The sequence below is a fragment of the Bubalus kerabau genome, chromosome 10 (assembly GCF_029407905.1).
Source record: "Bubalus kerabau isolate K-KA32 ecotype Philippines breed swamp buffalo chromosome 10, PCC_UOA_SB_1v2, whole genome shotgun sequence".
NCBI lineage: Eukaryota > Metazoa > Chordata > Mammalia > Artiodactyla > Bovidae > Bubalus > Bubalus kerabau.
Window position 1 is genome coordinate 24,965,078 of NC_073633.1, and position 123,908 is coordinate 25,088,985.

General features: G+C 51.9%; 10 protein-coding genes and 1 long non-coding RNA gene across 16 annotated transcripts; 7 read left to right on the top strand and 4 right to left on the bottom strand.

Annotated features, from left to right (window-relative positions):
* Positions 1–5,286: 5,286 nt before the first annotated feature.
* On the bottom strand, positions 5,287–15,173 carry NFATC4 (nuclear factor of activated T cells 4). Of its 3 annotated transcripts, XR_008698989.1 has the most exons (11): positions 13,932–15,173; positions 11,747–12,842; positions 10,147–10,309; positions 9,335–9,534; positions 8,855–9,027; positions 8,283–8,423; positions 7,337–7,392; positions 6,946–7,072; positions 6,491–6,751; positions 6,170–6,323; positions 5,287–5,441 (listed from the first exon to the last, which is right to left on the bottom strand). XR_008698989.1 is itself a non-coding variant. In XM_055536963.1 (10 exons), the coding sequence occupies exons 1-10, from the start codon at positions 14,029–14,031 to the stop codon at positions 5,374–5,376; spliced, it is 2,706 nt and encodes a 901-aa protein (XP_055392938.1). In that variant the 5' UTR covers positions 14,032–15,173; the 3' UTR covers positions 5,287–5,373. The 3 variants fall into 3 exon arrangements, 2 of the variants coding, with proteins under 2 accessions (XP_055392938.1, XP_055392939.1); XM_055536963.1 differs by having other exon boundaries at positions 6,170–6,751; XM_055536964.1 differs by lacking the exon at positions 8,283–8,423 and having other exon boundaries at positions 6,170–6,751.
* A 151-nt stretch (positions 15,174–15,324) lies between these two features.
* Positions 15,325–17,641, top strand: LOC129621021 (uncharacterized). The gene is made up of 2 exons (XR_008698990.1): positions 15,325–15,710; positions 15,793–17,641. It is a non-coding gene; the product is annotated as an uncharacterized LOC129621021 (long non-coding RNA).
* Positions 17,642–38,418: 20,777 nt separating this feature from the next.
* On the top strand, positions 38,419–42,667 carry RIPK3 (receptor interacting serine/threonine kinase 3). 2 transcript variants are annotated; one of them, XM_055536268.1, is made up of 10 exons: positions 38,419–38,573; positions 38,789–38,929; positions 39,068–39,377; positions 39,897–40,042; positions 40,180–40,226; positions 40,439–40,603; positions 40,714–40,799; positions 41,024–41,365; positions 41,508–41,568; positions 42,207–42,667. In XM_055536268.1, exons 1-10 carry the CDS (start codon positions 38,554–38,556, stop codon positions 42,401–42,403), a joined length of 1,515 nt encoding a protein of 504 aa, XP_055392243.1. In that variant the 5' UTR covers positions 38,419–38,553; the 3' UTR covers positions 42,404–42,667. The 2 variants fall into 2 exon arrangements, with proteins under 2 accessions (XP_055392243.1, XP_055392244.1); XM_055536269.1 differs by lacking the exons at positions 40,714–40,799; positions 41,024–41,365; positions 41,508–41,568; positions 42,207–42,667 and having other exon boundaries at positions 40,180–40,257; positions 40,439–40,598.
* An 898-nt stretch (positions 42,668–43,565) lies between these two features.
* ADCY4 (adenylate cyclase 4) lies at positions 43,566–59,290 on the top strand. Of its 3 annotated transcripts, XR_008698991.1 has the most exons (27): positions 43,566–43,646; positions 43,944–44,150; positions 45,367–45,564; positions 45,670–45,831; positions 46,371–46,520; positions 46,964–47,112; positions 47,187–47,298; positions 48,021–48,148; positions 48,288–48,446; positions 48,700–48,832; positions 49,035–49,208; positions 51,678–51,721; positions 51,855–51,941; positions 52,133–52,202; positions 52,520–52,617; positions 53,293–53,377; positions 53,484–53,621; positions 54,510–54,620; positions 54,817–55,001; positions 55,181–55,265; positions 55,721–55,879; positions 56,808–56,954; positions 57,246–57,353; positions 57,472–57,586; positions 57,889–58,013; positions 58,097–58,300; positions 58,965–59,290. XR_008698991.1 is itself a non-coding variant. In XM_055536966.1 (26 exons), the coding sequence occupies exons 2-26, from the start codon at positions 43,992–43,994 to the stop codon at positions 58,247–58,249; spliced, it is 3,234 nt and encodes a 1,077-aa protein (XP_055392941.1). In that variant the 5' UTR covers positions 43,566–43,646; positions 43,944–43,991; the 3' UTR covers positions 58,250–59,290. The 3 variants fall into 3 exon arrangements, 2 of the variants coding, with proteins under 2 accessions (XP_055392941.1, XP_055392942.1); XM_055536966.1 differs by having other exon boundaries at positions 58,097–59,290; XM_055536967.1 differs by lacking the exon at positions 43,566–43,646 and having other exon boundaries at positions 43,658–44,150; positions 58,097–59,290.
* Positions 59,291–59,734: 444 nt separating this feature from the next.
* Positions 59,735–61,713, bottom strand: LTB4R (leukotriene B4 receptor). Its single transcript, XM_055536968.1, has 2 exons — positions 61,580–61,713; positions 59,735–60,966 (listed from the first exon to the last, which is right to left on the bottom strand). Exon 2 carries the CDS (start codon positions 60,949–60,951, stop codon positions 59,902–59,904), a length of 1,050 nt encoding a protein of 349 aa, XP_055392943.1. The 5' UTR covers positions 60,952–60,966; positions 61,580–61,713; the 3' UTR covers positions 59,735–59,901.
* A 2,808-nt stretch (positions 61,714–64,521) lies between these two features.
* On the bottom strand, positions 64,522–66,523 carry LTB4R2 (leukotriene B4 receptor 2). The gene is made up of 2 exons (XM_055536270.1): positions 66,225–66,523; positions 64,522–65,859 (listed from the first exon to the last, which is right to left on the bottom strand). The coding sequence occupies exon 2, from the start codon at positions 65,837–65,839 to the stop codon at positions 64,763–64,765; it is 1,077 nt and encodes a 358-aa protein (XP_055392245.1). The 5' UTR covers positions 65,840–65,859; positions 66,225–66,523; the 3' UTR covers positions 64,522–64,762.
* A 1,855-nt stretch (positions 66,524–68,378) lies between these two features.
* CIDEB (cell death inducing DFFA like effector b) lies at positions 68,379–70,840 on the top strand. The gene is made up of 5 exons (XM_055536972.1): positions 68,379–68,568; positions 68,933–69,077; positions 69,960–70,109; positions 70,344–70,534; positions 70,708–70,840. Exons 1-5 carry the CDS (start codon positions 68,528–68,530, stop codon positions 70,838–70,840), a joined length of 660 nt encoding a protein of 219 aa, XP_055392947.1. The 5' UTR covers positions 68,379–68,527.
* A 405-nt stretch (positions 70,841–71,245) lies between these two features.
* NOP9 (NOP9 nucleolar protein) lies at positions 71,246–77,388 on the bottom strand. Its single transcript, XM_055536969.1, has 10 exons — positions 76,846–77,388; positions 76,222–76,674; positions 75,167–75,277; positions 74,788–74,929; positions 73,908–74,100; positions 73,165–73,305; positions 72,643–72,768; positions 72,236–72,472; positions 71,865–71,970; positions 71,246–71,527 (listed from the first exon to the last, which is right to left on the bottom strand). The coding sequence occupies exons 1-10, from the start codon at positions 77,090–77,092 to the stop codon at positions 71,370–71,372; spliced, it is 1,914 nt and encodes a 637-aa protein (XP_055392944.1). The 5' UTR covers positions 77,093–77,388; the 3' UTR covers positions 71,246–71,369.
* Positions 77,371–86,087, top strand: DHRS1 (dehydrogenase/reductase 1). Its single transcript, XM_055536970.1, has 9 exons — positions 77,371–77,508; positions 77,905–78,079; positions 79,506–79,649; positions 79,797–79,876; positions 80,367–80,448; positions 84,345–84,488; positions 85,036–85,105; positions 85,440–85,520; positions 85,698–86,087. Exons 2-9 carry the CDS (start codon positions 77,930–77,932, stop codon positions 85,832–85,834), a joined length of 888 nt encoding a protein of 295 aa, XP_055392945.1. The 5' UTR covers positions 77,371–77,508; positions 77,905–77,929; the 3' UTR covers positions 85,835–86,087.
* Positions 86,088–98,951: 12,864 nt separating this feature from the next.
* RABGGTA (Rab geranylgeranyltransferase subunit alpha) lies at positions 98,952–106,278 on the top strand. Its single transcript, XM_055536973.1, has 17 exons — positions 98,952–99,099; positions 99,413–99,470; positions 99,641–99,751; positions 100,322–100,446; positions 100,637–100,824; positions 101,082–101,285; positions 101,591–101,674; positions 101,761–101,843; positions 101,932–102,033; positions 102,137–102,242; positions 102,339–102,390; positions 102,533–102,621; positions 102,737–102,825; positions 102,921–103,037; positions 103,656–103,769; positions 104,704–104,791; positions 105,464–106,278. Exons 2-17 carry the CDS (start codon positions 99,468–99,470, stop codon positions 105,610–105,612), a joined length of 1,704 nt encoding a protein of 567 aa, XP_055392948.1. The 5' UTR covers positions 98,952–99,099; positions 99,413–99,467; the 3' UTR covers positions 105,613–106,278.
* Positions 106,279–107,984: 1,706 nt separating this feature from the next.
* Positions 107,985–122,625, top strand: TGM1 (transglutaminase 1). The gene is made up of 15 exons (XM_055536271.1): positions 107,985–108,083; positions 108,816–109,199; positions 109,349–109,537; positions 110,516–110,764; positions 111,154–111,272; positions 111,379–111,486; positions 111,907–112,081; positions 112,488–112,626; positions 112,760–112,863; positions 115,511–115,599; positions 116,113–116,266; positions 116,374–116,655; positions 116,786–116,946; positions 117,285–117,421; positions 122,223–122,625. Exons 1-15 carry the CDS (start codon positions 108,059–108,061, stop codon positions 122,446–122,448), a joined length of 2,541 nt encoding a protein of 846 aa, XP_055392246.1. The 5' UTR covers positions 107,985–108,058; the 3' UTR covers positions 122,449–122,625.
* The last annotated feature ends 1,283 nt before the right edge of the window (positions 122,626–123,908 follow it).

Consider the following 123,908-nt stretch of genomic DNA (forward strand, 5'->3'; position numbering starts at 1 on the left):
ATGGGATCGCACAGAGTCGGACACGACTGAAGTGACAGCAGCAGCAGCAGCAGACAAAGCTAGCAAATATATGTATGTATATTAACCCCTATATACACACAATATCTATATTTATCTCTGCATCTATTTGTGTGTTTATGTGTGTGTACTATGTACACATATATCATAGAACTACCTATAGATTATTGGTCTATGTAGATATTTATATAGCTCTATTATATATATTCTATAACATGTATAATATTATGTTGATAGACATAGACATAGATATCTGTAAAGTGAGAATGAGTCCATTCTGATATCTCCAACTTGAATCCAGCACCACAAAGTTTATTCTGGCCTTCCACCCCCCACATCAAACTAACCACCCCCTTCTTTCCCTGACAGTGAAAACCCTATCTCACTACAATTTATTTACTTACTGTTCAACACTAGTATACAGGTTAAGTAGTATCAGAATTGTTAACCTGTGACGCAGTTACCAGCTATAACCTTTATGTATGATTCCTTTTGTCTTACAGTATCCAGTCCAAACACTGTTTTCCAAAACTACCTGTTTTAGCTCTTCCCCCACATTTTCCGTTTATATTCATAATACAGTTAGATTCATATATTACATTTTGCATTCTATTTAGGATTGAATGACTTTTAAAAGTTTTGATTACAATTAAGTTCTGTCTTTGTAGAGTTCTATAGATCTCGACATAGAAAAGTGGCATAGAGTCATGTATTCACCATCATGATAATCACCCAAAACAGTTCCATCACACTGAAAACTCCCATGTGCGATCCCTTTGCAGTCAACAACACCTTGTTCTCTAAGTATTCCCCCTGCAACCACTGATTTGTTTTCTCTCTATCATTTTGCTTCTTCCAGAGTGTCACATAAATAGAATCACACAAAATGTAGCCACTTGAGTCTGGCTCCTTTCACTTAGCAAAGTGCGTTTAATGGTTATGTATATCGTTGCATGAATCAATTGTTCACTGATTTTTATTGCCGAGTAGTATTCCACTATATGGGGCTTCCCAGGCGGTGCTAGTGATAAAGAACCCGCCTCAATGCAGGAGATATAAGAGACACAGTTTCAGTCCCTGGGTTGGGAAGATCCCCTGGAGGAGGGCATGGCGACCCACTCCAGTATTCTTGCCTGGAGAATCCCATGGATGGAGGAGCCTGGCAGGCTGCAGTCCACAGAGTCACACAGAGTTGGACACGACTGAAGCGACTTAGCACATATGCACGCATTCTGCCACATGGACATACTACACTTCATCTGTTTACCCACTGAAGAACATCTTGGTTGTTTCCAGTTTGGGTTGTTAATGAATAAAGCTGCTATACACATTGGGAACAGACTTTTGTATGGACATATTTTTTTTGTTTACCAGGGTCAATATGTAGGGAAGAGATTGCTGGTGGTATTGCATGGAAAGTCTATGCTTAATCTTATAAGGAATACCCACACTGTTATGGCTTTAAGTCTTGTACAGTCAAGAGGTTCCTTCCCCATCTCCTTTTTTTCCCTTTTCTTTTCTTGAAATGTTTTGTGGAATCCACCAGACAATGATGCCATTAAAACCATCTTCCAAAAATACACCAAACCCCTGCACATTTCCCAAACTGCGTCTGGAGTTTCCCGGAGGTATGTGAGATGTTACTCCTCTGCAGCTTTCTTCCTGACACTTACCAGGTCTGGCAAGGGGTGCTCCAAGCAGAGCCCAAACCCACCTGGAAGCCTGCCCAGGGTGCCCTGCCCAGGTTGCCCTCCCCACGTGCCTTAGAGGCCCAGACATCCAGCCAGAGAAGGAGACTCGAAAGTTCTAGGGCAGCTCGTCCCGCACCAAAGCTCCAGGCTGCCTGGAGACCATCTCAGATTGTCCAGGGAGCAGGACAGAGCCGGGTGAGGGGAGTGGTGAGCTGCAACGGCAAGAATGTGTGTGCCTTTCCCCTCCCCCAGCACACCTTTCCGGGTGACCTTCCACCCAGAGTAGGCCAGACTAGATCTGTGAGAAGGGGGCAGGGAGCTGTTTTAGAGCCTGAAGTGGGAAGGAATGACCCTTAATTGACAAGCAACTCTAGTTCTCAAGCTTCCTTGTCCTGGAGAATCACCTAGGGTACTGTTTAAAATGCTGAAACTCAGGCCTGCCCCCAGAGAATACAACAGAGTAGGTCAGGGGTTGCCTAGGAATCTGTATGAAGAACAAAAATGAAAAAATAAATAAATAAAGCCAAAAACCCTCCCTAATGACTCAAACACAAGTGATCCTCAGACCACACTTGGAGAAACCCTGGCCAAGAAAATGTTTTCTGGCACCAACTGAAGATCCACCCTCCTTCTCCTCTCTCCCCCAACTCCAGCCTCAGGGAGTTGGATGTCTGTAGGAACCTGGGAAGAGACAATGACCCTGGGAGCTGACCTACTTTAGGATTCTAATGGGAAGAGGGGTTAGGCCTTTAAATTGTGGGCCCAGAGGGCAGAAGGGTGCCCTGGCAGAGCAGTCAAAAGGAAGCAGATGGAAGAACTGTAAGGCAAATCTACTGTACCAGTCCCAACCTGTTGCTGTCGTGGTTTAGTCACTAAGTCGTGTCTCTTTGCAACCCCATGAACTGCAGCACACCAGACTTCCCTGTCCTTCACCATCTCCTGGAATTTGCTCAGATTCATGTCTATTGAGTCAGTGATGCTATCTAACCATCTCATCCTCTGCCACCCTCTTCTCCTTTTTGCCTTCAATCTTTCCCAGCATCAGGGTTTTTTCCAACTCATTGGAAAAGTATTGAAGTTTCAGCTTCAGCATCAGCCCTTCCAATGAGTATTCAGGGTTGATTTCCTTTAGGATTGACTGCTTTGATCTCCTTGCTGTCCAAGGGACTCTCCAGAGTGTTCTCCAGCACCACAGTTCGAAAGCATCAGTTCTTCAGTGCTCAGCCTTCTTTATGGTGCAACTTGCACATCCATACGTGACTACTGGAAAAACCTAAGCCCAACCATCTAGTGGGAAAGCGCCCTTTACCTTTGGATAGGTTTCCCACTGTGGCTACAAAGCCCCTCAGAATCCAGCTGCTGCTTCCCCCTAGTCCTTACTCATGGCACCCCATTTCTAGAACTTCACCAGTTCTATGAGTGTGCCAAGGCCCTGATTTGTGGGCCCTCCCTCCAGATATAGTCCATTTGGGGGTACTGCCTGGGCCTGCCCTTGCCCCACTCTCAGCCCAGTCAACCCCCAGGTCATGCATGCTTCAGATCTCGGTCTAGAAGTCAACCCCAAAGTTCCCTCTGACCCCCGCAGCTGGATGGAGCATCCCTACTCTCTGTATCCCATATTAAAATTATTTATCCCCCCCCACCCATCTGACATACTGTCTGTATAAAAAACCTTTACTGAGTTGAATTGTTGAGTTATAATGCACTGTTTTTAATCTGTCACCCCATGAGGCCACGGGGTCCTCCAGGACCCACTAGCTGGCATTTAGTAGCTGCTCAATAAATGCCTGGCAGTGAATGAATGGCAGTGCCCTGGCAGAGAGTAAAACAGTCTGCCTGGGGAGGCAATGAGCCCTCATCACTAAAGCCTTTCATTCACACAGGCTGATGCGTCCCCCGTCAGATCTCGCAGGGGGAGGTGAAGAGTGCTGGCTAGGACATGTGTGCCCTGGGTCCCTCCTGCTGTGGGAGCACAGGGTGACCACACTAGCCCTGCTGGAGGATACCTTTGAGGAGAGGCCACGCCCCAGCGAGCCAATCACCTGATGTCAGTCTGGTTCGCAGCAGTTTGTGTTCAGGAAGATAAAGCAAATTCATTGCAAATCAGCAATGACCAGACCAGAGGTCACCCTGGTTCTCTTGTCCTCCATTCCAGAGCCAGCTGCTGTCACACCCACCCCTGAACACATGGGGACTTGCAAAGCCTGTCTGGACACACTGGACACAGAGAGGCCCCACCAGCCTTGGGGCAAGGCAAGTTCCTAATACCTGAATATCTCTGGGGCGTGGCCCCTGCTGTGTGCCAGGCTCTCCCCAGCCCACTGGGACTTGGGCCCCCTAGGCTGTGAAGACAGGGGGCCATCCAGCTTTCCCAGGCTGGGCTTGTCAGTGGTGACAGCTGCACATATACAGCGGGCCGGAGTTCAGGCAAGGCCAGGGCTCCCAGGGAGCCGCTTAGCTTCCTTCAATCTACCTCTGAAGCATAGATCTTTCCCAAATGTCTTCACAGTCCCCAAAGAGGGCAGAATCCAGAGCATGGATGGGCCCAGGCCATTCCTCCCTCAGCCCCTACTCTGCTCCAGAGAAATAAGCTTCGGGGGCCTGACCCCCATGGGTTAGGACATCTGAGGGTGGGCTGGGGGCAGGAGCCCAGGAGTGTAGCGTTCAACCTGCTATTAATTAGCTGTGTTATAAAGGGCAAGTCCATTTCCCTCTCTGAACCTTTGAGTCCTGCTTGATAAATGAGGGAGAGGGACAGGTGTTTCCTGACCCTGCCTATGAATCAGAATCATCTCAGTGATAGTAAGAGAAAGTAACTTGAAAATACACAGATTTTCCCAGAGCTCCTAAAGGAATCTGAATCCCTAGGGAGGAGAGGTTTACAAGTTCTTGCTCCCAACCTTGCCCTGGTTGGTTAGGGGGAGGCTCTGTTGTTGGTATTGTTTAGTCCCTAAGCTGTGTCTGATGCTTTGCGACCCTATGGACTAGAGCCCGCCATGCTCCTCTGTCCATGGCATTTCCCAGGCAAGAAGATGGAAGTGGGTTGCCATTTCCTTCTCCAGGGGATCTTCTCAACCCAGGGATAGACCAGTGTCTCTTGTATTGACAGGCAGATTCTTTACCACTGCACCACCAAGGAAACCCCCTAAGGAGCCTCTGGGACCCTTCAAACCCTCCCCAGCCCCCTGCACCATGACTCTGGGATGCGGTCTTCCCAGCCACAGCCCACCCCTTACCAGGTTCTAAGCTTCCTCCAGCCAGGGCTAGAGTAAGCTGCCCCATATCTCTCTCTCCAACGAGTTCTGGAGCCGGAAGCACTAGTCAGCGAGCAGTTTATTAGCCATCAGCCTGTCCGGGCCTCCCCACGCCGAGGCCTGTACACAGTCTAGACATGGCCTTCACTCCCGGCAACTCTCCAGTCCTCTTGTGCAGGCCCCACCCAGAGTCCACCCCCACCCCAGTCCTCCACACTCTCCTGCTCCCACCCCTTCAAGGCAGCACCAGACCGGGGGCCACACCTCTGCTAGAGGAGGGGAGGGAGGGCAAGGGAGAGGAGGCGAGAGCTAGGGAAAATGGAACCAGATTGGCCCCCAAGCCTCTGGAACCACCACCCCAGGACAAGGGAAAATGGGTAGGGCTTGGGGGCAGGGTGCCAGGCGATGGTTCAGGCGGGAGGCTCTTCTCCAGGAGGTGCAGGGAAGCCACTCAGGTCTCGGCCAATGATCTCACTCACTGTAAAGGAGGGGCAGTTGAGAGACTGGGAGCAGGGCAGGTCTTCTCCTTTTCCAGAGACCCCCAATCCATTCCAGGCAGGCCTCCCTCTAGGATGCCTCTAGATTCCTCCTGCACTGGCTGGCTTCTCTTCCACAGGGCCTCAGTTTCCCCACTGTGTCCTAACACCTGCTCTCAATCAAATCTTGCTCAACTCTGTCCACGTGGGCTCTAGGGCCCTCATGCCAGCCCCTTCCTGCTGGCTCAGCCCGCACTGTCAGCAGGGCCGGAAGTGGGTGTAGCCGATGGGAAGAAGAAGAGTAGAAATAAGTGTCCTCATCGCCACTCAAGACCACAGTCACCATGTTTGGGGGCAGGTGAGACAAGGGAAAACTTGACTGAACACCAGCAAACCACTGCCCCTCTCTGAAACTCAGTGTCTGAATCTGCAAATTGAGGGAGCTAGATTGAATGGTCTTGCAAGTACTTCTAGCCCTGTGTCTTTGTGATCTGGGGTCGAGGGCCTAGGCAGGAGAAGGGTGGGGCAGGTACTCCCTGCCCCCTTCAGAATTAAGTTAACCGGAATCAGCTGGCCACACGCACCAGGCACTTGCCTCCTGAGGCCCTCCAACTGGCCCTGAGGGGCCATCGGGGCCCAGTCTCTGGAAAGCCAAACTCCAGCCCTCAGTAAACATGCAGAGCAATCTCTTGCACACACTCACACTCGCAGCCCCGGGTCCCACACCCACCTTCCTCCAGCGTGATACCCTGGATAGGGACACTGTCTCGGAAGCCGCTGCCGTAGCCACCCCTGGATTTCTCCTGCTCCGGAGCCCCCTCCCCAGGGCCGTAGCTTGGCCCTACCTCATTGTATCCCTCAGCAGGTGGGGGGTGAACACTGCCCTGGGGAGGGAACGGGCCTTCAAGTGGTGGGGAGGAAGGCATCGGGGGCCGGAAGGGGGAGGGAGGAGGGAACTGCAGCCCCAGGGGAAAGGGGGAGCCCCGTCCTCCATAGGGGTCACTAGGGAAGGGCCGGGGAAGGAGAGAGACTGGAGGTTGGCGGGCACAACCTGTGGCACCCCCAGTCTCAGGGAACATCCGCAGGCCGGGTCTGTAGGATGGTGGGGGCCCCGTCTGGGGGTACAGAGGGGGCGTGCCATAGCTGAAGCCTTCTGACAGGTAAGGAGTTTCATAAGCAGGGTCTTCATGGGGATAGGAGGGGTAGGGGGGCCTGGGTGGTGAGAAGTCCATGTCAGAGCCAAAGGGGGGGCCCGATGCTGAGGGGAAGCCCCGGAGAGATGCATCCGGCAGAGGCTCCTCCTTGAAGATCACTGGATGGAGGGGAAGCAGGAGGACATGCTGGTGAGAGGGCTGGCAGTCTCCCCACCACACACCCGCTGACCCCACCTCTCCAGCCCAGGTTTCATCCAGCCCTTAGCCCCTCCCCATGGGGCACTGCATTCCTCTGCCCCTGCCTTAGCCCCCACATCCCCACCCTGCCACCACAGGCTGAGCCAGAACGCACCAGGCAGGAACTTGAAACTCTGGGTAGGACTGCGCTTCCTCCGCCCATTGGAGACGTAAAAGTAGACCTGGACCGGCCGGGACACACGCTTGTTGCTGTACTCGGGGACGGTCAGGGTCAGAGTCACCTGGGGAGGAGCAGAGGATGAGGCAGGGAGCCCTCTGGGATCTAGGCTCAGCTCAAACGCCACCTCCTGGCTTTTTCCATTTGCAAAGGAGCAAAATTCATCCCCCAGAGGTGTCTCTGCTTCCAGAACGGCCAGGATGTCTCCTCTAGCAAAGAACAGGTCGCTTCTGGAGTCCACTCCCAAGGCAAGGGAGTCAGCTGAGAATTTCCTGACTTCTCCCACCCCATCCCAACCCCAGGGTGGAGACCCTAGGAACACGGGTACCTCATTGCTCTGCAACCGGTTCACTGTGGCCTCCTCCTCCCATTGCAACTTTCCATCTGTGCAGAAAGAACAGGGAGCTCCAGCCCAGCCCCACAGTCCCTGCCCACTGCCCAGGCCTCTGCCATTTCCCCTCTTGCTGAGCTAAGGCCACACTCGGAAGGTCCCAACAAAGCCTGGCTCACAGAGGAGCCCATTGCCTGTTTACTCAATCGAATGGAACAGGCTGGGTTTACAACTGTCTCCAAGATCTCAAGCCATCAGTTGAGCCAAGAGAAATGGCAGGACCAATCCAGGGACCAGAAAAAACTCCTGAGCCCTCCCACCCAACTCCAAACATCATCCCCTCGCATGATAGAGCTGGAAGGAAGTTCAAGGGTAGGAAAGGGTCTCAGCTTGAAGGGAGTCAATAAGACTCCAAGTCTCAGGACCCAGAACCTCTGACTCTGCTCTGATATGGTTCTAGGGTGCTAAACTTGAAGGCAGGGGCTGGGGCTCTGGGCAGGCAGGGTCAGGGGCGAGCTGAGCCTCAGGCTGGGGGGTGTACCTGGGCCCCTCAGTCTTCCCTTCTCACCCCTGCAGCTCTATGCTGGGTGCCTCACAGGCTCTTGTCATCATAGCTGTGCTGCCAGTCCTGAAACTCAGGAGGGGCTCAGGGTCTGGCAGTGAGGGCATAGTCCCCTCTTCCTTTCTCATCTTCCCTGTCCACATGAGGGTAAATTAGCTCACAGCTGACTCATCTTTAATAAAAAGAATGTGTATTTCTTACATTTATTCACCATCTTGAGCATTTCAGATGGCTGTCATATGCATGGGAAGTATACAGTGTAAGAGGAAGGGCAGTCTTTCCGTTCCATTTTACAGATAAGGAAATTGAGGCTCCACTTGCTAGTTCAGAGAGTGTTCATCCTCCCCGTTCCAAGCTCTTCCTCCCAGAATGGGTACTCACCAGGGCCCCTCTCGATGAACACCACCTTGGAGTCTGGCAGGAAATTGGAGCCAGTCAGCACGAGCTCCTCCCCTCCCCTGACAGAGCAGGCACTGGGGCTGTAGGCCTCCACCTGGGGCAGCTCCTGAGCTGATCGCTGGGCTGCAGAGCAGTGCAGGAAAGGCCTGGCTGGGCTGCTATGGAGAGGACAGGCTCCTGCGCCCCCACCCTGCCTAGGATAACTGCCACAGAGCCTGGAGGAGCCCTCCTCAGCGGCAGACACACAAGAAAAACAACAGTCTTCCTGGGGTCACACAGGCCAGGTAAGGAACCCCTCCTGGGAGGAGAGAGAGGCCAACAAGGGGCTGCCCAGGGGCAGATGGAGGCTAGGGTTGCTCTGGTCCAGCCTAGGGGCCGAATCTGCAGCCGGGGGAAAATAGAATACTTCCCCCAGCCCACCTACAATAGAAATAAAGACTGGGTCCCTTAGAGGACCAGCCAGTCACGGCACACTGCGGAGGCGATGGACAGACAGACACACAGACAAGAAGTTAGCCAGAGACAGAAGGATGGCACAGGGCCTCTTTGCTCACAGCACTCGATGGGTACCGATGCTGTCTGCACCGAGACAACCTTCCCGCTGCCTTGGGGCACGTGTACTCGGAACACCAGCCGCACGCGTGTGTTCTTGCGCCCGATGTCCGTCTCTCCCTTCCGCAGTTCAATATCTGAATTCCGCAGCTTCAGGATTCCGGCACAGTCAATGCTGAAGCCAAAGAACGGAAGGCAAGCCCTCCCATCTGAGGCCAGAAGGGGATGCCTCCCAAGAAGGGAGTCCCCATCCTCCATCCAAAGCCCTAAATGACCTTCTCTGGGAGATTATGGGGGTGGCTGTTTTAACCCAGAGTGCTCCCCACCCCCAAAGTCCTCCTCTAGATAGTGAGAGGGCCTGACACCTCCTAGGGATGATGTCTAACTCCTCTGGGGAGAGGAAGAGTTGGCCTAGCTTAGGCCCCATGGAAAAGGCTAGTCCTAAAGCCCGAAGACCAGAAGGAGGTGGGGTGAGAACCTACTTGGCTGCCATGTTGTTCTCAGGGAGCAGGGTCATCTCCAGCACCTTGGTGCCGCTGACTACGGCTTCGTAGCTGGCCGTGGCCACCATCTTGCCAGTGATGCGGTGCACCTGATAGAAAGCGTGGGGCCGCAGGTTCCTCTCGTCCGCCGTGCCGATGAACATCTGCAGGGTCAGGGGCTTCTCGCTGTAGCCCAGGAGCTGGTAGAGGGAGATGGAGGCCACCCAGCTGAAATCTCCCCTGTCTCATCCTTCACCCACCCCCAAGTTTTCAGTCCCCCCCACCCCTCCGCCTCCACCACTCCAGAGGAGTGAAAGATAAAGGACATCCTGGAAGGGATTCCCAGGGGAGATTGGGCACCAACTCTCCACCAGCTAGGGAGAAAACATGGCCTGGAGTTCACATGTTATTCTTGGAATGAGGCCCAAACTGGGCTGGGTGAAGGGGAAAATCTTCCAAGAGAGACTGGCCCAACTCGACAGAGACAACCTAACTCCCAGTGAACTTTGGCCTCAGCCTAACCCCTCCCCCACATCTGGCAGCCCACCATTTTCCAGAGTAGACAGGAGGCTGGTGTCCCATGGGATGAATGGAGTGGGGGTGGAGGGACAGAAGAGTAGAAAGTACATCCGGGTCCTTGAAGTGCACCCTTCCTCCCCAGCACTAGTCCCTCCCCCAGGCCGCCTGCAGGGTCATTGCTGAGAGGGAGTGTGGGAAAGGGCAGTGCCATGGGTCTGCACAGCTGCGGCCCATCTGCAGGGATCTGGGACTGGAGAAGAGACAGGCTATCAGGCCTGGCTTCTACCACTTACCTTGACTACAGGGTGACCACCAGGGGCTGCTTTGACAGCTCCCCGGCTGCCCTCTGTCTCATAGTGGGCCCGGTGGTGGGCTCTGGGCTGTACCTCGATCCTCAGCTCCAGCTGCTCATACTGGCTGGGCAAAGGCCAGTCGAGCGGGGGGAGGGCAGAGGTCCTGGAGAGAGACACAGAGAAGCACTGATCACCTGCAGCCTCAGACCTGAGTCAGGGCAACCCTGGGTCCCAACTCCCAGGGGTGTGAGGGAGGAAGGGGCAGGGTGGGTTTGAGAGAAAGGAAGTCGGAGCAGAAGTAAAACGGTCCACAAGCCTATAATCAGGGGCGCTATGGGACAGGCCTCTCAGAGGCCCTCGAGATAGGGGGGTGGGGGACACCAGGACTGAGACTCCCTTCTTCCCAGCTCTGAACACTGGGTCTGGTGGGGGTGGGGCAAGGGTTCCCCTGGATACAGAGGAACCCCAAGCCCGGTCTAACCCTCCCAGGCCTAGATGGGAAGAGTCAACTAAAGAAGCACAAATTCAGGGAATTCCCTGGTGGTCCAGTGGTTAGGACTCTAAGCTTTCACTGCAGGAGGCACAGGTTCCATTCCTGGTCTAGTGATCAGGAGCTAAGATCTCGCATTTCAAGTAGAACATAGGGGGTTAAGCAAGCCAGCAACTAACAGAGCAGGGCCTGATCGCATCCCTTCCCAGGCCAGCGCACTTTCCACTAGTTGGAGCTGGACGGGTGGGTTCCAGAGAGCTGGGGATAAAGATGTGCAACTTCCCTGTAGTGAGCACCCAGATACTCTGCGCCAGGGGATCTCAACTGGTAAGTGCCCCCAGGTGATACTCGGCAATGTCTGGAAACAACTAAAAAGTTGTTACAACTAGGAGAGTGGATAGAGGCCAGGATGCTGCTAAACATTCTACAATGTCCAGCTCAACCGAAACAACAAAGAATTATTCTGCTCAAAGTATCAGGAGTGCTGAGGCTGAGAAACCCTGCCCTACAGGAACCCAGAGGAATGGGTGTAAAGGTTTCTTTCCCCCAGGAAATTTTTCTGGATGAAACCAGCTCAATCTGACATCCAAGACTTAGGATTATAGAAATAGACATGGTTCTTTGAGGGTGAGAGGTGTAGAAGGGCAGTAAGAACTGCTTGTTTGAACGTGAATTCTTTGACTTGCAAACACATGCTACTTCATCTAAATTTTGCAGATATACTTTTAAGCCACAAGTCAGGCCCAAGAAATTGAGTTAGAGAAAGGGGACTTCCTGCTGCCCATTGCAGGGCAGAATTCCAGCCCAGGATCCAGCACAGAGCTGAGAGTGGAGGACGCCTAGAGGAATTCCTCCTTTACCTAGGTGGTCCTTCTAGGGCTCCAGGGGCTTTTTCTAATATACAGGGAGTGACTGACCTTCGGCAAATCATCTGTCCAAAGGAGATGCCTGTTAAAAAATTCTTCCTAAAACTGAGTGAATGGCAGCAGTCAAGCTGGTAGTAGATTCTCTTTTCTGTGCCCTAGGACCTTTTCCAAATTCATCCCTTGACCCTCCTACTCCCTGGATGGGATGGCTGGAGACAGTGGTGATTTCAGGCACAACCCTCACCTGAAGATGGGGCTGTGTCCCCCGATCCGGGCCTTGGACCACGCCAGTGGAGAAGGCACCGCCAGGTAGTCCATGCCAGCCGCCTCCTTCCGAGGACCCCCAGGAGGAGCCCCGGCCTCCTCTGCTCCCGAGGGCAGCTTCCCATTGCATGGGGCAGGCTCCTCAGACCGAGGCAGGGCCACTGCCTGCTCGCTGGAAGTCCTCCGGGTCTTCTGGGGGATGCTTTCGGCTGATGGGGCTCCCACATAGTCAAAGGGGCCAGGGGAGCCAGGGTCCCGGACCAGAGGCAAGGGGGGTGGTGGAGGTGGTTCAGGCCCCTCCTCCCCTAGGCTGCCTCGGCGGGACAGAGCTGGGGAGGCTGAAGATGGGGTTCCCGAGCTGGAATAGCGCCTCTTGCCACATGGAGAGGCAGGTCGTGGGGAGGCTGGGGTGGGCCCAGGAGCGCTGAGGAGTAGCCAGCTATCCTCTGGCCCCCGGCCTCCAGGACTCGGACCATACAGGCTCCAGGGATCATCGGGGGTCCACGGCCTCGGGGAGGCCCGGGGTGAGGGCAGTGGGGAGCCCAGGCCAAAGCGGGAGGCTGCCTCATTTAGCTCAGACTCCACCTCGTCACAGGCCGCATACAAGGCTGCCTCGTCCGAGGCATCCGAGAAGAAGCTCCAGGAGGACAGGCTGCTGCTGCCCGGGCTCGGACTGAAGAACGGGCCCCCACCCTGCCCCCCTGCCTCTCGGTAGCCTCCAAAGCCTTCTGGTGGGGGGTAGTCCCTGGGGGAGCCTTCCCCCCAAGGATCTGGGTTGTCCTCCAGCGCAGCTGGTGGGTCGGGAGTGGGAGAGATAGAGGTGATGCGGATGCTGGGGCACTCAAGAACACGGCCTCCCCCAGCCCCCCCGGAGCTCCCTCCTGGCCCCCCCAGCCTCACTGACCGGGCTGGCTGGCTCTCCCAAGTGCCAGGTGAGGGGGCCGGGCGGGGTGGTGGGGAGTGCATGCCAGGCCGAGGGGGTGGAGGCCGGGGAATGCCAATGGGAGCAGCGCCATAGGGAGGGGGCTCCCCCAGGGCCAGACGGCAGCATGGTGGGGTGTCCTCTGAGTCCAGTTCTGTGGAAAGGGAAGGAGACAGAGACAGGGATGACACAAAAGGCGGGGAGAGAAAGAGGCAGGTGAGATGTCTAGGTTCCTGGAGTGGGCAACCACCCCTGGCCAGTATGCTACCCCCGCCTCAGCAAAGAGAGGTCTCTGAAATGCCCTTCAGAGCCACAGAGACAAAAGCAGAGTTGGACTTGGGAAGGTGGAGAAGATAGATCCAGAAGTGCCGGACCTTTTCCTACTCAGAGAACCTCAGGGCTCTGGCCCTGGGACCTGGGGTACCAGACAGGGGGCGGGTCTCAAGGCGGGTCGAGAGGGGCTGGAGCTGGGTTTGGAGGCGTGTTTAAGGAAGCATTGGGCTGGGCTGGGGGCGACTCACACATGAACCCAATTAGCAGCGGTTCCCAAACCCCCAAACGGCGCTGGCAGGAGCCCCAGTTGCCATCGCAACGGTGGCCAGGGGAAGGGGGGCTCCAGGGCTGTGATGACGAGGGAAGGTGGCTCCTCCCTCACTCCCCCCAATCCGGGGGCGGGGGTGCAGCGAAGGGGGTGCTGTGCGCCGGCCCGGCGAGGCGCGGGGGGGGGCGGGGGCGCGGGCTGCGCGGATTCCGTGCGAGCGGCGGCCGCCGCCCCCGGCTCAATCCCAGCCATCTGCCTCTCATTGCGGCCAGACGAGGGAGGGGGAGGGGCGCCCTGGCGGGGCCTGAGAGCGCCCCCAGCCCTCGGCGTCCCGTCTGCGGGCCCAGAGCTCCATCCCCGAGGGGCAAGCTCCAGAGCGCAATGTCCCCTTTCCCTGGCGGCGCCCTGGGCTCTCGGGACCGTGTTCCCGCCCGCCCCGCATCCCAGTGACAGTCGGCCCTGCCGAGAGGCGGCGCGCAGCCAACGGCACCCCCACCCCCACCCCAGTCACGACCTAAAAAGGAGAAAGTGGTGCCGGGCCCCCAGCCTCACGTCCGCAGATCCCCCCGAGCCCCGCGACTCCCCGCAACCTCTGACCCCCTCATCTCTCACCCCAGGCTCTCTCCCCTGAAGCCCCCAGACTCAGGACACCCGCCCCCTTCCCTCACGGAGCCCCAGACCCCTTCCCAGCCCCGCACTGACCTTCCCCCGCCCCACCCGCGCCCAGCGGGGGGGCCTCCTTTTCCTCCCCGAACACCAGCTTAAACTCCAGCTCCTCATCCTCGCAGCTCGCTGCCCCCATGGGTCCGGCCGGAGCCCCCAGGTCCCGGTCTGGGCGGGAGGGGGGATCTCAGGAGGCTGCAGTGTCTTGACCGGCGACTCCCTCCCTCCCTTCTCTGAGACGCCCCCTCCTCCGCCGCTGACGCCTCCCTCCGGACGCCCCCTCGTTATTATAGAAACTTTTCCAAACTTTTTTCCCCAAACTTCTTCAAAGTGCCCCCCCAACCTGTCTCTGATTGGCTGCCCGGGATGCTCCAGCCCCTCCTCCAGGGATGAGATGGGAAAACCACGCGCCCCTTGTGCCCCCTCCCTCCCGCAAGCCTCCCCGTCTCCCTCCTTCGGTCCTCTCTCCAGTCCCTCCCCCTCAAAAAAAAAAAAAAAGAACAAAACTGAATTGGAAAACGGTCTCTCCAGCGTTGGTAGGACCATAATGATGCCTATTGGCCCTCAGTGGTGACAATCATTTCCCGCAGGGCGCAGTCCCACCGCAATCCCCAACTTAGTCTGAGTTCGAGGGCTCTGGGTCCGAATGCCTTAAAGGGGCCACATCCTGGGCCCACAGTGTAGAGGGCCCACAGAAGACCCTTTCTGAAGAGTTGTGCAGCCAGCAACTAGCAAGGAAGCACCACCTTTTCTCCCCTTTCCCTCGTCTAAGGGCAACCAGGCTCTGGGGTGCAGAATGGCTCCAGGCTGCTCTGAAGTGGAGAAGGCCATTCCTTTGAAGTCCCTAGCCTGAGGCCGCCCCGCCTAAGCCTTCTGGAAGGAAGCCTTTGCCTGGCCGAACCAGCCCCTCCACCGGTCCATCTCTCCCCGTCCCCCAAAAGTGAAGAAGAGTTATTGGTCTTGAGGCACTGTTCAAAGGTCCATGACTCCTGATGGGCGACAATCCAGGCCGGACTTTACTGCTGTCCTAGTCCCAGCCACCCAGAGGGGCCATTAACTAGCCTCCAAGGGAAGCCGGCTCTCTCCTCCCTAGAATCTTAGTCGGGAATGAATCTCGGTTCCGCAGGCATCCCGCTCCAGCTCTCCTGATAATCCTGGCCAGGTTTACCGGCGCCCAGCAGTCCCGAGACCGGGTGGGCCCCTGGGTTGGACACCTGTCACCTGGGCGGGAGAAGGAAGAAAGACTCGGACTGGAGTTCCTAGAAAGGACAGGCATAGTGGGGGTCCTGCTGTGCGAGAGGGATTTAAGTCGAAATTAGTTATTCAGATGCCGGTCGGTTAGGGTGGGGACATGGGTGTTGGTACCATTACCCCTACGCAGACCTTAAGCTACAAACCTATCAGCAGGCCGCAGCTACCTTTAATCTAAAGACCTCCAGCTGAGGGCCCAGCCCGCAGCTGTGCTCGGGCCCCGCACCGAAGGGGTTAAGCGACGGCCCTCGGCTCAGACGTTTACAAACACTCGGGAGCCGGGCGGGGACCGCGCCCGCTACTCTAATGAGAAACAGGCTCGGCGGGGCCAGGGCGCAGGGGAGGGCTGGCCCGGCCGGCCCGAACTCCGCCGCGGCCGAGGCGACTGCCCGCCCCCCTCTCCTCCCGCCCTCCCTCTGGCCCGCCCTGGGGACCCCCCAGCCCCGGGGGACCCCAGTGACGTGCGGAGCTGCCCCGGCGGCGAGCCCAGGACCGCGACGCCGGAGGGGCGGGGAGAAGAAGCCAGGCCGGCGGGGAGAGAAGAATGTTCCGAGGCCTAGCGGGGAGGTGGCCTGGTTTGATTTTTTTTTTTCCCTTTCTTTTTTCCCCCCGCTTTGGTTTGTCGCCTCAGGTTACATTTCCCTTCCAGCTTCATCATGGAAATAAAGAAAGGAGAGACTCAAGGAGAGAGAGAGTGAGGAGCATCCTGAGACGGACTGCCAACCCGCACCTAAGAGGCTGACCGAGGGCCGTGGGAAGCCGAGGCAAGGCGGGAAGGGGTAGAGACCCTGCTCCTGCTCCAGCTCACCATCCCCGACACGCCGCCTACGCACCCCGCGGCCCCCCCGCCCCCTGCTCCGCAGCACTAGCAGACGTGCGCATTCTTTTCAAATGTCATATTTCCTTTGATCCTGGGCAGCGTTTCTCCATGTGTCTGGCTCAGCTTCTGCCCAGCCAGCCGCTCCCCCCGCCCTCACCCCACTCTGTGTATTTTCCTGAGGTCCCTCCCCCTCCTCCCAGCATCTGGAAGGCCCTGAGGACTGGCGTTGGCGCACATTCCCCTGGAGACTCTGGCCTCGCCTTCCAGTGACTCAATTTCCCCTCTGCGGTTGGGGGCCGGGAGGTGTGGTGCGGGCGGAGAAAAGAGTTGTTGCGCGTAAATGTGGTATGAACGAGCCTGCAGACTGCTCAGAGCGCCAAGCTTTCCTCGTGGGGCAGAGGAGGGGGGCTCCCCTCGACTCTGAAAACCCTCGGATCTGTCTGAACTGCAGCTAAGGGATGGAATTTATAATTTCTGCGAAGTCCTGCCCGGGTAAAAGTGGGTAGTTGTAGGTTTGGGTTGCTCCGCACATCTGCCCCCTGGCGACCACAAAGACCCAGCCGCCCTCCCTCCCGCGAGTCCGGTTTCTCGACCGCCCGGCCTTGGTCCCCGATCCCCTAGCGCGCGCATCTGAGCACAGCTCCTCTTTCTCACCTTGTGACCGTGGAGCGTTGACTTCCGCTCTCCACTTTCACAAGCGTGACTCAACGGCCTTGGAATCGGACTTTTGTTGTTGTTGTTGTTGTTTCTAAATTACACAAAATACAGTCTCCTTGTAAAGGATTCAAGCCATACAAAAATATATAGTAAGCTGTGATACCCCACCATTTTGTCTAAGTTTATTAACCTGTATATGGTACATATGGCTGGGCTTCTCAGGTGGCTCAGTGATAAAGAATCCTCCTGTCAATGCAGGGAGCACAGGAGACCCCGGTTGTATCCCGAGGTTGGGAAGGAGGAGGAAATGACAACTCGCTCCAGTATTCTTGCCTGGAAAATCCCATGGACAGTTGCTTGGAGGGCTACAGACCCTGGGGTTCCAAAGAGTCAGACACAGCTTAGCGACTGAGCTTGCACATACGCATGCCTGCCCTTTTTGTGTATGTCAGACCATGTTGCAAGCATTTTTCTTGACTTGCCTTTTTTTCCCCCCCTCAGTTAACAAATGACTTGGAGATCTTTTCCTGTCAGTACATGTACATCTGAAAATAGTAATAAAAACACTCCTTTTCATTTGAGATTGGTGAGAAAGCTAGGTCTGGAACCTAGGTTTTCTGGGTCCTTGTCTGGCGCTAATTCTACTATACCACATTCTATGTAGTAATCTGTCTTAGAGTGGCCTCCCCCCGCACCCCCCCCCTCCCCCGGAAATCAAACCCTTAAAAAAGAATGAGATGATGCAGGTAGGTTATTGTGGAGAGCAACCACAGGGGACAAAAATGGGAAACTGGGAAGAGTGAAATGGGAAAGCGGAAAAGCCATCCAAACAAGTGATGTGGAGCTGGTGGCCACCTCAAACAACTGGAACATTGTCCCACTGAGCACTTTCTGTGGAGCCATACAGAATGTGATTCCAGAGACAGGATATTCATCTACTCACCCTCACCCCCAGTGGTCAGAAGTTCCCCTTTGACTGTTAATTCCCTCACTCTTCCAGCTTTACACAAGTGTCAGAAAATGGTAGGTATTCCACGGTGCTGCAGCAAAGAAGCCCCCGAGCAAGAGGCATGAAAGATAGGAGCTATACCTGCAAGCTGGTACTCTCAGGTGACAGGGGCAAGCCGGTGGTTGCCATAGTAATAGCTGGAGTAAAAAGATGGATGGAAGATGTGTCCTATCCTTTCATTCAAACAAAAAATATGTATTGAGGAACTTCTATTTAGAGGCATTTCTAGGCATTGGGTGCCTATATTTATAGACCAAGCCTCCAAGAATTGTTGGTTATTATCAGGTTAGAGATACATTTCATACTTGACATCTCCTTCTTCCTTGCCCCCTAACTGTACAGAACTATCTGTTTTATTCACAGAGTATCTATCTATCTGTACTTGCTTATCTATCTCCTTCCTTTGCATTCCCTTCATTGCCATTCCAGTGTAGACCTTGATTTTTTCTTAGACTCTCAATAACAGTATTTACATCAATGACATACTTTACACATTTGATAACTGAAGCATATAATTTTTAAACCCTATCTATATGATTTTCAGTATTAATCATGTATGAAACAATAATAGCCAGAAAAAATGGAAAATAATAATTTTCTTTTATTGACTTCATATGCTCATATGTTTAACAAGGCAAGTAAATATATCTATATATATGTCATATAGATATAGATATACATGCCATATAGTTACAGATTATCTACATATATATATGGCAGTACAAGACAGAAAAAAGCAACAGATTAATAATTGTAATTTTATGCATATAATTTTTATTTTAAATATAAAGGAAAAACATACACTTACATATTGGTCTGTCATAAGAATGAATTATAACATTACAACTTCTGTCTTAATTTTTGCAAATTTGTCAATGATTTTGTCAAAATTGATCTTCACATATAGACAGTATAGCCAGATTTGTTGATCTCACTTATGGCTGATCAAAGAAAACTTTAATAGTCTTAATTTTTTTAGATATAATCCATATACCATAAAATCCACTCTTTTGGAATGTACAACTCAGTAGGTTTTAATATATTTACAGGCTGTGCAACCTTCACCATATCTAAGTCCAGGCTATTTTCATAACCCCCCAAAAGAAGTGCCATATCCACTAGCTGTTACTCCCGATTTCCCCCTTCCCTTTCTCCCTGGAAACCACTAATTCACTTTATGTCCCTATAAATTTGCCTCCACTTAGCCTAATGTTTTCAAAGTTCATCCACTGGTAGTACATATTCATTCCTTTTTATGACTAAATATTTTCATTTAAAAATATTTTTCAGACACCAATAGACAGAAAAAAATCTAAGGAAAAGATTGGCACAATTCATTAACAATCCCATTTCACAGTAAGTTCCAAAAATTGCAATATGGTTTTGTTTCTCCTTGAAGCTAACAGCTTTCAGGTGCCTCCTTCACTGAAAAGTTTAAATACAAACACTTCACATTTTTACTGTAATAGTTTCTATTACTGTATAACAAATCACTTTCGAAACTGGGTGCCTTCAAACCACAATGATCATTTGTTATCTCACATAGTTTCCATGAGTAAGAAATTCACAAGTGATGAAGGCTCCTTATCTGCTCCACAACATCTGGTGAGAGACTTGAAGGCTAGGAGCTGTAGCGGTCACATGTCTAGCTACTGACATTGACCGCTGCATGAAACTAGCCAGAACAACTGGTTGCACCACATACATATGACTGTTCGGTGTGGCTTGGGCTTCCTTACCAAACAGCAGCTTTGAGAGCACGCTTCAGGTAGACGCTACATTCTTTTCATGACCTAGTCTTTTTTTGTATACATAATTTTTTTCATTTATTTATTTATTGTTGGCTGTGCTTAGTCTTCACTGCCATGCAGGCTTTTCTCTAGTTGTAGTGCACAGGTTTCTCATTGCAGTGGCTTCTCTTATCGCAGAGCAAGGGTTCTTAGGTGCTCTAGCTTCAGTAGGTTTTTTTTTTTTTTTTTTAATTTTTAAACTTTACATAATTGTATTAGTTTTGCCATATATCAAAATGAATCCGCCACAGGTATACATGTGTTCCCCATCCTGAACCCTCCTCCCTCCTCCCTCCCCATTCCATCCCTCTGGGTCATCCCAGTGCACCAGCCCCAAGCATCCAGTATCATGCATCGAACCTGGACTGGCAACTCATTTCATACATGATATTTACATGTTTCAATGCCATTCTCCCAAATCTTCCCACCCTCTCCCTCTCCCACAGGGTCCATAAGACTGTTCTATACCTCAGTTTTGACATGTGGGCTCAGTAGTTGAGGCTCCCACGCTCTAGAGCACAGGCTTAACAGTTGTGGCACATGGGCTTAGTCGCTTTGTGGCATGTGGGATCTTCCCAGATCAGGGATTAGGACTGAACCCATGTCTCCTGCATTGGCAAGTAGATTCTTTACCACTGAGCCACTAGGGAAGCCCACGTCCTAGTCCTGAGTCACAAGCCCCTGGCCAGAATCAAGGGATGAGAACATAAACCCCCCACCTCTGGGTAGAAGAAGTATCAGTTATATTGGAAGAAGAGCATGTAGAATGCAGTAAAAACATATACATGGTCTTCTTTACAAAATTAAATCTGTCACCATCTGGTCATAACAATCCACATTCCTCCCACATTCATTCTCTCCCCATAAGATCTTAAAGTCTCATCCCATTACAGCACCAAGCTCAGGCACAAGGGCCTAGATCTCATCACCTAGATCCTAGACCTCAAGCCTGAGCAAATGCTGTGTAACAAACCACCCTGATACTTAGTGGTTCCTTCCAGTTACATATTATGTAATTGGGAGATAAACTATAAAGGTGAAAGTTATAAACTAATAAAAAAGTTTAACAACAACCAATAATTCAGGCAATGTAACAAAACAATTCTATCCATAAGAGATGGTTGGTTGGAAGCAACAGAACATGGCTCCCTATAACTTAAGCAAAAGAGGAACATTTTAACAGGAGAGACAGCAGAACTAAGAGAAAAGGAGAATACTTATGAACTTGGGGCTTCCCGGGTGGCTCAGCTGGTAAAGAATCTGCCTGCAATGTGGGAGACCTGGGTTTGATCCCTGGGTTAGGAAGATACCCTGGAGAAGGGAATGGCTACCCACTCCAGTATTCTGGCCTGGAGAATTCCATGGACTGTATAGTCCTTGGGGTCACAGAGTTGGACACAACTGAGCGACTTTCACTTTTGCTTTCTTCACTTATAAACTTGAGTTGAATCTCTCTTGGTCGTAGTATATGATCTTTTTTATGTATTGTTGGAGTCTGGTAATATTTTGTTAAGAATTTTTGCATCTGTATTTGTCAAAGATATAGGCCTGCAATTTTCTGTTTTGATAGTATCTGATTTTGGTTATCAGTGTGAGAGTGGCTTCATAGAATGTCTTTGGAAGTATTCCCAACTCTTCAATCTTTTGGGAGAGTTTGAGAAGAATCAGTATAAGGTCTTCTTTGTATGTTTGGTAGAATTCACCTGTGAAGTCATCTGGTCCTGGACTTTTGTTTGTAATTGTATGTATGTTTTTTGTTTTTTGGCTGTGCCAGATGGCATATAGGATCTTAGTACCCCCACCAGGGATCACACTCACAGCCCCTGCATTGGAAGCATGGACTCAACCAATGGACCATCAGGGAAGTCCCTGTAGGGAGTTTTTAAGTTCCAGATTCTACTTCTCTTCTAGTGATTAGTCTGTTCAAATTATCTGTTTCTCCTTGATTCAGTTTTGGTTGGACTGTATGTTTCTAGAAAGCTGTCCATTTCTTCTAGGTTGTCAAATTTGTTGGCATATAATTGTTCTTTTTTGTTTGTTTGTTTTAATTTCTGTCGTACCAGTTGCAATTTCTCCTTTTTCATTTCTTATTTTATTTATTTTGGTTCTCTCTCCTTTATCCTTGTTGAGTCTGGCCAGAGGTTTGTCAGTTTTGTTTACCCTTTCAAAGAACCAGCTCTTGATTTTATTCATTTTTTCTATTGTTTTTTTATCTCTATTTTATTTATTTCCTCCCTGATTTTTATTATTTCCTTCCTTCTGCTGACTTTAGGTCTTGTTTTTTCTTCTTTTTATAATTCTTTTAGGTGGTAGGTTAGGTTGTTTACTTGAGATTTTTCTTGTTGTTTTTTTTTTTTTAAGGAAGGCCTGTATCACTACGAAGTTCCCTCTAAGAACTGCTTTTGCTACATCTCATATATTTTGTATGCATTTTGATTGTCATTTGTCTCAAGGTATTTTTAAATTTCCTTGTTAATCCTTTGGTTTTTTAGTAGCATGTTGTTTAGTCTTCATGTAATTGGGCTTTTTGTCCTTTCTCTTCTTGTGGTTGATTTCTAGTTTTAGTCCATTGTGGTCAGAGAAGATGCTTGAAATAGTTTCTATGCTCTTAAATTTATTGACGTTAGTTTTGTGCCCTAGTATGTGGTCAGTCCTAGAGAATGTTCCATGTGGACTTGAGAAGAACGTGATTTCGGGGGTGGGCATGGGGGTGTAATGTCCTGAAAACATCAATTAAGTCTAACTGTTCTATTGTATCATTTAGGATCTCTGTTGCCTCATTGATTTTCTGTTTAGAAAATGTGTCCTTTAATGTTAAAATCTTCTACTACTGTATTCCCATCAATTTCTCCCTTTATGTCTGTTAGCATTTGTGTGTGTACTTGGGTGCTCCTATTTCGATGAGTGTATTAATAAAATCCTCTTCTTGATTGGTCCTTTTATCATTATATATTGTCCTTCTTTATCTTTCTTTATAGCTTTTGCTTTAAAGTCTATTTTGTCTCGTGTGAGTATTATAACTACCACTTTCCTGTCACTTTCATTTGCATGAAATATCTTTTCCCATTCCCCCACTTCATCTTATGTGTGTCCTTTGCCCAAAGGTGTGCCTCCTGTAGACAGCATATGGTAGGTTCGTGTTTTTTTAATTTTAATCCAGTCTGCCACTCCATGTCTTTTGATTGGAGCATTCCGTCCATTGAATTTAAGATAATTGTTGATACATCTGTATTTATTGTCATTTTAAACTTTGTTTTCCAGTTGATTCTTTGTTTCGTCTTTTGCTTCTTTTTCTTTTTGTGGTTTGATAATTTCCTTTTATTTCATGCTTATTTTCTCTTCTTTTTGGCATTTGTGAATCTATTGTATGTTTTTTATTTGTGGCTGCCCTGTTTTTCAAGTATGTTAACCCCTTCCTATATGTGTTTGCTTTAGGCTGATACAGCCTTTAGTATTGCTATAGTCTTTTAGTTTTTGCTTGTTTGAGGCTCAAACACATTCTGAAAAAAAAAAGAAGAATCTGCATGTTCTTATTCTCTTTCCCCACATTTTATGATTTTGCTGTCCTTTTTTTTTTTCACATTTTCCTGTTTAACCTTTTGCTGTTCCTTTTTTAATCACTTTCACAAATAGGTGTTTTTCCCATTTGATCTCTATACTGGCTAATTTAAATGATTTACTTTCCAATTATGATTTATTTCTTCCTATATCTTCTTGCCTCTTTTCTATATAGAAAAGACCTTTTGATATTTCTTTTAGGATAAGTTTAGTATTGCTGTATTCTTTAGTTTTTGCTCATCTGAGAAATTACTTATTTCTCCTATTATAAATGATAATCTTACTGGGTAGAGTATTCTAGGGTGTAGATTTTCTTTGTTTCGTCTTTTGTTTCTTTTTCTTTTTGTGGTTTGATAATTTCCTTTTATTTCATGCTTGTTTTCTCTTCTTTTTGGCATTTGTGAATCTATTGTATGTTTTTTATTTGTGGCTGCCCTGTTTTTCAAGTATGTTAACCCTTTCCTATATGTGTTTGCTTTAGGCTGATACAGCCTTTAGTATTGCTATAGTCTTTTAGTTTTTGCTTGTTTGAGGCTCAAACACATTCTGAAAAAAAAAAAAAAAAGAAGAATCTGCATGTTCTTATTCTCTTTCCCCACATTTTATGATTTTGATGTCCTTTTTTTTTTTTCACATTTTCCTGTTTAACCTTTTGCTGTTCCTTTTTTTAATCATCACTTTCACAAATAGGTGTTTATCCCCTTTGATCTCTATACTGGCTAATTTAAGTGATTTACTTTCCAATTATGATTTATTTCTTCCTATATCTTCTTGCTTCTTTTCTATATAGAAAAGACCTTTTGATATTTCTTTTAGGATAAGTTTAGTATTGCTGTATTCTTTAGTTTTTGCTCATCTGTGAAATTACTTATTTCTCCTATTATAAATGATAATCTTACTGGGTAGAGTATTCTAGGGTGTAGATTTTTCCCTTTTAAGACTTTTGAATATATTTTGCCACTCCCTTCTGCCCTGCAGTGTTTCTGTAGAGAAATCAGCTGACAGTATGAGGGTTACCTTGCTATTAAACCTTTTTCTTTTCCTTGCTGCCTTTAGGATCTTCTCTTTACTTTTAATTTTTGCAACTTTTATTGTAATATGTCTTGGTGTAGGTCTGTTTGGGACTCTCTGTGGTGGACAATCCCCTGTGAGCGCAGGCTCACGCATCACTGGTAGGAGTGTAAAGTGATACAACCACACTGACAAGATGTTTAGAAGTTTCTTCAAAAGTTAAATATACCTATCATGTGACTGAACATTCCACTCCTAGATATTCACCTGAGAGAACTGAAAACATAGGCCTATACAAAGACTTGTACATGACATGTACATTTGTAAGAGCCAAAAAGCATTGTCCATGAACAGATGAACTGATGAAGAAATTGTGGCACAACAGAATGCTACTCAGCAATAAAAAGGAATAAACTATGCATGCATGCTTCACTTCAGTCATGCCCAATCCGTTGTGACCCTTTGGACTGTAGCCTACCAGGCTCCTCAATCCATGGGATTCTCCAGGCAAGAAAACTGGAGTGGGTTACCATGCCCACCTCTAGGGGAATCTTCCCAGTGTAGGGATCAAACCTGTGTCTCTTAGGTCTCCTGCATTGGCAGGTGAGTTCTTTCCCACTAGTGCCACCTGGGAAGCCCGAAACTGTTTATACACATAACAGCATAGGTGAATCTCAAAATAATCACATTAAGTGAAAGAGATCAGATAAAAAAAGAACACATGCTCTGTGATCCCATTTATATTAATGTAAAATAGAAAAGGCAAACCAATCTAAAGTGACAGAAAGCAGATTAGTGGTTGCCAAGAAAGGGAAAATAGCATAGAAAGGCAGAGGGAAAGATTAAAAGGGGGTACAGGGAAGTTTCAGATGTGATACATATGTTCACTATCTTAATTGTGCTGATGGTTTCACTGGCACATAAATATGTCAAAACTCATTACATTGTACACCTTAAATATGGGCAATGTATTGAATGTCAACTCTACTTAAATAATGCTGTTAAAATATTTAACTTAAAAAAGTTGATAGGAACTTCCCTGATGGTCCAGTGGTTAAGACTCTGAGCTTCCAGTGCAGGAGACATGGGTTCAATCCTTGGTCAGGAAACTAAGATCCCACATGCCATAGGATGAAATAAAAAAGAAAGAAAAACTGATAAACTCACTTGATTGATTCAAAGTCCAGCTTCCAGAGGACTCTTTCAGAGGATCTCATCCATAAAAGACAGCAGCTGAAAGAGCATCAGTTCAGTTCAGTTGCTCAGTGTCTGATTCTTTTCGACCCCATGGATGAAAGAGCATAGACCTGGTTTTTTAAAGTTTTTGTATGACCTTAGACTGGTTACTTAAATGCTCACAGCTTCTCATTTTCTTCATCCATAAAATGGGGCTAATAATAATCTGCCTCACAGGTTTGTTGCTAAAATTTGAGTGAGATAACAGATGAGAAAGCTGTAGGTACATAAATACATGATTTCCCATCTCTGAAGGAGTTAGATTCATTTCTGTTCCCACTTTTGCCCTCTTTCCTTCTAGACAGGGAGGGATCCTAGACACAAAGACATCCAGAGGATAAACAATGAGGAGGAAACATGGCAGAGGGCTTGGATTGTGTTCCCCTGAAAACACAGTCTGAGGCCAGAACATGAGACTTCCGGAGGGTGGTCCCAAGGGTCAGAGGGATGGAGCAGAAAATGTGAGTCAGGGAAGGAGATGATGCCCCCAAAAGGCATCTGTTGAGCTAGCTACTGTTGTGGAACTCAGTCCTGTCAGAGGCCCTCTAAGAGTAATAGGGCATAACTCAGAATTGACCCTTTGGGGCTTTCCTGGTGACTCAGTGGTGGAGGGTCTGCCTGCCAATGCAGGAGACACAGGTCTATCCATGATCCAGGAAGATCCCACATGCCACAGAGCAACTAAGCCCTGAGCCACAACTATTGGGCCTATGCTTGAGAGCCTGAAGCCTCACCTACATAGCCCTCGTGCCTGGAACTACTGAGCATGCGCACCCAGAGCCCATGCTCCGCAACAAGAGAAGCCACCACATTGAGAAGCCCACAGACCGCAACTAGAGAGAAGCCGGAGCAGCAACAAAGACCCAGCACAGCAAAACAATAAGTTTATTTATTTATTAATTTTTTAGATGATAAGGGCCTTCCCCAATGGCTCCGCGGTAAAAGATTCTGCCTGCAATGCAGGAGACACATGAGACATGGGTTCAATCCCTGGGTCGGGAAGATCCTCTGGAGAAGGAAATGGCCACCCATTCCAGTATTCTTGCCTGGGAATTTCCATGGACAGAGGAGTGTGGTGGGCTACAGTCAATGGATCCATAAACAGAAAAGAAAAAAGAGAATTGACCCTTTGAAAGACAGGAGACCAGGGCACTGACCCATGTCCTCCACCATGAGGGTTGTCCCCAAGGGATTAACTCTCCTCTCCTCTCACCACAATTCTGTCAACTGAGAAAGAAAAATTGAGACAGGCCTTTTGGATGGGGCCCTGGCAGGATGGAGGCCGTTTGAAGGGGGTGGGGGGCAGATCCACCGTGGGTGCAGCTCAGATCAAAGGGGGCCTGAGACTGTGTGGCGGGGGGCACCAAAAGCAGCTGCTTGGGGCCCAAAGCCCATCTTTGGGTCAACCACGTGAGCTCCTCAACCTTAGGCAACCTGACAGTTGAGAAGCTTGCGACCCGGGATTCAAGTCCTCCTCTAGATCACAGGCAGGGTCACAACTGACTTCCTCAACTGCTCCCTCTGGACACTTGTCTGGGAGAGAGGAGTGAGAATACCTGAGGGGTGAGTCATTAAAGGGGCCCTGGGAGGAAAGGGCGGGGCTGGGAATTTACCAGAAGTAAAAGCTAGCTATTTCACTGAGCAGCGGTGAAATCATTTTTCTCTGCTCTACAAATAGTGAATTAGCAATGTTCCTCAGATTGAAAACACAATGATACTGATTGTATTAGTGTCTATCACTTATTAAGCACACAACATGGACCTGGAAATGGGCTGTATTCTTTCCTGTGTTATTTCATTTCATCTTCTCAGTCACCCAGTCCAGTCGATAGTATAATTAATTGAAGTGCAGAGAAACTGAGTAACTTGTTAAATATTAAACAGCTAGTAACTTGCAGAGGCAGAATTAAGTTCCAGGTAGCCTAACCTCAGAGCCTGGACCTTTGACCACTAGATTATAGTTAACTCCCTATAAGAGAGAGATAGCAGAACATTCAGCTGGGAAAGCTGCCTTACTGGGATGACAGAGGCTAGGAGAGCACAGAAATTAAATCATCAACATTAATTAGACACAGAAAGCAAACAGAGAAGGACTCCACATTGATATTGGAAGGTGAATCATGATTGTCTGTGTATGGACAGGCTCCCCTGGTGGCTCAGTGGTGAAGAATCCACCTGCCAATGCAGGAGATGCAGGTTCAATCCCTGGGTTGGGAAGATCCCCTGGAGAAGGAAATGGCAACTCACTCCAGTCTTCTTGCCCGGGAAATCCTATGGACAGAGGAGCCATGGGGTCCATGGTGTCACAAAAGAGTCACACATGACTTAGCAACTAAGGAACAGCATATATGGACACTTGTCATTGATGGTTGTTCAAAATCTTTTTAGTCCCTTCATGCTAAGGTAGAATAGAAAGAAGCTACCCTTCCAATTTCCCTTGCCTTGAAGGTGCAGACAGCTTAGGTTCTGCCAAACCCACTCTGTGAAGAGCCAATGGTGAGCAGAGATTCCATTTGCTGAGGCAGGTGGCCCTAGACAGAGTAGCTCTTTGTGAAAGCATCGGTCTCTCCACTTTGCTGAGGAAAACAAGTGAAAAGAGGCTTTTGTCCTCCTTGGAACACTAAAGGAGAAGAGCATGCCCCAGGCACTGAAAAGGTTTCCCTCCAAAATGGATCCAAAAGCAGAGAGAAGCAGGGGCCACCTCAGTAGGGATCCTAAAGGTTCTGGACCCAATTCCAATGTGTGTCAGGAAGGGGCAGGTGTCCCACAGCACCAAGGAATTCTGGGACACCAGCAGGGTGTCCTACAATTCAACTCAACCCTGACACTACCTGGAGAGAGCATCAGATCCCACAAGGTAGTGAAGGGCTGTCCTACAAGTCTGCCCCTCCCCCAACTTCAGATAGAAGTCTCAACTCCAGGTTATCACCTGGGTTTCTAGCCAACAGGCAATAGATCGAAGTTTCCATCAAACCTTGTCTTGGTGTCAATTAATTGACTAGAGCAATGCAGAACACAAAGAAAGATTGTGCTTACTAGATCTCTGGTTTATTAGAAAAGGATTTAACTCAGGAACAGACCGATGGAAGAGATGCATATGGTGCGGTACGGGGGAAAGGGCACAAAGCTTCCGTGCCCTCTCCAGGTGCCACTCTCCCAGAAAATCAATGTGTTTGCCAACCTGGAAGCTCTCCAAATTCATCCTTTCAGGGTTTGTGGAGGCTTCATTACATAGGCATGATTGATGAACTCATTGCCACTGATTTAATCTCCAGCCCCTCTCTCTGATCCAGAGTTTGAAGATGGATCAGGTACCAAAGGTTCCAGCCCTCTAATCACAAGGTTGGTCCCTCTGGCAACCAGCCCGCATCCCTTTGGTACCTAAGGGTTTTCCAAAAGTCACTTCATCAATGTAGCAACATTCCTCTCTCAACACTGGAAATTCCCAGTGTCTTAGGAGCTCTGTGCCAAGAATGGGGCCAAAGAGCAACTATTTCTTGTTAGATCACAATACCATAGATTCCCCTCCAAGCAGAACGTTTTCTCCATAACTCTTCTATGCTCCCTGGATGGGGGGTGGGGGTGGGTTGGTTTGTGACTTTTCTAAGTAGAATGCAGCTCAGTCTCCCAAAGTGACAGTTAATTTGCCCATAGTTGTACCCTTTTCCTCGCTGGGGAGGGTATTTTTCAGCAGCTGGGAGCAGAGATGAGATTTCCCCTGAGAAGCAGAAGCAGCCGTGTGCCAGCGAGGGGAGGACCTCCCCTGCCACAGTAACAGAGGTTCTTGTTTTATGTTTGCTCTTCACATCCAGACCAAAAAAAAAAAAAAAAAAAAAAAGAGAGAGAGAGAGATAAAAAATTTCTTCATCTACAAAATTTGACAATAGATCTGACCTCTCAGAATCGTGATGACATTCTGTGAAAGGACTTTGTAAACCATTAAATGTAAAAAAGACTAGCTTTTTATCATTGTTGATGATAATGATGATAATAATGACTTATGGTGGGGAAAGGCGACTTAACCAGTCTGGACCCCTTGTCTTTCCCAAAGTTCACACTGTAAAGTTTGCACTTTTGCTCATGACATCCTCTCTGCTGGAATCACTTCTCCCAGGTTTTGTCTGTCGAAAATTCCTCACTGGAACACCAAGGGTCAACTTCAATCAGGTATTAAATGTGACACGAGCAGATGGATAGCTGCAAAAGTTAAGAGGAAGCAGCAGAATAGATTTCCAGGTCAGGGTAGTGATAGGTGGGAGAGGGAAGCTGCTGCACCTCCAGTCCTGGGGGGAAAGGGAGGCTGAGATGTAGCCCTACCAAGTAACTTTCATAAATTGACTTTTGTGTTGTTGTTCAGTCACTCAGTTTGCAACCCCATGAACTGCAGCACACCAGGCTTCCCTGTCCTTTACCATCCCCCAGGGCTTGCTCAAATTCATGCCCAATGAGTCAATGAGGCCATCCAACTATCTCGTCCTCTGTCGTCCCCTTTTCCTCCTGCCTTCATTCTTTCCCAACATCAGGGTCTTTTCTAATGAGTTGGCTCTTCACATCAGGTGGCCAAAGTATTGGAGCTTCAGTCTCAGCATCAGTCTTTCCAATGAATATTCAGGGTTGATTTCAATATTAGGATTCAATATTAGGATTGACTGGTTTGATCTCCTTGCAGTCCATCAAATTCACTTTAGGAGAGTTAGAAAATACAGATAAGCGGGACTTTTCTGGTGGTCCAGTGGTTAAGAATCTGCCTTGCAATGCAAGGAATAAAGGTTCAATACCTGGTCAGAGAACTAAGATCCCACATGTCTTGGAGATCTAAGCCCACAGGCTATAACTATTGAGCCTGCATGACTCAGTGAAGATCCTGTGTGCCACCAACTAAGACCCTGGACAGCCAAGTAAAGAAATAAAAATTTAAAAATACATAGAAAAACATGAATATAAAATATAAGAACATAAAAGCACCTGAAAACCTACCATCCATCACTTTAAACATTTTTCTATTTGTACATTTAAATATTTATATATATCTATAGTTTAATGTTTCTTCCCAGTAAAATTTAATGTGTGAATTTAACTCAGATGACCATTATATCTACTACTGTGGGCAAGAATCTCTTAGAAGAAATGGAGTAGCCATCATGGTCAACAAAAGAGTCCAAAATGCAGTACTTGGATGCAATCTCAAAAACGACCAAATGATCTCTGTTCATTTCCAAGGCAAACCATTCAATATCACGGTGATCCAAGCCTATGCCCTAACTAGTAACGCTGAAGAAGCTGAAGTTGAATGGTTCTATGAAGACCTACAAGACTTTTTAGAACTAACACCCCAAAAAGATGTCCTTTTCATTATAGGGGACTGGAATGCAAAAGTAGGAAGTCAAGAAACACCTGGAGTAACAGGCAAATTTGGTCTTGGAATACGGAATGAAGCAGGGCAAAGGCGAATAGAGTTTTGCCAAGGGAACGCACTGGTCATAGCAAACACCCTCTTCCAACAACACAAGAGAAGACTCTACACATGGACATCACCAAATGGTCAACACTGAAATCAGATTGATTATATTCTTTGCAGCCAAGACGGAGAAGCTCTATACACTCAGCAAAAACAAGACCGGGCGCTGACTGTGGCTCAGATCATGAACTCCTTATTGCCAAATTCAGACTTAAATTGAAGAAAGTAGGAAAATCCACTAGACCATTCAGGTATGACCTAAATCAAATCCCTTATGATTATACAGAGGAAGTGAGGAACAGATTTAAGGGCCTAGATCTGATAGATAGAGTGCCTGATGAACTATGGAATGAGGTTCGTGACATTGTACAGGAGACAGGGATCAAGACCATCCCCATGGAAAAGAAATGCAAAAAAGCAAAATGGCTGTCTGGGGATGCCTTACAAATAGCTGTGAAAAGAAGAGAAGCGAAAAGCAAAGGAGAAAAGGAAAGATATAAGCATCTGAATGCAGAGTTCCAAAAAATAGCAAGAAGAGATAAGAAAGCCTTCCTCAGCGATCAATGCAAAGAAATAGAGGAAAACAGAATGGGAAAGACTAGAGATCTCTTCAAGAAAATTAGAGATACCAAGGGAATATTTCATGCAAAGATGGGCACAATTAAGGACAGAAATGGTATGGACCTAACAGAAGCAGAAGATATTAAGAAGAGGTGGCAAGAATACACAGAAGAACTGTACAAAAAAGAGCTTCACGACCCAGATAATCACGATGGTGTGATCACTTACCTAGAGCCAGACATCCTGGAATGTGAAGTCAAGTGGGCCTTAGAAAGCATCACTATGAACAAAGCTAGTGGAGGTGATAGAATTCCAGTTGAGCTATTCCAAATCCTGAAAGATGATGCTGTGAAAGTGCTGCACTCAATATGCCAGCAAATTTGGAAAACTCAGCAGTGGCCACAGGACTGGAAAAGGTCAGTGTTCATTCCAATCCCAAAGAAAGGCAATGCCAAAGAATGCTCAAACTACCACACAATTGCACTCATCTCACACGCTAGTAAAGTAATCCTCAAAATTCTCCAAGCCAGGCTTCAACAATACGTAAACCGTGAACTTCCAGACGTTCAAGCTGGTTTTAGAAAAGGCAGAGGAACCAGAGATCAAATTGCCACCATCTGCTGGATCATCGAAAAAGCAAGAGAGCTCCAGAAAAATATCTATTTCTGCTTTATTGACTATGCCAAAGCCTTTGACTGTATAGATCACAATAAACTATGGAAAATTCTGAAAGAGATGGGAATACCAGACCACCTGACCTGCCTCTTGAGAAACCTACATGCAGGTCAGGAAGCAACAGTTAGAACTAGACATGGAACAACAGACTGGTTCCAAATGGGAAAAGGTGTACGTCAAGGCTGTATATTGTCACCCTGCTTATTTAACTTATATGCAGAGTACATTATGAGAAACGCTGGGCTGGAAGAAGCACAGGCTGGAATCAAGATTGCCGGGAGAAATATCAATAACCTCAGATATGCAGATGACCCCACCCTTATGGCAGAAAGTGAAGAGGAACTAAATTATGACCAACCTAGATAGAATATTAAAAAGCAGAGATATTACTTTGCCAACAAAGGTCCGTCTAATCAAGGCCATGGTTTTTCCAGTGGTCCTGTATGGATGTGAGAGTTGGACTGTGAAGAAGGCTGAGCGCTGAAGAATTGATGCTTTTGAACTGTGGTGTTGGAGAAGACTCTTGCGAGTCCCTTGGACTGCAAGGAGATCCAACCAGTCCATCCTAAAGGAGACCAGTCCTGGGTATTCATTGGAAGGACTGATGCTGAGGCTGAAACTCCAGTACTTTGGCCACCTCATGCAAAGAGTTGACTCATTGGAAAAGACCCTGATGCTGGGAGGGATTGGGGCCAGTAGGAGAAGGGGACGATAGAGGATGAGATGGCTGGCTGACATCACCGACTCGATGGACGTGAGTTTGAGTGAACTCTGGGAGATGGTGATGGACAGGGAGGCCTGGTGTGCTGCGATTCATGGGGTCACAAAGAGTCGGACATGACTGAGCGACTGAACTGAACTGAAAGTTTAATGTTTCTCCCTAGTAAAATTTAACGTTCAAACCAAATAACAAAATGTTAATAGAAATCTTCATATCTCCGTAGCTAATATATGGAATCACATTTTTAGCAGGTCTTTTTGTGGTGTAATATACATAACATAAAATCTACCACTTCAATCATTTTTAAATGTACAGTTCAGTGGCATTAAGTACATTCACGTTGTTGTATAACTACCACCACTATCCTTCAGAAATTTTCATCTTCCTAAACTAAAACTCTGTACCAATCGAACAGTAACTCCTCATGGCCTTCTCCCCTTAGCCCCTGGCAGCCACCATTCTCCTTTCTGTCTCTATGAACTGATTATTCTAGGTAGGTCATAACAGTATAATCATACAATATTTGTCTTTTTTGTGGCTGGCTTATTTCACTTAGCATAATAGCTTCCAGGTTCATCCACATTATAGCATGTGTCAGAATTTTATTCCTTCCTAAGGATGAATAGTAGTCCATTGTATGGCATAGACCACATTTTGTATTCATTCACTGATGAACATTTGGGTTGTTTCCAGGTTTTGGCTATTACAAATAATGCTGCATTTACAAATAATATTGTAAATAATGCTTGCATTTCACCAATAAATACACTGGTGTATAAATATCACTTTGAGTCACTGCTTTCAATTCCTTTGAGTGGAATTTCAATTCCGGAAGTGGAATTGCTGGTAACAGATCCTTTTTGCTATTTTCTTTTCTTCTTGGCCATGTGGCATGTGAGGTCTTTGTTTCCCAACCAAGGATCAAACCCATGACCCCTAAATTGGAAACTTGGTTTTTAATCACTAGACAGACAGGAAAGTCCCAGCAGATCCTTTTTAAAATCAGTGAACCACATCTTCTCATTTCTGTGAGTCTGATATGATGCTAAATGATTTTGTGGTTGAACTTATGAGAAAACTGATATTCCTTCTTGCATTTCACATGTTCCATCTGGGGTAGGTTTTCTTCATATTCCTGGTGCACATCCACTGGAAATTTCTTTAGGCAACTCTTTAGAAATTTCTTTAGAGGACCCTGTAGGTGTTAAACTCAGTTTTCACTTATTTGAAAGTGTCTTTAAAAAAATAAACTTTGTCCCCAAAATAACTTTATTGAGGATACAATTCAATGTTTATAGATTTCCCCCCCTTTATTTTAGCACTTTGAATCATTCCAATTCTTCCGATTTCTAGTGGCTGTCGAGAATTGTGCCACTGGTTTAGCTGTATTTTTTGTAGATGATCTATGTTTTTTCTCTAGCCTTTAGTTTGTTGTTCTTAACAGTTTTACTGAATTGTGTCTAGATGTGGATTTCTTCAAATTTATCCTTCTTGGCATAAATCGTGCTTCCTGTATTTGTGAATTCCTGTCTTTCATCAATTCTGGAAATTTTTCAGTCATTTGATCCTCAGATATTGCCTTGCCCCATTTTTTCTTTCTCTTCTCCTCACGGAGAAGCCAATTTGATGACTGAAAGATCACCTCGCTTCTTTTTGCCTCAACTTTTTTTATCAACTTGTCTCTGTTGCTGCATTCTGATTAATTTTTTCAGGTTCATCTTTTAGTGCACTTTCTTCAGCTATGTCTTCTGTATGGCAGTTTTAATTTTAATGGTTACATACAATTTTTTATTTCTTGATAATTTATTTTTTCTGACATCTCTCCGGGCATTTTTATAATCTCTTATTTCTGGTTTATGTTTTCTATTCCATCTTCTGTTTCTTTAAACACTTCCCAACAGCTTCAGATTCTTCATCTGATTGTTCCAAATTCTGGATCCCTTAAAGATTTAAGCCTGTTGATTATCATTCCTGCTGATACTCATTTGAATCCTTACATATTTATATTCAGTAATTTTTTGATGAGTTTATATTTGGCTGAATTTAATCCAGAAGTTTGGATTTAAGATGCTTTTCTCTAGGGAGAATTCCATTTGCTTCTGTTGGACTTCAGGGAGCATTAATAACATGGGGCCATTTAACGTTTTAAGCTGATGGTTTACTTAAAAAAAGGGAAAGTTAAAATTCCAACCGCAAATCCCTATGTTAGCAGATCTCACATGGAAGCTAACATTTTTATTAATGTTAACATCTAGTGCTGCAGTCTGGATAGGTTTGCTTGTAGGTTCCCTCTGCAAGCAGGTGGACTTCTTCCTTTCTGTTAAGAATGAAGCCCCTTGAGGATCCAAGCTTTGGGGAGAATAGAGTTGTCTCACATGTAGCTCTTTACTCTCTGGTTCTCCCCCAAACTCTCTTACCCCTACCCAGTTCCCAAAGCTCTAAGTTTCTACTTAGTTAACCTCTCTGTTTACTTACGATTTCCTTTTTGCTTTGTATTATTTTGTTTGTTTCAGGGGGATGCACTTGGGAAATTATCCTTATTTCCGCGGGACCTCACCAAGTTACTTTAAAAATATGTTTGTTGTGCTTTATATAGCATTTAGGTATTCTGCCATGGGAGGCTTCTATGAACTCTGTCACACTACTGGAAGAGAATTTTTGAAGCAAACCAAAAAAAAAATGTGATGATATGGTATATATTGTTTTACAACCTGCTTTTTTTCCTTTGATATATGATAAACCCCTGTTGTACTAATAAATACAGGCCTAGAGCACCATTTTAATGGCTGCATAGTCTTCCACTGTGTAACGTATTCAATCTTTTTCCTATTATTGGGTATTTAAGTTTCTATTTTTTCACTATTTTAAACAACATTTCAGTAAATATCCTGAATCTTTGGCTAAATCTTTGCATACATCATAACCTTTTTCTTTCTTTATCTGTTTATCAAAGTGATACCTGTTAATATAAAATATTCAAATACTAAGGAAAACAACGGAGAAGGCAATGGCACCCCACTCCAGTACTCTTGCCTGGAAAATCCCATGGATGGAGGAACCTGAAAAGCTGCAGTCCATGGGGTCGCTGAGGGTCAGACACGACTGAGCGACTTCCCTTTCACTTTTCACTTTCATGCATTGGATAAGGAAATGGCAACCCATTCCAGTGTTCTTGCCTGGAGAATCCCAGGGACAGGGGAGCCTGGTGGGCTGCCGTCTATGGGGTCGCACAGAGTCGGACACAACTGAAGCGACTTAGCAGCAGCAGCAGCAGCAAGGAAAACAAAAATTCTCCATAATCTTTTTTGCTGTCACCTCAATTAATACAATTTGGTCTATAATTGAAGTCTCTTAATCAAACAACAGAGGAGAATTAGGGCTAGAATATGCAAGAAGAGAGACCACAGTCTCTGCCCCTCACTTGCATCCCAGCAACTAGAAATAGGGAATCAGAGCAGGTACAAAGGATGGGCTGAAGGTCACTGAAGACAATCAGCTATAGAGAACTGAAGGGATGAGAGACACCCAGATAGACTCCAAAGGCCTGGGACAACCAGGGTCGGGTGTCCCCGGCCTCAGAAAAGGCCAGAGCTTCAAAATCCAGGAATCAACTCTGCCTTGCCAGTTCCCCACTGCTGGAAGAAGAAAGCAGAGGTCTTCTCAGGCACTCACTCCAGGCTCCTCTTCCTACCCCTCCTTCTCTTAAAGACGCTTGGTTTGTTTTTTATATTTTTTTGAAATTTCTTGATGATGTGCCTGAATATGGACTTTTTTTTCTTCATACATTTGCTGGAAACTAGTGGGCACTTTTGTTTATTTTTGGCTGAGCTAGGTCTTTGTAGCTGTGTGGGCTTTTTCTCTAGTGGCGGCGAGCAGGGAAGACTCGAGTTGCAATGCGAGGGCTCCTCGTTGCAGCGGCTTTTCTTATGGTGGAGCATGGGCTCAAATGTGCACAAGCTCCAGCAGCTGCAGCTCACGGGCTCTAGAGCACAGCCTCAGTAGCTGTGGCACACGGGCTTGGTAGCCCCACAGCATGTGGGATCTTCCTGGACAAGGAATCGAATCTGTGTCTTCTATATGGACAGGCAGATTCTTTACCACTGAGCCATCAGGGAAGCCCAAGTTGGTTTATTTTGAGTCAAAAACTATTATAGGTTCTGACACCATCCCCAATCTTACACTTTACAGTAACTTCTTCCGATTCTCAGGCTCGTAGGTGAATCTAAAGAAATCTAGCTGTAAAAGGTTTTTAAATGCACCTCTAACTCCTTTCTGACTACTCTCCTCAAACGGAGGCCAGGTGTTGAGACCACGAGCTCAAAAAGAATCATGAAAGGAATGACTGTCCTCTCTGATGGCTCTTAGCTCCTGAACTAGACTTTTTTGAGGAACTGCCAGACTTGCATTTATATTCTGTGAGATACCACCATATCACCATAAGACTTCAGATGAATTCTGTCAATTCTGCAGGTACATGAAGAGACCCCAAACCATAAAGAAACCCAACCTCCTAGCTCCTTTCGGTTGAGTATGGAGCACCACGTGGGATGATTAGCATCTCAGTGAAGCCTCAAAAAGTTAGGGTTGTTCATTTATTAATCCAATTCAACAAATATTTATTGGGTACCTACCTTGTACCAGCTTTTAAGCAGACTACAGTTTAAGAATTCCCTAAATAGGTCAAAAATAGCATGCACTGACTCCATCAGAATTCCAGATGTGTATCCTGGAGCTCCAGTTTCTGGAGAAACCACAGTTAACTGCTGGCTGCTTTTGCTCTGGCTAGAGGAGTCCATGGACCACTGGATAGGATGGAAAGTACCACAAAGTGAGCACCTTCCAGTGAGTCTTGCCCCACGATCCACAGGGTTGAGTCTCCCCATGAAGGACTGAGTGCCTAAGGCTGGTCGTATCTAATTCCATAATCTTCAGCTATGGTCAGGCCTTGGGCAGGTAAAGTATGAACACCTTCTGTCAACCCTGAATCCTTAAGTCTCCCCAAGCTCCTGAGTTCTCCAAGACCCTTGTCCAGAGCATGTTTGTCAGGAAGATTTATTAATATTAACCAGAGAATTTGCAATGGAGGAGTGGCTGTGGGGAGAGAGGGCAAAGAGGCTCTGCGGTGTCTCCACTGCCGTGTACACCATAGTATCAGCAACTCTGGTGGGCTAATTCACCTAGCTGACCACAGCACCCTGGGAGAGGTCTGTATTCGATAGGAATAGAGCCCAGTGGACACGCCACACTTTCCCTAGTCACCTTCCCCACCAGCTGACCTCTTTGCGAAAATGGCAAAGCTTCACGGTTCAGAGCCAGCTTGACCAGGTGCTTAAACGCTGAGTGCTTTCTCACCTATAAAGAAGTAACAAAAGCAGTACCTATCCCCTTGGGGTCGATGTGAGGATTAAATGAGCTAATGGCATGTGGTGAGCTTTAGAAAAGTGTTAGCTATGATCTTAGGGCAGCTGTGGGAGAACAGAGTCCTAGGACCATGACATCCTACTCAGCGCCACCCCCTACCCAACCCTCCACTCCCCCCAACCCCGCCGCGGAATCCCAGGCTTGGCGCTGGAGCTGGGAATCCTGTGGAAGAAGGGAGAGAGACCAGCGGTAGGAGGTGGTTGTGGGTTCCTGGAGGGTGAGGATACCCAGCGACAACTGGACCTGACCTGACACCTTAGGAACAGCACTAGTTTCTGTTCTGCACCCTGCTCTGTGCCCTTCCCCGCCCCCGGGGCGGGACTATAGAGGCATCAATTAAAGAAGGAAGTGGTTCGGGCAGAGAGAGCAACCCGGCGAAGCGGGAAGCGGAACCGTGAAGGAGCCTGGAGATTGACCCCTCTCCCAGCCCCCAACTCCTCTTTCATCCGTGGGGGCTCGCAACTTCCAGAAGCTTCTCTCATCTTCCAGCCTGATGTCTGGCTCTACGTTATGGTGGGTGGAGAGTGAGATATGGATGCGCCTCGTGCCAAGACCAGGGTCTCACGGGAGGGGCTGGGGCTCGAACTGACCGCGCTGAGCCGAGTCACGGAGGTGGCGGTGGCGGGGGTGTGGGGGGGGGGGGGGCGCGGTTAGAGGGGTGGGGATGGGAAGGGAGCAGGGAGACCTTGGGCCCACGGCCGGCTGGTTACGTGGCCCCCCTCTCTCAGGCCCAGCGGTGCCTCAGCCCCGCTGGTGCCCATCGAGGAACTGGAGAACCCGGAGTTAATAGGCAAGGGCGGATTTGGCTCTGTCTTCCGGGCACATCACAGGAGTTGGGGCGTAGAAGTGGCGGTCAAGATCGTGAACTCGTGAGTGACCCGAGGTGGGGGTCTGGTCCGGGAGGCTGGGCCGGGGAGGAGGGGCCGCTGTGCCGCGGAGCGGGGCCTGAGGGCGGCGGGAAGGATCTCTCAGGCGCAGAGCTGACGGCACCCCTCTCCTGAGCGCAGGAGGGCCATATCCAGGGAGGTGAAGGCCATGTCCAGTCTGCGTAACATGAATGTGCTGCCCCTGCTGGGGGTCACGGAGAAGCTGGCGTGGGAGTATGTGTCTGGGCCGGCTCTGGTGACTCCATTCATGGAGAACGGCTCCCTGGCGGTGCTGCTACAGCCCCGTTGCCCTCGGCCCTGGCCGCTCCTCTGCCAGCTGCTGCAGGAGCTGGTGCTCGGGATGTGCTACCTGCACAGCCAGAACCCAGTGCTTCTCCACCGGGACCTCAAGCCCTCCAACGTCCTACTGGACTCAGAGCTGCACGCCAAGGTCAGCCCATCCCTCACCCAGCCCATCTTCTGGACCAAGTCCAGCCCCAGAGCTGCTCAACCCCATCCGCGGGACATAGGACCCGCATCTGCTGCAGCCCTGTCTCCTGAATACCCTCAGCATCTCCCCCTGGACACAGGGCTGCCCAAGTGTCAAGGCCCAGCCTGGAGCTCTGGCCCCTGCCACACCAGGTGATAGAGGCCTTGACCAACGTGGTCAGTTCCACAGGTCCACCCCACCAGGCCCTCCAAAGATCCATGGCTGATCTAGCCCAGGAGACTCAGACCTCAATCCAGTGCCGTGGAGAGTGGACCCAGACCTCCAACCAGAGGCCCCACTGGTCCTACCTTTCCGCTAACCCTCCATACTGTCTTTACAAGGCTGGGCCTGCACTTTTGGGGGGAGGGGGGTAAGAAAATGGTTCTAGGAGTTTCTTGGACCTGCCCATTCCTTATCTCCCCCTATTTATCTCCCTTTTCTTCCATCCCCTATCTCCTCGTTCTTATCTCCCTTTTGCAGGTGGCAGATTTTGGCCTGTCCACATTTCAGGGAGGCTCACAGTCAGGGGCAGGATCTGGGGAGTCAGGGTGCACCCCAGCCTACTTGGCCCCAGAACTGTTGGCTAATATAAACCAGAAGGCCTCCAGGGCCAGTGATGTCTACAGGTAAGGCACCCACTCCAAACATATATCCAAACATATATCCCCCATTTCTACACCTGTCTGGATCCTTCGAAGGGATGCTGTATGGAAAGGGATCTTGCCAGCAGTTGGGTCAGGCCTCAGCTTTGTGTCTACTGCAGCTTTGGGATCCTAACGTGGGCAGTGCTAGCCGGAAGAGAAGCTGAGAGTAAGACAGACTCTGGGATCCTTCACCTCAGGTGCCCCCCTCCCCTAAGCCCCCAATCTCCCAATCTCCAAGCCTTCCTCCTCCTCCAGTTTACCTGCTCAGACTGCCCGACTCCCTCCTCACATCTCCTGCACTCCCCACCCCTTTCCATGATGGGGTAGCCTTCATACTCTGAATGCCTTCTCTTCACACCCCCACCCCCACCCTATTAGTGCCCCAGACATCATTGGTGCGGGAAGCAGTGTGTGAGAGGCAGATCCGGCCCCCACTGACTGAGCTGCCCCCGTCTGGGCCTGAGACTCCCGGCTTGGAAGAACTGACAGATTTGATGCAGAAGTGCTGGAGCCATGAGCCCCAGAAGAGGCCTTCCTTCCAAGGTGTGCTGGCCATCCAGCTGGCAGTCGAGATAGGCCTGAATTTGTCAGCAGGGGCTTTCCCCCGGAAAAGAAATTTTGTTCACCTGCCACCCACTCTTCCTTCTCTCTAGAATGCCGAATAAACACCAAGAAAGCCCTTGATCTGGTAAATAAAGGAGATGTGTCTGGTAGAAAGATGAATGCTGCAGTCTCCATGGTGAGTGCTCAACACCCCCACCCAGGAGCTGGGCAGGATGGCACAACGTGGCTCCCTTGGCCACTCAATGACCCCCCACTGACCACCATTCTCTAAGCTTTGACTATGGTCCCCCCTCTCTTCACCCCACCCCTGAGTTCCCAGGCAACAGATATGGACCCAACTCCCTTGGGTTTACTCCAGGTCTCCCACCTCCATGCCCAGCCGGCTCCCCATCCTTACAGGTGAAGGAGTTCCTTTCTGAGCACAGGGGCAGCAACAGCCCAGGCCTGGAAAGGACAGAAATAGACAGTCCTAGGGAAACCACAGGAAGCCATGACTCCTTGGTCTCTGAAATGATGAACCTGAATCTCGAGGGGTGCCCCAGCTCTGTTCCTGAAAAATGTACAAACCTTCTTGAGAGCATCGGGGTCCAGAGAGAGCAGGTTCCACCTGCCTGGACAGCAGAGACATCTTCAGATTCAACAGCCCGACCTCCTCAGACTCCAGAGACTTTAGCTTTCAGAACCCAGAATCCCTGCCCCACCTCTGCTTGGACCCCAGGTCCTGGACCCCAAGGGAGTCAGGTGAGACATTGGCAGGACTACAGGATGCGCTGGGACTCCTGTGAATCCTGTCTGCTTGCCAGGGGACACTTGGGGCTGAGGGTGTCTGCCATAAGGGAACAGGCCCCAAGACAGGGAGCCTGAGAGCCTGTGTTTTTTGTAGGGGGCTGAGAGATGTGACACCAACTGGCCTCCCAGAGGGCTGGCACCAAATCTGGTACCAGGTACCCACTCTCCACTCCTTCCTTTCCCTGCTTAATTCTTCTACTAGCTTCTTCCTCAAGACCAAATACAGATCCCAGGTACTTGGGGAGGGGGAATGAGAAAGGGCTAGAGCCCACCTACCCCAGCCTTCTCATTTTGTAAATGAAGAAACTGACAGCCACGGAGGTCACACAGCAAAGCCAACCTGGCTCCTGAGCATTTGGACTTGCCCCAACACCAGCTCTGTGAACCTCTAAATTCCATTCCACTGTCGCTGTGTCGGTCCAGAGGGTCACCCATCAGAAAAGACCCAAATATCATCAGTCCAATGGACTTGAGTTTGAGCAGACTCCCAGAGATAGTGAAAGACAGGGAAGCCTGGCGTAATGCAGTCCATGGGGTCACAAAGAGTCGGCCACGACTGAGTGATTGAACAACATCAGAGTCTCAGATGTTAGTTGCCACTCCTCTTTAGCTTCTGCAAACCCAATTCTGAAGGTGCAGCGTGAAGGGAAAGGCTGAAGGCAGTCCGAGACCCCACACTTGCATTTCCCCAGGGTGAACACGAGGTGTCGCTGCCCCTCCATCCTGCTGCTCCTCCTGACTATAAATCTTCAGCCACTTAATCCTCCCAACATCCTCACTCTTTCTCTTAAAGGGCCATGGTTTCCTACCATCTTTAACTGCCAAGGAGTACAGATTGGAAACAACAACCGCCTGATTATACAAGGAGGAACTGCCTTATCCACGAAGGGCGTGGCGCCTGGGGGTGTGGATAGGGGCCCTCAGTGCACCCCTCAAGGAAGAAGTTCAAAAGAAGGACCGCAAGAACCTGAAGCCTGGAGTGGGCCATAGGACTGGTATCATAATAGCAAGAATTGAAGCAGCTTCTCAACTGCCTCCTGGACTTGAGGCTGCTAGCCTAGACTTTCTCTGAGGGCCATCAAGCCTTCACCTGAATTGTCTTTGTGGCCCCAAGAGACAATAAATGTGGAATTTTAACCAAAGCACCATGAAGGAGGCTAAAGCTTCAGCCAGGGGCAGGAAGAGACATGGATGAGAGATGGGGGAGCTGACATCGAGGGAATGGGAGGCACTGTGGTTTCTCTGTGTGGCCAGAGTGGGATGCTGAGGGTTGTGGGTGGGCAATGTTGTGGCACACAAGGTCAGGGCCCTGCTGGCGGTGGGGGCAGGAAGGAATCCTGGCTCCTGGGGCAGCTCTAATCTCAGGGCAGAGCACTTCCTGTAGAGCAGGCAAGACCCCACCCTAAACCAAACCCTGAGGATACAGGCTAAGGTCCTGCCACCACCTTTTCTTCTGAGCTGTAGACACTTGGCAGTGGAGTCCTGGGGAGGGCGCTCTCCCTGGCAATTCTCAGACCCCAGCACATCTTTGCCCTGCATGATGCCCCTAGGCTTTCTCGTAGGTCAGCCTCCATACTACCACCTTCCTCCCCCACATATATTCACACACACATTGCTTCCATGGACACACTGGAAACCTTTGATTCTCAGCTGGTATTTGGGAGTGGGCAGCAATGGCTTCATGAAGCTACACGCAGATGTGCCCCTCCCATGGAGCTGGACACCACTGGAGTATAGACCGCTCAGACGTGGCCACAGCACTGCCATCCAGGCTGGAGGGGCAGGGAAGGATTGCCTCTCATCTGGACCTAGACCCTGGTCCCCCTGTGCCACCATGCTTTTCTTCCCCACATCCTTGCCAGCCTTTGCTCCAGCCCACCCTCAGTCTCCCCACACCCAAGGTTTGGGGCCCATTTTGACATTTAACACTTGGTGCAGCCCACACCACCCCTTGCATCTCTCCCGTGGTCTGCTTTCCCCTTCCTTGAGGGGAACAGATGTGAGGAGGCTGTGGTGTCAGGAGAGACAATCAGAGTGGGGGAGGAAGCGGGAGTGCCGAGCATGGCTAGGGCACAGGAAGGGCCGGGCCATCCCATCGGGGAAGTAGGAGGGGGTTGAGGTGCCTGGAGGGAAGCGCCTGCTGCCCTGGGCTCAGAGCTACTAACCTAGCAGCAGGCTGACTCCATAACGGTGCCCCAGAGTTACTCGGTTCAGCTGCAGCAGCATCGCGGCCGTGAGTTGGGGGGAAAAGGAGGGGGGGCTGGGGCTCCTTTGCTTTAACCCTAAATCCTGTGCCCCCGGCTTTTGCCTGAGCCCCTCTGCAGTCTGGGTTTGAGGGTCGACATCAAACGAGTGGGGAGTCCCCTCACTGCCAGCTGGAAGAAGGCTGGGAGGCCCAGAGAGTACCTGGAAGGAGATGGGATTGCCGTGAGCTTGGGAGGTCTGGGAGCAAGTGGCGTGGTCCTGGTGAGAAGGGCACAGTTGGGGCTGGTCTGGGCCTCAGACAGGAACTCACCCTGGCCCTCCTCAGCCCCAGGGATCCACCCCCAGGCAGTGTGGCGCAGGGCCTGGCGAGACCATGGCCCGCCTCTTCAGTCCCCGGCAGCCCCCCAGCGAAGACCTCTTCTACGAGACCTACTACAGCCTGAGCCAACAGTACCCACTGCTGCTGCTGCTGCTGCTGATCGTGCTCTTGGGGCTCCTGGCGCTGCTCCCTGTGGCCTGGGCAAGTGGCAGGGTGAGCAGGGGAGCAGAGGAGGGCTCTGGTGCAGGCGTCCTTGAGGACTGCAGGACAGGCACTGCCTCCAGGGCATTTTCAGGGTTGGGGTTAGTGGGTCTTCTTTTCGATGCGTTTTCTTTGCTGGGACCCAGGAAACAAGTGCTGGACCTTGTTAAGAGCTGTAGTGACCCTGCACAAGTCACTGCCTCTCAGGGCACAGTTCTGGTCTATGCAAGGAGGCAGCTGGCCCCTCGATGCTTCTAATTTTTCTGTGGGTCTGACCAATCTTACCAGCGCCTGTGATCTGCTGGTCCTAGGATTAATCCAACGCCGGGTTTTCTGATTTTCCAGGGGGGAAATTACACTGGGCCCCTTGGGAACCTGTTTCCTGGTTTTCTTTCCCTCTTCGGGGGCTGTGCCACAGTGTTCCCATAGACTCCCAGAAAGCACTTTCCATCCTGCTCTCATTTAGTCCCCAGATAACCTATTTCCAGTTTCTTTTGTGGGGGAAAAGGGCTCTTCAGTTCCATTTCTGGAAATATCCTGCTACATGTTTTCTTTCCACATTTCGGAGGCAAGGTGGGAAAACCACTGGATGAGACCAATGGTCCTCCTCCAAGTCCAGGAAGAGGTGGGGACAAACGGTGGAGCCTGGGAACAGGGTGGTGCTTCTGCGCCTTGAGGAATGGGAAGATCCGGCTCCTAAGCAGGCAAGGGAGTTTCTCGGTGTCCCCCTGCCAAAGCACTGGGAGGTGGGGACAGGGCCTGAAACTCCAAGCCTCGGGCCCCTGGCAGGGAATTTCCCAAGCCAGTTGGCCTGATTGGATACACTCATGCTGTCCCTCTGTGAGCTAGAATTTTTCACTTCCTTTGGGATTCCAGGGGTGGGGTGGGGGTGGGAGGGGTGCTACGGTTCCTATCTGACAGGTGAAAAACCTGAGGCTCAGAAATAACATAGATTCACAAGCAGCCAATATGAGGTTGGAGCAAGGTCTTCTGGGTACATGGTCCAGGTTCCGTCGCCCTGCAGTATGCAAGTGAGATAGTGAGTTGAATCACAGGAGACTGCTGGCTCTGTTGATTAAAAACAGATTATTTGCATTTTCGTGTACTTCAATCTAATGTGAAAGACCAGTGAAGGCGTTTTGCTCACTGCTGTCTGCTCCTCCTCTTCTTGGATAAGCTCCCCAAACCCCACATTCCAATCTTGCCTCATGTTCCCCCTCCCCACCAGGAGCTGGCCGCAGACCCAGCCTTCCTGACCACTGTGCTGTGCGCTCTGGGCGGCTTCTCACTGCTGCTGGTCCTGGCTTCCCGGGAGCAGCGGCTGCAGCGCTGGACGCGCCCCCTGTCGGGCCTCGTGTGGGCAGCACTGCTCGCACTAGGCCACAGCTTCCTGTTCACTGGGGGCGTGGTGAGCGCCTGGGACCAGGTGAGGCAGGTGGAGCAGGGGAATGGGGATTCCTAGGCCTCAAACATGCACCCAGGCCTGGAGGAACAGCATAAGCTTGCAACTTCCAGGGCCTCTCTCCCCTAGGTGTCCTTTTTCCTTTTTGTCATCTTCACTGTGTATGCCATGTTGCCCTTGGACATGCGGGACGCCATCACCGCGGGTGTCACCTCCTCACTCTCACACTTGCTGATCCTTGGGCTGTATCTTGGGCCTCAGCCTGACTCTCGGCCGGCGCTGCTGCCACAGGTGAGCACACAGGAAGCACAGGCTGCGTCCCGGGCTGGCTCTGCTGGGCGCTGCTTGCTTCCTCGGCGTTCATCAGCTGTTTTGTTGAGCTGACTCCATGGCAGGGCTCAGGGTTGAAACAGACCTGGTGAAGCTGGTCCACAGTGCCAGCGCGATGCCTGCAAACGCCAGAAGAGGGCTCTGGCCCCCAGGGAAGGGAGTTCGCCAGGGCACCAGGGTGATGGGGACAGATGTGGATAACAGAATCTTCACAGAGAATGTAAAAATTAGAGCTTGAGTAGTTTCCTGCTGCCGCGTGGGCGGGGATGGTGGAGAGGTATTCCGGCAGAAGGGTTCTAGACCTAAGAGGCTATGTTGGTGCAGCAATCAAGGGTCTGGATGGGGTGGCGGGATGAGGGAGAAGAGCCCCCTACAGACTCCACTATGCGGCACCCGTTGCCTCGAAATACTCTTAACTGTAGAGTCCTCCCTGCCATCTCGGTTAGCCCCGCGCCCCCACCCCGGGGTGCCGCGTTGCCTGAGACTGACGCTCCCCGCAGCTGGCTGCAAACGCGGTGCTGTTCCTGTGCGGGAACGCGGCCGGAGCCTATCACAAGGCGCTGATGGAGCGCGCGCTGCGCGCCACGTTCCGGGAGGCGCTTAGTTCCCTGCACTCGCGGCGGAGACTGGACACCGAGAAGAAGCATCAGGTCCTCCGGGCCAGGAGGCCGAGCGGGGCTGGGGCTCGGAGAGGGGAGTTGTTTGGGTCACACAACCGAGCTCCGGAGACTGAATGACTTTAGGCGGGTCACTTGACCTGTTTCTTCCTTTATAAAATACAGCTATTGTCTACCTTGGAAGGCTGCTGTGAGGTTCAAAAAACTTGAATCTTGTGAAAGCACTTTAGAGCCTTATGATATTAAACGAAGGGCTCTAATTCCTGTGTCGGTGCTGGAAGTTTAATCCCTAACATTGATCAGTGCAGGGCAGAGCTGGAGCCGGGCTGTGGGCTGTGGGAAGGACCTGGGCCATCGCTCTGGTGAACACCTCTGGGGCTGGGGGAGTCTGTGGGCTCCTAGGGGTTTGAGGGGGGTGGGGCTCCCGGCTTTAGGGAGTGGGGGTGAAGGTTGGTGCTCATAGTTGCCTCCCTCAGGAACACCTTCTCTTGTCCATCCTTCCTGCCTACCTGGCCCGAGAGATGAAGGAGGAGATCATGGCACGACTGCAGGCTGGACAGGGGTCACGGCCAGAGAGCACCAACAACTTCCACAGCCTCTATGTCAAGAGGCACCAGGGAGTCAGGTATGAAGGATGGCCAGAGGGGAGGGGGTGTGGGCTGAGACCCCAGCCGCACTGATGCCGTCTCCCCTGCCCAGCGTGCTGTATGCTGACATCGTGGGCTTCACGCGACTGGCCAGTGAGTGCTCCCCTAAGGAGTTGGTGCTTATGCTCAACGAGCTCTTTGGCAAGTTCGACCAAATCGCCAAGGTCAGAAGCGGCTTGCTTCCCCACCTTCAAACTCCCCACCCTGGAGACACCCTGCCAGGGAAAGTCCTGCCTTATAAGATCCCTGTCCCACTTCCAAGCTCACGTGGGCTCCCAGATACTCCACTGCGGTAGGAAACCCTCTCAAACATCCCCAGGTATGGAACTACTCACGGCACACCTCAGACTTGGAGGGATCTTTCAACATCCTCGCAGATGCCCCAACCACAACACCCCCAAACAGGCTCTGAGTCCCAGCACAGGTGTCTCTGGACACCACAACCAAATCGAGATGGATTTTTCTGATGCACTAATGTTAGGAGGCCCTTCCAAGGGAAATCTCTGCCCTCTGCATCCTCAGCTTAACTACCTTGTCAGTCCCCAGGGATGCCCCCAAGGAATTTAATCTTGGGTGTCCTCCCAAAAAAACCCTCAATCCTGAGATGTCTTTCATATGCTCAAATCTGGATACACCCTACATGTGCCAAAGCTGGAGAGATTCACAAACATCCCAACCCTTCAGATGCCCTTCTGAGAAAGACAGCCACATACAAAACCTCAGCCAGCCCCATATCAAGCTGAGGGAGGCCCTAGATCTGATCTCGACACTCCCAACCTCAGAAGTTCTTCAGGGATACCACATTTGCTCCCACTTGTCCCAGCTCCTTCCTGCCTCCTCTGGCTGCTAACCAGCTGCCGCCACCCCCTGCACACCCTTCCCCTAGGAGCACGAATGCATGCGGATCAAGATCCTAGGAGACTGTTACTACTGTGTCTCCGGGCTGCCGCTCTCACTGCCTGACCACGCCATCAACTGCGTGCGCATGGGGCTGGACATGTGCCGGGCCATCAGGTCAGCTGGGGTGGGCAGGATGGATGTGCGGAGGAGCAGACAGGATGGTGGAAGTCCTCCTGGAAAGAGGGAGGGGTACAGTACAGCATGGGTAGGGCTGAAGTCAGCACTCAGACTGTTCTCTACACATCTCGCTCAGGAAACTTCGGGCAGCCACAGGCGTGGATATCAACATGCGTGTGGGCGTGCACTCAGGCAGCGTGCTCTGCGGGGTCATCGGGCTACAGAAATGGCAGTATGATGTCTGGTCCCATGATGTCACTCTGGCCAACCACATGGAGGCGAGTGGCGTGCCAGGGTGAGAGCTGGGGCTCCAGGAGGCTATAGCAAAAGACCCATCAGGCCTCCCACATGCCTGGTTTTCATAGTTCTTTAAAATGAGCATGTTCTCAAGTGGGGCTCAGGGAGATCCTGGGGACAGGAAGGGGAGCCGGGAGACACCTCCTGTAGCGCAGGATCTTGCTGGAAGTCAGACCTCCAGGAATGATCCTCGAAAGAAATGAGAAATTTGGAATCCCTCCCTCCTGACTCCCCCTGCCCTCTTCTTCCAGACGAGTACATATCACAGGGGCTACGCTGGCCCTGCTGGCCGGGGCTTATGCTGTGGAGGATGCAGCCATGGAACACCGGGACCCATACCTTCGGGAGCTAGGGGAGCCGACCTACCTGGTCATCGACCCCTGGGTAAGAACCCAGCCTGGACCCCATGACCTGGCCCACCCCGACATCCACAGCCAATGAGCCTGATCTTGTCCATGCCAGAGACTGAGCTCCTGGGTCCTGATGTGTGTATCACGAGGGAGGGGACACAAGCCTTAAAGGAGTGTGGGGAGAATGGGGAAGTCAAGTCAACGTGATCTTGACTCTCAGCCCTCATATGGCCCAGGCTGCAGAGGAGGACGAGAAGGGCACTGCAGGAGGGTTGCTGTCCTCTCTTGAGGGCTCCAAGATGCGTCCATCACTGCTGATGACCCGCTACCTGGAGTCCTGGGGTGCAGCCAAGCCTTTCGCCCACCTGAGCCACGTAGAGAGCCCTGTGTCCACATCTACCCCTCTCCCGGTACGTGCACCTCCTTCATGAGCCCAGCACTTAACATCAACCCACCCCCGTGGCCCACTTCCAGCCCTTCCTGCCCCCTCCACCAGTGAGTCACTTGATGACATCCCAAGGTCCTGAACTGTCTGGTCACCCCAGTCACTGGTTCAGGACCTTCCTTGCCCTTCTTTCCAGAGAAAGGCAAAGATGACTTCCCTCTGAGCTCAGTTCAGAGAAGACTCAAGACCCCATAGACTCCGTGTCCATTGCTCCCCAGCCTCCATTCAGGAAGCCCCTTCCCCGGAACCATGCTCCCTCCTAACTCTGAGGCCCATGCTACACACCCCTTCTCACCAGGAAATGGGTCTGTTTAGCTCAGACCGCACGCTCTCTTCTTCAGTCCCTACTGGGACCAGGACAGTGGGGGCCAATCACTCGTTGCCCCCACTCTCCAGCACTTGTACACAGATAAGATGAAGTGAAAGTGAAAATCTCTCATGGCCTTGAAGAAGGAAGTAACCATGAGTGGGCAGAATCGGGGAGAGGGCAGGGAGGCCGGCCTGCCCCTTGTCTGGAGAAAGCTAGGGCAGGATGTTACTGGCTGATCTATGCAAAACACTTCAAAGTAATGAGTGATTCATCATCTGCCGGGAGAGCCTGCATCTCCCCCACAGGCTCTTGGTACTTGATGACGAGTGGCCTGAACCCCCTCATGCAGGGACCCAGGCCATGTCCCTAAAGGCTTGCCCTGGGATTCGATTCCTCAGCCTGTTCTCCTCATTGTACCCCATCTTCCCGAAAACTGTTCAGCATTCCTAGCCACTTGTCCACAGATCTCCCCAGAACCTTCTCAGCAAGGTAGCCCTGCTTGGATTTATGGGGCAACTCCAGAGTACCCTTTCTGTGTCCCATCCCCCCTCCTCTCCCATCCAACGGGAAAGCAGGCCAGAGATCAGTGAGCAGCGGGGTGCGGGGAGGGGTGGAGGGCCTTGACAGCAGCGGCTCAGTGGCTGAGTGCCTCAGTGTGGGGAAGGGGAGAGGTCAGAATGCTATGCTGGCAGGATGGAGAGGAAGGAAGGACCCCAGACCCAGTGATTATTGCAGGATGAGGCCGCCTGGTGGGGGTAGGAGAGAAGGGGGCTTGCCCAGGGGCTGTAAGACGGTGTTGAGTGCAGTCCTCATCCATCATGATGGGGATGCCTTCTCAGAACCCTGCCAGATCTCCCTAAATCCTTCACTGTCATGCAGGCTGATAAGTGTTAGGGCAGAGTGGCAACCCCTTATTCTAAGGTATCTTTCAATGAGGGACCACACCAGCCCAGATCCTCCCTTCTCAGTCCCTGACGTTCCAGGGTCTCACTTAAATGTTAGGGATCCTGAGAATCACACTTGGATTACTATTAAACAATGTGGAACTGTGGGGTGACTGGGCAGTGTTTGTGTGGTGGCTACCATCCATCCATATCTATTCCTTCTACAATCTTTCATTACCTACTATGTGGCATGCACTAGGGTAGTTCTTGAAAAGACAGAAATGAATGAGATAGTTCCCTGCCTTTAAATAATTTATAGGCATAGGGGAGGGCAGGAGGTAGTTTGATAAAAGTTAGACTCAGGTGTAGATGTATAGATGGTTCCATGCCTAAAACGTATCTCTCAATCACTCTGTGTCTCCCTCTCTGCTCCTCTCATGTACACAGGGCTTTGGTTTGTGGGCCAAACCCACAGGGTGGCCCCGCTGTGACCTGTTTTCTTCACATGAGCCAGGGGAATGGGGAAGAATGGTCACTCTACATCTTGCCATAGATAGGAGCCGTGGCACTTCACCTCCTTCCTTGGCACTCATCCTCAGTTGCATGCTGATTCTCACATCTCTGCACACATTGCATATTCCTTTTGGTGCAGAAGTGAATGACTTCAACCAGGTTTCTCTTCCTCTTCCCCATTCTTTTCCATTTTTGGTTCTCTCCCCTACGACCTCCCAGCTCAGCCTGATCATCATGAAAGGGCAGAGGAGATTCAAAGTGTCCTGCATTGCCATCCCAGTTTCAACCAACAGGGATTTTTTTGGCATGGGGTGATGGGCAAGTCACTGCTTTTGGAATCTGTTGCAGCCCTTAGGGAAGATGAGAAACAAGAAATCACAGCCGTCAAGCCTACAGAAGATCCAGGGTTGCCTCTTAAGTGATAGAAACTATGAGGAAATCAGAGGGCATAGAGATTCTTGGAGTCTGAAAGGCCAGAAAGAAGCTTGAAGAAATAAATGTGGTTTGTGGGCAGGTGGGATTTGGTAGAGATGGAAATGGAGAGAGAAATGGTGATGTGCATATAGAGAGATAAAGATAAAGATAGAAAGGGAGAGAGAGAGAGTTGAGTCAGATGCTCAAGTCAAGGCCCGTGCAAATTTGAAATGCCTCGCTGCAGAGAGGCTCCACCATGGTGGAGGATGCTCACTGTCTTTCATCTTCCTCCATCCCTGTGTTCTCCTTGCAGGAGAAGGCCCTGTCTTCCTTCAGCCCCCAGTGGAGCCTGGACCGGTGAGGTGGTCTGAGCAAATTTGAGTGGGATTGTCCCTGTGACCTACTTCCATCCTCCCTCGGGGGCTGCTCCTGCTTTGCCCAGATGCTTTTGAGGGTCTTCCTGGTGACAGTCTGGGCTCTCACTGTGCAGGAGCCGTACTATGCGGGGACCTGATGAGGAACTAGACACTGGGGATGCCAAGTTCTTCCAGGTCATCGAACAGCTCAATTCTCAGAAGTATGGAGATCTGAAGAGGGCTGGGAGGGCTGGAGGCCAGGGCTCGGGTGGTAGAGGAAGGACAGTGCTTCCTCTGCCCAGAAAGGAAGGGAAAACCTTCCCAGCTCTAGCCTTTCCACTCACCTGACCACGTCCACCCCCCCCTCCCGCCCCTTCCTCTTCCGGGCTTACTGCCCCCCACCTCCCATCAGACAGTGGAAACAGTCAAAGGACTTCAATCCACTGACACTGTACTTCAGAGAGAAGGAGATGGAGAAAGAGGTAGGCTGGGAGATGGCACCGGAGGACTTCCCAACCTCAGTTTCTCTGCCTTGGGGAGGAGTAGGCCCTGTGGTCCCACCTCCCTTTCCCAGTTCTGGGCAGTTTGTGACCTTGGAGGGGTGAAGGGCTCGTAATAGTCCTTTGGATTTCTGGGTGATGATGAGAGGAAGGAGGACAGCTCTTTGGAGAACCGGTAGGGGCTTCCTGGGTCAGAACTGGAGGGTGGGACAGTGAGGCTGGGGCCCACTCCTTGCTCGGGATTGACACCTTCAAGGTGATGGGCAGCACTGGCGCCGACCCCTCCCCATCCCTCGCAGTATCGGCTCTCTGCACTCCCCGCCTTCAAATACTATGCAGCCTGCACCTTCCTGGTTTTTCTCTCCAACTTCATTATCCAGATGCTGGTGACATACAGGTGAGCGACCCCTACACAGAGGAAGCCCTGAGTCTCCAAAGAGAGCCCCGGGCTCTTCCAGACCCCTAGCCCACACTTTCTTCCCTTACTCACTTCCCCCCAGCTCAGGGCACTGAACCACGGAGGAAATGGAAATACTTGTTGTGGGGAAGCAGTAATCGTAGCCCTCATCTCACTGTCTTACGTCCTGTGCACTTTCTGCATACCCCCGAGCATTTTCACGTGTCTATCTCCCTGTTCTAACAACAGTCCCACGAGATTTGGATTTCTTTTGTTTCCATTAAGAAATCCAAATCTCACAGCATATGAGCTTAGAGAGTAGGTCCCCACTCCTAGTTCACTGCTAGGAAGGGTGAGGACTCATTCAGAACTCAGCCAGGTGAAAGAACTTTGGCCCAAAAGCCCAGAGACCAGTCTGATGCAGCCTCGGCCACTCTCATGAGTCCCCATCCCTTCAGAAATTGTCCCTGGGTTATCCCAGTACTGTCCAAGACCCTGCAGCTTTCCCAGGTCATCAGTATGTAATGTCTTTCATCTGCCCAGGCTTCAGCAGCAGCCAGTTCAGATCCCCAGGACCACTTTTCCCTGTGTCCCCCACCCAGACTGCAGGATGTCTTCCCAGCACACAGAAAGCCTCTTCTGGCTCTTCAAGGCCTCATTCTTGTCTCTCTGTAGGCCTCCAGCTCTGACCATCACCTATGGCATCACCTTCCTCCTCTTCTTCCTCCTCCTCTTCATCTGCTTCTCAGAGTACCTGATGGTGAGGTGGGCTTAGGGGCAGAGTGGTGAGCTGGGGCCCCGACCACGACCTGGCCCGTAGTGGGTGCTCCAGCTGCATGGCTAAGACTCCCATGCTCCTTCCACAGAAGTGTGTCTTGAAAGGCCCCAAGATGCTGCACTGGCTACCTACCCTGTCTGTCCTGGTGGCCACACGGCCAGGACTGCGAGTGGCTCTGGGCACCGCTACCATCCTGCTCGTCTTCGTCATGGCCATTACCAGTCTGGTGAGAGAGAAGGGGTCCTATACACCCCCATCAGGCCATGCTGGACCTTCCAGAGGCTGAAAGAGGACCCTTGGATTTGGGAGAACAACTGGACTAAGGCCAGGGGATACTGGAAATGTTGGACAAGTATAAATGAAAATTACAGTCATGCACAGCCTACCACCTGGGCATAATCATCATTAATAACACTTTGGTGGACATCCTTCCTATCTTTTTTTCTATGTAGGCAGCTTTCCTTACTTACCTTGAAAATGAAAGTAGTATTAGTCGCTTAGTAGAAATTAGTATGTGTCCGACTCTCTGTGACCCCATGGACTATAGCCTGCTAGGCTCCTCTATCCATGGGATTCTCCAGGCAAGAATACTGAAGTGGGTTGCCATTCCTTTCTCTAGGGGATCTTCCCAACCCAGGGATTGAACCTGGGTCTCCCAAATTGCAGGCAGTCTCTTTACTGTCTGAGCCACCAGGGAAGCCCTACCTTACACAATTATGATTTTGAAAGCTGAGTTTGGCAGGTTTTTTAGAACTTAGAATCATTCCTAGAATTCTATCCCTGAAAAACACTTTAGGAATCATCCCCCAACCAAGTTACAAAAGCGGAAGCTGAGGCCCAGAGAGATTATGTGGTTGGCAAAAGATCACACAGTGATCTTGGATCATGGATCTTTTGATCCATGATGGTGCTTATGACACCCACTCCCCCAGTCCCTGCTCACTCCCAGCAAGGACCCCAGCACCGAGACTCCCTCACTAACCAGGGAGGACAGCAAGATCCGCCACTTTGGCAGAGTCTGGCCCCGACTCACCCCTGGGTCAGCTGAAACCCAGCTCAAGTCACCATCGTGCCCAAGCAGCTGCCTGCCACCTCAGCTCCTTGTCTCCCGCAGGTCTTCTTACCAGCAACATCAGCCTGCCCTTTCCAGGCTCCCAATGTGTCCTCCATGGCTTCCAACCTCTCCTGGGAGCTCCCTGGGTCCCTGCCTCTCATCAGCATCCCAGTGAGTGTCCCCCACAGCCCTGAACGTCCCTCCCCCACTCCATCCTGCGGAAAGGGACAGACACAAGTCCCACTCGGTGTGTGTTTGTGTGGCTGTCACCTCTGCCCCCCCTTGATGGTACAGGAGCCTTGGGGTGTCCCTCGCCCCTGCCCGTGGGACAGTCCTCACCTCCTGACCGCCCTGCCTGGCCCCACAGTACTCCATGCACTGCTGCGTGTTGGGCTTCCTCTCCTGCTCCCTCTTCCTGCACATGAGCTTTGAGCTGAAGCTGCTGCTGCTCTTGCTGTGGTTGACGGCCTCCTGCTCCGTCTTCCTGCACTCCCACGCCTGGTTGTCCGACTGCCTCATCGCCCGCCTCTACCTGGGCACCTTGGACTCCAGGTGCGCACGGCCGCTGCACAGAGGGGCCCAGGCTGGGATGGGACAGAGCAGAACTGTCCGCATCTCCCTGCCTGAACCACCCACAGGGCAAAGAGAGAGGGAGGCAGAGGGCTACATGGGATCCGGTGCAGGAAGTGATGGGGAGGCCATGGGACAACACTTATCTGTGGTCTCCTCAGGCCAGGGGTACTGAAGGAGCCCAAACTGATGGGAGCAGTCTCCTTCTTCATCTTCTTCTTCACCCTCCTAGTCCTGGCTCGGCAGGTAAGTCTCCCAGCTCACCACTCCAGGGCCTCCCTAGGAAGGGTGAGGCAGGGTCCCCATATATGTGACTTAGTCCCTCTCACCCTTTCCCTTAATCTCACATGTCCAGGGGCAAACCCAAATGGTCTGTCCATTGGCAGCTTCTAAGTGAAATTTCCTGCTCCCTTTCTTCTTCTTTGCTCCCTAAGGGGTGTGCCCTTAAATCCTCCCCTCCACCCCTCTCTCCCACCCCAATCTAGGAAAATCATGTTTAAGAAAAAAATCCTCCACCCTTGCTGCCCTCCCTCATTTGAATCTAGATTCGAGGCAGTCTCCCTGGGCAGAGTTGCACCTTAAGCTTTTCTCTAAACTGGGGGTATGGTGTGGTTTTAAGCATCATGGAGTGAGGGGTGAATGCTCAGAAGCTGGGCCCCCCTGTACCGTGTCTCCCCACGGCCCCCTGTGACCCTCCACAGAACGAATATTACTGCCGCCTGGACTTTCTGTGGAAGAAGAAGCTGAGGCAAGAGCAGGAGGAGACGGAGACGATGGAGAACCTGACTCGGCTGCTCTTGGAGAACGTGCTCCCTGCACACGTGGCCCCCCAGTTCATTGGTCAGAATCGGCGCAATGAGGTGACTCCCCACCCCCAGCTCCTGAGCCCCAGAGGACGAAAGCCTAGGCTTGGCCCATCTTGTCTGGACTCCTGCCTGACGGGTTGGGTGGCTGCCCAAGCCCCCATGCCTGTCAGGGGCCTCCGTTTTCACGAGTTCTTAGGCTCTGTCTTTGGTGAGCACAGTCTCTGCCTCCCAAGGTCCTACTGGGAAGGAGTGTCCTCTCCGATGGCTGCTCCCTACCCTTCAAAAGCCTCATGGAGTGTCAGTGGAACTGTGTGAAGGACACAGTCCTCCCATCTCTCTACCCCTTCACTGTCCACTTTGGTAGCCATTAGCCCCAGTGTGGCCATTCTTTAAAATAGAAGATTCGGTTCCTCGGTCACGCTGGCCCCATTTCAAGTGTTCCACAGCCGCTTTGGCTAGTGGCCACCATATAGAGCAGTGCAGCCAACAGAACATTTCCATCACCACAGAAACTTCTGCTGGGTGATGCTGCTCTAGACTCTTCTTTTCCCTACTATTGCTTTTTTTTTTTTTTTTTTTTAGTTTGAATAGCAAAATTTATTTCTCAGAGTTCTGGAGGCTATTAGTGCTTCATTTTATCTTCCAAAGTTTAGCTATCTTTGTAAGCTGACTTAACACTTTTCAGCAATAAGATATAAAGATAATTCCCATGGATATGATCCTAGTTCCAAAAGAGACTCCCTTCACGTTGCTGTGAGGTGATCTTGACTCCAAACCTCTCTCTTTCCTGGAATCACAGTGAGACCCAGTCTTTAACTCCTGCGTCACATCCCTGGAGCAACCTGACCCTACCCCTCTGCTTCCTTCCTGATCTTTCTTAAACTGAGGGGGAGGAGTGTGGACACAGGGAGAAGGAGCCATACAGACCCAGAAGGGGGAAGAACAGGGCATAGCCCCTCATGGCGGCCCCCTGCCCCCCCAGGACCTCTACCACCAGTCCTATGAGTGTGTGTGTGTCCTCTTCGCCTCAGTCCCAGACTTCAAGGAGTTCTACTCTGAATCCAGCATCAATCATGAGGGGCTAGAGTGTCTGCGGCTGCTCAATGAGATAATCGCTGATTTTGATGAGGTGACAGCTCCAAGGGTCACCCCCAGACCCTATGTCCTGGATTCTAGAATTTCCCACCAGGCCCTCCTTCCACTTCAGTCTCCTGCCCAGGAGGACCATCCTCCCCTCCCCAGCCCTCCGGCTCCTCCTCTGATCCCCCAGCTCTGCCCTCCCCAACAACTCTGCTCATTGCAACTCTCACCCTGCCACCATCCCTGACCCCACAACTGGTCCTTCAGCTTCCAAAAGCCTGGGGCTGGGCTTCTGGGAGAGAGCCAGAGAGACTGGGGACACAGCCTCCTTTCTGTACAGCTGCTCTCCAAGCCCAAGTTCAGTGGGGTGGAGAAGATCAAAACTATCTGCAGCACCTACATGGCAGCTACCGGCTTGAACGCCACCTCTGGACAGGATGCACAGCAGGTACCACGTATCCCTTCCTTACCTGCTGACCCTCTTCTGGGCTCTCCTTGGTGGCCCCTAAGTGGGCCTTATCCCTGTGCCTTCATTGACCCATCCTGGTGGGCTGGCCCTTTGCCAGGATGCTGAGCAAAGCTGCAGCCACCTTGGCACCATGGTAGAGTTTGCTGTGGCCCTTGGGTCTAAGCTGGATGTCATCAACAAGCACTCATTCAACAACTTCCGCTTGCGTGTAGGTGAGGACCCTCCCTTCCTGGGGCAGTTTGGGACTTCCTTCTCAGCTTCCCAAGCTCTCCCTCCCCCAAGTCCTTTGTTAGCTGCTCCCCAGCTCATCCCGGGAAACCCCTGCAGACTCACCCCTTGGGATGGAGCATGAAGCTAGGAGGCCCATCCACTTCCTTCCCTAAGCAGCACTCCTCTTGCCTGTCCTTTCCTCCAAGGCCCCAAGCCCCTTCAGTCTAGTTCCCTGAGCTTTCTTCCCCACTCTCCTTCTTCAAAATTCCCCCTCAGGGCCCCTCTTTACCACACCTCTTGTCAGGGTTAAACCACGGACCTGTAGTGGCTGGAGTGATTGGGGCCCAGAAACCACAATATGACATCTGGGGCAACACGGTGAACGTGGCCAGCCGCATGGAGAGCACAGGTGTCCTGGGCAAGATTCAGGTGAGGGAGCCACTCAGAGGCATGGGGGCAGGGGGACAGGGTTAAGGACACCCCCACATTCCCTCACCCCTTTCCAATTGCAGGTAACAGAAGAGACAGCCTGGGCCCTGCAGTCCTTAGGCTACACCTGCTACAGCCGGGGCATCATCAAGGTCAAAGGCAAAGGGCAGCTCTGCACCTACTTCTTGAATACAGATTTGACACGAACTGGACCTCCCTCAGCCACCCTAGGCTGAGAACCCATCCCCGTCCTCTCCATCTGTAAGCTCCTCAGTAAAGAGACTCTGGTATGTCTGGGTTAGAACTGATGTCAGGAGCTGCTAGTTTAGCTGAGGAGCATCTTCTCCTAGCCTCTCAGTAGGACTGCTTCTTCCCAGGCCACACTGAATGTATGTGTGCAAGTGTGAGCATGAGTGTGTTAAAAAGGAGTGATTTTTTCTCACAAGCTCAGCAAAAGGACTGCCTCTGCCTCCCTGCCTGCCAACCTGATTCCAGTACTGGATACCCTTGGAAGTAGAAAGAATTTTATCCACATGACTCAAAACAAAGACTTGTCCTCTCCTGCTTCCCACCCACAAATACTGGAAAGAATCTCCAGGAAAATGTCATTTGATTTTTATTTACACAACAAACACTAAATAAGCACCTGTTATGTGCTCACTATGTAGCATGGGTGGGAGGCCTGGGATATAATCTATTAGGTCCCTCCTCATTTCAGCTGCTGTTCTCAAGCTGACCCACCATGCTTTCTAGCAAGGACATGTATACAGTTGGGGGTCTCCAATTCTCAGGTCTCTCAGATTCTCCATTGCTTCCTTTTGCCTCCTGCCCAGATGCTGATATTACATAGGTCCTAAAGCATCCATGGCTCATTCCTGCTCACATTTTGGGGTCCATGAGAGGTATCTTGATGTGCAGAAGTTACACAAGGATTTTTGACTTTTCTCCTAGGTGTCTTTCTCTTTTTATGCAAGAGATTCAAAAAGTAAACTGCTGCTACCATCTTCTTAAAATGCTGTCAGAACACAGCCAGTCCAAGGCTCTCCAAGACAACAGTCTTCCCAAGTAAAGAATGACCCAACCCTCTTGCTCTTGCAAATCTTCATTTCCTAAGGGTGACCACATCACAGAGGGCCTTCAGCTTCAGCCTGTGCCACAGCATTTTAGGGGCTGGCAAGATGCTGATGTGCAGAGTTCTAAGGAATAAATCTGACGACTTGGCTCGCTGGTGAGACTGCCTCCAGAGAGAGAGGGAAAAGAGGCAATCCCCCAAGACATCTCCCATTGACAGGACAAAGCGTACTGGCAGGAGGTTGGAGTCCCATTAACAAAGATCCCCACCCCAGCCCTCTGGGCAGACACCTCCTAGCAGGTCTAAATGTTCTTCTTGTGCTGAGTCAGGGAGTCTGGAGTGATGGGCACGCCTGGGTGGTCCTCCTTGGCCAGCTCCTTCAGGGGTCTGCAGACCTGTGTTGTTCCAAGTATGATCTGCAGATCGCCTTCCTCAGAATTGGGGTGGGAAGGTCTGATTTCTCTGTGTCCCAGAACTGAAAAACACAGGGAACTAAAGGATGTGCCACTCTGCTACTGAGAAGGAGCAACCAGGAGCACCCCAGTCTCCCATCATGAATGCATCACACACACCCGGGTGGACCCAGTTTCAGACTTCAGTTTTAATTGTAAAGCTGCCTGTGGGGACCCGGTTCCCATTCAGCCCTGAGTTGTGCCCCTCCCCGCCTTCCGCTCCACTCTCCCACCAGCGTTCTCTTCCTGGGGTTAGGAGGGGGCTGGTCAAAAATTGGGTCAGGCCAGTGGGGAGGGCATTCCCCCAGGAGGAAAGCTACGGTTCCTGCACCGCGGCCACCCAGCAGGCCTAGTTGAGTTGGCTTTACTCGAGAGGGTTGGTGGAGGCAGTGAGGCTCTCGGCGGGGTCAGGCTCGGGAGAGGCGGGGGTGCCCCTCACCGTCTGGGCCAGGGTGCCCTTGCGACGGCTGCTGGACGTCTCGGAGCCGGTGCCCTCTAACAGCTTGGCGATGAAGCCCACGCCGGCTGAGCGCAACAGGCCGCCCCCGGCGCACGCGTACAGCAGGGGGTTCACGCTGCTGCTCAGGAAGGCCAGCGTGATGAGCACGTGGCGGGCCAGGAGCAGCCTCCGACCCACCGGTCCGGAATCCAGGGCCTTGCCCGCTACCGCGCGGAACCCCTCGGCCAGGTTCACCAAGTGGTAGGGCAGCCAGAAGGCGGCGAAGGCCAGGATGATGAGCGCCACCAGGCGGCCAGTGCGGCGGCTGCGGCGGAAGCGCCGGGCCCGCAACCTGCGCCCGATGTCGCAGTAGCTGGCCACCACGACCAGGAAGGGCAGCAGGAAGCCGGTGATCACCTCGAAGAACAGATGGAAGGCCCGATGTCTTTCGCTGGGGTACTTCAGGAAGCAGGTCAGGCTCCTATTGTTCAATCCCAAGTGCACCGTGCGGTACAAGAGGACGGGAGTGGCCAGCAGAACAGACATCACCCAGATGCCGGCCAGCACCCGCCAGGCGATTGCCTTGGTGCGCAGCTTCTGGGACACAAAGGGGAGGGCCACCGCCAGCGAGCGGTCCAGACTCATGGTCATGATAAGTAGGACGCTGGCATACATGCTGACTCCACAGACATAGTGGAACAGGCGGCAGCTGGACAATCCAAAAGTCCAGGTGCCTTGGGCCACAGAGTAGAGGAAAAAGGGGGCAGTGAACAACACAACCAAGTCGGCCAGGGCCAAGTGCAGCACCATCAGGGCAGTGACAGAGCGCTTCCGCAGCTTTGCCAGGATGCTCCACACCACAAAGCTGTTGCCAGGAAGCCCTAGAGCCAGCGCCACTGACAGTACGATGATGACCAGCAGAGAGATGAAACTGACTCCTGATGAGGAGGGTGCTGCAGGAGATGTAGTGTTCATGGCTATAGCGAGGACCTGAAGAGTGAGGGTGACACGCACATGAAGGAAGGGTTTCCTGACACTCTGGATACACCTAGTCCGGGTACTCTCATCCGTCTTCAAGGTCAGCACCATCAGATGCTGCTCACCAGGGTATACTACCCTCATCATCACCCACTGACCTGTCTTAAGGGGATCTGGCTGAGTAGAAAGATTAATTTCCTAACTGGGCCACAGACCCCCTTCCTGCCCATAGACCCAATTGCAAAATACACAGCAACAGCAGAAGCAGTATTTCCGGACCTGTCAGCCTCCATATTTTAGGAGACCCTAAAACCCAGAACCAAAGTGGAGGCTTTTCTTAACAATGCTGCACCTCTCAAAAGGCCAGCTCCTTTCCCCTACCACCACCCCACCCCTGCCAGTCCCTCAGCCCACTCAAGTGCCACTGCCCTCTTCCAATCACCTACCCACTCACCCCAGAGGTGCCCAGGGTCCACCAAGAATAACAGGGATGGGGAAGATTTCATGGACAGGAGACAAGACCAAGTCCTCTCAAGTTCCTTTACCACTGGTCAGCTTTCTTTGGAAGTCCTTTGGACCTTACAGCTGTGGCTCCCCCCACCTCCCCTACTCCCAGGGTACTTACTTAAGGCTTTGCCGGGCACTGGTTGGAAGCTGGTGCCAATCCCAGGGTGAGGGCAGAATGGCGTAGCCTATCCCCAGATCTGTGCTGGTGCCAGGGGCCTGGCCTGGGGTCTGGGTGCTATCAGTTAAGTCAGCTAGAGAGGAAGTACCACAGAGCAGGGGAGGGAAGATGCATCTTCCTGAGGGTGGGGCCGAAACTCCTACCCGCTCCCTTCCCTAGGTGGGGTGGAATAGTCTTTGTGTTCCAGAGTCCAGTGGGGAGGAGGACTCCTCAGGGGTGGGGCCAGAAGAGCCCCGAAGGGGTAGTGAGAGAGGAAAGAGTGAGGGGGCAGGTAGGCTGCGCTGTGGCCTCAGATGCAGGTCTAGATTGAAGAATCGAACAGAATGATGAATTGTGTCATGCAGGAGAAGGGGGGAAGGAAGCCAGAGAGGGGAAATGGACTCAGACTGAGAGGTCAGAATGTTGAGTATCTTTATATCTTCTGTGACGATGTAGATTTTCAGATTAATAGGAAATGTGGGCTGGGGCTGTGGCTCAGTTTTGGGTTTGGGTCAGGTGACATCACGACTTAAAGAGGACAGCACTCTGTCTTTGCCTTGGTTTCAAGCCATGACTGGGATTTGGTGGAGAGGACCCCCTTCCAGCACCCTCCATCCCTCCCCTCATTTAAAAGAACTAGTTCCATTCTAGGTCCATCTCCTTTTTCTTTCGTAGAAGCCAAATGGTCTCTCTAGTATCACAGAGAATGACAATTTCTTCCCCTTCCTGAACCACTTGTCTTGCACTTGCCAATGTGGCTAAGCTGCCACATGAATTTGGACTTAAGATGTGGGCGCTGGGCAAGTAAGTCAGCACCACCTCTTTCCTACCTTCCCACAGCTGACTTCTGTCCCACCTTAGACACAGAGGGAAAGCAGAGATGAGCACAAGAAGCAGACATGAGGGGGGGGGAAACCAGGAATGTGGAAAGCGAAACAGCCCCCAAAAGGATCACTCTTCCCCCTCCCTGGAAGGAGGGCAGTCTCCTCTTCTTGACTCACCTGCAGAAGCTAAGAACCAAGAAGTCTAATCTTCAATCCAATAACTAGCCTTCCTGCTTCCCTTCCAGCTCCACCCCTTCTTGGGAAATATGCGTAGTGGTGGTAATGGGTACGAGTGGAATGGTGGTCATTGAGGTCCCTTAACCTTTGTCGTGGCCCCAGCTTTCCTGCTTTGAGAAAAGCCAGAGCAGGACTTCCCTGTGGTTAAGAATCTGCCTGCCAATGCAGGGGACATGGATTCAATCCCTGCTCCAGGAAGATTCCATGTGTCAAGGGGCAACTAAGCCCGTGTGCCACAATTCCTGAATCCGAGCTCTAGAGCCTTTGAGCCACAACGAGAGAAACTCACACACCATAACTAGAGAGTAGCCCCCACTCACCACGACTTGAGAAAGTCCGTGCACAGCTACGAAGACCCAGCACAGCAAAAAATAAGTAAATTAAAATTTTTTAAGAAATAAAAAAAGAGACGAGCCAGAGCAGAGTTGACCCAGCAGCTATCAGCTAGAAGATATGATGAAAACAAATGGGCTGAAACCGCAGCAGAAACTGGAGGCAGAGTTGAGGAAGAGCTTTCTGACCACAGCCGGCCTGTGGGATGGGGAATGTGTAACAGAAGTTAGGAAGCCTCTGCTTTGGTGCACGAGGACAGGAAGAAAGCCATGAAGTCAGTGTTTGAGGATAGAACCTTCTGGCTCAGAGCTCTGGGGTCACCCAGAGGCCCCTTCTGACAGGAACTAGGTTGTCTTTGCCTCCTCTTCCACGTTGCTCCCCACCTCCATCTCTCTCTGATCTTTCTCCCTCTGCCCCAGACTAGACGCTCTAACCACACTTTCTGCCCGCCCAAGTCCAGAGCTCTGTCCAACCCCAGTTTTGGTGGCCCTGGCCTGACCCTGAGAACTGGATTTCCTCTAACTTGACTTCTGCCTGGGTGGTGTGAACAGTCACAAAAGCAGAACCTAGGGTGATGGTCGGTGTGACCACTCAGGTAATCCAGCATCTAAGTTTGTTAGAGACTCAGGGGGCTGGGACAAGAGACTTGCAGTGCTAAAACTGAAAAAGTCCTAGGCAAATGGGGATGAGCTGGTTACCCTAGTGACCACACGTGTGTGCACATGGACATCCCCTAAAAAGGACTCCATCCTACATTCCCAAACTCAAAAGTGTCAGGATCCAGAACAATTTTGAGACCTAGAGAGATTCCAAAAGATGGGAACCGAGAAGTATTGGGGGTGGTGAGGAACAGCTAGCAGTCTTGGGAGAAGCCAAGATTTGGCAGAGAGGACAAAGAGAGAAAGGAGAAGTGGCATCTCCCTGAAAAATTCTTTTGTCTTCCAGATATCCACACCGTTCCTCATACCCCTCAACTCCAACCCCCAGAAGCCTCCTGGGTGAATGTCTGCTCCTGAGCTCCTTTTTTGAGTCAGGTGACCTTTTCAGGGAGAGTTACATTCAGAGAAGGTAAGTCTCCGACTTCAAGGTCCCTCCCCCGCTGTTCCAACCACAAGACAGACAAGAAAACTTTCCTTTCAAACCCTACAGACTGACTTTCCCCTCCCAGAGCCAGTTTCCCATCCACTTAGCTCTAACAGACCCGGAGAGCAGATCTTATCACCATCCCTCTGCCAAGCACTCACACTTCTCCTTCCTCCTTCTCCTATCATTTCCTGAGCGGTTCTATGGGTTGGCTTGGGGGAACCAGGCCATCTGGGCTGGGGAGGACAGGTTAAGATGCCACGGAGGGCTTGCATTGCCCAGACTTGGCCTGACCCAGCAGTGAGCTAGGTGAACACAGGGTAGTTTCGCTCAAGTAGGATGAACCACTGGAGGGAGCACTCTTAAGCCACCCTGTAATGTATTTCACACAATTTCACAGTGTCTTTCACAATAGCTATTGGCAACAAGTTATCAGCTCTGGCACCGGGCACAAGCCAGCCTGCAGGTACATGATATTTTTTAATACGGGCCATCACCACTCCCAGTCCTGGGAGAAACCTGGGCCTGCCCCAGATGTATAATAATTCTGCCCAGAGAGATCTCAACGCTAGCTGAAGAAGGATCCCCAAACCATCCAGAGTGGTTCCCTGAGTTCCAAGGGGGCGCTGGAAGGGAACAGGGAAGAGCCTGGTGATAGGGTTTGACGTCAAGGGTCCCAACCCTGACTATCCTTCTGCGCCCCGCCCCCAGGGTCTCCATTGCCGCCGCCCCGCCCCACCACTTTGAGCCGAGGGGTAGCTCGGAGCTCCAAGGTCCCCTCCCTAGAGCGGCCGCCCCCTCGGGCCTCTCCGGAGCCCTCAAAGAGCCGCATGAGGAAGCGGGGACCCGCCCGGGGCAGGAGATCCCCGGCGGTGAAGAGGTAGAGCACCGGGTTGACGCTGGAGCTGAAGAAGGCCAGAGCCGTGGTTCCGGCTCGCGCCGCCTGGCCCGCGCCGCCCAGCCTGGCGAAGGCCCCTTCGGGCGGAGCCAGCGCGGCGAGCGCCTGCAGCACGTTGACGGCGTGGTAGGGGGCCCAGAGCAGGCCGAAGGCCAGCACGATGGCGCCCACCAGCCGGCCCACCCGCGTCACGCGCCGCCCGGCGCCCCAGCGGACGCCCCGCAGCCGCGCCAGCGTCACGCCGTAGCAACCGAGCACCAGCCCGAAGGGCAGCACGAAGGCGGTCAGGGTCTCCAGGCTCAGGTGGGCAGCGGCGTGGGCGGCCGACGGGTGGCACAGCTGGCACACATGGTCCGCCCCGAGGTGACGGTAGACGGCCGCCGGGGTGGCGAGCACCAGGGCGGCCAGCCAGACGGCCAGCAGCAGGCGGCGGGCCAGGGCCGGGCTGCGTAGCCGGGGCGCCAGGAAGGGGCGCGTGACGGCGAGGCAGCGCTGCAGGCTGAGCAGGCCGGTGAGCAGCACGCTGGCATACATGCTGAGCGCGCACACGTAGTACACGGCCTTGCAGCCGGCCTGGCCCAGGGGCCAGGCCTGCCGGGTCAGGAAGGCCACGAAGAGCGGCGTGAGCAGCAGCACCGCGCCGTCGGCCAGCGCCAGGTGCAGCACGAGCGTGGCCGCCAGGGGGCGCCCTCGCGCGGACCGCCAGCCGGCCAGGCTCCACACCACAAAGCCATTGCCCGGCAGTCCCAGCAGCGCTGCCAGCAGCAGGAAGGCCGTACCCGTGGCCCGCGAGGTCTTCCAGCTCAGCAGCGTCTCGTTCCCCGGAGGACGGTAGCAGACCGACATTCTTCTGTCCTTCCGGGAGGCTGGAAAGAGTCGTGGGGCGCATTCAGGTGGGGCAGAAGCCCACGTTCCGCCTGATGCCAGTGAGAAGGGACTGAGCGTCCCTCACTCCTCTGTAGCCTGCCTCTGTTCTGTCTGGGGGCCTCTGTCTCTCCCCCCCCCCCCCACCCCCAGGACCCCAGCCCCAGCTCAAACACTACTTCTTGGAACCCATATCCCCAGCTCTCTGTCAGGCCACCTCCCCAGTCCTGACTCCCAGGCTGTCCCTGCCTCCACCCCCACCCTTCTCACCTGGCCTCTCCTTGGTCCGGCCCCATTCCCTATATGTATATACCGCAGGGCAAAAGTGAGTGGAGGGGAGTAAGGTCTAGTGGGCAGATCTACTTACCCAGCTGGGCGGGAGCAGGGTTGGGGGCTCTCCAGGGGCCTGGGGAGGCCCAAAGGCAAAGCGGCAGTGGGCAAGTTGCCTAAGTCTGTCTTGTGCCTGTCAGGTTGGCAGAGGGTGAGGCAGAAACAGGGAGGGACAAGGTGGGGCTCCTCTTGGGCCTTTCCAGGAGCCCTCCCTCACCCTGCTGCTTCCCATCACTAACTCGTCCAGGCATGTGAGAGCCCGCCTCCCACATGTGGGCTCCAGGAAACAGGATAGGCTGAGGGGGTGCAGATAAGGTTCCCTGGGTGTGTGGGTGAGTAGGGACACTGCCGGATCCTGCCCCTGGGTCCTGCCTCTGTGCTCATTCCCCCCCTGCAACACACACACACCCCCAGTTCTCAGCCCTCCCACCCTGCAGCTCTTACACTGTCAGGCATCCCTTGCCAGCTCTCAGCAGAGAAGGCAACCCAACTCCTCATTCCCATAGCTGCTGTATCTTTGCCTGTTTTCTGACTCCTGACACTGCTAAGCCCCACTTTTCCTCAGCTTCCTACCTACCCCCTCTCACCTCCTGCCTTGGGCCCTGCCCCCATCACTCCAGCCTCATGGTTCTCAGAGGGCTATCAGTGACAGCTTTCAGTGTAAAGCATGGGGCTAAGTTCCCGGGGGGAGTGGGAGAGGCACGGAGGTGTGACGGGCTTATAGGCTGCGTGAAGACTTGTGACACACACCCATGAAGAGGCCACACTGCTGGGCTGCACCGGGATACAAGGTGAGGAAAAAGGAGAGGCTGCGGTGAGAGACACACTGGAAGGAAGCCATCTCTGGATGGCGAGGTCAGGCAAAACTTAGGAATGACATTTGGCAGATTGATAACATTGAGGGAAGAGGGAACAGGGCTTCTGCCTGTCAAAAGCCAGAAAGGGGCTCCCTGGGAGCCAGGACACCAGTATTGTCTCAGTTTGGTTTTCCTCCCAGCAGAGCTTGAGTTGAGGGTGTGGATACAGGTAATCCTGTCTTTAGGCGGTCAGCTCAGGAAGCCAGAGTGAGAGCAAGGGAAGGGGAAGAGGGGTGCCAATAAGAGGGCGTTATTAAGTTCCTTCAGTGGGCTCCAGGAACCTCTGAGCACACAGAATACCTTCCGTAAAGACAGAAGGCAGATGTTTATGTCCAGCTCACCTTCCCCATTGTTTGAGGGTTGTCCTAGAGGCTTTAATGCCCTGATGCACACTTGCAGCCTGTCCTGTACATCTTCAGACAAGGCTCCTGGACAGTGTGTGTGTGTGATGTGTTCACTGACAGTGCGAGTCTGAGCTTCCACACAACTGTTATCACAACCACAGCTGAAGTGAGAGATGGGACACGGAATACCTCATTAAAGGAGGCATTTTCTCTGCCAGCCATGACTGTGCATGCTGTCGCTCAGTCATGTCTGACTCTTTGCGACCCCATGGACTGTAGTCCACCAGGCTCCTCTGTCCGTAGGGACCGTAAGAATACTGGAGTGGGTTGCCATGACCTCCTCCAGGGGATCTTCCTGACCCAGGGACTGAACCCGAATCTGTCTCCTGCATTGGCAGGCAGGTTCTTTACCATTAGCGCCACCTGGGAAGCCTCCATCCATGACTCCTTCATGCTAATTAAGTGGCCAGTGGAAGGGAAAAGTGAGTGACTAATCCACTGTGACTGAAGCAGGCAGTTCTAGAGAAGGAAGTCAGAGAAATGTTAAGCCAGCCCCTCCCCTGGACCACAGAAGGAAGAGCAGGAAAGCAGGAAGGCCAAGGTCCCAGACAGGATCCTGATGATCCTGGATCCATAGATCACACCCTGTGGGCGCACACTGCCTCCTATCCTGTTTTCTCCAAGCCCTGCGGGTCCTCAGCACAGCCTCCCTTTTCCTAAAACTGCAGTAGATGTTTTTTTCAGTAGGTGGCAGCACGTACAAAGCAAATCACACAACGCAGCTTTGCACAGATTGGCAGCTAGAAGTTCCCTGCATATAAAGAAAAACACCAGAGATTACATTCCATAGCTCCTGTTTACTCTCACATCACACACTGCCACCAGAGACATACTCACAAAACCTCCATGGCTTCTGCCTTCCACCACCACACCCCGCCCCCACCCTCACCTTGGACTTTGCCCTGTGTACTGGCCAGGCAGAGGGGGCCAGAGTCCAGGCTTGACTCATCCTCCTACTCACTGGGGCTGAGATCCCAGCTCAGGAACAGAAAACACCACCACTTCAGCTCCAACCCAGCAGAGAAGCACCCAGCCTAGGACTCCAGGGAGAGGCCCCTCTCCGGGTCCCTCCCTCCACCATGGAGTACCTCTCTAACCTGGACCCCAGCGGCCTGCTCAGGTGACTCCTAACCCTCCACTCCAGCTCTAGGTATATGGGCAGAGCCACAACACTCCATTCAGCCTCTAGTTTTCTAGACTCTCCAATTTGTACCCCTCCCCCTCCCTGCCACCACTTTTCACAGTGGGCTTGTCTAGATTCTGACCCACACCCAGTCCCCCATTCTCCCCATTCCCCCGCCAGCCCCCCACTTCCTCCATCCCCCGCTTGGTAGTCTCTTCCTCTCCCTGGGCTACTCTCATCTGCACACCTAGATCCTCTCTCCCAACTGCCCTAACGCTGCGGCTACCCCACCCACGCCCATCACCCCCAGTGCACTCAGCAGACCTCTCACCCCTTCTTGACCTTCCTTCCCACCTACCAGGTCAGTATCCAACATGAGCGCTGATTTGGGCCGAAAGGTCTGGACCTCGGCTCCACCGCCCCAGCGACCTTTCCGAGTCTGTGATAACAAGCGGACCACCCGGAAAGGCCTGACAGCCGCTACCCGTCAGGAACTGCTAGACAAGGCAAGTGAGTCAAGTCCCTGGGTTCCAAGAGTGGGGGCAGCCAAGGAGCTAGTCAAGAGGGAGAGCTTGGAATGTTGAGCAGAAAGAGCGGTGGTTATTACACGGCTGCCCCTCCTTCTGAGGGCTGAAAGCAGGGGGGCCAGCCCGATGGCTTCTACTGCATTTGAGGCAATTCCTTTTTTTTCTAAGGAGCAAGCTTGTCTTTGGGGGTGGGGAAGGAGTGGATAGGGTTGGAGCAATACATTTCAGAACTCCAATGTATGGAACGGCAATGTCTGACAGATCAAATTCAAATCCTGATTCTGCCACTTCCTACTGTCAAACCTTGGGTAGGTATTCAGCCCATCAAAACTTGTAAAAAGGAAACAATACAGCTGCCTCCTTGGGCTGTGGAAAGGTGTAGAAGATAAGGTATGAAAGTGCTACAACAGATACTTGACCCTCGTGAAGACTCAAAAGGTGAAAAGTCACCATTACTGCAAACAGCTCTGGAGAACTCTGTGAGGGTTGGGGAGAGTGAGGTGGGGCGTTGGAGATGAGACCCCATCATGGCAGGCCTTGTCAGCATAATACCTCTACCCCAGAGAACGTGGCTAGCTTTTCAATTCCAAACCGGCAGGGGTGGCTTGGAAGCTGGGAGAGGTGACAGTGCCATGGCAGGAGCAAAATAGGACAAATGGGAAACAACGGGCCCTAATGAGGGTTTCCCAACAACCAAAGAACAGCGTGAGCTGGAGCCTTCTGCAGGGACGCCCAAGAGCCGCAGAGAGCCAGGGTCATCACCCAGCACCCAGGGCCGACCGTTGGGTGCTGGGCAGCTGGGCAGGGACAGGGCACAGGATAAGCTCTGCCCCTCCCCTCCTGCTTCTTGCCACTGGGCAGGCTCTGGAGGCCCTGGTGCTGAGTGGAGCGCTCACACTGGTGCTGGAGGAAGACGGGACCACTGTGGAGAGCGAGGAGTTCTTCCAGCTGTTGGAGGATGACACGTGCCTGATGGTGCTGGAGTTGGGACAGAGCTGGAGCCCCCGCAGGGTGAGAGGCCCATAGTGGGGCTGCAGTAGACCACTGATCCTTCTGTCTCTCCCAAGCCTCTTGTCTCACCTAGCCCTGATCTTGGGGACAGAGGCAATGAGAGAGGTGAGGACTTGTCAGACTCCTCATAGAGGACAAACAATCCAGGCAAGGGGCGGGGGGTCAGTGTCTGTCCCAGGGCTGACAGGGTCTAGTGGTGAAGCTTCAGTACACTGATGAAGGGTTGCCCTGCAGAGTGGGGTGCTGTCGTATGGCCTGGGCCGGGAGAAGCCCAAGCACAGCAAGGACATCGCCCGCATCACCTTCGACGTATACAAGCAGAGCCCTCGAGATCTCTTCGGCAGCCTGAATATCAAAGCCACGTTCTACGGGCTCTACTCCATGAGCTGTGACATTCAAGGACTCGGCCCAAAGAAAATACTCAGGTCAGAGGCCACACGTCACACTTTTCCACCCCTACAGTTGCAGCCCCAACAATTCCTTCTCACGCTCTCCCCCACCCTGTTAGCTCTCCCTTGTGGAAAACCCCCGGCCTCCAGCCTGTGGCCGCCTCCCAGGCTCCCCCCACCTCTGACTTCCTCTTGTCTCCGCCCTGCAGGGAGCTCCTCCGATGGGCCTCCTCACTGCTGCAAGGCCTGGGCCATATGCTGCTGGGGATTTCCTCCACCCTTCGTCGTGCTGTAGAAGGGACTGAGCGGTGGCAGCGGCAGGGTCGCCTCAAACCCTACTGAGCAGGGGGTCTGGCCCTAGCCTCATTCCAAGACACACACTGGAAAGGACTGTGACGGCGTCGAGCCTGGGGGCCTGCACAGTGCAGACTGGCCAACTCACCTCATCTCCCCACTGTCCTCTGACGTGCTGACAACAGGCCTGTCGGCACGATCCTCCCACTCCCGGCCTACCCTCGTTCCTGAAGAACACTATCCCTTCCTGCCCATCGTTCCAGCCTCCCGCTTACCCTCAAAGGCCACAGCCTGTCCCCAGGTGTCTGGACCCCATTCTGATCGCCACTACATCTACAAGTCATACTCCCCTGCTGTCCCTAGGCTCCTCGGTGCCCTGAACAGAGCCCTCTCTAACCTCACCTTGCGATCTCTCTTTCTCTGTACCCTTCCCCCTGCAACATAACAAAAGTGTTTCCAATAAAAATATAAAAATGTTTATCAGTAAGACATTTGACTCCAATTTAAACTAGAACAGGGCAAGATAGATACTTCCTCTCCCCACCCCCCATCAACACCCAGTCCCAGATCCAAGCCCTCAGTCTTCAAGTATGGAGTTCAAGGCCCGCCTCCGCTTGGCCACTGCCCCCTGCTCCTGTTCCCAAGCCTCTCGACGCTTCAGGAAGGTAGTCAGGGCCACGTTTCGAGCCACATGGTGGCCAAAAGGGTCTCTTATCAGCTCCTGGTTCCGCTCCCCTGCAAAGGGAACCATTCATGTTTAGTATCACCATGCAGTCATCCCCCTAGGCTTGAAGAGACTACTTGGGGAGAAGGTCCCTGCATTTTTCTGGAATCCTGGGTCTGCCTCAGGATAGAGTTAACACCTCACTGTCCAAATAACAAAAATGGAAGCGAAGGGCTACACAGAGGGGCAGACTACATGGAGGGGCAGGGGAGAGCAGACTGCTCAAACCCACAGCCAAAACCACCCTTTAGAACTGAAGTCTCTGTTGAATTTAGGTCCACTTCCAGCCATCCAGCTTTTCAGAATAAGGAAAGGGAACGTTTGGAAAGGTCAAAGAGAGGCGCTCACCCAGCTCGGCAGCAATTTCCTTCCGGGCCCCCAAGGCTGCTCCGCTCCAGATAGCATCTAGCACACGGCTGCCATGGCGACTACAGGCCAGCATCACATAATGTCCCTGCATTGAGGTAAGTAAGGTAGAGCCATCTACTGCTACTGCTAAGTCACTTCAGTCGTGTCCAACTCTGTGTGACCCCATCTAGGGCAGTCCATAAAAGGGTGATGTTGGTGGGGGTGGGGTGGGGAGGTGAAGTTAAGAGGCCAGGTTGAAGCAGTCTAGGAACTACGCATCCTCTCTGTGACTGAAGGCCAGTCCCGGGGAAAGCACACACTCTCCAAATGGAGGGACGGCAGAGGAATCAAACAGGAGCCAAAAATCTAACCTTTAGGGTCTTTAGCACCCGGCGGCGCTGCTTGCGTGTCACGGAGGGGCTGGTGAGGACAGCATCGAGCACATGGGAGCCGGCAGGGCTTTGGGCCAGAGTCAGAAGCTGCGGTCCTGTCAAGGCACTGAGACTCTGGAGTATGAGACAGGGCCTGGAGAAGTGCAGCAGATGCTGCAGCAGGAGAGACCCAAGAACTGCCACTTCCCCCAGGCCCCTGGCGGCGGCCATTTCCACCTGAGAGGACAAAGACAGGCAGTTAGGAGGCAGCCACCAAACCGCCACCTTCACTTGGATGAAGCCAAGAGATCCCACCTCCCTCACCTTGGTGGCGAGGGGCTTCCTCCGCTCTGGGAGGCCTGGTTCCCAACTAGTCACAGGCTTGGCCTCTCCCCTGCCTCACCCACCTGGTGCTCCATGGGCACTGCCCCCTCCTCCTCCGCCAGTCCATAGTACACTTCATAAGCCATCAAAGCGGCAAAGAGGGGCACACAGGCCACTTGCCGGGAAGAGGGCTCTGCACAGTGGAATGCCTAAAAGGGAAGACAGAACGTGATGAAGCTGAGAACTACCTCATCTGACACCTCGGCTTTCCAGCCAGGGGAAAGCGTTCAGGACAGGTGCCTGACTCCACAAGAACATAACCTGCAAGCGGAGAGGATCTCATCTTCCTTGCTGTATTCACAGCCTCCGTATATATAACAGGGGCTGAATAAATTTTTTTTCCTTGAAAGTTCTTTCTTTGTCCAGGGAGACACATTTCATTCCAGGGCCATGAGATGGCTCTGGCTTCATTTCCCCCATACCTGTGAACTCTCTGGGTATCAGATCCCATGGGTTCAGAAATACAACAACTGAAGATTAGCTAAATCCTAGCAGATAGAACTTGAACTCAGGGTACAAATGGGTTGCGGGTAACCCCCACTCACCTCCAACAACAGCTGCAGGACCTGGGCTTGGTGGGTCCCAACTCTGCGGCAGGCGCCAACCAGGGCAATGACTACCCCTGGGTGACCCTGGGCCAGCACAGCTTCCAGGGCGGGGCTCAGCTCCTCAAACACAGGGGACAGCTGAGGGGAGACATGGGGTAAAGAATTTGACATTCTGGTAATGGTGGGCTAAGTTATTCGATGAAATCTTCCTGCCAAAAGCAACTAAAAATGCTAGGTAAAACATAAAAGCATTGGCAAAAGCCAAGACTTTGGTTTGGATGGATAAGGAAGGTCCAGAACAAAAGAAGTCTTAGAGGTGAGACCTCACATGGGGAGGGGGAGCAAAAGGGAGGGCTAGAGTTAAACCTGCCCTTCCATCCTAGCTCTCAACCCAGGGGATCCTGGCAAAGCATGCCTTGGCACTAAACAACAAAGAGAAAGAGAAGCTACGAAAGCAGTTCTGCTGCTCGCGTGGATTTGCAGCCAAGCACCCAGAGACTGAGCAAGCCACGGAAGCTCAGGCTGAGAACTTGGATTAAGCCAATCTCCTACTGGCATTGGCACCTGAGAAAAGCTAAAGCACATCCTTTCTGGGAAGAAGGCACCTTCACCCTAAGCTCTGGGAAGCCTCCAGGGGAATGGCCAGCACACTGTTGGAAATACAGAGGCATGTACACAATAAAGCAAAGCCCAGTGAACAAGAACTAACAGAAACAGACTCGACCAAGTTCCCAACTCACCAGCTCAGGGGTGGTGATGGCATCCAGGAAACGCTGCAAAGGGAAGTTGGCAATAGAGTGTGCAGCCAAGGCCTGCAGCTGTCCTTGGAGGTGATCTGCAAAGAGGCTCTGGAGCCTTGCGGGCTCTGACACTAGCAGCACCTGCTCCAGGAGCCTAGAGCTTGTCTGATCTCGCAGAAACAGCAATAGGGGACTGAGGACAAGGAGAAGGTGATCAGGTAGTCTTGACTTTATTCAAAATGCTCACATCACTGGACTTATCATGGCAATCACCATGGACTTATCATGGTGAAGTGTACTGAAATAGCTAATCACTATACTGTCTAACAGGAACTAACATAATGTCGTAGGTCAATTATACTTTAAGAACAAACAAACGAGGAAAAAAGATCAGATTTTTGGTTACCAGAAACAGGGGGTCTGGGGGGACGGGAAACTGGCTGGAGACAATCAAAAGTTACAAAATTCCATTTATAAGGTAAATATATACTAAGGATGTAATGCATAACATAATAAATACAACAACACTACCATATGTTATATACGAAAGTTGTTAAGAAATTAAATCCTAAGAATTCCCATCACTGGGAAAAAAAATTTTTTTTTCTCATTTCTTTAATTTTGTGTATAAATGAGATGATGGATGTTCACTAAACTTATTGTGGTAACTGTTTCATGAGGTAAACCAGTCAAATCATGCTGTATACCTTAAAATTATGTAGTGCTGTATGTCAATTATATCTCAATAAAACTAGAAAAAAAAGTAAAATAAAAAAAGAAACACACACATACAGAGAATGGAAACAAACAAAATACCCACATCATGTCATTCATTTCACATGGCCCACCACCTTGATCAATCCTGAGGCCCTGTCCATACCTGCCATCTGCTGAGGAATTTCGGCTACTCAGATAGCCAATCACAGCACTGCAGAGGTGGGCACAAAACTGGGGCAGCTTGCGGTGTAAGATCTGTAAGGCCACTTGAAGGCAGAAGCTGGATATCTTGTCAGTGATAAATACTGTGGGGGAGGGCAGAAATAATAAAAGTGGCTTTCCCAAAATCCAGACAACCTACACAACCTCAGGCAACAGGGTATAAGGGACTATGGACACAAATGGTCTAAACAGAGCCTTTACAACAAACCAGGCAAGATTTGAAAAAAAGATGAATAAGACCAATGGAAATAAGAGCCTTGTTTGATGATAATCCTCTCCTAAAAAGAAGATCCGAGATCTTCCTCTATTTCCCTCCTTACCAGCAATGTCCTTTAGAAAGCAGGAGCTCAGTTTCTGAAGGCAATTCAAGAAGGTTTCAGGGACCTCAAAATCAGTTGGCTTACATTCCCGAGATGGGGCCTTTTGTGCCTCTGAAGGAAGATCAAGAACATATAGAGTGGTGAGACCACAGACTGCCATCCCGAAGGGAGAAGAACTGCACAGCTGAACAAGGATTTGGCCTGGAGATGCAGAATGCATACGGTACAACTCAATGTCTCATCTCATCTCCATGACTGAACTGAGACTACATTTCCCTTATAATTTTTCTAAGGAACTTCAACCAGCTCCCGCATGGTCCATAGGAGATAGTCCAAACTCCTCAGTCAGGAATTCGAGGTGTTCCAAAATCAGGCCTCACCTAAACTCACTACCCTGTTTCCCAGCGTTTTTCAAAATGTAGGCCCGCTGCCTATGAGTGTATTATGAAATCAATCTAGTGGGTCTCAACAAGCACTTTTTATGTAACACACAGAATAAAATGAAAAAGGAGGGAATTCCATGGTTGTCCAGTGGTTAGGGCTCTGCACTCCCACTGCAAGGGGCAAGGGTTTGATCCCTGGTTGGGGAACTAAGATCCTGCAAGCCACACATGGCACAGGAGAAAAAAACGGTCGGGGCGAGGGGGTGGGGGGGCGGCAGGTAGAAAATATCAGTGGATTGCATGTAGAAAGGTCTTGCTTCCTGACCTTTGGCTTGAATCCAATATGTGTATGTACACACACATGTATATTGAATGATGCTTGAAAATTGTTTTCTTACTGTGAGCTGTAGTTAAAAAAAGTTTGAGAGGCAATGCTCAAGTGAATCATCTCTTCCACTTACCCCCATTCTTCTAACAGCTGTCCCCTAAACACACATAGGCATCCTCACCTCTGGGTCTCCATGCGCACTAATCTTTGGCCTGCTATATCCCTGTCCTAATTTCACTGCTAATTCTTCAAGGACATGAAGAAATCTTCTGCTTACTCTCTCCTTCTGAACTTCCTAAACTCTCCTTCCCTGGAGGTCCACACCCCTTTCTTGTAATACTTACCAGGTGACTGGGAGCCACGGTGCCTGGCTCTCTCAGACTCCAGAAGAGTCCCTCCCAATACCTGCAGCAAAGTTCTGACCACGAAGCTGCCATGTGTGTCTCCACAATAGAAAAGAAAATCATCACAGACCTCAGCAGCTAGTCCCAGGACCAGCTCCTCCAGGGTCTCCACATGACCATCCTTCCCATCCTCCTCCTCCTCCTCCTCCTCCTCCTCTTCAGGGCTCCCTAGCAATCGAGGCAGCTGTAGCAAAGCGCTTTGCAAAACGTGGACCCCACATCGATGACAGGCCACAAAGCGCAAATTGGAGTGCAGAGCAGCCCATACTCGACACAACGGCTTCCGGGGACTGAACCCCAACAGCTCCTGTAGCATCTCACTGCCAGTCCGGTTTGTGGCCAAGGCTAGGGCCTGAGCCTCCACTTCCTTCAAAACATTGTGCACCATCAGCTCTGAAAAAAAACAAAAAATACATTAAAGAGAATAAGAGGAGAAGGTTATACCTTAGGGGAGATGAAACTAAGTCCTCACACCCTGGGGACCCACGAAATTGTCCTTACCTGTCCTGAATTTTATACCCAACCAGTTCCTCCCTTGATCCCTCTCCCCAAGTTGCTCCCTACCTCGTTCTTCTCCCGTCTCGGGGGCCTCTTTCAGCGCGGACAGCGCTTGGCGGAAATACCCCAGAGCTTCTGGGCTCAGGTGAGGGTGCGCATCTGGGGCCGGCTCCGAGCGCCCATCCGGAGGCGGGCAGGGATGTCGCTGGCGGCCTGGTGGGGGGCGCCCCGCGCCCTTGGCCCCGCACCCTCGTTTTCCGCCAGCTGGGAACCGACGCCCCTGTTTGTGGGGGGAACGCGGACCCAGGCCCATGGGTGCGTCGGGGCCGCTCCGCCCGGAAAAGCTGCCTTAGCTGCTGGGGGAACCTCAGTCAGCCGGTTGAGGGCCCGGGCCCGGCAGAGTTTAGACACGCCGGCGCGCTTAAGGCGCAGCATTATACGTCATAGCCTCGCGACTGCCTCTCTGGGGAAGGCGCGGCTGAGTCTCTGGATCGCCACGCCCCGCTGGTGGATACTGGCCTTCGCCCCTTGTCCAGGCTCCTGCGTGTCGTACTCTTTGACCCGATCCTCCGAGTCTCCTGCGGAAACCGGACCAGAACGTGTACTTCTACTCGACCGTCGTCCTCTTGGCTTCTTGTCCCGCCCCTGCGACCAGAATTAAAACTCCTCGACTTCGAGAACTTTGTGAGCCAGACGGCGCGAGGACTCCAGCGGCAGCACAGGTGGCAGGTATGGAGTTCGAGCTCCCTCCACATCGGGCTCAGGGTCCCTGGGCCTCGCGCCAACCCTCCACGCGGAAGCCGCACCTCTGGGCAAGGGGCCTGAACTCCATAGCTCAGGACTCTGCAAGACGTGCCGAGAGGGACTGCCCCGCCACAGTCCCACTCAGAGTCCCAGTAGATGGCCGGCCTGGACAGCCCCTCGCAGCCCCCTTCTTCACTCCTTGGTCTCCCAAAAGGGACAGCCAACCTTGTCCGGGGCCTGCGCTAGTTATCCCTCTCAGAAACTTCTCTCCCCATCAAAGGATCTCAACCTTGGCTCCCCTTCCTACCTCTATCAGGATCACCCCCCTCCGACATAACGCAGTCTGCAGGCTTCCCTCAGAGCAAGTCCTTGCTTCCACAGATTTAACCCCTTTGCTTGTTGAGTCATGCCAGCTACCATGAAGGGCCAGGTGTGCGTGGTGACTGGTGCCTCCAGGGGTATTGGCAGGGGCATCGCTTTGCAGCTCTGCCAAGCAGGTGCCACAGTTTACATCACTGGCCGCCACCTGGACACACTGCAGGCCACTGCTCAGGAGGTGAGTGCGTCCTCTGGAGTCCCAGGGGGCAGAAACCATCCGAGGGAGCTCTTTCCATTAACTACTCCTCTTAATCCCTTACCTGAAACCAAAATATTCCTCAATAAACATGAACATTTATTCTAAGTGGGATAAGTAAACCCCATAAGTTACTTCAGATCAGGGCACATTTTGCCATTAAGTGAATTTTATGGGAAAAAAAAAAAAACTTTATTTGAGAGCTTTAGGGATTTTGGAATTGCATTTCAAGAGTTGTGGACCTGTGCTCTTTCTCTTTTCTTGTTAAGATTTTATTGAATTGTGTTTTCATTGGATTTTTCTACTGAATTTCAGTTAAATAAATTTTGGGGTACCTTTGATTTGCTAGGCACTGGAGTTACCAAATTTAGTAAGACATAACTTTTGCTCTGAAGTCTAAGGCAGAAATGGATCCTTTCAATGTAATGTGAATATAGGAAGTGATAAGAGATGAAAGTAATGAGTACGAACATGATAAGCAACAAGTGTGTCCAGAATGTTCTAGAAATGTGAGTGAGCAGTTCGGCAGGGAAGTCAGAGGGTGGGACCCAGAGCATGAATCTTCAGGATATGAAGATTGTTCCTGAATAAATTATTCTTCTTTCTCTGAAGTTATAGAGGAGGGGACACATTTGTATAGGAATAGGAAGTAGAGTTTGTTCGTGTCTGAGAGCTTTGTTTTTTCATTTACCAGGCAGCAGTGTTGGTGGAGTGAGGGTAAGAAGGCTGGGATTGAGTTGAGATTCCAGATAAGTGGTGAAGGGTGGGAGCTAAGGGCACAAGAGATGGAAATGACCAAGAATGAAGAAAAAGAACTCCTTTCTCAAGAGTTCCTCCAAGCCTATTTGTCCCTCAGCCTCCACATGCAGAGTAATACAATGCCTTGAACATAGTAGACCTCAGAAAATGTCTGTAGATTTTAAACCTGGGATTCCCCATCCCCCTTGCTCCACAACAGTACCTAGCATTACTGACGGAGAAGGCAATGGCACCCCACTCTAGTACTCTTGCCTGGCAAATCCCATAGACAGGGGAGCCTGGTGGGCTGCAGTTCATGGGGTCACTAAGAATCGGACACGACTGAGCGACTTCACTTTCACTTTTCACTTTCATGCATTGGAGAAGGAAATGGCAACCCACTCCAGTGTTCTTGCCTGGAGAATCCCTGGTGGGCTGCTGTCTATGGAGTCGCACAGAGTCGGACACGACTGAAGCGGCTTAGCAGCAGCAGCAGCAGCATTACTGAAACTCCTCAAACAGACACCAGAGGGCAGTATTGCCCACCATGTTGCCTCAGCTACTGCCTGAGGCCTAGGATTGCCTCAGCTCCCACGTTGAGGCTGACGGGAGCTGAGTTCTGTCTCACGTTGTGCAACTCAGACCTCATATCCCTTCTGTCCCTTTCCAGGCGCAATCCCAGGGAGGCCGGTGTGTGCCCGTGGTATGTGATTCAAGCCAGGAGAGTGAAGTGCGAAACCTATTTGAGCAGGTGGATCGAGAACAGCAAAGACGTCTGGATGTGCTGGTCAACAATGCCTATGCTGGAGTCCAGGTGCTTTTTGAACTTTGACCCCAGCTCCACACTTCGGACCTCCCCCTCTGACCTCTGAGTCCTCATCCCCACTGGTTGTCCCTTCCATTATCCAGCCCCTTCTTGCCTCCAGAGCGTACTATTCATCACTCTCCCTGTGCCTTCCAGCCGATCCTGAACAACTCTAAGAAATCATTCTGGGAAAACCCCGCCTCCATTTGGGATGACATCAACAACGTGGGACTCAGGTAGGTGCTTCCCTGGCCACCCACTTAAGGGCCTGGGCTCCCCTCAGTCACTCAGCCAAACATTAACAAGCGCCCTCTCCTTTTCCTTCTGATCTCCTCGTCTCTTTCTTCTCCCATCTGTCCTATTTGTCCACTGCCCTCTGAAGGAGTTTCATGCAGGTGAATCTGGACCCAGGAACGTCAACTTTGGCCTTGTTTCTGTCCGTACTTTTCATCTGAACTCGCCCTTGCCCGCTCTCCTGTCTCACTCTGTCTGTCCAAATGCATGATCCATAAGGAAGCCTCTTTCCCTTGGTAAAGCTTGCCACGGTATGTCCAAACATGGCTGCTGCTAAGTCGCTTCAGTTGTGTCCGACTCTGTGCGACCCCATAGACGGCAGCCCACCAGGCTCCCCCGTCCCTGGGATTCTCCAGGCAAGAACACTGGAGTGGGTTGCCATTTCCTTCTCCAAACATGGCTAGAGGAAAGACTTGTTTTGTTTTAGATCAGCAGGTCAGTGAGGAAGACTGAATGCCAGCCATCTTCGCCTTACCCTCCTCACTCCAGGCCCACAGGCAAGAGTGTTCCAGGTGTGAGTAGAGAGGGAAGGGGTTTCACATGCATCTGGAAAAGGAATGAGATGAAACACAGCATTTATAGTTCACCCAGCATGACATACATCCTTCAGGTCTGTGTTTATTGTTGGGAAGAGGGTACCCTCTCAGAAACTATACTGCATGGATATGATCAGCCACCTGTGGGAGTCACCTAGAGATTACATGCAAATCTATGTCTAAAGCATCTAAGGAAACCCTCGGCTTCTAGTGGCAATCTCAGGGAAGCAGGATTACAATCCACTTGTCATTTCCAAAGTGGAATAAATGTTGTGAGGAAAGGGAGATGGTCAACCAAGAGTCAAGAAAAACCCAAAGAGCTAGAAATTGGCAACACCCATGTCCTTAGCCCTCTAAAGAGAGGGGCCTTCCACACTCTCACCTCTTGCTGGTCAGGGTTTTGAGCCTGCAAAGCAGAGGCCCAGACCCTGGCACCAGAGCCCTGATGAATGCTCCAAAGCGAAGGTTACTCTGGGACCCTGCTGGAAGCGCACCAACACCTCCTCTCACCTCTCACACACATACTTATCGTGCCTCTCCTCTACATTGCCTGAGGTTGGCCTTCTTTTTGATACCATAACTCACTCTACTTGTTTTCATCTGGAGAGTCCTGTCTCCTGTGCAAAAAAAAATGTTTTTCTGGTTATCAAGTATGTGTGTGTTGTTATTATTTTTTTTTAATATACTGTGTAGACCAGTATAATCACATTCCCCTAGTCGCCACCCCTCTCTTTTGCCCGAGATATCATTGTTGTTCTTTAGTCACTAAGTCATGTCTGACTCTTTTGCGACCTCATGGACTATAGCCTGCTGGTCTCCTCTGTCCATGGGATTTCCCAGGCAAGAATACTGGAGAGGGTTGCCATTTCCTTCTCCAGGGGATCTTCCTGACCCAGGGATCTAACTGACATCTCCTGCATTGGCAGGTGGATTCTTTACCACTGAGCCACCAGGGAAACCCCCAAATATACTGGGTAGATTAGTATAATCTTATTCCATAATCACCAACCCTTCCTCTTTTGCCTGAGATATAGCTACTGTTAATAGCCTAGTATATATTCTACCATTCATTTAAATATTCCAGTGGGAAGAGATACCATAATTTATTTATCTAAGCCCTTATCTGTTGCAGTAGTGGGAAAAAATTAGGCTAAAAAATATGTACCTCAGAGATTTTAGTAAACATTATCAAACTGTCCTCTAAAAAGACCCCACCAATTTATAATCTCAGAACGACGAAGGAGAATATCTGTTTCCCCATGTCCTCTATCATACTAGACAATATCAGGCCACAAGGTCAGGCAAGTTTGGCCGTTCTAATAAGCCAAAGATATCTGAAGATGTTTTTTAAATTCACATTTCTCTATTATTTGTGAAGTTGAGCTTTTGTTTTTTACATTTGTATCGGTTCTTTATTCTTTTCGTGAGTTGTGTTACTAAATTATTCTTTTCACATCAATTTATAAGAGACCTTTGTAGAATAGATCCCTTTAATGTGTGTTTTACAAATATCTTTCCCAATTTATTACTTGCCTGCATGCTTTCTTCAGCTCTCTAAACACACTTAAATGTATATACATGTATGTATTTGTATATCTACGTATATACATGTCTTAATGTATAAGTTATTTATATCTTGGTGTGATACTGAGACAAGCTTCCCCATGGTAAAGCGTCTGCCTACAATGCGGGACACCCGGGTTCAATCCCTGGGTCAGGAAGATCTCCTGGAGAAGGGAATGGCAACCCACTCCAGTATTCTTGCCTCCCCCTCAAAAAAAGGGGCTCAAAGAGATATTGGAGAAGGAAATGGCAACCCACTCCAGTATTCTTGCCTGGAGAATCCCATGGAGGGAGGAGCCTGGTAGGCTACAGTCCATGGGGTCGCAGAGTCGGACACAACTGAGCAAATTCATTTATTTATTTATACTTTCTTTTATTGCTTTTAGGCACTCATTTTTTTATACCCAAGTATTTTGGGAATGCATTTTAAAGCAATAAATGAGGTAGAGAACCCATCCCACCTACTAAATAACTGACCGTGCATACATGCTAAGTCACTTCATTCATGTCCAACTCTGAAGTGGACTGTAGCCTGCCAGGCTCCTCTGTCCTTGGAATTCTTCAGGTAAGAACACTGGAGTGGGTTGCCATGCTCTCCTCCAGAGGGTCTTCCTGACCCAGGGATCAAATCCGTGTCTCTTATGTCTCCTGCATTGGCAGGCGGGTTCTGTACCACTAGTGCCCCTTGGGAAGCCCAAATTATTTGTTGGCCAGATGTTTGTTGTTCAGTCTCTCAGTTGTGTCTCCAAGGGTTGGACACCACTGAGCGACTGAACAACAACCATCTCTCCCTGTTGGTTTGAAATGTTCCCTTACTACTTTGCTGAATTCTTCCTTACACTTGGATTTACTATTGAGTACTTTGTTTCACTGACGTATTTAGGTATTACAATGCCAGTCCTGAATTCTTTTTTTAAAAATATTTACTTATTTGGCTGAGCCAGGTCTTAGGTGTAGCAGGCATGATCTTTGACCTTTGTTGTGGCATGTGGGATCTACGTGGGGTCTAGTTCCCTGACCAGGGATTGAACCCTCTACATTGGAAGCTCAGAATCTTAGCCAGTGGACCACCAGGGAAGTCCTCTGCATTCTTTTAACTATTATGTCATTGTACATTTTATGGCAGCATATCCCCCTCACCCACAAGATATTATTCTTCCTTTTTCAGAATTTTCCCGGCTATTTTCACACATTTATTCTCATTGACCTTTAGATTATTATCAATTTCTCCAGAAGTCTTGAGATATCACTCAAATTGAATCTGTGGATTAATTTAAGCAGAACTCAAGTTTTACATGTTGGTTCTTTTAAACAGAATCTGTTCTTTTTTTACATATTTAGGTGAGAAGTGGATTATTTAGAGAGAAACACAGTCCATACATAAAATGTGGGCCATCTCAGAGGGAGAGAGCGGCCTGTATTCTTTTATATTAAATAGAGCTTTATAGTTTTTCCTTGTAGATCCTATGTATTTATTATCTTTTATCCCCCAGATCTATTTTAGCTTTGTCATTGCTGTCATGACAGAGCACTTTTTTTCCGTTACAGTCTTCTAAAGATTGCCATTTCTCCTCTTTCAGTGGTTAATTTTACCTGTGGGTTTCTTAGAATGTGACCTCAGGCCCTTGGTTCACCAGGTTGGCGGCCCTGTTGGAGAAGGAAATGGCAACCCACTCTAGTATTCTCGCCTGGAGAATCCCATGGGCAGAGGAGCCTGGCAGGCTACAGTCATGGGGTCACAAGAGTTGGACGTGACTTAGTGACTAAGCCACCACCACCACCTGGCTCAGAAGCCACTAGGGGGCAGAAGAAGCTTCTCGAGACAGCGCTGACATGGTTCATTTCTTCTTCTCTGCCCCACCTTCTAGAGGCCATTACTTGTGTTCAGTGTATGGGGCTCGGCTGATGGTACCAGCTGGCCGGGGGCTCATCGTGATCATCTCCTCTGTTGGGGGGCTGCAGTATCTCTTCAACGTCCCCTATGGTGTGGGCAAAGCTGCAGTGAGGACCCACTGGCGCAGGGGTTGGGGTGGACAGTCACAGTTCCCAGAGCTCAGGAGAGATGGTTCCTGGTGGTCCAGGCGGTGAGGCTGACTGGCCCTCCCCTCTTCCTCTCCCCTGTATAGACAGTTCCTTAGCCTGGGCTCCTCTCCATTGGCCGGCCAGTACACTGGGGAAGGTGGATAGCTAAGACGGGGCTCCTGGGAAGGCCAGGTGTTGGGGGCATCCTCGGCGGAAGCAGGCAAGGCAGGAGAGGGAGGTGCCACGACCAGGTGCCTTGACTCCCACCCGGCCTTCTGTCCCTCTGCAGTGCGACAGGATGGCTGCGGACTGTGCTCAGGAGCTGCGGTGCCACGGGGTCAGCTACGTGTCTCTGTGGCCGGGGCTGGTGCAGACAGAGCTGCTGAAGGAGCACATGATGAAGGAGAATGCTTCAGATCCCCTGACTAAGCAGGTGGCCGGGGGAGGGCGAGGGTGGCAGGGAATGCAAGGAACCAGTCTTTCCCTCTCCAATGACAAGACAGTGACAGCAACAGAGAGTAGATACCAGGGCTCACTGTGGCAGGCGCAGGGCTGAGCGCTGACTCGCATTCTGTCCTTCACTCCGTAAGGGAGATGGTAGCTCCATTTTACAGATTGGGAGACTGACACTCAGGGAGGTTAAGAAACTTGCTCAAGTCACATATCCTGTAAGTGGAAAGACTATCCGCCTCCAGAGCCCATAGTCTTGACCTCCACTCTGAACTAATCTAGAAGGCCCAGATGCGGTTGGCATCCCCATATTCTTCCACTTAGGAAAGGCAGAAAGGCAGTGGGTACCAGTACACGGTTACAGGGCTCGCGGATGTGGGAAGGAGTGATTCCCATACCTTCCCAGATGTTGAATCCTGCAGGCGCGGTGACAAGTGCCTCCCTCTCCTGTAACAAAAGCTGAAAGCAAGAAAGGGACTTGGGCAGTGCTCTTGGAAATTAACCCTTCAATCTCTGCCCCTGTATTTCAGTTCAAATTTTTTTTCTCATCTGCGGAGACCACAGAAATGAGTGGCAAATGTGTGGTGGCGTTGGCAACAGGTGAAAAGGTTGGGGGCGGCTGGTAACGAGAAAGGGCATGGAGGATCTGCAGGGTGGTGGCCGCTGGTTCTGGGTCCTGAGCCAGGAATACGCCCTTCTTTTCTATGGCTTCTGGACACCCAAAGGGTCCGATGCCCAGTTTGAGGTGTGGGAGCCTCAGCAATTGGATCCTGGGAACAGTGGCCAGGAGCCAGAGGCCCAGAAACCTTCCTAGAAACAGAAAGAAACAAATATGGGCTCTTAAGTCTATCTTGGTGATGCCCTGTGCCACTGGGCCCAGGCCTGGTCACCCTGGGCCATTCGCAGGCTGTCTCAGCTGTCTGTGTGCCCACAGATCCCAATATCCTGAGCCTGAGCGGGAAGGTGCTGCCGTCCTGTGACCTCGCACGGCGCTACGGCCTGCAGGATGTTGATGGTAAGAGCTCTGGCCCAGCAGCCAGCCTGAACCTCTCTTCCTTCCGTTTCCAGCTCACTCCTTCTCCCCTTCTCTCCCTTCCTTCCTCACATTCCACTCGGTCTCTGCAGCCACGTGGGGGTGTCTGAGAAATGGGAAACAAGGATCTAATCCTTCTCCTTTTCCTTTGGTCCACAGGCCGCCCTGTCCAGGATTATTTGTCTTTGAGCTCCGCCCTCTCCCATGTCTCCAACCTGGGCTGGCTGGCCTCCTACTTGCCTGGGTTTCTCTGGGTGCCCAAATGGGTCCTGACCCTCTATGCTAGCAAGTTCTAACCCCGCTGGCCTCACACAATTCTGCTTCCCTTTGGGCTGAGTGGTTGGTCTATCTCAGTTGGAACACAGCCTCCTTCCCCGCCTACCTACTGCACACCGTTGATCTGAAGAGAAGCCTCTGCTGTGTCCTGGTTGAGCCCTGGGGGCCTTTATAGGTCCTTCTTCAGGCCTTCCTTACCCCTGCATTTTACTTTTTGCCTTAACACTGAAAAATGTTCTAGGGGCTAATAATAAAGCTCTCATTTCTCCTTCAGCTCATTTTCAAGCGCTTATCCTTTGCTCAGCAAGGTGGTAGGTACTTTAGAGGAAGACCTAACGATATGCAACATGTTGAGGCTCTCAAGGAGCTGCATCCACAGGACAAGGCCCCTTTCCTCCACATCTGCTCCTGCTCTTCCCTGCAGAGCTGCCTGTCCCTTGCCCCAGCCAGGGAGCGGGGTACCTCCCCAGCCAGAAGCAGGCACACCCCTTTTCCTCACTGCTTTCCCATGCCCTCATTCTGCCATCTCTTCAGGGATGCCCACTGCCTTCTAGCTGGGCCTGATCCCAGGGTGAGGCCCAGTCCAGGGAAGGCAGAGTCCATGATATTCAGGATTTCCTGGAACTGGGGAGGAAAATCCCAAGGGGGAGGCAGAGGAATAGTTGACGACACCGACGCACTCGCGTTCTCCCTCTTGGGATGACACCCCAGGAACTGTTTCCTGAAGAACTGATCATAAGAACCTTTCAGAGCTGCTTTCCCTGCTTGGGGGTCTGTCCCAGCCTGAGGCAAGGCAACAGCGGATGTGTTCCAAGGAGCCAAGGGCCCCTTTGAGGCCACCTTCCCGCCAGCAGCTCCACGGTCATCAAGGTAATGGGAGAGCTACTATAAATCAGAGTGGCAGAGGCCATTTCTAATCTTCCAAGAAGGCAGGGGGAGAGCTTAGGCCTCCCACAGCTGCCTACAGAGCCTATGGAAGCTGCGATCTTCCCATGGCTTTCTGGGAATAGCCCCTGGTTACTGCTCCAGTGACTGCCGGGGTAGCTGTCTCACCCATGAGAGCTGATATGTGCATCTCCTCCAATCCTGCAGCCAGCCACTTCGCGGCGGTTGCTTGATTTCAGCCATGGTGAAAATATACATGCTACAGGAATCAACAACTTCTGTCAACCAGGGTTTTTTTTCTTTTTTTTTTTTCAAAAGAGCCAGCCAGCTTACAAGCATGTGACTGGAACTGCGTACCTAAACTCCACCATTTGCTGAGGCACCCCGTTTAAATCAGAGCAATCAGATTTCCTCACCACCCTCTCACCCCCTTCCACTCACCACCCTAAACCCCCTGAGATTGGTCAGGGGCAGCAGCAATTGCCTATATGCTTTAAGAAGGACAAGGGCCTCAGGATCTCCTCCAGCCTTCCACAGCCATCTTTAAAAGCCATCACTGGGACAAATCCTTTCATGAGGGCCTTGTCCCCTAAAGGTCACAAGGCATGATGGGAAGAAAATAGGCTTCAATGGTGTACAAATCTGCATACAAACCCTGACTCCACTCCTTTGAAAATTAAGTGAAATAACACATATGGGCCAAGCAATATGGAGCCAGTAAAGTCAGTTCTTTCTCTTGACAAATAGGCAAGAGTGTGCTTTGCAGCAGGCACCGTTCTTGGCTTTGGGAGAGCAGAGAACCAGACAGAGTAGGCTGCAATCCACAGAGGACTTTCATTCAGCCCTGGAAGACCTTAGAAGTCAGTATAGACCTTCCACTTACCGTAGGAAGTGAGTGAACTGGGGCCCCAAGAGTCCACACCATGCAGGGTACAGCCTTGATCCTGGTGTCTCAAGAAGCCAGAGGGAGCGGTTTTCTTCAAAAGACACCACACTGCTTCCCTCCAACAAGACTTAATTAATCTTAGAAATGTAAACAGTAGAGTAGAGGTCTGAGAGAATGAAACATGGAGCGTGAGTGTTGATTGGCAGGAGAAGAATATCAAGATCTGAGAAACCCAATAGAGAGTCTTAGGACATGTTGGGAGTATCAGTATTCATTCAGAAACATTTCTTTGACACCCGCATTCTGCCCAGCACCATGCTAGAGAAGGCTGGTTCAATTTGATGAGATGGGTGCTGTAATAAGTACACAGTACAGAGTACAGGAGGAAGCAGCTGGCTCCATTAGGGAATTGAAGGGAGTGATATTGATCAGAGACTTAAAGAATGGGGGTGGAGTAGTTTTTCCTAACTGAAAAAAAAAAATAATAAAGCAGGTATTGAAACACAGAATGTTGCAGGACAGCTAGAAGTTGCTATGACGTGACTGTAGATGTGATATGGGATAAATTTTCAGAGAAAGGAGATGAATACAGATCAGTGATTAAGATTTAAATTGTGGGTTGTAGGTTTCCACATGAGGGATTCATCTAGACGCTGAGTGACTCTTAAAGCAGAATACCCAGGGGAGGTAGGTGGTTGGAGAGAGGCCAGCTGGAGCTCCAGTTCAGCTGTGGAGGTGACTTCCCTTGGAGCCCAGCAGGACAGCCTTAGAGTGTACGGCCTCAGGGTAGCCCTGCTGGGGCGAAAAGCTGGGCTTTCATTCCCCGCCACCACTACCACTGAGCAGTTGCCAGCCACAGCGTGGCCCAGGTGGGGCTGGGCGGGGTAAACCAGGTCCAGATCAAGGGCAGCCCTCCAAGAAGAGCTGCAGGTGTCAACCCTGAAAGCACTTGAAGGGGGCGTTGGGTACAAAAATGGAAAGGGGCATCCAAGGCAGAGCTGGGCAGAGCACTAATGCTGTTGGCTACAGGAGGATGTAAGCGGGAGAGGAGTGTGCAGAATTTGTATCTGAGGAAGCTGACTGGGGCTCAGGGGTGGGGAAGATGGACCGGGGGAAAACAGGCAGGCATCAGAAGAGCTGCGTGGAGTCTGACCAGTGTCCCAGGATGTGATGGCAGTGGGGATGTGGGTTCAGGAGAGATTGCAGGAGGCGGAGTCAACAGACGGGGCCTGTCGGAAGGGAGGGGGCTGCTGCAGGACTGAAAGCAACAACAGGCACAGAGAAAGAAAGAGCATGCTGGAGCTGTGAAGGAGACACCAGCCTGCTGGAGGTCAGCCCTGGCGAGACACAGGCTGCTGAGATGGAGCCCCCACCCCTCCCAGAGCAAATCTAGGGACTTGGTCAGTCCCCAGGAGATGCTTAATCCCCTAAAGGAGCTCAGGGCAGGATGGAAAAGAGACTTTTGATTAGCATTTTAAAATGTACTTTTCTAATAGCATTGTTTAAGAATGTGGGTCAGAATCCAAAAGGTATACAAAGGTAACGTGAGAAGCCTTCCTTTTATCCCTACTCACCACTGCCAGTCCCAACCTAGGAGCAGCCACAGAGAGAGCCCAGGCCTGTGCAAGCGGAGAGCTAAACATACTCAGAGAAGAGATTTGACTGCATGCAAATCTGGGCCTCTCTTGTGCTAAGGGGTTGTATTTTCCAAGCTCGAAAGGCCTGTTCTGGCCCCTGTGTCCTACACTTCTAAGCAAGGGGCAGCCCTGGGTCCAGAGGCACCACCACTTCCCATGTTCTTATGCAGCTGCTCCCATCGCCAAAATCTTCTCTACCCTGGTAGCAGGGAGAGTAAGAGAAACAGCAACTGAAGGCCCAAGGAACGGAGAAAAATGGCTGCAAGAAGCAGCAGTGGAGCCGAGGAGCCGGGCCTCAGCAGCCTGGCCAGCCCTGGGCTCCTCAGAAGCCGACCCACACTGCTCCTGCAAGATGCATGTCACACCTGAAGTGGACTCCTCTTTCTAGAGCAACTGCCCAAGCGTTAGGGGTGCCCAGATGAGGCCACCTGTGGAGCTTCTGTCCCCAGAGAGTCCCCAAGGAGGTATCTCTGACCAACTGGCTGACGCAAAAAATGAGAAGGTGATGGAAGCAGGGCAGAACCATGGGGTATCAGATTCCAGCTTTCGGTCATTGTAATACATTCAGTTCAGTTCCGTTCGGTCACTCAGTCGTGTCTGACTCTGTGACCCCATGAATCGCAGCACGCCAGGCCTCCCTGTCCATCACCAACTCCTGGAGTTCACTCAGACTCACGTCCATCGAGTCAGTGATGCCATCCAGCCATCTCATCCTCTGTCGTCCCCTTCTCCTCCTGCCTCCAATCCCTCCCAGTATCAGAGTCTTTTCCAATGAGTCAACTCTTCGCATGAGGTGGCCAAAGTACTGGAGTTTCAGCTTTAGCATCATTCCTTCCAAAGAAATCCCAGGGCTGATCTCCTTCAGAATGGACTGGTTGGATCTCCTTGCAGTCCAAGGGACTCTCAAGAGTCTTCTCCAACACCACAAGCTAAATGACACACCCACCAGTGCCATGACAGTTCTAAGGCCAACCATCAAAGATCAAAACATGGGTGGAAATCTCTGTCCCTTCCCCAAAATGGTTGGAATAACTCACCCACTCATTAGCCTGTGAAATTACCCAGCCCATAAAAACTGACACCCCATATTTCCGGGCCTCCTGTCTTCCGAGACGGCCCACACTCTGTAAAGCATGTTTCTCTCAAATAAATCCACTTCTTACCTATCCCTTTGTCTCTCACTGAATTCTTTCTGCAATGAGACATCAAGAACCTGAACTTCATTAAATCCTGAGAACAGGCCTGTGATCTCAATTAAAAGACCATGAGGGGGGACTTCCCTGGTGGTCCAGTGGTTAAGAATCTGCCTGCTAATGCGGGGAACGCTGGCTTGATCCTTGGCCTGGGAAGATTCCACATGCCACCAGGCGACTAAACCTGTGCATCGCAACTACTGAAGCCTGTGCACCCAGAGCCTATGCTCTACGAGAGAAGCCACTGCAATGAGAAGCCTGAGCACTGGCAGCTAGAGAGTGGCCCCCACTTGCCCCAACTAGAGAAAGCCCACGAGCAGCAAGGAAGATCCAGCACAGCCAAAAATAAATACAAATTTAAAGTGTGATTCTCCATAAACTTAAAAAAAAAAGATGATGAGGGATTTCCCTGGTGGTCCTGTTGTTAAGAATCTGCCTTGCAATGCAGGGAACATGGGTTTGATTCCTGGTCAGGGAATTAAGATCCCACATGCTATGGAGCAAGTAAGACCACATGCCACAACTACAGAGCCTGCAAACCACAACTAGAGAGTCCGTGTGCCTAAAGGAAAGATCTCACAGGACACGGTGAAGATCCGGAGTGCCGCAACCAAGACCCGAAACAGCCAAATACATAAATAGTAAAAAAATGTTTAGGCTTTGACATTTAAAATAAATACACAAATAAAAAACTGTGGGTTCAAGTCCCATTCTGGGTTTAGGCTGGACTCGAGTCACAGTCAGAGTTACACGGTTTCAGCAGTGTAAACAGGGGGCTGGCTGTAAATGTCTAACCTAGAGCCCATCTATTTCCTGCCTCAACCTCAGCTCCCTGCCCCCTGCTCAGGGGTCTGGGGCCTGGGAGAGGACTGCACAGGACAGCTGCCAGCTGTGGGGGGACCGGGGGCCTCTGTGGGAACAAGCCCTGGGGAGGCTGGCCAAGCCTGCAAGCTTCCTGAACCTCAGCTCCAGGTCCTCCCTGCCCCACCCTTCCACTCCCCTCGGAACTCAAGCCTGAGTCATGATGGGTGCAAAGGGGATACAGAGACACAGTGTTGCTTTAGTCAGCAATTCCAGCCGTTCTGCTGCTTTGCACTGAATTCAGAGGTTCCACACCACTCCCCGTCCACTTCCTCCCCACCTCACATGAGGCCTAGGGTGCAGACACCTCTGACCACCCTTCCCCACCTCACCCTAAGCTCCCAGCTCTGGTATCTAAAGGATCTAAGTCCCAGCTCGGCCTCCTCTTCCCCACCCAGATGGGTGCAGCATATCTTGCTCTGACTGCCATGGCTCGTCATTCATTCACTCACTCATTCATTCTTTCCCAGGACCCTTACCACCACCACTAGCTTTATCTGAATGCCCTAGGGGTATTTAATTTTCCTAGGGGCACTTACGACTAGATGAAACCATCTTTTGTATGTATTTGCTTCTATAGAGTGGGTCTCCCCAGCTTGAGAATAAGCTTTATGAGAGCAGGCACCTTGGCAGTCTTCATCATGCTGTGGGGTGAGCTGTATTGGTACTCAGGGATTACTACTCAAGGATTGACTGGCTGAATTATGTAAATGGTTGTTGAGTGGCTACCATGGTGCAGACACTGGACTAGGTGAGGGGACATGCAATCAAAGCAGCCTTCTTAAGAGAGCATGGCCAGAGAGAAAGCAGGGATGTGCACCCCTGCAGGATGACCTGACTGCAGGCACCATAGGGTCTGCTGCTGGGGAGGCACAGAGGAGATGCGTGTTTGAGCCCCAAGCCAGGATTCCTCCCCGGCACCTGCAGCCCCAACTCCAAGCTCACTTCCCTGGGAACCTCACCCACTAGCATAAGAGCTCCTCCAGAGTCACACATGTCTCTCTAAGGGCAGAGCCGTAAGTTTACATTTGCCTATGACATTACTTGACTGCCTCCCTATACTGTTTCCAAAGGTTCTGTGGGACGGGCCTGCTCAGGACCATAACTCCATGCATCCATATGGCCTCCATGCCTACCATGACGTCCAGTTCTGGGGCACCCAGTCACTCTCTGTTGAACAAAGGAATGGACAGGGAAGAGGTAAGGGCTGGGTCCTTCCCAAAGCAAGCAGCTCCTCCTTCCTGGGACTATCCTCTGTCCCTTGTTCTCATCTACCAGCCAGAGCACCCCACAGTCTCTCCTTGTTCCAAGGATTCTGTTTCTCATGCAGGCGTGGAATCCAGGGCTACTACTTCTTGGCACCACTCGCATTGTATATGCCCCAAACCCAAGGCATACCCCCGACTTGTGCGCTGGTGGTTGTCATCCAGGCCGTCAGGCAGTGAGTTTCTTGGCCATGTTCCCAGCCTCACCACACTCTGGGCAATTTTAAGGCAAGGTTGTCATCTTCACCAGCCACCATGCAGTACCTGGCTTTTGTAACAGAGACTAGTTCTGGCTCAAGAAGTTTTTCCAGCTTTTCAATTGCATTTCCTGGTTGCTTTCCCTTCATCTCTTCCCCTAGATTTGCCAACCTGAGTCAGCACCCGCCACACCCTGGGGGAAATAGGATGCTCTAGCATGGGGACTTTCCCTCTGGGGCCCTTCTGTCTTTGGGGCCCAGCCCTGGCACCCTGCCCTTCCCTCTCACTGGCCAATCTATTCCCTCTTCTTCTCCAGTTATGGGTATCTGGTGGCACCACTGGTCATCAAGGAATTTCCCCAACCTGGCAGAGCAAACTGAGGAGCAGAGAGGAGAGAAAAAAATTGTAGCACTCAGATCAAGTACGAAGGACCCCAGAACCTTGGGGAGGTGGTGAATATAAAGGATCTTCTTGGAGTCATTCTAGCCCTCTGGGCCATCCCAAGAGTCAGATTCCTTCATAACTTTGGAGAACATTCTAGTCCTCGAATATTCTCTACCCCATTTTCACAAAGTTGTTGACCAGTACACATTTGGTTATCCCCCTCTCTCATGATGGTGAATTCACCACCACTTATTTAGGCCCATTCTATCTTTGGACAGCTTTAATGGTAAGAAAGTCTTCCTCCATAGCAAGTGTATATACATTCACTGGTCTTTGTTCTTTGCTCTCAAGATTAACAGAATCAATATGGCTTCTGTTCCAACTAGAAGCCCTTAGAATCTGAAGATCCTCTGCCCCTTGAGTCTTCTCCCCCAGTTTGACATTCCCATGTCCTCTTTCTGGTCATGGCCTGTTCTCACCATTTTCATTTCTCCCTCCTGACCTTGCTGATTGTCTCTGTCCCTCTTAAAATGGACCACACACTCCCAACAGGGTCTGACCATCACAGATCTGGGGCCTCTGCACCCCCTCATTCTGGGTCCTAAAGTTCTCTTCATACTGCTTAAAGTCAGGCCACTACTTCTGGCAAGGTGCTAGCTCTTACCAACCCTGTCCCAACCAGAATCACCCTGTCTGCCCACTGGTGTCATTCCATTGCCCACACATCATGCCCTTGTGCAGAGGATGGTTTGAGGACCAAAGAACCAGACTGTGCCTCTGTCCCCGTTCGATGCCATCTGGTCAAATCTGGGCCTCAAATTAAGTTTAGATCTGGATTCCTTCATCCAGCATTGCTCCCAACTGATTCCGTCATCCAGCATTGCTCTGAACTATGTGTTAGCAGCCTTCAGTTCTTGAGAATGGCAGTGTGCTCAGCCAGCATGCCACTGAAAAGTGCCACCACCAGCAAAGACTTCCCTCTAAGTTGACAAACACACATTAACCACTGTTATTTGGAGATGAAATTCCTACCAGTTATATCTACTATCCTATCATCCTACCCACAGTTAACCATTTTGTCCCTAAACATGTCCCAGGATGGAGCTGATGGCTGCAGAACCTCTGTGATAATCACTGGGAAACCTGGTTTCCAGCCCTGGCTGCCACCAACGTGTATGTGATTTCATGTTACCAAGTGTGTAAGGGTTGCTGGGAAATAAGCAGGAGCCAGATGATCCATCGAGCCCTCTCCAGCTCTGACGTCCTGTTCTGGTGGTGGTCAAGGTTAGAGAGAAAGTCAAGAAGCTGAGGGAGAGGAGCTTCCATGTTGCAAGAGACAGGAAATGGGCACTTCTGCTCCTGTGTAGAGAAGCTTCATCTCCACCCTTCCTTCAGGGTGGCAGGTGGCAGGCTCAGATATTCCCCCTTGCAACTCCTTTACTGCCACTTAAGCTGATCTCTGGGCTTCCCAAAAGCCCAGGATGGTAAAAAAAAAAAAAAAAGTGCTGATGGTTAAAAAAAAGACAACAACAACAACCCTACCTGACAATGCAGGAGATGTAAGAGATGCCAGTTCAATCCCTGGGTCAGAAAGATCCCTTGGATGAGGAGATGGCAACCCACTCCAGTATTCTTGCCTGGAGAATTCCATGGACAGAGGAGCCTGGCCCAGACTTTCCAGCATTTGATTTCCCTTCAAGTGCCTGGGGTTCCCCTCCGCCAAACATCTAACCACTGCTTGCTTGATACCCTGCAGAACTATCGCCTCAAGAAGATCCAGACCATCAGTTCTGACCATCATCCAGACCATCAGTTCCTCGCAGTAGAACTCCCTCCCAACCTGGCTCTCCAGAACACCCACCCCAGCTTCCCAGAAGTCTTGTGACGCTTCACATCCCCACACTCTGGACATTTGTTGGGTGCAGCTGAGCACAGTGGACAAGCTAGATGGAGGGAAAGTAAGGTGTCTTCTGAAATCAGACAGCCAAGGTTGGTTGGTTCGTCAGTTTGTTTTAGAGAAGGAGAAAACTTTATTGTGTGTATATAAAGGGTGATTTCAGTTGTCCTCTGAAGGGCACCCTGACTTTTAGCGTGAGACCAGGCTGCATCACTTACAAACTGTGTGACCTTGGGCAGAATCTCAGTTTCTTTTTATCCTGGTTGTAAAGAATTTAGTTGTTATTTAATATTGGCTTCAAGGTCACAGAACCTCTCTTCATAGTCTATTTTTTCCTTCACTCCCCAGTGAGGATTCTTCACCCCACCGCCCAAGTCTGGCCCTGACATGCCTCTACTAGAGTTCGTTGGTGGGTCTCTCAACTCTGCCTCCCGTGGTCCCCATTCCCTACTGGGTGGAATTCCTGCCTGCGCCCACCCTGCCCTCTTCTGTTATCGACAACAGCAATCTTAGTCATCTGACTCTGACTGATTGGTGTTCATTTAGCACAGGATTGAGATCAGAGGGTATACAATTTTAGTTAGAGAGACTAAGCATAAGCTCGGTAAGTGAGCGCAGTGTTGGGGGCACTTGGTTTCCTCCCAGCTGTGTGGCCTTGGGCAAGCAACTTAACCTCTGTGGGAACCCACTGAATGCACTGGTCCTCACCGTGCAATCATAATAGGTGGTGAGTGCCTCAAATAGGATGTCTGGGCCCAGTCAGTACTTGGTTATTCTTGCTCTTTTCTCTGCACAGAAAGGAGTAAAATCCTTTCCTCAAGCATCATTCAGACTGTAGCCTCAGACACCTGCCTGCTTCCCACTTATCCCACACAGGAGGCCAAATATAACTCCTGACACATCCTTTTGCCTTAAAGCAAGAGGCTTGTCTTGGCTCCACTGCTCTTATCTCTACAGGCACCTGGTTCAGTCTCTGCCAGCCAGCTAAGTCTGTTTGGCTATCTCTCACCCACCTTCCTGTCATAACACGTGCTTGAAATGCCCTTCCTGTCCTCTTTCCAAAACCAGGCCCCACCTTCTTGGAAGCAGATTTAAGACTCACTTCCTCCCTTAAGTCTGCTTGACTCAAACCTCCCAGTTTCAGGATTGCTAATCATGAAAAAATATTTCATGCCTCCACCCTTTGCAACTATGACGTAATAAGATTGCACCTGTCACATCTGTACCTGTGGGCACCTGTCTTCCCAGATATCTGGTTGTACATGTGAGTGGTTATAGAGTAGGAGGCAAGAACAGACAGTGACCAAAAACTCAACCAACAAAACAAAAAAGTAGCTGGTGAGGTGGAGAGAGGACTGGGCCAGATCAGACCTATGTCCATTTGATCACTTACTACATGGGTGACACTTAGCAAGTTACTTAGCCTTTCTCTTTGAGCCTCTATCTCCTGGCATATTTGTTAAGAAAATCAGAAAATTACTAGGACTTCCCTGGTGGTTAAGAATCTGCCTGCCAATGCAGGGGACATGGGTTTGATCCCCGGTCAGGGAACTCCAGTGTTCTTGCCTGGAGAATCCCAGGGACGGGGGAGCCTGGTGAGCTGCCGTCTATGGGGTCGCACAGAGTCGGACACAACTGAAGTGACTTAGCAGCAGCAGCAGCAGCAGCGGCGGCAGGGAACTAAGATAGCACATGTTGTGGGGCAACTAAGCCCACATGCCACTAGTAGAGAGAAGACCCCGCACACTGCGATGAACACCCAGCCCAACCAAAAAGAAAAAAGTACTACTATTATTATTTACCTTACCCAGTACTGTCCTTGCTCAGTACTGTTCAGGCACTGTCCTAAACACTTTACATAGACTTTTACATTTAATTTTCACTCAACACTAGCAGGTAGGTAACATTATTTTCCCTATGCTTCGGTTGAAAATACTGAGACACAGTAGAAACTCAACACAGATATTAAGTACCTTGCCCAGGTCACATAGCTAATAAATGGCAAAGCCAGAATTTGCACCTAGGCAGTTGGATCCCAGAGTCCATGTTCCTAAGCACTCTCCTTACTGCCTCCCACATGTAATCCTGTGTGTGTGCAAAGCCCTTGACACACTGCTTGTCACTGCAGTCCCAGTGAGGAAGGTGGCTGCAAGTGTAGGAGGCCAGGGCAAGTGTCTCTTTCCCTGAAGCTGGTCAGGACAGAATAGAAAGCGGACACTTTACGCGCATTTCCAGGGCCTAAGAAAGGTGGGGGAAAAATATAAAGAATTTAAAGTCGTATTTTCCTACCTAGATGTGTCTTATAAACACACATATGCCACACGGACACAGACTTCTCACAAATACATCACATTCACACATACACAATCAGTGACCACTCTGAACCCATGAAGCTTCCATCAGGAAACCTTCCTGAGCTGGTCCAGGCCTCACAATCTCTCAGATCCCTAAATGTGTACTGCACTGACCATTAGGCCCAGCCAAGCCAGCCCTCACTATGTAGTGTTCTATTCATTCAAATAACTGTCCAATAACTACTGAAAATTGGGACCAGGTATTGGAGAAGGAGGACCAAAAAAATGTTGTTTCTGTTCTCCAGGAACTTTGAATCTCCTAGGAGAATCTAGCATTCACATCAAGACTTAACAGTAGGACAGAGGAATACGTGTTATCATTGACAGACAGGTATTTTGGAAAGCTTCCTGGAGGTGACACTGAAGTTAAATTGTAAAGGTGAACAGGAGTTATTCTGGCAAAGGAAGAGGTGTGGAGGAAGGAGAGTAAGGAAGAGGGAACAGGTTAACAAGCTTGGGAAACCCCAAGTCATTCTATCAGCTGAAATGAAGAGTTTCTCATAGAGGCAGAACATGAGGCCATAGGGATAAGCAGGGCCCAAATGCCAAAGAGCCTGATGTGCTGACCTAAGAGATTCAGTCTTTCCCAAAAAGCTTCATGGAAGGGTTTTTGGCAGAGACACATCACAATCGAATCTGCATTTCAGAAAGGTTGACTCAGCAACACAGAGATAAAGGGGTGACAGGGTGAAAATGAGGGGACATTGAAAAGACTTTCAACTATCTCTGGAATAAATGAACTGAAATTCTTAGCACAGTGGGAATGGAGAGGATATTTATGAGATACCATGGAAAAGTGCGGAGGTCATCCACTGATATAGGTAACATGAAGGTCAAAGGTTAGACTGGAAGGAGAGGAGCCAATGATACTTTTTGACTTCTGGAGTTCCAGGTGTCTCTTGGACACCCAGGTGATACCTAATAGGCTTATGAATATGTGTGTGTCTGTATTTTTTTTTCCCATTATTACAGTTTGCAAGACATATGGACTGGAGATACAAGTTTGAGTGCTAGGGCAGTACAGGTAGCAAGAATGTCGATGTAGTCACTCAGAGAAAGTGTGGGCCAGAAGGTCTGTGGACTCAGGACTGATCTCTGAGGAGCTCCAACTTCAAGCAGTTGAAGGCTTGGATTTGTGAACATTCTTCCAGGAGCAGGGTGTGAAGAAAGGAGGAAAGGAGATCAACAACATTTAGGGGAAAACAAGGTGAATAGACGAGAAGAGAGGGACGAAACTGCAGGAGACCAGAACACGGTGTCAAGTCGAGGAAAGTCAGTAGCATCAAACACTGCAGACGTCAACGAAGATAAGGACAGGAAACTTCATGTTAGGTTTGGCAACTAAGAGATGGCCAATGCGGCCAGAGTGAGGTCACTCGAGCGATGAAAGGGTGCGTTTCTGGCTGTTGAAATCTTTTCAACTGAAACGCAGTTTGAGCATCTGGCTGGGAACTGCACCCCGCGCCGCTTTCCCGAGTTCATCAGAGTCAAGCGTTCACACTGACACACCAGAAGGATAACAGGAACTTGGCGTTTTCGAACAGAGCGCGCAGGAATCCTGCGCAGGCGCTTCCGAAGTCGGTCGGCTCTCCCGCGAGCCCCTCCCCAGGCCTGCAGAGGGAGCTGCGCCTCGGAGAATCCAGGGCGTGAGGCCGCTCTAGCCAGCGCTCGGGCTCGGTGGCGGGCGCCGCAGCTCCGCGTCCGGCTCGCCTCCTCCCAGCACAGGTGGGTCCGCCCGCGGTGGGCAGCAGTGCTTGGGAGCCGTGGGGCGGGCGGGTAGCGGCAACCTCTGGGCACGGAGTGGGCCCCATCACCTAAGTGCCCCAACTCGGGCCCGGGTCCGGCGAATTGGGCTGTGGCCAGGGCCGCACGTGTGCAAGTCCGGTTCGGGTGGGTTCCTCCTGGACTTGCAGTGTCTGTCCCGGGACCCCTTAACACCCCAGGGGTCTCCGCCCGGGCTTGCTCACGGCTTCCTGGGGACATCGAGGGGCGGAGCTCCAAGGGGCGGGACTCCCATGATTGACACGTCTTTCGCCAGGTTTCACGGGCACCAGTGGACCCTTCTTCCCCTGCCCTGAATCTGAGCCAGCACCATGGTGAGAACCCTGAGCCCAGCTCCTCACCTCCGCATGCTCATGCCCTTGCCCTTGTCCGGCGTGGGCTTGCCTCCGTTGCCCGATATAAACCTGGGGCTCCGCAGGGGTGGTTCCAGTGGGTCTGCCCCAGCAAGACAGCCTGCACTCTTGCAACCCGCCCATCCCTATAGCACGGGCGCCTGAAGGTGAAGACATCGGAAGAGCAAGCGGAAGCCAAAAGACTAGAGCGGGAACAGAAGCTGAAGCTATACCAGGCAGCCACCCAGACTGTATTCCAGAAGGTGGGGCCCTCAGAGGTAGTGCTCTCCCACCGTGGCTCCCTTAGCATAGCACTTGGCCAAGAACTGCGCCTCAGAGTCAGGTTGCTTGACTCCACATCTAGGTTCTATCACTTACTAGCTGTGTGTCCTTAGGCAAGCTACTGAATCTCTTTGGACCTCAATTTGCCCATCTGTAAAACAGGGCTAACGATTGCACTTACTGCATATGCTCTGCTATGCTAAGTCACTTCAGTCGTGTCCGACGCTGTGTGACCCCATAGACGGCAGCCCACCAGGCTTCCCTGTCCCTGGGATTCTCCAGGCAAGAACACTGGAGTGGGTTGCCATTTCCTTCTCCAATGCATGAAAGTGAAAAGAGAAAGTGAAGTCGCTCAGTCGTGTCCGACTCCTAGCAACCCCATGGACTTGAAAATCAATGATTGCAAGATTACATATTATCCCATAAAGGGCTTTGTATAGTACTTGTAGTAGAGTGTGGCATTCACAGAACATTCAGTAGTTCTATTTATGTTATGGAGCGCTGTAGCAGAAGAGTGATGTGATCCCTGATCCTGCTATCTATCTTCTCAGCGCCAGGCTGGAGAGCTGGATGAGTCAGTGCTGGAACTGACAAGCCAGATTCTGGGAGCCAACCCTGACTTTGCCACCCTCTGGAACTGTCGACGAGAGGTGCTCCAGCAGCTGGAGATCCAGAAGTACATAGGGGTTTAGGGCCCAAGGAAGACGGCCCTCGCTCTGGCCCTGCCCGGCCTGGGTCCAGGGGTGGAAGAAGAATGGGGCAGCCAGGGGCATAGGCAGAGGGCAGTGGAGGGCTGGGTGCAGAAAGTCAGGGGTGAACTGAGATTGGGTGTTGGAGGGCCCTGACCCCCATTCCTCTGGGCACAGGTCCCCCGAGGAGTTGGCCGCTTTGGTGAAGGCAGAACTGGGCTTCCTGGAGAGCTGCCTGAGGGTGAACCCCAAGTCTTATGGTACCTGGCACCACCGCTGCTGGCTGCTGAGCCGCCTGCCAGAGCCCAACTGGGCCCGGGAGCTGGAGTTGTGTGCCCGCTTCCTCGAGGTTGATGAGCGGAACTGTACGTGCCTGCAGATTCTGTCTCCCTGCCTACACCTGCCCCATGTCCCGGTAGTAGGGCCTCAGTAAGGTCCAGAGTTGGGAGGGATGGCCAGGATGGGCCCACTGAGCTGATGACACAAGGGATGACGAGGTCAAATGTGTCCTCCATGGAGGGCACAGAGGTGTTTCTTGGGGTCTCCAAGGGGATGCCAGGGTCCCAGCCAGGCAGCTCTTCTTGCCCTGCTTCTGAGATGTGTTGTCTGCCTATCCCCCCAGTTCACTGCTGGGACTACCGGCGGTTTGTGGCTGCACAGGCAGCTGTGCCCCCTGCAGAGGAGCTTGCCTTCACTGACAGCCTCATCACCCGAAACTTCTCCAACTACTCCTCCTGGCATTACCGCTCCTGCCTCTTGCCCCAGCTGCACCCTCAGCCGGACTCAGGACCCCAGGGGCGCCTCCCTGAGGATGTGCTGCTCAAAGGTAAGCAGGGTCAAGGCGTGCTTGAGAGGACTCTGCTATGCTGCCCTTCTGACCCTGATGCCTAGGCCTGCTCTTGAAGCTACCACTCGGGAAAATGCCTGGCTCTGGGGATGCATAAGATCCAGCCCCTGGCTGCAGAGAGCCCAAGTGTCCACTTGGCTCCTGATGTACGCAGCCCCTGGGTAAGGCTGGCATCTAAGTGAAACTGAAGGCAGGAAGTTCTCCAAAGAGAGGGCAGTATGTGGGGGTAGACAGGAGCCCAGAAGGGTCCTAACCAAAACCCCATGCCTCCTTGGCCCCTGCAGAGCTGGAGCTGGTGCAGAACGCCTTCTTCACTGATCCCAATGATCAGAGTGCCTGGTTCTACCATCGGTGGCTCCTGGGACGAGGTGAACAGTAGGGAAGAGGCGGGGGATTGGAGCCAAGAAGGAATGGAAGGATATTTAAGGAGACCTGAGACTATTTCTTCCCACAGCTGATCCCCAGGATGCCCTGCGCTGCCTGCACGTGAGCCGGGATGAGGCTTGCCTGACCGTCTCCTTCTCTCGGCCCCTCCTCGTGAGTCCCGAGGCTTTTGCTGAAGGGTACCATGGATGGTGGGCCTGGTGCCGTTGGAGTGATGGTCTGTCTCTGTCCCCTGCACCAGGTGGGCTCCGGCATGGAGACCTTGCTGCTCATGGTTGATGAGTCACCCCTGGCTGTGGAGTGGAGGACCCCAGAGGGCAGGAACCGGCCTAGCCACATCTGGGTATCCCAGGGTTGGTGGGTGGAGTCGGGGCTGGGACAGGGCTGGGGTGGGATAGTCAGAAAAGTGGTGCAGCCTGGGCTTTCTCTTAACCCTGTGCTCCCAGCTCTGTAACCTGCCCGCCACCTCCCTCAACGATCAGTTGCCCCAGCATACATTTCGTGTCATTTGGACGGCAGGCGATGCCCAGAAAGAGTGTGTGCTCTTAAAAGGTGAGCCAGCCTGCAGCCTCCCCGCTTTGCAGCAGCACCCCCCATCCCTGTCTTCCTCTCATGGGTGTCCTCTCCTACCCCTGCTCTGTCTCTCAGGCCGCCAAGAGGGCTGGTGCCGGGACTCCGCCACGGATGAGCAGCTCTTCAGGTGATGAGCACAGGGAGGCACGCAGACAGGAGCAGGGCTGTGCACTCTGGGCAGCTGGGTGGGATGCCGAGGGCTCAAGTAGGTGTCTCAGACTGGCTACTGGGGATGACCAGCACCGCTCCCCCACCCTGCCCACCCTCAGGTGTGAGCTGTCAGTGGAGAAGTCCACGGTGCTACAGTCGGAGCTGGAATCCTGTAAGGAGCTACAGGAGCTGGAGCCTGAGAATAAATGTGAGGCCCGATTCCCCTGAGCTCCTGCTTCTCTAAGGAGGGCCCATCCTAGACAGGCTCCTTGCTAGGAGGAACCAGACGAGACCTTCCTTCCTAATCCCTGCCCTCTCCCCAGGGTGCCTACTCACCATCATCTTGCTGATGAGGGCGCTGGACCCCCTGCAGTACGAGAAGGAGACACTGCAGTACTTCCAAACCCTCAAGGCAAGTTGGGTCCGCGGGAGTTGGCACGGGGGCAGCCCAGCACGCAGGGGGCAGGCAGCTGACACACAGTTCCTGTGCCCTCTTCTCCCTGCCAGGCTGTGGACCCAATGAGGGCAGCGTACCTGGACGACCTACGCAGCAAGTTCCTGCTGGAGAACAGCGTGCTCAAGATGGAGTATGCGGAGGTGCGCGTGCTGCACCTGGGTTACAAGGTAGGGCGTGCGCATGCGCCTTCCCCACCCTCACGCCGCTGGCCCGCCTCCCTCTTCCTCAGGACCCGGCAGTGTCTATATCTGCTCCTCAGGCCTCAGCCGAGACACTCAGCGTCCCCCGCTTTGCCTTCCATCTCACATGCCCTTCTGGACATTTCTTCCTTAGCTCATTCCATGCTTCTCTCCCTGGGGCAGACCCCATCACCTAACAGCTTGAATAGTTCTCAGAGATTTCTGACAAACTCCTGACTCTCTTTTTCCTCTGTAGTCCTTCCTAATCAATCTCCCCAGCACGTTATTTTTATCATGGCGCTGCTGCCCACCTTTGCTCCCATCAAATCAACTCCGGGCTCGCCAGGCCCTCCCCCGCTAGTGGTCTGTGTTCATCCCAGCACCGTGTACCTGCCCCGCTCCCTGCACCACAGGCCACCGCAGCCCCGTGTCCTTGATCTGGTGCATGTACTGCCGGGGGTGGTGAGGTATGCTTCCCAGCTGCTCCCTCCTGTCCTCAGCTGGGGCCCCCCAGGGCCTTTGTGGGGCACACTGGGCGAAGGCCTGATAAACGACAGCTGAGAGCTGTCCCCCAGGCCTCGCTGGGTATCTCGTCCCCCTCCTCAGGATCTGACGGTGCTCTGCCATCTGGAGCAGCTGCTCTTGGTCACTCACCTTGACCTGTCACACAATCGTCTCCGAGCCCTGCCCCCTGCCCTGGCTGCCCTGCGCTGTCTTGAGGTAAAGCCCCCAATCCTCTGTCATTGTTCTGGGTTTTCCTTTCTGCCTCAGCGATTCTCTTATCTACTTCTTCTCATGTGTCCTTGTGAATACATAGTAACTCATGCTAATGTCTGGGCTGCATACCACTTTCCTCAGTTTATTTCTTATCTTTCTAAATCCCGTTGGCCCCTAGTATCCTGAGCTCACTTTCTCTAAAAAGGCTTCTAACCACTAATATCTCCAAAATTCCTAATCCCTATAAGCTATAGTAAAATATGCTAACATTACAACATTCCTTAAATCTTTAGCTTCTAACTATTTTAATTATTCCTAAGCCCTAAATTCAGCAAACTCCTTTGCCATAAACATTTCCCTTACAAATAGGTTTCAGATAGCAATCCCTCCCATGGCCTCAAGCTGCAGCCTACGTGCTCATCCTGGAACACTCTTCTATAAAGGTCCTTGAACGAATGTCAATGATTAACTTTATGAATTATTCTCTGAGCACAGCTGCAGAAGGCTTTGTGCCTTCTCATGCTCCTCTCAAGAACAGTAAGCACCTTAATATTCCTTTCAACTCAATATTCCCTCCAACTCAGCCGAGGAGAGGAAAAAACAAGTCAGAATCACAAGGCCTAACTCCTTCATCCCAAGTCCGTGCCTGTGGGACAAGGAGAGGGAGTTGGGGCCGTGCCTCCATTTTGTCAGTAATGCCTAACGCGGCTGCCGACACCTTTCCCCTTCCTCCACCTCAGAAGTCTCCCCACCCTACTAAGAGATGTCAGGGTCCTCCAGCCCCGACAGATGACCCCAGCCTTCTCTTCTGTCACCCAGCCTGATCCCAGGAACACTTCCATGCCCTGTAAGCTGATCACCCTGGGCTCCCCAGTGGCTTGTACCAATCCCATACTGACAGCTGCCTGCCTGCCTGCCTTGTCTTCCCTGCTCCCAGGTGCTGCAGGCCAATGATAATGCAATCGAATCCCTGGATGGTGTCACCAACCTGCCCCGGTTGCAGGAGCTCATCCTGTGTAACAACCGTATCCTTCCGTCTGGGTGCCATTCAGACAGCAGGGAGGGCAAGGTGCCACACCAGGAAGGGATGGCCAGGAGGCAGGGCGGGCATGCCCTGGGCGTGAGGAGGGGGTGTTGGCCATCTAAGCTGAGGAGAGGATAGCCTGGCGCTGTATAAGGCTGTCATTGAAAACTGTCATTGTCATTGAAAACTCTCACTGGTAGAGTTTTGCAGGATGGAAGGAAGTGACTCCCTCAAACCTGAGTTCACAAACCGCTGCCTACAGATGCTCTTGGGTACCACCTCGTATGTTTAAAATCAGGAGGTTTTATATTCTTTTAAAAATCTAGAATTCTGATTCTTCTCAAAACGTGTAAGCTGAAGCATGCTTTGGCCTGCATTTCCACTTGGGAGCCCTTGGCTATTGATGAATCATGGGCGCCTCTGCAGCAGGGGCTGGCTTTCCCCTTGGCCACAGTTTCCACCACTCCTCTGGGACCATATCCCATCAGGGTCCTGCACCTCCTGCCTGGCCCCCGGCAGGTATCTGCAGCCTAGAGGCCTGTGTCCCACTGGGAAGTGGCCAAGGGGCCCATCCAGCAGGCTGCTCAGTAGCAGTGCTCGTTCTGCGGTGACAGGTGTTCAGGAGCAAGCAGATCTGGAGAACCAGCCGAGCTTTCCTTGACTCCTGCCCAAGGCCTCCAGCAGCCTGTGGTGCTCCAGCCTCTCGCCTCCTGCCCCAGGCTGACCCTCCTCAACCTGCAGGGCAACCCGCTGTGCCAGGCAGAGGGCAGCTCGGAGCACCTGGCCGAGCTGCTGCCTTCGGTTAGCAGCATCCTCACCTAAGAGGCCCTGCCCCCACCCTTGTCCTTTAACTTATTGGAACTGAATAAACAATGAAGAGGGCCCTGAGCACTGCTAAGCTGCCGCCCCACCACCATTATTGCTGTCACCACTGCATTTCTGGACAAGAAAGGGAGAGAGATGTGTCGGCTCCCCCGCTCTGCTTCCGTTTTATGCTCAGTCTTGCCGTTCCCTGTCGCGGAGCAGCAGAACCTCCATTTTGGGGGCAGAATCTGGGCCACGGCTGGATTGGAGTCTGCCTTCTGCTTTGGGGCTGGGCTGCGCCTAAGCTCCAGGCTGGCATCAGGTTTGGGTTCAGTTCTAGTTGGAGTGGGGCTACAAAGCACCTGGAAGTCTCTCCCAACTAGAAGGGCTCAGAGAAGTTTCTTCCGTGATCTGTGCCCCTTCCGGATACCCTGTCTGCCCTGGCTCTCCTTCACCAAAGCTGTTCCCAGGAGGTGTGTTCAGAGTGCCCTGGCTCCACTCGCTTATAACAACACTATTAGTCCTCATGAGTAGCATGCCCAGGATAAAGAGCCCTTGAAAATACTTGATCCCATTTGATCCCCACAAGCTCTCAGGGCTGAGATGATTAGGCTCATTGTGCTGATGAGGAAACTGCTGTTCAGACGCACCCAAGGTTGCTGAGCTCAAGTGCTGGAGCCAAAGCTGTCTCTGTAACTTGGTCTGGGATTCCGGATTCATGTTCTTGCTTCTGGATTGGGCAGAACTTGGCCTTAGCTCCTGAAGTACTGAGATGGTGTCTTTTCCCAGGGTCTCCCCTCCAACATACACAAGTACCTTGTCCTGACTCTGAAAGCCCTGCGGCACTTGAGCCTCCCGGGAGGAAAGGGGAGTGGCTCAGGGATGAGGGCACTGAGTCAAACCTGGCTGGGTGGGGAAACCGAAAGATTGATTGAAACGAGGGAGCGAATGTGACCAGGCATTTTCCTGTTTCCCTGAAAATCTACCTGGGCCTACATGTACACACACTGAACTCTCAGGGCCCTCCCTGTCCTTTCAGTATCCAGAGTGATACACAAACAGCCTTCCATGAAGCCCTTTGGCTGACCTGCCTGGAAATTTGATTCCTGCTCTTGAATGTGCTGGAGGTGGGGTTAGACACCCCCTGCCAGGTCTGGAGCTTAGACTTGGACAGGAAAAGGTCATGGGGATGTGGAGGGCTCTGCCAGGTCCTGGAGCCTCTGTTCCCACTCCCCAAGGCACCTCCCTGCCACATGCATCACCAAACTCAGCCTCTCCTCCAGGCAGCTTCCTTGTATCTCCTTGCCCTCCCTGTTTTTACTGTCTTCTGTCCAGTGTCCCATGGGCAGAGCTGGGACAATGGCAGGATGGAGAGAAGAGAACCCAAGAACAGGGTCCCAACCTTCTGGAAGATGCCTGACCTCCTCTTTGCCTTGGGGTTCTCTCGGTGGCCTCCGTGGTGTTTCTCCCAGGGTTGGGATGGAATTGGGCAGGTGCCTGCAGCCGGTTGGTCAGGATTCCTAGGAAGAATTCCAAGTTGAGAACCGTGGCCTCCAGCTCACCAGACATTTGTCTCAGTGGAAGGAGGGGGTACTCTGCAGCCTGGGGACAGAGACTTCATTCCCACCTGAGCCTCAAAGCAAAGACCAAAGTCACCTCCAAACCCCTGAGGGGTTGGGGAAGGGTGACCGTTAGAAAACGAGATCGCTTCCACTCTGACCTTCCTAATCGCAAAGGTGGAGGGGCCCAGGGAGCAGGAAGCAGCTCTTACTCATACTGGGGGCTTGGCGGAGCCAGAGGAAGAAGGAGGGACAGGTGGATGGTAGGGTCAGAGGATCTGGTAGAGCCGGCAGGTCAAGGGCTGGCTGGTGGAGCCAGTCTGAGGGCCAGGTGCTGATGTCACCAGTCTGTAACAACTTGGGATCCAGGGACCTCCCTGGACTGGGTGAGTCCTAAGAGCCAGCCCATGGGCAGTTTCAGAGACACAGCCAGGCAGCCTGAGCTTGGGAACAGCAAGTCTGCTGGATAGAGGTGTGGGTGGAAGGGGGTCCCTGCCCCATTGCCCTCTGAGCTTCTCCACCGAGAAGGTGCCTCTGATGCACCCAGTTTGGCAGGCAGCATCCCCCAGACAGGTGGTCTCACCGAGTCTTTCCGACTTGAGCCCTCACAGACTCCAACCGTGCCCTCTCCCTACACGTCGGTCCTTAGTTCCTCGAAAGGGGAAAAGAGGGTGTGGCCCAGCGTCATTTCCCGGCCCCCAGACGCTGGACCTCCTCCCCCAAGTAGGGGGACGAAGCAACCTTCCTTCCTCTTCTTCCCAGAAGCTCGGCCCCGCCCTCCCCCCTTAAAAACCACTTACCGGCCCGCCCCACACCTTCCATTCGTGCGGCGGAGTCCGTCCAGTCCCATCTCCGTCCAGTCCCATCGGTCCTGACCTGTTCCACCTCCGCCGCGGGACTCAGAGATGACGTCGCCAACACCTTCATCAGGTGAGGGGCTCCGACGGGGCACTGCGATGCTGAACCCCAGCGATGCTGTCTGGCGGCTGAGGTCGGGTCCCAACAAGGTGGAGTGCGGGCCAGCCAGAGCCTGTCCGCCCCAGCGAGGCTCCAGGCGACCAGAGATCCCCTGCCTGGGAAGCCTGACTTCAGGCACCTCCGCCTCCTACCCCTCCCAGCAACTCCTCATGGGTGTATGACCCGACGATGTGGGGAAATGCCTGGACCCCCGGTGGTGAATGTCACTTATCTGTCTAATTCAGAGAGCAGTGGGTGGGGGATTCCTTCTAAGCAATGGGTCCCTGAGGCTGTCAGCATTGGATCTCTAGACTGAGGAGCTTTCAGGGGCAGCAGGCTCAGGATGGTCTGTGCTGCCGCCTCTCGAAGCTGTGACAAGTGTGCACTCGTTTCCTGGGATGAGTGCTGGAGCAGGTTTCTGGTTTGGGCATCTGCTTTGGAGGATGTCCGTGTGAGGGTGAGAGGGGAAAAAGACTCGTCTGTCTAATTTGGCAAGTTTCTCTAGGTGAGTGAAAGGAGACTTTGGGGGAAGGTCTCTGGGTGGATCTGAGGGAATCTCAGGGTCAGGGTCAGATCATCTGTCATCTGGCTGGGATGGAATCAGCTCTCTGGATGGAGGGTTTCTGGGTGAGCTGATTGGAGCATCCTGTAGGGGTAAAGGAGATCTGAGTGAGTGATCAGAGCCTCCCTGCCTCTTCCACATAGGCGGTCCTCGCTCGGATGTCGGCCGCTGGGGCGGAAACCCCTGGCAGCCCCCCACCACACCTTCTCCAGAGCCAGAACCAGAGCCAGACAGACGTTCTCGCCGCGGGGGCCGTTCCTTCTGGGCTCGCTGCTGTGGCTGCTGCTCTAGCCGGAACACAGAAGACGATGACTGGGGGCCTGAGCGCCATGGAGACCGGGGAGGTCGAGGATCTGGCTCCAGGAATCGAAGACCCGACTCCCGGGGCTCAGACTCCCGCCAACCTGGCTCCCGGGACTCCCGCCAACCTGGCTCCCGGGACTCCCGCCAGCCTGGCTCCCGGGACTCCCGCCGGCCTGGCTCCCGGAGCAGCGCTGTGAACGCAGCTGGAGATGGCACCATCCGAGGTGAGGCCCACCTGGCTATGTTATCTGAGAGCCAAAATGCCTTAATTGGGCCTGAGGCTCATTCTGACATCTCTGGGGGCCTGGGAGGCTAGTGGTGGGGGCCTGGACGCCCCGTGGGGCTTTACTGAGCCGGAGCTGTGGCCTTGCAGAGGGAATGCTGGTGGTGACTGGTGTGGATCTGCTGAGTTCACGCTCAGACCAGAACCGCCGAGAGCACCACACGGACGAGTTCGAGTACGATGAGCTGATTCTCCGCCGTGGGCAGCCTTTCCAAATGGTCCTCTTCCTGTCTCGTCCCTATGAGTCCTCTGATCATGTCACCCTGGAGCTGTGCATCGGTCAGTGGAGCCTGCAGTGGGGGATGGGGATGATGGTGGTGAAGTGGAGTAGGGGTGGTGGTGGAGTAGGGATAGGGAGCTGGTTAGCAGGGCTGCCAGCCCTGGTATTAGGGTCACAGGGATGTCTTTAGGCTCCTCCCTTACCCCACTCCTCACCCCTGCCAGCTAAGGCAGGTGTAATCATGTAAGTATGTCCCCCGGAGGGAGGGTCTTGGCTTCCCTGTTTTCGTTTCCTAAGCTCACCCTCTCCGAGCCTCCAGGAGCATTTGTCTCAAGATACTTTTCCTTTGGATCCTTACTACTGCATCCTCTCCAGTGTTGCTGCTTTTGGGTATCTTTCTTTCTGGGTCTGCCCTCCTTCCCCAGGATGTGACTTCACTCTCTGTCCAACTCTGTCTCTCTGTTCCCATGGCCCAGGGCAGGTGCCTCCCTCATTGCATTGCATGGTGGCCACTGACTGCCTAGGCTGATGATTATACTGCTGCCGGGGGCGGGTGACTCCTGGTACCCTTTGATTAGGGCCTAGCCTTGCCCACCCCAGCCTCTAATTTCCCAGGTACCCTTACCACCTCCAGCAGGGATGCCCTGGGCTCTGGAAGCTGCAGGCCCAGTGAGCAGGCAGGCTTTCAGGACAGGAACTGTGCTTTCATGTGGGGCAGGGACACCTAGACCCAGACAGGGCGGCTCTGCTCCTCCTGCCCAGGTACTGGGACAGTCAGGCAGGTAGAGGGTGACGGTGACCTGGTCTCTTCTACTCACCTCCGAGTTAAGTGCAAGGGAACAGGTTTGGGATGTTGGACTGGAGCTCTGCCCTGACATGTGGGTATGCATCGGGTGGGGACAGAGCTGTTCTCAATCTGGCCCAGGCAATTGTCCAACTTGGGACACACATCTTGGGTGGGGCTGAAAGAAGTCCAAGGCTCCATCCCCCTGCTTCAAGTGGGCTGCAGCAGCTAATTGGTGTTTCCTCCACGGCAGGAAATAATCCCGAGGTGGGCAAGGGCACCCATGTGATCATCCCGGTGGGCAAGGGGGGCAGTGGAGGCTGGAAGGCCCAGGTGACCAAGTCCAGTGGGCAGAATCTGAACCTACGGGTCCACACCTCCCCCAACGCCATCATCGGCAAGTTCCAGTTCACCATCCGCACACGCTGTGGAGCTGGAGAGTTCCAATTGCCCTTTGACCCCCGCAATGAGATCTACATCCTCTTCAATCCCTGGTGCCCAGGTGAGCTGCTGGAGCAAAACATGGACAGGAGGGGAGGGCGTGTAGGGCTTCCTTTGCTAAATCTGGCTACGTGCCTGTGTGCCTAGCCCTAGGAAAAGCCAGCTTCCCAGCGTCCAGGTGAGGGGACCTCAATGCAGGATGTAGAGAAGTGACCAGCCCAAGGTCACAGAGCCGCATCACCTCTCCTGGTGAACGGCCCTGGTGACAGCCACCCTTCTCCCATTATCCCCTATCTTGTTTGCTCTGTACTTCCTGGAAGCAGCGCTGTCAGGCTAGAGGTGTCCCTGCTCTTCCTCTGCAGTCATGAGCCCTGCAGAAGCAGCTGAGGGGCAGGTGGGACCCAGGGAGAGGGCTGAAGGGGACCAGGCATGTGTGTTTTGGGGACACAGAGGACATCGTGTATGTGGACCATGAGGACTGGCGGCAGGAGTACGTGCTTAATGAGTCTGGGCGAATTTACTATGGGACAGAAGCGCAGATTGGCGAGCGGACCTGGAACTACGGCCAGGTAGGGTTGGCTGGGGCCTCGTGCACTCAGGGCACTAGAGGCAGGTGAGGCGGGGTGGGGGCGCAGGTGCTAGCCTAAGGGTCACCTCTGCCTTGGCTTCCCCCAGTTTGACCACGGGGTGCTGGACGCCTGCCTGTACATCCTGGACCGGCGGGGCATGCCCTATGCAGGCCGCGGGGACCCCATCAGTGTCTCCCGGGTCATCTCTGCCATGGTGAGCCCCCTTGAGTCTCTGAGCCCTACTGAGTGTCTGCCTGCTGTCTCCCGCCCCCACTCCTACCATTTCTGATTCTTCCAGGACCCAAGCCCTGTCCGTGCCCTTGCAAAAGGTACGGTGGGAAGGGATCTCACTCATCTCCCCTTCCAACCTGTCCCCTAACCCTCCCCTTCCTGGCTCCAGTTCCAGCTCTTGTGGAATGTAGGGCCAAAGCCCAAACTTGGCACACCCAGGATGCACATTCCTGTGTCAGACCAGGATGGGGGGGCAGAGGGCTGTGGGAGGGGCAGGCAGGACTCAGGCTGCCTCTGAATCCTGAGCGTTTAGGGGTGAGGGATGGTTGCAGGGCCGGGGGTTAGGCTGGGGGGCCCTGAGCCTCTTCCCCAATTCTGCCCCACCCCATCCTGTCCTGGACAGGTGAACTCCTTGGATGACAATGGGGTCCTGATTGGGAACTGGTCTGGAGATTATTCCCGAGGCACCAACCCCTCAGCATGGGTGGGCAGCGTGGAGATCCTCCTCAGCTACCTCCGCACCGGCAGCTCTGTGCCCTTCGGCCAGTGCTGGGTCTTCGCAGGCGTGACCACCACAGGTAGTGGAGGGATGGGACGGGACCGCCTGGGCTTTACACGGAGGGTGGAAGGAAGCTAGGCTCCACCTTCGTGAGCCCAGCCCAGTTGTGGCTGCAGTGCAGGGATGGGCGGGGGTGGCTGGCAGGCTGGCCTTAATTATCATTAATTAGTGTTAACAACCCAGAAAGGCCTAGAGGAGAGGAGGGAGAAGGGACAGGCAGGCACAAGGCCAGGCAGGTGGCCTGGCTTCCCCTAACCCCCAACACTCCCTGGCTCAGTGAACTTCTGACTCTAGTGACCCCTGACCCAGCTTGGCAACCCCAGTTGCCCCTTTCCCCTTGCTATTCCTGACCTCACGCCTCACCTGCCCCCCTACCCCTGCCCTGGCCCGGGGCCCTGAACCCAACCCTGGCTGCTTCCCCACAGTGCTGCGCTGCCTGGGCCTGGCCACCCGTACTGTCACCAACTTCAACTCCGCGCACGACACAGACACTTCCCTCACCATGGACATATACTTTGATGAGAACATGAAGCCCCTGGAGCACCTGAACCATGATTCTGTCTGGTGAGGCTGGGCTGGGCTGGGCTGCCTGTCCCTGCTGATGACCAGAGACCCGAGGCCTGGATGTCGAGAGCAGGGGATGCTGGGGAAACCCCAGGTAGGCAGCCCACCGAGCCCTCCATCTATGTCCATCCAGGAACTTCCACGTGTGGAACGACTGTTGGATGAAGAGGCCAGATCTGCCCTCAGGCTTCGATGGATGGCAGGTTGTGGACGCCACACCCCAGGAAACCAGCAGTGGTGAGCAGGGCCCCTGCCTGGCTCCTAGACTCCACTGGGGGCCCCTCCCTGTGTCCCCAACTAGGGGAACAAACTCCAGTGTCCTGGACGGGGCCTTGGAGTCAGATCCTTTCGTTCTTCAAACGGACTCATGAGGGCAATCACCATGTGACCCGTCATTTATTTTCACCTTTCTGCATAATTATTTGCCCCAATTTTATTTATTTATAATGGTTATTACACTCAGATGGCTCAAAAGTCCAAAGATTTGAGAGAATTCAGGGAGAGGTTTCCCTCACTCAACAAACCCACTTTTTCCACTTATATTTTTATTTACATGTCCTGGAGATAATTAATTGAAAGACCTTTTTATTTATATATATATTTTTTTATAGTTTAAAAAGTCACTATTTTAAGTAAAGAGCTTCCCAGGTGACTCAGTGGTAAAGAATTCACCTGCCAATTCAGGAGACGCAGGTTTGATCCTTGGCTTGGGAAGATCCCCTGGAGGAGGTCATGGCAACCCACTCCAGTATTCTTGCCAGGAGAATTCCACGGACAGAGGAGCCTGGTGGGCTACAGTCCATGGGGTCATAATGAGTCGGACAGAACTGAGTGACTAAGCACATTTTAAGTAAAACATGCTTGGAAGAAAAAAATATATAGAATTGCGTAATATAAAATGGAAAATTTCCTATTCTCTCTCAGGTGGTTTCAGTTTTGTTTCAAGGAAATTTCTAAACCTGAATTCCGGGAACAGATTCCAGAAATCTGTGTGTTTTGAAAGTTCCCCTGGTGATGTTGCAGATCGTCTGGGTTAGAGGCTTTCTCTAGGGCACAGTGTTAGGTCAGCAGCAGCGTGAACCCAGCCCCTGACTTCCTGTCTTTTGACACATATTCTTCCTTTTACCAAGTTCTTCTCATTGCTCCACTGGGTTATATATACGGTATGGGGAAAAAAATCAGGGTTCAGGTAGGTTCAAAGGGGATAACAGCTTCTATAACGCAGTCCAGCATAAGAAATAATCACTGATGGTGTAACCTACTAGTCTCTTTTCCACAACGCATGTTTCTGCAAAAATTAGATCTCCCCAGACTTTCCTGGTGGTCCACTGGTTAAGACTCCACACTTCCACTGCCAGGGCTGTAGGTTCAGTCCCTGGCGGGGGAAGTTTTGCATGCCATGAGGTGCGGTCAAAAACAAAATTAGATCTCAAACAGGTCCCCCACACCCTTCCCAGTTAATAATCTGGCCCCAGGGAGCCCCCACCTGCCCCTCCAGCTGCTTCTCCCCTCCCTGCCTCCCCCTTCTCCCTTCCTCACCCTGAGTCAGATAGCCCTCCCCTAGCCTACCTTCCTCTTCTGGTCTCTGACCAGACCCCTCCCTCTCAATCATCTCTGTAAATAGTGCCCCCTGAGTTATACAACCCCAGAGATGCCTGTGATATTGAGACAGCCTGTCACAGGACACCAGGAGACATGAGTTCCAGTCCCCACTCTAGGAAGTGGGTGGGCTAGGTGGCAGGCAGGGATTCTGAAGCCAGCCAGGCCCGGGCTTGATTCTAGCTTGATCACTTCTTAGATATGTCATCTTAGGCCAGTTCCTTGCACCTTTGAGCTCTGGTGTTCTTGTTTGTAATATGGGGATGATGTATACCTTATAGGGTGATTGGGAGGATCAAATGAGAAGTCATATTGGACTAGCAGCATGGCTGGAGCTTAGTAGCTACTTAGTAAGGATTAGCCCTTCCAGTCTCTCTGTGTCCGGCTGTCTTACGTCTCCTGGCAGTCACTTTGCCTTGCTGAGCCTATTTCCCCATCTGTAAAAGGAGACCCTAGTTCGAGGTATTTTCTAAGATTCTCTCCTGTTGGACAGCCCTCACTTCCTGTTCTGTGTCCTCTCAGCCACACCTCCTCTCTATCAACCTATCTCCTCCAGAAAGCCCTCCAGAGCATGATGAAGACAGACATTGTTTCCTACCAGCTCCCCTGTCACCTGCCCACAGAAAGGATACCGTGGGCTATAGAGCTGAGGGTGGTTCTGGATCTTTCTGGAATGGTGACTGTGATGTCATCTCTCTCCCAGCTGGCAAGCAGAGCCATAATGGGCTCTGGGTTTGTTTTGATGTAGGATGGGGTGGGTGGGGTGGGGTCTTGACCTCTGGGGGTCATAGACAGCCGACATCCAGCTTCAGCCAATGGAGGAAGTGTGCCAGCAATTCGGTTAACAAGGCAGGCTTGTCCCCCCTACAGTCGTCACTGCCCCCCTCACCCCAACCAATGACTGACGCAAAATAGAACTGCTTTCCCCTTTGTTTGCCCTCCCTGAGCTGGACTGTGAAGTGAAATCGGTCAGTCGTGTCCAACTCTTTGTGACCCCATGGACTGTAGCCTGCCAGGTTCCTCCGTCCATGGGATTTTCTGGCAAGAATACTGGAGTGGGTTGCCATTTCCTTCTTCAGGGGATCTTCCTGACCCAGGGATCAAACCCAAGTCTCCTGCATTGCAGACAGACTCTTTACCGTCTGAGCCACCAGAGAATCTGGACTGGGGGGTGCTGAACCTGGGCAGTGGGCACTGGGTGGGCTTGGAAGGGTGGGCCCAGGATCTGGGGGTCCTACTCAGCCTCCCTGGATCTCTCACCCCTGTGGTGCCCTCACTCCCATAGGCATCTTCTGCTGTGGGCCCTGCTCTGTGCAGTCCATCAAGAATGGCTTGGTCTACATGAAGTATGACACACCCTTCATTTTTGCAGAGGTGAGGGCTGTGCGCCTGGTGCCTTCATGGGCAGCCTGGGGCGACCAGGGCACTGGCGTTGGTCCTAGGTTCTCCAGGCGTGCCCCACTGCTGACCAACTACCTTTGTGACCTTGGGCAGGTCACTCATTCTACAAATCTTAGTTTTCCCAACTGTAAAAAGCCATAATAATGGCTGCCGTGCTTTCTGTGCTCAGGATCAAAAGAAATAATGGGTATGAAACTGCTTTATAAGTCATGGAGTCAGCAAGTGAGTGCAAGGGATTACTGTTATTAATGCCCAATGCACTGTGAGGAGCCTCCCAGATCAACTTCTTTCCTGCTGTCTGGCCTTGTCTGGCTCAGCTTGAAAAGTCTCCCAGTTTCACTCTGCCAGGAAGCTCCCAACCTTTGGATCCGGCCTTCCCTGCAGTTCCTAGGATCCGGGGAAGGCAGCTGGGGGGTCATGCCCGCCCTCAGACCCTCTGGCTCATTCATTCCTGGCTCACACCCCCCACAACTGCCCTCCCGACAGGTGAACAGTGACAAAGTTTACTGGCAGCGACAGGATGACGGCAGCTTCAAGATCGTGTATGTGGAGGAGAAGGCCATCGGCTCACTCATCATTACGAAGGCCATCGGCTCCAACATGCGGGAAGACATCACGCACACCTATAAGCACCCAGAAGGTAGCAGCTCCCCATCCCGGCCAGCTCTGGCCACAACCAAGGGTGCCTTCCAAGCGCCCGCCCAGCCAGCAGCAGCTGTAAGCTCACCCTTGACCCTCAACCCCCAGGCTCAGAAGCAGAGCGGAAGGCAGTGGAGACCGCGGCCGCCCATGGCAGCAAACCCAACGTGTACGCCACGCGGGACTCCGCAGAGGATGTGGCCGTGCAGGTGGAGGCACAGGACGCAGTGATGGGGCAGGACCTGATGGTCTGCGTGGTGCTGACCAACCGTGGCAGCAGCCTCCGCACCGTGAAGCTGCACCTCTACCTCTCTGTCACCTTCTACACGGGCGTCACGGGATCTGTCTTCAAGGAGAGCAAGAAGGAGGTGGTGCTGGCGCCGGGGGCCTGTAAGTGCCTCGTCCCCAGCCTGTAGCACCCCCCTCCATGGCTGGGTAGCCCAGGGCTGGGGACATGGAGACCTGGGGAGGCCGGGTCTGGGGAAGCAGGCCTCGGTGACACCAGGCCTCTTCCCTGCAGCGGAGCGCGTGACCATGCCCGTGGCCTACAAGGAATACCGCGTCCACCTCGTAGACCAGGGGGCCATGCTGCTCAACGTCTCAGGCCACGTGAAGGAGAACGGGCAGGTGCTGGCCAAGCAGCACACCTTCCGTCTGCGTACCCCAGACCTCAGTCTCACGGTAGAGCAGCGGGCTGGGCTGGGGCAGATTGGAGGGCGAGGCGCAGGGCATTAGGCCAGAAGCAGTGGCGGGAGGAGGTCAGGGACCAGCCTGGGCTCTTGGGCTTCGGTTCCCTTTTCTGGAAAATCAGGTCTCCTTTCCCTTACTCTGGGGTGGCTTCAGCTGGGGAGTAGGTTGGAGTTTCCTCTCTGGCTTTGGGTGAGCCCTCCCCCAGATGCAGGAATGTGGGGTCAGGGCGGTCTTCATTCTAAGGAGCTTTCCCTCCCTCTCTGGTGGGACTGTCCAGTCCCATAAATTTGGCCCGAGGCTCTGATAATGGGGGTCTCTTTCTCTCTCAGTTACTGGGAGCAGCCGTGGTTGGCCAGGAGTGCGAAGTACAGATTGTCTTCAAGAACCCGCTGCCTGTCACCCTCACCAACGTCGTCTTCCGGCTCGAGGGCTCCGGGTTGCAGAGGCCCAAGATCCTCAATGTTGGGTGAGTGCAGTCCCTCCTTTTGCCCCAACCACTGCCCTTGCCAGCCTCCTGGCTGCATGGGTCCCACCTTTGTCCCTCTCCTGCTCAGCTCAGGACAGTAAGGTCTGTCACTTGGGGCCAGCCAGCAACACCTCCTGCCTGAGTTCAAGAAGGCCTGCTTCAGGCAGTGCTCCTCGGTGTCCCTGCCTGCCTTGCTGGCTTGTTAGGGAGCTAAAACCTCAAATAGGAATCACTAGTAATTTGTCACTGCTGTCGCCCAGCACTCAAGAGTTGAGCAGGCACTTTCAGGAATGTAAGCTCATTTGGAGACCCCCAATACCCTTTAAAGTACATTAGAGACAATCATATGATGAGCTTCAGGTCCTGGCTTCATCACTCATGGGCTGTGTGCTCTATGTATGATCTTCTCTATGCCTCAGTTTTCTCACCTGTAAAGTGGGGATAACAGTAATAACCTGGCTCTGAGAATCACAGGAGACAAGGCATGTAAAGCCCTCAGCGTGGTGCTGGGCACAGCATCAGTGCTCCGCTGGTGGCTGCCCCCCTTTACAGATGGGGTGGCTGAGAATCACAGGAGACATGCATGTAAAGCCCTCATCGTGGTGCTGGGCACAACATCAGTGCTCCGCTGGTAGCTGCCCCCCTTTACAGATGGGGCAGCTGGTGGCCACATCTCCCAGAGGGTCTCGGCTCCTAAGGGGCAGGCTCCACTCCTCCGCCACAGTGAGCACCTCACACAGGCTCTCAAGCTGGTTGCTGGGCTGGTGTGGTGAGCAGAGTGAACAGTTCCTAAGGAGAGAGCCCTGTGCCTCAGGCCCTCATCCCACCTGCTGGGGCCTGATCCCAAGCCAGGGGAGGCTATGTGCCCGGCAAGTGCCCAAGGTCGTGTTCCCGGGCCACGCTGCCACCTCTGACATGGACTCACACATGCAGGAACAGGGAAAGCAGAGAAGGCCAGAGGCTGACCTTTAAGATCAGCTTTCTGGTGACAGGGGCAGGAATTTTCCTCATCCAATAAACAGCACCCAAGGGAAAGTGACCACACTCATGGAGGGGCTGGGTGGGGAAACAGAGGGTCCCTGACTACCCTACCCATCCCTCTCCCCACACACACAGGCTCTGCCTGGGGGTGGCCGCCACTTTCACCAACAGACCAGAGCTGAAAAGGCTGCTCTTCTGACCTTTGACCCATCCTGGGCTCCTGGGTGATGGGACACCTCACAAAGGAGCGCTCTCCTCCTGTCGCCCTAAAAGAGTTTCTGGCAGCTTAGAGAGCGGATCTTGGAACTCCCAGGCAGCCTGCTTGCTGGGGTCTCTCACCTGCCGCTGACAGACAGAGGTTCCCCTGTCCTGAGGGGTCCCCGGAGCTGGGCTCCCCTCAGCTTCCCTGCCAGATCTTTGATTCTCTCCCCTTCCAGGGAGTAAGGCAAGGGCCACCCACACTGCGTACTGGAGACTCAGCCCCTCTCTTTAACTGTGGGGCTTGTATGGGCCCAGTCTCCCCACCAGTAAATGAGAGGGTTGGATGGTGGTTTCTCAAGGTAGGCCCTCGGTTGACATTCTGTGGCTCCTCCAGCTACTGTGAGCCCAGGTGGGGCCTCCAGCACAGGTGAGAGCCCCTAGCTGCTGATTTGGGTATATTATTGGCTGGCCAAAAAGTTCGTTTGGGTTTTCCCCTAACATCTTAGAGAAAATCCCTAAACAAACTTCTTGGCCAACCCAAGCAATTCCAAAATTGGCATTACTTCACTCTCATTTGCACATCAAAGGCTGTGGTATGGAGCCTCATTATGGCAGAAGGCATGCCACCCCACCTGCTGACTGGCCACTTAATAAACATTCCAGCACTTACTCCTCCAGACGGCTGTTGTCACCACTAAAGCAGTCACCAGGGGAAGCTAGAAGTCTGCTCCAAACCCTTCTTGGGAATTTCCCCCAGAGCCTGAATCACATTCTCGAGAATGTCCTTAGGGTGGTCTTCTAAAGGAGTGGATTTGACTTTGGGGAAACAGCTTCAAGTCATTTAGAACTAAGACTGATTAATAAGGTAAATAAGTGAGCCAGGTGGGTCATAATGCCCTTTTCAATCAGAAATGAGCCTTGGCTGTAAAGGAGGGACAGTGACTTGGCCAGGTGTGAGTGCACGCCCAAGTGGGTACATGTAATGTGTGTGTGGTTTTAAATGGCTGTGAAGGAAAATCTGAGAGGAGCTTTTTTAAATGTTCAGTGTGGTGGAACAAGAGCATAAATGCTAATTTGATGCTAATACTCAAATTAGCATCAAAGACAATGCTAATTTGGATGTCTAAGTTCTGATGTCCTGTCAGGGAGTTTGTTTTATTACTGGCACTCAGTTGTGGGCACATTCCAGCATTAGTAGCTGATGTGTTTGCCTCAAACTCTCAAACTATGGTGCAGCCAAGGTCATGCCCGATACTAAGATCAGGGTAGGGAGAGATCTTGACATCCCTAGTTGGAACCTAGACAGCAATTTATCTTGGAAATAATCTTATAAATAAAGGCTAGGCTCTGAAATAGTACAGTTCAATTACACATGTGTGTGCTCAGTTGCTTCAGTTGTGTCTGACTCTTTGTGACCCTATGGACTGAGGCCCACCAGGCTCCTCTCTCCATGGGGATTCTCCAGGCAAGAATACTGGAGTGGGTTGCCATGCCCTCCTCCAGGGGATCTTCCCTATCTGGGGATCAAACGCATGTCTCCTGAGTCTTCTGCATTGCAGGAAAATTCTTTACCCCTGAGCCACCGGAGAAGCCCCACAGTTCAATTATAATATGGGTAAATAGACTTTTGAAGGCTGGTCTGAACCCAAACAACCTTTAACCTCATATCAATAGAAAAGTGGGCACAAATTAAAAACACAGATTTGTTACCAGGCAGAGTACAGCTTGGGGCTTCCGCTGTAATTCAGTGGTAAAGAAACCACCTGCAATGCAGGAGTTTAGGAGATGCAAATTCTGTCCCTGGGTTGGGAAGATCTCCTAGAGGAGGGCATAGCAACCCACTCCAATATTCTTGCCTGGAGAATCCCATGGACAGAGGAGCCTGGCGGGCTTCAGGGCACAGGGTCTCAGAGTCGGAGATGACTGAGGCAACTGAGCACGCACGCAGAGTATAGCCTACCTGTTAAGATGTAGACTGAATTTCAAGTTGGATATTCTGATAGGAAGTATAGAAATTAAGTCTACAACCTATCAGGTAGGCTATAGACATCTATATTCCTACTTCTCGCCTTCATAGAGCTTGGAGGCACCTTCAAGACCATCTGATCCCACCCCATCATTTTATATTCACTTCCATTTTACATCAGAAAGTGAGGATGACTGGTAGGTGTTCTAAACTACACAGTTAATGGGATAGAAGGAGTACAGAGTGGTCCAGGGACGTCCCTTGGCAGCAGGCTCCAAGCTAAATGTTTTGCCCCAAGGAAATCCTTGATGTTGGGGTGTTGGCTCATTCCCTTGGAGGACTGTGGTGTTTGCACAAGTCTGGCTCCAGAAATGGTCCCCAAGGCAGGCTCAAGTTTAGCAGGGGCCAGAGGTAAGGGTTTCAGGCAGAGGCAGGAAAGGACAGACACTAACAGGTGTGATCAACTGCAATACACATTCAATCACAGTCAATGTGTCTGCGCACATGCAGATTGCTGGAGGAGCTCAGACAAAGGCGAGATTCATTTTCCTGAGGGTAGGAGGTGCTCCAGGGAGCCCCCAGTGAAGAGGAGGTGTGAACTGGGTCTGGAGGCAGCCCAGGGGCAAGGCATGAAAACGAGGTGAATTCAGGGGAGGGGTGGAGCTCACTGAGGCTGGTGGGCAGGAGGAATGTGGTGGTGGTGGGGGGAATGATCGCAGGCAGGCGGGGTGAGTCAGAGTGAGCCTGTGTGTCAGGTCGGGGAGCTACAGTTTCGTCTATCTCCCAAGCAACAAGGAAGCCAAGCCCTTGAAAGGCTCAGTTCACCTCTGAGTGACTGGAAAAATGAATGGAAAATGAGATGAGAGGCAAGGAGGGCAGTTAGAAGGCAGGTGAAATTGTAAATTCCTGGAGAGGTGATCTGGGACTAGAGGTGCCTGGGAAGGAAGAAAATAAAGACACTGAGGGGTGTGTGTGTGTGTGTGTGTGTGTGTGTACACTAGCATGTGTATTTCTCTCACATACACACTTGTGTGTGTGTCAATTTAAAGATGCCAATTGTCTCTGTTCTTGGGAGGGACTGCAGTGTTGTTTGCTTGCCTTTTGGGGGACTCCAGTTTTGTTTTGTTTGTTTGGGGCTTTTTTTTCTTTTTTTTTTTTTGAGATAACATCCTAAGAGGTGATGGTAGCAGAGAACTCCTTTTCTTCCACCTTCTTCCTTGGCAAGCCTGGAAGTATTTGGCAACACTGTGTCAAGCCCCAAAGTCTCCTTTTGAGGTTTCCTTATCTTGGAAACCCATCAGGGGATGGGGCTGACCTGGTTGGGGCAGGAGCATCAGTGATGGAGAGGAAGGGGGCTGTGCTCGCTCTTCGCCCAGATGTTTGTGAGAGCAGGGAGGGAGGAGTTCTGAATGCCGAGGAGATTTCCAGCTCGGCAGCTGGCTGGGTAGCTACTGATCACGCTTTGTGGAGGCGGACTTGGGGTTCAGGCTCTGTCCTCCTGTAGGTTAGGTCGTGGGTGTAGAGATTCCAGCTGAGCCCAGAAATGCCGGAAGGGCTCCACCTGCTGCTCCTTCCTTCCAGCTGCCCCATCAGCCCTTACTCCCCACTCCACACCCTGTCACCCCAGGCCCATGACCCTATCTCTGCCCACAGGGACATTGGGGGCAACGAGACAGTGACCCTGCGCCAGACGTTTGTGCCTGTGAGACCAGGCCCCCGCCAGCTCATTGCCAGCTTGGATAGCCCACAGCTCTCCCAGGTGCACGGGGTCATCCAGGTGGACGTAGCCCCGGCCAGCGGAGGCGGGGCCTTCTCAGACATTAGAGGCAGCGGTCGCTCAGGGGAGACCATCCCCATGGCCTCTCGAGGTGGGGCTTAGCCCTGAGCCAGGAGCAATGGGACTGATGTCAGATGAGCAAGGACACTGCCTCAAGACAGGGGCCTACGGCAGAGAGGCTCCCCAGGGGCTCAGGTGGGAGACCCAGGCCCCTGGGAGGAGCTGATCTCATTTGCACAGATGCTGGACGTAGATGCTAATAAACTGTTTTTTAATAAAGCTGCTGTTCTGTCCACGTGTCAGTCTATGCCAAGCCAAGGAGTGTGGGCTCACGGCCTATCCTGGGGATGCAACTTGGCATTTCTGACACCCCTAGTTCTGAGAAGCATGGTTGGCAGATCACCAATGGCACCTCTCAACAGCTCTTAATGGGGGCTGCGTGGCATCAGGACAGCCTCCAGTGCTTCGCTGGCCAGTCTCCCCCCACCCCAGGGTGCTTCTACTGACCGAAGCCCTTCTGAAGCTACCTGGGCTGAGGGGGACTGCCCCTTCCACAGCACCTCCTAATGGAGATAAGGAGCTAAATTCCTTTCTATGGGCACACGTTTGAGGTAGAAATAGGCTGGACTTCTCTGGGAACAGCAAAAGTCACTTTCCAGTATTGATCTTCAAATATCCTTGTCAAAGAATTTTTACGAAAGTAATACGTGTTCAGTGTTAAGCATTAAGAAAATACAGAAAATGGTAAAGGAGAAAATAATAATCCTCAACTCCCACCATGTACAGAAAGTAACTTAACATTGTTTCACATGCTGCTTGCCACCACCCCCTGGAACCCTGCCCATAAATTCCTACAGAGTTAAATATTCTTTGAAAACACCATGGTTAGAGACTAGATGGTAGACTAGGCCCTCCTGGTCCCTCGGATCTCTGGCTGCCATTCTCACTCTCTTCAGCTGGTACCTCTGCCTCTGCTCAGGTGACTCAGGCCTCTGCCCTGGGCTGTCCGTCATCCAGCTACACTCTGCCAAGGTGAGCTCTGCCAGCCTTGAGGTTTTAAAGACTCCCCAAGTTGTATGTGTTCCTTGAACCCCAAACTTGTGTATTTACTGCTGTCTCAATATCTTTACAATGTGACCGTCCAATGTGGTTGTCTCATAGACACCTCAAGTATACCAGGTCCGAAGTCAGACTCATGACCTCCCTCCAGCAGGTATCTTCCTACAGCTTCCCCTCCTACATCAGTAAATGGCACTTCCATCTTTCCAGTTCCTTGGCCCCAAACTTTTGGAGTCACCCTTGACTCCTCTCTTTCTCTCATAACCCACATTTGGATCTGTCAGCAAATCTTGCTGGTTCTATCTCCCATTCGTAGGTGTTCAGCTTCTGACCACTCCTCTTCTCCTCCACAGCCACCATCCTGCTCAAGCTGCTTTCCTCCCCCAGCTGGACTGTTGCACTTGCTTCCTAATTATTTCCCCACTTTGACTCAGAATGAGCAAGTGGACCAGATCGTGTCAATCCTCTACTCAAAACCTTCCACTGCATCCCCTCAAATCAAA

Excerpts from the sequence above, each read along its gene's own strand:
- NFATC4 (XM_055536963.1), bottom strand. The coding sequence starts at position 14,031 with ATGGGGGCAGCGAGCTGCGAGGATGAGGAGCTGGAGTTTAAGCTGGTG. Across the intron at positions 10,310-11,746 it reads GGACACAGCCCCATCTTCAG|GACCTCTGCCCTCCCCCCGC; the intron begins GTGAGGGTTGTG and ends GTCTCTCTCCAG. Across the intron at positions 7,393-8,282 it reads GTTCATCGAGAGGGGCCCTG|ATGGAAAGTTGCAATGGGAG; the intron begins GTGAGTACCCAT and ends CTTTCTGCACAG.
- RIPK3 (XM_055536268.1), top strand. The coding sequence starts at position 38,554 with ATGTCTGGCTCTACGTTATG. Across the intron at positions 41,366-41,507 it reads CTGGACCCCAAGGGAGTCAG|GGGGCTGAGAGATGTGACAC; the intron begins GTGAGACATTGG and ends TGTTTTTTGTAG. Across the intron at positions 41,569-42,206 it reads GGCACCAAATCTGGTACCAG|GGCCATGGTTTCCTACCATC; the intron begins GTACCCACTCTC and ends TTTCTCTTAAAG.
- ADCY4 (XM_055536966.1), top strand. The coding sequence starts at position 43,992 with ATGGCCCGCCTCTTCAGTCCCCGGCAGCCCCCCAGCGAAGACCTCTTC. Across the intron at positions 52,618-53,292 it reads CAGATGCTGGTGACATACAG|GCCTCCAGCTCTGACCATCA; the intron begins GTGAGCGACCCC and ends GTCTCTCTGTAG. Across the intron at positions 54,621-54,816 it reads TGCCTCTCATCAGCATCCCA|TACTCCATGCACTGCTGCGT; the intron begins GTGAGTGTCCCC and ends CTGGCCCCACAG.
- LTB4R (XM_055536968.1), bottom strand. The coding sequence starts at position 60,951 with ATGAACACTACATCTCCTGCAGCACCCTCCTCATCAGGAGTCAGTTTC.
- LTB4R2 (XM_055536270.1), bottom strand. The coding sequence starts at position 65,839 with ATGTCGGTCTGCTACCGTCCTCCGGGGAACGAGACGCTGCTGAGCTGG.
- CIDEB (XM_055536972.1), top strand. The coding sequence starts at position 68,528 with ATGGAGTACCTCTCTAACCTGGACCCCAGCGGCCTGCTCAG. Across the intron at positions 68,569-68,932 it reads GACCCCAGCGGCCTGCTCAG|GTCAGTATCCAACATGAGCG; the intron begins GTGACTCCTAAC and ends CCCACCTACCAG. Across the intron at positions 70,535-70,707 it reads GGCCCAAAGAAAATACTCAG|GGAGCTCCTCCGATGGGCCT; the intron begins GTCAGAGGCCAC and ends TCCGCCCTGCAG.
- NOP9 (XM_055536969.1), bottom strand. The coding sequence starts at position 77,092 with ATGGGCCTGGGTCCGCGTTCCCCCCACAAACAGGGGCGTCGGTTCCCA. Across the intron at positions 73,306-73,907 it reads CCATCACCACCCCTGAGCTG|CTGTCCCCTGTGTTTGAGGA; the intron begins GTGAGTTGGGAA and ends GTCTCCCCTCAG. Across the intron at positions 72,769-73,164 it reads TCCTGCAGCTGTTGTTGGAG|GCATTCCACTGTGCAGAGCC; the intron begins GTGAGTGGGGGT and ends CTTCCCTTTTAG.
- DHRS1 (XM_055536970.1), top strand. The coding sequence starts at position 77,930 with ATGCCAGCTACCATGAAGGGCCAGGTGTGCGTGGTGACTGGTGCCTCC. Across the intron at positions 79,877-80,366 it reads ATCAACAACGTGGGACTCAG|CAGGTCAGTGAGGAAGACTG; the intron begins GTAGGTGCTTCC and ends GTTTTAGATCAG. Across the intron at positions 80,449-84,344 it reads CAGGCAAGAGTGTTCCAGGT|TGCGACAGGATGGCTGCGGA; the intron begins GTGAGTAGAGAG and ends GTCCCTCTGCAG.
- RABGGTA (XM_055536973.1), top strand. Across the intron at positions 103,038-103,655 it reads TGCTGCACCTGGGTTACAAG|GATCTGACGGTGCTCTGCCA; the intron begins GTAGGGCGTGCG and ends CCCCCTCCTCAG. Across the intron at positions 104,792-105,463 it reads GCTCATCCTGTGTAACAACC|GCCTCCAGCAGCCTGTGGTG; the intron begins GTATCCTTCCGT and ends CTCCTGCCCAAG.
- TGM1 (XM_055536271.1), top strand. The coding sequence starts at position 108,059 with ATGACGTCGCCAACACCTTCATCAG. Across the intron at positions 110,765-111,153 it reads CTTCAATCCCTGGTGCCCAG|AGGACATCGTGTATGTGGAC; the intron begins GTGAGCTGCTGG and ends TTGGGGACACAG. Across the intron at positions 111,273-111,378 it reads GGACCTGGAACTACGGCCAG|TTTGACCACGGGGTGCTGGA; the intron begins GTAGGGTTGGCT and ends GGCTTCCCCCAG.